Source organism: Balearica regulorum, chromosome 4 (assembly GCF_011004875.1).
Source record: "Balearica regulorum gibbericeps isolate bBalReg1 chromosome 4, bBalReg1.pri, whole genome shotgun sequence".
Classification (NCBI taxonomy): Eukaryota; Metazoa; Chordata; class Aves; order Gruiformes; family Gruidae; genus Balearica; species Balearica regulorum.
Window position 1 is genome coordinate 4,325,610 of NC_046187.1, and position 144,179 is coordinate 4,469,788.

Here is a 144,179-nt window from a genome sequence, read left to right on the forward strand (position 1 = left end):
AGATGAGCCAAACTGTACTTACCTTTGACAGTAAATGCACAAAATTACATCTGGCTGAGAAAAGCCCTTTGAGCTGGAAGTAATTGGCAGGTGGAATAGTACTCAGGGGAGTACCATGCGCGTGCTCTGTTCTTACTCATCCTTTGACATCTGCTTGTGCCTACTGCTGGAGGGAGACTATTGGGATCTCTGACCAGGTACTGGCATTTGTGTATTTTTACGTTACATTCAAGGGATGATATCATCTGTTACCTTCCACCATTCGTCTCTCTGCATCACTTCAGTGGCTCTTCTGGAATAATTGTAATGCCAGTTCTGGGTTAAATCAAATAGAAATGCTTTAACTGTCTGAATTCACCGTGCTTGTTTTACTTCAGCATCCTCAACTTTCTGTGGCTCTTTTCCAAGCATCTCCCACACTTGCCCAGCTCTGTTTAGTCTGGGAAAGGTATAAGTAAAATGGCTGAAGGTCATATGGCTACTATCCACGCATAGCTAATCCTTTATCAGAACAAATGTGAGCTGCAAAGAAAATTAGTGTCTAACTTTCCAAGAGGTTGATGATAGTCTGTCTGGAAACAACCAGAACTGAGTGAAATATCTACAGTGAATCTTTGCTTACTTCACTGTGAACTGGTGGAAGCACTGTATCCCGATAACATTATTCAAATCAATATGAATTTAATCAAATCTGATATCTGGGTGTGATTTGTCCTTTCTCTCTAGAATCTAAGACGACTAATGCAACTTCTCTTTGCCTGAGTCTGGCACAGTCTGAACCAGCTGTATTATGGTGTATACCTCTATATAATACATAATACAGACATTTGGGCCCCATGGGTCCTCCCTTTGTGCGCTGTATCTTCTGAGAGCACTGAAGTGGTATCTTGGTCCTCAAATAAAATAGCTAGCACTCATTCTAGTTGGGGTCCACACGGAATTCATACAAAGATGTAGTTACCTTGAAAGAAAGACTGGGTAGATCAACTACTAAAGCTGTAAAACAAGCAGCAAAAGGTCAGATGGCCAACAAACTGTCCATCATCTTCAAAAAAGGTCACCCATCATCTAAAGAGGCCAAAATCCAGGAAACTACAGCCCCATTAGCCTCATTTCAGTCCCTGCAAGTCCATGGATTCACCTGAGAACACACTTCCAGGCACACAAAGAAGAAGGTGGCCGGGAAGAGAAGCAAGGGTAAATCTTGCCTGACCTGGGTGCTTCTATGATAAAATGACCGGATTTGTAATTCACCTCAATTCCAGCAAAACTAGACTGTAATGTTAGAAGTTAGACAGGATTTTTTTAAAGAAGAAAATTATATTAATTATATATATTATATTAATGAAGTTTGAAAATCTATGCTAAGCCAATGTAGGGAAAAAAATCCCAAACCCAAGCACAACAATTCAGTGTAGGGGTCTAGGAATGAAAAGCAACTACAAACCATCTCACTTCATCTAACTGAGAAGCATTAATGTGGCTCATGAAATTGTCCTGTATTGCTCATGACTGGATGGAGTCCTTTTTCCATTTTGTCACTGTTACTGTAATCGTATCAGTTACACAAATTCAGCAATGATCTAGAAAAATCTTCTTAATATGCTGTGTGTATAATATATATATATATATCGGTGGCATGTGTTCTATTCAGTAATGAGTTTGTTATATGTTACAAACAGGAAAAAACTGTACTGACAGACACCAAACCAATAGCGCCGTTCAGTCCTTCCAGCTACTGTCTAAGAAAAAGACAAACATCATTTTCGTAGGTGTGATGGATAGTGGTGACACTTAATTTGCTTTAGGAAGCCTGAAGAGTTTAAACCACGTAACTAACGTGAATTCCAGCATTTCCTTCAGCTCTCATGAAAGGCTTACGCTAATTGTACGTGTCGGGTTTGGTGGTGACTAGGTACTGTGGTGATAGGTTTTTCAGAAGTGCTGAGAGATAGATAAAGTTAGGATAAACTGATGTATTTCATATTATGAGCAGCTGGATGAGCCCTGAACACCATACCCAAGTGATTAATTTCTCAATGGTGGTGAAAAGAGAGGGGGGTGCTTAAATAAATCAATGGTGATTTTAATAAACTGGGAGCTTCTAGGTACTAAATCTGTCTGCATCTGATCTGAATTGCAATTACCTGTCAAAAATTCATCCATCATTGCAAGTTCCAGACAAACTTTCTGGCAGCAGATGTTTCAGGAAAGCTATTTCATATGGGAAATATATTGTTTGGTGTACAGCATTCCCAAGAACAAAAAGCAAAGTAGAAAACATTTCATGAGTAACAGCAATAACTTCTATGTCATACCTAAACCTTGTTTATTGGGGAATATAATTTGTAAATGCGGATTTCCTACATAAATCAGTCAATGAAATACTAGTCATAATTCAGCTGATCTCAAATAGATGTAGTAATTAATTCAATATTTGTGTACTTGTGAAAGCAATGGTATTTCCAATAACATTAAATTCAGCATTATTAAATCCTCTCTCTAAGGCTAGAAGACTGGTGACTGCTTTTCAGAAAAAAACTTCATGTTTCTCCACCAGCCATGCTATGGGAAGAGCTTTAAGAGATATCTCAAAATATGTCACGCTCCCTCAGATCTGTATTCAGCAGATGCGGGGCTACCTGGGCAATGCCTCTCTTATACCAAGCCAAAAATGACATGAGGATGAATCCAGCTTGGAGAGGAGAGTATCAGGAATTCAGGGTAGAACACATTGTGTAAGCATTCTAATTGTTCTCCAAACATCATCCTAGGAAGTTCCTAAATAATGTAAGTTAAAACATACCTACAACTATGTCTGTTATAATGTGGAATGTCACAGATGAGGCATCTAAGCAACCTTAATTCCAACCTCTAACGAGATCATACAGCGTAGATACGCTTGTGATTTAAACATTCCCAATCTCAGATTGTTTGTTGATTCTCAAAACCACATTAGGTTTCCTCATCAGTACCGTGACCCTTGCTTGTCTGAGATCCCTCACAGCCAGGCGGCCCTTCTAAACTGGGGCTCACTTTCCCAACTGTTTTCTCATGACGACCGAGATGATAAATACTGGGGGGAAACAAACCAAAAGCCACAACCAAAAATCCAAAACCCAGAAGAAATTGGGAGGAAAAAAAATGTTTGCCTGCCACTTAATACGGGTTCATTGACTTCCTGTCAGAAGAGAAAGGACTGAATGTGGACTGTATGAAGGATTTAAATTCAGAATACCTAAACTCCGGTTTTTCATTGACACCTGTTCCGCCATTTGATACATGACTGGCCCCTTCTCATGTGGCCAGAAGGCAACGTAATGAACATTTCTTTGCAGCCATCAGTGAAATTGTCATATAACACTGCTATTTCTCATCTGAACGTGTACCTTGAAAATGACCTCTGAAGACAGGCTGGACATATGATGAGAAGATTGCTATCCCGGACAAATGCTACCCCAAAAGCTGTTCTGCTGTCACCTCTATCAAAACCCTCCATTCTGTTTGCCAATTATAAGAGCGGAATCTATCTCTCTTCAATTTTCATTATATCAGGAATTTACTTTGCACATTTTCTTCCTCTATGTAGTACTTTAAAATTGTATTTCATTAAATGCTGTTTCTAATGTAATTGAGAGCAATTCACTTCTAAAGTAACTGCTGACAGATGGATCCATTTATATCTTATACATGATGTGCTGGGCTTCTTATCTTGTCACCTGTGTCTGGTGTTTGAGAATTCATCTTTTGTATTAGTAGCTTGGAAAGCCTCAGCTTGATACACTCTATCAAGGGTGTTAATTTGAGCTCTACTCTCATACTCCCGCAAAACTGACGCCTGCCAAACATGTGGAGAAAACATCTTGGTTTGTCTTTTACTTTGCAATATGTCATTTTCAAAACTCCTCAAAGCAAATGAATGCAGAAGTCCTTGTGACCTCTTCCAAACCACATTGAAATGGATAGAAGGACTCCTGTTGGCTGAAGAAGCTGTGAGTCAGCCCAGGATTGCCCTAAATACACTAATAATATACTGTGGACGTTAGGTGCTTTCACAATGCTGTTCCCCTTTTGGATTGAGACACATTCTCCAGCTCCCCTGACTTCCATTTTTAGCCCTGTTGTCCCTATTTCTCTCATTTATCAGTGCATAATGTCAGCGGTGTAATATTTTGCGTACAATAATAACATTAAGAAAATATTTATATATCGCACGTCCATTATTCCCCTTTATTTCCCTGTTATTGTACAGCATTAGCTTGGAAGGAGCACGGGTACTTTGTGCAAATCACTTCTCAGGCCCGTGACAAGAGATTGTGTCCCCTCCAAGGGGTTTACTGCCTCGGCACTGGTTCCCGTTACCATCTGTCCATTCCCTTCTGCCAAAGACACAGAGGAGAACCAAAGCACAGGAAATAAATGGCCAGTCGTCTGTAACAGCGTAACACGTGGGTGCTTGAAACTGGCACTGCGTGCTAACCAGAGGAGAAAGTCTGTCTCTGGATAGTAAATGAGAGGTAGTAAGTAGGGAGTAAATTATAACGAACCTGGAAAGTGAGGATAAATAACTTTTGTCTAATGCACTAGAGAAGCTGGAGCCAGCAAAGGGAAAACTAAAGAGGTGAATGGCACGGAAAATGATCCTGGCAGGAAGCTTCATAATGAGCAGAGGGAAAGATAATTTATATCAAGACCTGGGCACAGCAGGAACCGCAAGCGAAGGGTACGAGCCTAAAACCAGACCTGTCCTCTCTTTACATTTATGAAAGACTGCGTTTTAGGAATATCAAAAGGAAAACTAACTTCCAGTCTTAGAAGTAGCTGGAGGAGCAAGGGCTTCATGCTGAAGATGCCGTCCAAGTTGCAGGTATCCCGGCAGAGCTGTTGGCAGCGAGGCCAGGTGGAGCAGCACGGCATCGATGGCAGAGGGCCGTGGGTCAGGACGTGTTTTTCTGGGGTTTGGATCCACGAGTCAGGGTTACAGCGTCACGGGACGGGCAGAGGAAACTGTTCTAAAGCTACGTGGTATGGCCAAGAGTTGTGTGCAACAAGTCAACATCTCCTTCTTGTCCCGGTGGGTTATTTACCTCCTTGTGCTAATGGTTAAGGGCGTGATCCCATCCTATTTAGCTGTCACCTAGACCTCTGTTTCTCCAGGTTGTTTGATGAAGTCTTGTGAGATGACAGTGGATTCATTACTTTAGAAATTGCCAGGGCTTACCCTGGCGAGGGCAAGGTGCCAGCACCAGTCAAACAATGTCTAGCTCCTTGATTAGAAGCAAATTGTTTGAAGCTGGAATTCTTCCCAACTGGTGTTTTTAATTTAATTTTCCTGTAGAAAGATTGTTGGAAAAGCTGTTGCAGCTACTTTGATCATGCATTCCTGCAGCTCTAAAAATTAAACTTATTCAAAGTACAGACCACGTATGTTTCAGGCCTATATATGCAATATATTTTAACGTTGCGAAGACATCTGTGACCTCAGCACAGAAATGTCATGAGAGAGAATTGTAGAAGCCAGCTAGAAGAAAGACAGGAGGTCTAAAGCCTAAACCAGCCTCATTAAAATGTATTTTTCTGTTTGACAAAATGACGAGAACCACCCTTTGATCCATTTTTCTGAAAGCAGTGATCAAAGGTTTTAGAGATCGGTTTCATTCTTATTAATAATTGTTTATTAAGAAGAATGGAAAATGTCTAATGTGATAACTATGAAGGTATGCGGAGTTTTTTTTATTATGACCATGAATATTTATTTATTAGATAAAATCACCCTTAAACAGCAAAGTCCCCTACTATTGCACATATGTGCCTGGTTCTTTTAGCTATGGCTTCATACATGTCTACCATAATGAGATACCTGCGTTAGGCGCATGAAACACCTGTAGAAATATCATAGACTCAACACTATGTGACCATATTTCTGTCATTTTTCATCGTATACTGTAAGCTTTCTTTCATTAAAGAGAACAAATGTGATACTTGAATCATTCAAAGGTATTGCAGCTATACCACGTCTTTAAACTATCTATTGATATCTACGGAAAGCAATTTAATCCAGCTGCTCTTCTCACCCCACACAACGCAAAGACAAAATTCTCGGTTTCCATTACGTTAGCCTTCAAGGCTTCTCAAAGATAAATAATGTTCCCTGCAGATTTACGTTAAAGATTAAGTGTCTTCATTCTGAATAACTCTAGAAATAAATTAAACGAAAGGAGGCACAGCCTTTAGCTCTTTTTCTGGGTCTTCATTTCAGACTATAATTTTTAGATAGCACTTTTGTTTCATCTATCCAGCACTAGGCTGCAGTACTGGTGCTTAAGTATGTTCGAGGACAAAACGTAAAATGTTTTCAGAAAACATCTTCCCTTGCCCTTCCCCTTTCCATTGTCCTAACACAAAGGTGAACGTTTGTCTCAATAATCTCAGAATTTTGAGGCAGATGAATTGTTGCACGTGAACTTGACTACTTGGTGGCTCAGCTTAAAGATCTCAGTTCTCCATAGGAGAACCATCACGTATTCTGTGACGAGACATCTAATTCATAATGACCAATGCGTTACAAAACTCAATGAATGATTCTTGCAATGCCGAATCTTCTCCTGCCACCTCTGGAAAATATTTTCAAAGCACTGCATGACTCACTGTTATGAAAACATCTCTGATCTACAACTTAATGCTGTCATTACTGGATTTCAGTGCCAAATAACCTGTGGCCATTGCACTTCTACACCTATAATGTCTGAAATAGATTAAGTTTCTGTTCTACCTGCAAGACATAAATGCTTATTTCCAAGCATAGAAGCCTGAAAATCCAGTTAAAATAGTCCCATTTTTCCTACACAAAAGAAAAATGAACAATTAGGTTAAAACATTGCATTTATTTTTAGGTTAGGTAGTAGTCTAGGTTCTACTTTTAAAGCATTAGATTTGGCCTAGCACATCACTCTGTGGTGCTTCCAGATCTCCGAACTTTATCAATAGCTAACCGAAGAGCAAAGGAAGGCATACCGTGAAGCAAGGAAATGTTTCCCTCTGGACTGCTTAACTAGAGCAGAGAGAATTTTTTTTTGTTGTTTACATATGTGATATTTTTATCCTTATATTCTTGAGACTTCTCCAAAAATTGAGAAGGCTAAGGATGACTTCCAATTAAAGTTGGCTTTGACGTGTCTTTTTTCTTTTTTTCCCATAGCTTTCCTTGGGTTTGGGTGTTTTGTTAGAATTATCACTGGTTTGCTTCACGTTCTGACTAAGTAGGCTTTTAATATTAACACCTGAGCACAAAAAATCAAAATTAAGCAACTGTTCCACTTGACTTAAAGCATTATGCCAGACTGTTGAAATAGTCTGGGATACCTCAGCTGTAGAAATTAGGTGCTAATAATTATGCGTCCTATGAAAGATTTCAAAACTAATTGTGTTTCTTCTCAGTTAGGGCAGCGTAGTATTCGACACTGCCTGTTTCATTGAGCTTAGGCTGCTCTTATGGAACGTGAGTCATACAGAAAAGGGCACGGCAGCTAAAAAAAGCCAGTAAAAAATAAAAGAAATAAGAAATACTTTGTGTGATTTAGCAGCCTACTTGGAAACAGTAAACAGAATACTGTTTAGTTTTACGGCAGATGAAGAGAGTTGGTTTCTCGGTCTTTGAATATATATATATATAGCTCTGATTTAGCATAGCAAGGTAACGACTGGCCCTGACTGTAGAAAAGAATATTTATATGATATATTTTCCTGGCTTTTTAAAATTGAAACTGTCTCACTTCTGCCAGAAGATTTTTCCTTATCTAGCCTGCAACTTGTCCTTTTTCTTTCACTCTTTCCAGTCCACGTGTGAAAAACCAGCGCTGCTGGATCCGTCTCACAGCCGGGACGGATTTACACAAGCGGAAAGGGAAACGGGCGCTGATTCTTCTTCCTTTTCCCCATTTGCAGCCGTCGTTGGTGCACGTGCCTGAAGTTTCTGCTCGGGTAAGACACTAATTCCCTTCCTTTGTCAGGCAAAGCTACAGGGATGGAATTTCGCCTAAAACAGATTAAAGCGTGTTCAGCCGCTATCCCTCCAAACGAAACCTCCATCCAGAGGACCTGGGGGCAGATTGAGCTGCAAAAAGGGCGGCGAGAAGCAGTCGGGGTTGGCACAGCCCTTAGCAGACGTGCGCGTCGGCAAAACGGACGTCTCGTTACTTTTATTAAGTGCGTTGGTGTCCAGCAGAATATGGAAACAACCTACTGCGGCTCCTCTTCGATGTCAAAGTCTGCTCCTGATAGTGGGGTGGGTTTGGTTTTTTCTGTCTGCACAGAGTAGCAGGCAAAGGTCATCTCAGAATGAGGTGTTTCCTTCTCCTCATCCTTACCCCCTCAGATTTTACAACGACAGCATACTAAGCGACAACAGAAGGACTGAATAAATGCAAAAAACCATCAGCTTGGCACATCTGGAAAAAACGCCTGTGTGTTTCCTTCGTAAAGCGCTGCAAACAGGTGGTAAGTGCAGCTGTCTGAAAAACTTCATCTTATTATCTTATTCCCATGAAGAATTCTCTCTTTTTTTTTTTTTTAAACATCCCCAAAGTGAGATTTTTCAATTTTGAGGTGGTTCTGATTTGCAAGAAATGCCATTTGAAAAGGGAGAGACAGACGCTGTAAAAAAGAATAAAAAATCCACGCAGACTCAATTTTCTAAAAAAACCCTCAAAACCCAAAAAACCCCCCAACAAAAAACCCCCACACCAGAATTAAGACTGGAGAACCCTACCATACCCTGACAGGTACAGTCTTCTAGCAATAATTTCCAACATCTCCACTGGCTGATTTGCTGCAGGAATGAAAAGCCTTCGCAGCTAGTGAGATTTTCATCCTTTCAAGGTCACAGTAAATTAAATGCACGTGATTTTGATGGGAGAACCAGGGCACCGTCACCCCGTCGGCAGTGGCCTGTCTCGGGGCTGGAGCTGTGCGAGGATCTCTGATCTGTACTCATAACCGCAAACTGTGGATTAATATTGAAATAACTCTTAAAATTCCTACTGCACGTACCCATATGGAGATAAATGACTGTAAATGCACCTTTAAGCAATTGTGGAAATTTCTAAGCTAAGAACTTATTCATATGAAATTGTGATAAAGCTCTGAACATGAACTGAAATTTGAAAACTGTAGCTTTTGGCTGCCTTTCAAGAAAGGCTTTTTTTTTTTTTTCTTCACTCTGCATTTAGTAATCCAAAATGAAAATATAAGCGAAATCGAAGGGTAACTGCTATGTGCCATGTTGCATTGATTGTGGGAGTTATTTTACATCGTTCTGGGAACGCACAAGTTGCCACAATCTTTTCATGCTTTTATTTATAAAAATCTCGCACAATGAGGTGGCTGTGGGTAGATAATAAGACTAATGCCTGAGACAACTCCTTACCTTGTACTTGCAAGAAAACAAGCTGGAATGGCAAGGCTGTTCCGTGTAAATGGTGCCCTCGCATAGGTTTACCGCTTCTCTCCCAGTTCTATCCTCATTCCTTCTCCCTTTGTTGCCTGACTTTTATGACTCATTTTAATTTTAAAATCGCCGACATGAAGTCTTTACTTCTCTGCTTGTCTGAAAAGCACCTTGCAAACCTACGGGGATAAATAAATAACATTAGCGATTAATACTTAATCGGTTACCTTGCAGTTCTTGGCCTTAGTATTGACTCTGTGCACATACGAGCCGCAAAGCTGGCATTAAAAATTGTTTCCTCTTAGACTTCGGCGTGGTGTCACAGGATGCGTGTAAAATAGCAGCACGCGGGTATGTTTGGTTTGAGCTACGAACGCAGTCATTCAGTTTGCGCTGTAAATTATTATTTATTTTTTTTCCCCCCTGGAAGCTTTCAAACAGAATGTCCTTCGCTCCTGTGTGTATAACTGTGTATCACAGCATGATCGAATGGATTAATTCAGGGATTCAGGTAATCCTCCTGAACACGCTGGGTGCCCGCTGTCCCCTCAGCCACGACCGGGTGCTGCGCTGGACGTGCCGGTGATGGCAAGCTCTGTGCTCCCCCCGCAGCAGCCAGGCTGCGCGGCCGCTCTTCCCTCTCGCCTCTGGAGTTTCCGCTTCATTTTCTTCCTCTGAGTTTTCTGTTCCGTACCACAATTGTGGAAAACACATGCAGAAAGCAAATTTACTAATTTTAGGTTTTATTCGGGGAATCTTATGGCCAGTCATTTGGTTTGTTTGGGTTTTTTTTAATACTGAAGCCTGTAGGCACTCCGTAGTCCTGAAGGCAGAGCTGTGCAGCTCCTCACGCAGCTCTAGGTGGACCATTTTCTACCTGTAGCTTTCCACGTACTTCACCGTGCCCGCTCTATAAATGAGACAGGCTTTTTAAGGATGGAGGACAAGCCTCTTTCAAAGCACCGTCTTTGTTCTAATTAACGAAGAAAAGCTTGTTTTAATTAACAAACGCTCTGCTGCAAATAAACTCAACAGCTCCTAAAAAATAAAAAAAAAAAAAAAACAACAAAAAAACCCAAAACGTGGAGGTAGCAGTTAAATACTCAACAAAATAAGTGCACGTAAGTATTTCATGGAAGCCACCAGTTTTCATATTCCCATTACATGCAACTGAGTTTTCCTCCATTGAGCTGCTTGGGCTAATGCTAAAATGGATGATGTCTCTTTAGCTTGCTTGCTTTTTTTCAAAAAAAAAACAAAAAAAAATTTGATCCCTTTAATTCCAGTTTAAATTAATGGAATTCTGGGGGGAAAGAAACAAGCAAACAAACAAGGAAATGTTTTATATTTAGGTTTATCTTTTCATTTAGTGGCGGATGGGTTTGTTGGTTTGGTTTTTTTTTACAGCCACCTTTTGAAATCAGTATGTTATTTTGTCATTTCTTTGTAAAAGAGTAACAGTGCTGAATCTTTATCATATTGATTGTTTTACAAGTTTTCATCTGGGATCCAAGATAATACACAGCATTGTTATTGCATTATTATTTTTCATTTGTATCCTATTGATTTGCTGCCAGTAACTTACAGGTCAATTTACAAAAAAGATGGGGTATGATTTATATTTTTTCTAAGAGATTATGCCACAATGGGAATGCTTTTATAAGGCTGTCAGATCTCTAGGTTTGTTTTTTCTTCTCTCAGGAGTGCAACACATTCGTAGATTAGTGGCGCAGTTCCACCTGGATTTACACCCAGAGTACCCGTGACTTTCATATAATTCATATGAATAAGTGGCTATACACAAGCCTACACTTAAATTGGAATTTTACTCCCAGGGAATGGTTCTTTTCTCGCTTCTCCCTGTATAAGTCAGAAATAATATACAAAGTCGGTATAGATACATTGATGTAAAAGAGACGGGAGGGGAGACGTTATATGTCTAATCACAACAAGCTGCCGTGGTTTAACATCTCCAAATGACAGGTGCTAAAAATATGCATGAAAAATTATTTTTAGCACTGGCCAGGCTAACATTGGCACTGAAAAAGTGTGTCCTTTCTGCACGGTTAGTAGTGCCTTGCCCCGTCCCGAGGAGTTGCAATACCTTTCCAAAGTGTTAGCGCGGGACCATCGTTCATCCCAGCCGAGAGGCATCTGAGCCCGCCCTGCCCCTGGAGCGGGGCTGGAGGGTCCCTGCCGCCGAGGTTCTCCCTTCCTGTCTGCACCAGAAAGGCCACACGTACGCACATTTTCTATATGTTCACCCAAATCCTTCTGAGCGATGTCTTGAAGACAATTGGGACACCAAGGTTAGAAAAGTTGGCCATAATAATTACAGTTTACTACCAAGTAGTAGTAATCCAGTTACTACCAACTTTGTACTTAGAAGGCCCACTTTTAAAAGAAAATAAGAAATCTTAGCCACATTTTCCTTATTATTTGTATTTGACTTACCGTCATTAGAATTTAGCTACTAGGAAAGCAAGGATTATATCAGCATGTAAAATTGCACAAATGCACATATTCTTTTTATTCCTTCAGTATAAAACTCCTACTACGTAATTCACAAGGGGTTAGGGTTTTTTTAATTGTTCATACAAAATGTGTTAAATGCAGTAGGCTGCTGTATATATACACCCTGATGTGTACTATTATTTTTCTCTGGAACCCATCCAGGTAAATCAAATCCCCAGTGAGGGACTTCTAGTTTGTGTTCTATCTACAGTATATTGAATTTCCCTGGCATCCTTCTAACAGGAGGAAGTTTGACAGGAGAAATTTTTATAGCACAGAATACCCTTTTCTGCCAGTGAATATTTTCAGGTTTGGAATTGAGCTAATGTTTCATACCGGTTTGTGGTGTGGAATTGGGTGTTGAAGTTAAACCACAGTCTTACCAACACAGGTGACTTGAGTAATCTTCCCAGTTTGGGAAATTTTATTCTAAATCATTCACTGAGCTCAAAAGTAAGACAGGTCCAAATCAATTTCTCATTCCTAATGTGTCCCATGACAAGAAAATAATCTAGTAGCTGAAGGTGATGCCCATACATTGTAGGAGTATTTCGAAGAACGTTTGAGCTTGTTTTCTTCTCTTACCTATGTTTTGTTTCACATGTTGACACCATTAGAATACAACTGTATTAGGAGAGAGGTCAAATGAGATTTCCTGCTTAAAATGGAGGTGTAAAGTCACAAAATGTGCTGTGTCTGGCTGTTAAATGCAGGAGTTGCACAACAGTTCCTATATATATATATATATGCAGCTAAATTTTTTTTAATGTATTTATGTTAATATTTGAGGGGAAAATGGCCATATTCCAAGACTGCTGGAAATTGTCTTAATCATTATTGAATTATATAGTGATATTTATAGACACAGAAAAAAAACATCCAGACATTTTTCCTCCTTCATAGTATTCATGACTGTTTCAGTTCAGCTGAGAATTAATAAAAAAAAAAAAAAAAAAAAGTTGAAAAAAGACTTCATGAAAAACACCAAATCTTTCAGTTTTTACTAGAGGAATCTTTGATCTTTTACACCTATTTTCATATGAAAAAGTTTCTGAATATTCGATTCAGAACATCTAAGTTCTAGTTTCAAAATTTGTCCTCCTTTACAAGAATCAAAGATGTTTTAAAATGGTCAAAATCTACCGTTTCAGTAGACCTCAGTCAATTTTGTTGTCTTTTTTGTCTGACAGTTTAACAAACGCAAGGAATTTGATGTTCAGCTTTATTGTTAAATATTGTAATATTGTATTATAATTCAAATTAACGGTTATCCACCCCACACCTGACTTTTACTTTATTTCAAAGCCCTGCAAAAGGAGAGCCTTGCATCTGTCAATAATTTGTAAAAACAAAAAAGTCCATGCTTTCCTCATTTCAGTTACACCTAGCAAGAATGGCAGATTTAGCAAGAGTTTCGATGTTTCATTACTCAAAAGTTTAGAAAAGATCCCAAGCGCTTTTTGCAATAGTGAATATGGATATTTGTTCCTTGAGTCAGATTGAAAAATTGACGGAGACATTCTGACTGCTATAATAAACACCAGCCAACACTTTTAGAAGTTGGGATGTTTGAAAAGAATCAACGACCAGAAAGCTGAATCGAACTTATTGCTGATATACTACCTGCAATCGATGAACAAACACATGCAAAAAAACCCCAAACATTTCTAACTTTGTCTTTTAAATCTGGCAACTTAACCGTATTTGTAATAATTCTTGCTTCACTCTTTGATGGTGAAAAAGTAAAAAAGCAATGAAATACATTACCTAAGTGTAATAAAAAATTAATTGCATTAATGACTGCTTTTTTCCAGCAATGAAATACAGTCCTTGAGTTAAGAAGTGGCTCTTATCATAGATACTAAACTCTTCTTCTGGAAGTTCTCTATGTAATGCACTTTTTATCGTTTGGTACAGCCCTAGTGCTGGACAATGTCAAATGGGTCATCTCCTGTCAAGGTAGAGTGCATCCTTCCACAACCAGTAGGTCTCTGAAGGGTTACTGACGCGCCGTCTGTTGACTTGGCTCTTAGAATGTGAATAATTTGTGGCAGGATCCCAAATGACGAATAAAGTTTCAAATCTCTGTTGAGGATAAACATATTTATATTGCTTTAACGCAATTACTTAATGCTATTACCCAATAATAAGGTAGCTCTTTTGGAAATTTTTGTATGTGAAGCTATCCTTACTTGTTGTTAAGTTATGAAAGTACCTTACAGTGCTTTGGCAAAAAAAAAAAAAAAAAAAAAAAAAAAATCCTTTTATACAGTGCTATTACAGAAGAACTGCTCAAGCAAATCAAGTTATCAGTCTGCACATCAGAGCCTTAATCATCTGAGTTTCGCTCTTGCACGCAGAAGCAAACACGATAGTCATTCATATTATAATCACCTCTAACTCCAGTTCAGGCAGCGTTGCAGAACCAGCAAAATGTTTAGATCTTTAGTTTCTGCTACGAACGCTGATCAGCTCAGATTTTTAGAGGACATGCGATGGCTAACCTTTGTCAATGCCGTAAGTGTTTATTGCGTAGAGCTATTGCGTTGGTTTTCTGGATGTAGAGATAATGTCGCATAGATGTTATCAATGGTCCCTGAACTGTCAATCAAAATTTAACTACTTCCCATCTACCATGAGTAAAACATATATCTATAGGCTGTTTTTCTGGTGTAGAGAAGCCAAAATTTCATGCTAGAACAAATCATGTAGATTAAATGTCAACAGCCATAAACTTCAAGTAGGATTTGGAAACTCAATTACTGGGTTATGCTGGACCATTCTAATTCTTCATAAATCTTTCATATGTCTTTTGATATCATTAAGGAACTTCTATGATGATAAATTATTGAGTGATAATATAAATATTTTTTTAAAAAGGACACAAAATTAATCTTTTTAATAAAACCTCTACTAGGAAGCAAGTGCTTCCTTAAAATGAAAATTCATTGCCACAACCTAGAGGTGGCTGAAGTGATGAATAGATGCATTACTGTGGAGAAGACAGCCTACTGTGATCATAAAAGCAACTTCTGAGTGTTCGGTTGTGTTTCCGTTCCTACAGAAAATCCATCATTCGGCAGCATCAGGGCATTTGTAGACAGGGCGTCCTCACGCTTCACAATTTCATAGCGTAGCACGGCTGTTTTTACAAATAATTCTTTTCTGGTATTTTATATTTCCAAATTTTTGTTCTTCCCTGTCGATCTGCAACATATTTACAAAATATATGTGAATGTGCAGTTTATCTTGCTAGGTTGTTGGGGTTTTTTTCCTTAACAAAATATAAACCGTGTCGAAGGGGTACTTAATGTTTACACGGAAAGGGGAAACCTGGGTGTCCTGGTAGCTTCTTCGCTTGATGGAAGCCCATCGAAGACAGGAGTATTTCTACAGATTTCAATGCTGTGGCCGTGTAGGAGGTTTTTGGACAAAAGCTTAAAGTTTAAGTGTATGTGATGGGTTTTTTTCCCTCAGACTTCATTTCTGTACATATCTCTAGCCCAGCAGCAAGAGGACAGCAGTGATCTGGACAGTTTCTCTTTTCTGTTGTTATTAACCAAAATATTTTTAGAAGAAATTGATAGAAAGAAAAAGTTTATTTTATATAAATTTTGTTATTTCTGACATAACAGTGGGGCTGACAGTCTTATTCCACTGTCTCTGGTGCATAATCTATGATTTAGAAGTATGTGCTAGTACATCCCAGGTTTTCCATGGGTGATAGTTTTCTCTGTTTTGTGTTCGGAACGTATCTAAATATCACAGTAGTTAATCTAGGTTTTTGGGTTTTTGGTTTGTTTTTTTCTTTTCTATTTAATAATACTTCAGAAAAACGTTTCCCAGGGACCCTTCATTAGTTCTCTGAAAATTAAGCAGGCAGACACCATAACTGCCTCGCTTTGCCCCGTGACATCCATCAGCGTTATTAAATGACTCTAATAACACCACAGTTGCTGGAAAACCTGTTGAGATTTAACGAGTGGCCATATGCTACTCTCTACTAGAAAAAAGCAGAGGGGAGCAAAACGCACCTGAAAACCTGGCAAATGGGGGCAGAGCTGAGAGCTGACTATATTCCCCCTTTAGTATCCCATATTCCTGGGAGATCTTTCTGCAAGGGGAGAACTCATTAGCTGCAAGCGAGGAAGGAGCGATACTCTGTGAATAGGTGGGATCCAGGCACGTTTTCCATCATGAAGGTGTTTGTTACTGGCACTCAGGTTATTGGAAATTCCCATTTTCTCCCTGCAAATCTCCCTGGATCCAGAATAGAAGAAATCCGTGTAGCCCATCACGTGTGAATTTGTGCTGGGAAGGCGAAGGGGCAGCGATGGACAGGTCGTTCTCCTCCTCTGTGCCCGGTTTGGTCTCTGCGTGCGCTGTGAGAAGGAATCCTTTGGCCCCTGAAGGGCCAGAGAACTGATGAAATACTATGAAATGAGGTTTTTTAAACGATACAGATTTTAATGCGGCATCACTTGTCTGTGTTTGCAATTTGCGTATGCATAACTTCCCCTGAACTCCTCAGTTATTTCCTAATTTTTATTCTTTGAATTCTCAATGTATTATTTGCAGGTTTGTGTGTTTCTGTAAGTGAATATGCATTTAATTCGATACATATTTAATGATAAGCTATTTGGTGTCTTATACAAATAATTTCACATTCTTTTCCCCATTACAAAGAATTTGTCTTGGCTTTTGAAATGGAGAAATCTATGATGGAGGGAAAGCACCTTCACCTGATGGTGCTGAAGACGACTGTGGATCCCAGCCCGCACTGTGGTTTGCAGTTTCGTGGGAACTGGGATCCCTTGCCTCATCCAGTGGCAAAACAACTTCTTGCTTCTCTGGGAGGTTACCAGCTCCTGCTTTAGAAGGTCTGACTGCACAAGCTTAGGAAATCTGGGGGGGGGGGGGGTGGGAAGCAAAACCCAACCACAAGGAAAAAACCAAGCTCATGAGGTGGCACTTAGTTTTGTCATTAAATCCAGTGAAGGTCAGGATTTGTTCCCAGATATTTAGAGAAGACTTTATGAATCCTGTCCCTCTCTGGTGCATAATGCATTACTTGCACTTCCAGTTTCTGCCAAGTCAGCTTTCTTCTGCATATCCTGGGCCCGCAGTTGCTTGCAGGAGCTAGTTATCCAGCCATGCAGTTCAGCTTGCAATATTATTTCTTCTACATTGTGGAAGCCAGCAATTGTCTGTGAAACCCCTTGTTCTAAGACTAGAAAAGCACTCACTGTGGCACTGTAGAAACCTCAAAGGTCTTGACTGCCAGCTTTGGGAAATGTCCTCCCTATCTTTTAGGGAGAAGAGATTGTGTATGGTCCTTGATTCAACACATGCCAGACTCCCAACTCGCTGCCAAGCTGTAACAGAGAAACTATAGCTGATCCATGGCTATTTCAGCATGGCTATATTCATCTTGCAAGACATCTATTTTTGCTGGACTAACAATTGCTTTTTTTTTTCTGCACAGTAGCTTTTATTCAGCAAATTAATCTGCCGGAAGCTGCAGCTGAACTTAGTAGCTGAGTCCGTTCTGTTAGTCTCTGGTCTGTAATGCAGGATCTTTTCTTTTTTTTCAGCCAGAACATTCCCTAGTCTCTTGTTACTACTCCCTTTAGGAATATATGATCATGCTCTTCTTAAAATATTTATATCACTTCAAGAATCCATAGCAAAAAACCCTTTTCTTCTTTTTCTCTTTTTTTTTTTGGCAGGACATCTTCCCAGGGATGATGTGTCACCACTTGAAGACTGATCTCACAAAGGACAAATCAATTCTAAGGTGAATCCTAGTGCTTCTTTTTAACAAGTAGCATTTCTGTTTCCCGTGGCTCTTCCTCTTTAATAAGGTCTAAACATGTCAAGTCATTCCAGCATATTCCCTAAAGTATTTAACCACCTGAAGACAGACATAGGGATCTTCAAAAATTTCTGAATTAGTTCCGAATGAAACAACGATGCACATATTTCATCGTTGAAACACCATGCAAAAGGAAGCGTCAGATTTTCTGTCTTTCAGTGACTTCACATCAGGACTTGGTGCCTTGTTGGGTATGCGTACGCTTAACACAAGATACCTGGATGAATTCCAGGGCCACGCGGTGAGGTTATTTACCATGTGTTATACAGGTGGTGAGTCTAAATGATCTAATGATCTTATGCCCAGAAAATCTCTTACTCTACATAATACTCTTGACCTTTTCCTCTGTCACTCATTTATCTGCACTCAGAAAAGGCTGGCGTGCGGCTTAGTTTATTGATGGCACGCCGCGTGTCCTAGCATCCTTGTTAATGTGCTGTAATTCTTTATACAGTCATTACAGCGCTATTAGAGACCTCAATCTCGGTCTTAACATGGTCATCGGAAGAGTTTTGCACAGGTTATTATTACTGTTACACTCTCTTGCACTATTCGGCAAACGCTAGGCAGCAATTAAAGAAAGGGTTACTCACCATCAAACCTGTACACGGTACGTTGGTGAAACATGTTTCAGAGGTATAATTCACCCATCCACCAGGGCACAATAAAACACCATCTTTATTTCTGATTTTATTGGTTTTGTCTGCTCTCATCTGGTCCCTGAACATTTTATCTGTTCACACTGTTTTTTTCTAATGCAATAAAAAGAGCAGACGGGATTTTGCCCTTTATTTAAAATGTTTTGCCAAATTTAGGGGTAAATAACAGCCACTTTTTGTGTTGTATATTTTCAGACCTATCAGAGAAAGAAATATTTTGAAACTAAGCGTGCTCTACAGGATCCAGTCCAGGTTTAACTGGAATAGTCTTTTCCTAACATCTTTTTCTTTTGCTCCTCTATGAACCTGTCCCTCTCTATTTCAAAAGCAAGGTAAGTCTGTTAGACGTGCAGTGAAGGAACCGTGTTTCCTTACGGCATGTTTGCGTATTGAATTAGTTGTCAGGGGTCCCTGCCCCCCCAAAAAAAATCTCTCCTTACGTAATTTCCTCCCTCCGCCTCCACATCACCTTACTTTGTCAACCTCTGCGATTGCTATGGAAGGGGATACGTGTGCCCTGAGTCCTCTAGTTGAGAGTCGTATTCCCAAGACAGCGGCTGCATCCCTTAGGTCTGGTTCAGTGAACACATCCCGTTGTTCCTCCATTTGTTGCCCACCTCGCCGGGAGAGTCCCCCTTCCCGCTGGAAAGGTGGCAAAGATGGTGCCCACCAGCTCCTGCCCGACGTGGATGGTTTCCAAAGCGCGGTGGTGCCCAAATGTAGAGCTCAGCCCACCGATGGGACCTGAGAGTTGGGCATCGAGTCTTGGGTACGGTGTCCTCTCTCTGGAAGTTGGGCGCCTGGGTTTCCTCATCCACATTAAAGGAAAAAGGGAGAGGAAAGATCTGGCTCCCAGTCCCTACATAAATGGAGTTTAAGTCATTTACATCAGGAATTCAGCGAGCAGAGATCCTCGCTTTCAAGCAGATACGTCTTTTCAGAAACAAGCCGACGCTCGGCACCAAAACAGATCCCGGGAAGGACAGTAAAAAGCAGTGTTCTGCCAAAGCTAAAGCGAGAGCAGTCTGTCAGGGGGAAGGATGGAGCAAGAGGAGTGGGATTATACCGGGCAAAGGGGGGAGCGGGGGAAAGGAGTGAGAAGTACAAGAAACTGGAAAAGACTTTAAGGGACATAATGCTGTGTAATGGGGCACAAACGGAGAGACAAGTGAATTACGAGCCAGTGCGATTAGCATTTTTTCAAGACAATTTGTAAAAGGTGACAAGTTGTAGATTAAATGTTTAGATTCGCCTTTTTCTCACTTTGCCTGTGTACTTGTGTCATTCATTTAATGTAATAACCTCTACTAAACAGTCATAGGCTGCAGCATATGTTTGTTGACCTTATAATAAGGAAAAAGATAAGATTCTGGAATTTGAAGCGTGTACTGGCCAAAGGGTAAAATAAAGAAGGATAGCTGCATGAATTTTTTTCATGCCACATGATGAATCAAAGCTCATGCATCAGAGGAAGTCCAAAGTAATTCGGTTCATATAATTTCAGCCTATGTCTCAATTCTAAAATTGTATTCAAATGAAAATCTTTATTCTTAATTCTCATTCAGTGGAGCTTAGATGAGCCTGAGATTTCAGGTATTCCCATAATGGGAGTTATGGGAATTATTTTCTCTGTGACACAGAAGTACCTAGAATGAGAAACAGTAGCAGTTTGGGGGTTTCTTTCTGCTTTCTTTTCTTTCTTTCTTATTCCCTTCCATCCAACGTGGCAGAAACGCAATCTACATTAACAAGTGAGGAAAAAAAAGTCTTTCAGGCTTTAGAGGAGCTGATACTAGCAGAAAAACTGTGCCTGCAATATAAAGACGAAAGATATCAAACATCCTAAGATATGCTTCCACAAATCAACAAAGTACATACACTAAGGGGGAAAAAAAAAAAGGCAAAAAAAAAAGCATTTCTCTGGACTATGTCCCTAAGATGAGAAGCCGTGAAAACCTGCAAGTGTAAAGTAAGTATGAGACGGTTGTCAGTGCGATGTCAGCTTCCAGCAGAACAGAAATAACTCAGAAGTCTTGGGACAAGTTCTCTACTGCCCTGCACGCTGTACAGTCTTTTAATCAAAACCCAGAGCAAATAGTTTCCAGCCAGCCACAAAATACCACGCGTCAGACTATGCAGAAAGAGGACTACTGCAGAACCGGTGCTTTACCAGTATGTAAGATCTAGAACAAATACTAGATGGGGCTCAGCTTGAATAATGATCTTTGTTGCTTTCCTTTTTCCTTGCATAAAACATCTTTTGGCTTGTATTTTGCTTCAGCGTGCTTCTATAAAGCCTCAAAGGATCTGTCTTGGGAGCACTTCCCGGATTTGACCTTTAGATATCGACAGGGGAGATGTATATGCGTGTATTCTCATGTTCTATGATACATCCTGACAATAATGATGGGTTTCCATTTCTTTTGTAAATAATTTTTACATATTCGCATGACTTCATGATACAGTTAGCCTTCTGTAATATATATGTCAATTCGTTCAATCTGGGGATTTAAATGCTGTACTGCATATTGATAAACACTTTATACCATTTTAACCAGTATACTGCAATATCGTTCATCAAAAATGAAAAATGCACAATAATTTATGACGTGAGCCTCTCCGCAGAGGCAAAACGACATGCACTGCTTGGCTGATAAGGCAGCTGCTGTCTCTCGTGGTCAGGGGTAATTCTTTTTCCATATTAGCTGTGTGTTGGACCTTGGTTTACAGATTGTGTCACTGCTGCCAGATTACATGTGGCAGCTTTGTAACGTGGAGTATCCTCTAATGAGGATTGCACAGCCACTACCAAAGTAATTTCAATTAGCACTTTGATTAAATGTAAAACTGAGCTCCAGTGGCAGTAACCAGTGTCTTATTTAATTGTTTTGTGCCCAGGGAATTTTTTTCCTTTGAACTTGTTCAGGGAAGGATATGAGATACACCTTTTACCTTTCTGTTTTTCCTCTCTTTCTGTGGCACATCACATCGAAGGGAGATTATTCACCTTTGCAAGCTGAACTAGTAGGCCTACACTTACTAAGAGGAATTCAACAGAAAAATGTTGAGTCTACAAGGCCCCTGGAAGAAACTTTTTACCCCAGTTTTTGGAGCAGTACTTACGAAAACATTATAAAATTCTCCTTTCAATTCTTGATTATGCTCAGTTATATTAGATTCATAAAAAACCCCTAACTAACTTCACTAGCTTCAGTGGAATGACTAAACTCTCTTCCAACTTTGCACTATCAAACCATTATTATAATGACAATTATAATTAAATCAAATTATAGCAGGTTATAGGACAGCCTGTTTACTTTTCACTCTGACTCAGCAGCCTCTCTGCTTGCTTTGACTCGCATGTAAGGATACATGGGTCTCCAGGAACTTACTAGTCTAGAAATGGGGTAACTTGAGTTAACTAGCGTATTTTTGAAACGCAGAGTAGCCAAGTCCATGACCCACAGGACTGTGCTTAATCATAGGTCCATATAAACGTCTTCCATAAACTGAAATGCATTGAAATGCTGCATTGATGTATATCAGCAATAACAACCACATTTGCATTTTCATATACCCCCATTTGTTCATCTAAGCATAGCAAAATCCAAATCAATGGGTTTTGTTATAGATTTTTGTGGGTATATATATATTTATTTTATATACTTATATATAAAGGCATGGACAGATCTAAATATACTGCTGTTAAATTAGTGAAGATTTAGAAAGCACTCAGAAAGCAGATTGGCCAAACATATAGAATCATTGTTATTAACTATACAAGTATCTCTTTCAGATCAAACCAGGTTATTCTTCGGGACATATACTTGCTCGTGCTGAAGATGCCTGGAAGCACAGCACAAGTAAATTAATTGCATGGTAACATTTACAGTGCTCTTTTTAAAGTTCTTTTAATCATTTTCTCCTCGAGCTCAGGAGGACACAAAGGATCAACAGAGTAGAATAAATAAGAACACGGAGATACAAAGTTTATACCTGTGGTGGGTTGACCCTGCCTGGGGACCAGGTGCCCCCCAGAGCCGCTCCATCACTGCCCTCGTTCACCAGACAGGGGAGGAAGGGTGTAACGAGATGCTGGTGGGTGGAGATAAGGACAGGGAGAGATCACTCACTAATTATCATCACGAGCAAAACAGACGGAACTGAGAGAGGGAATTCATCTGATTTCTTACTAAGCAAAACAGAGCAGAGAAATAAAATCAAATCTTAAAACACCTCCCCCCACCCCTCCCATCTTCCCGGGCTCAACTTCACTCCCGGCTTCAACCTTCGCCCCCCCCCAGCAGCACAGGGGGACGGGGAATGGGGGTTACGGTCAGTTCAGCACACGGTGTTTCTGCTGCTTCCTCATCCTCAGGGGGAGGACTCCTCTCATCGTTCCCCTGCTCCAGCATGGGGTCCCTCTCATGGGAGACAGTCCTTCACCAACTGCTCCAGTGTGGGGCCCCCACGGGGTCACAGCCTCCTTCAGGTGCCTCCACCTGCTCCGGCGTGGGGTCCTCCATGGGCTGCAGGTGGAATCTCTGCACCCCCTCATCCTCCCTCCATGGGCTGCAGGGGGATCTCTGCTCCGGCGCCTGGAGCACCTCCTGCCCCTCCTCCTGCACTGACCTGGGGGTCTGCAGAGTTTCTCACATCTTCTCACTCCTCTCTCCACCTGCAAAAGCTCTCTCTGACTGGTTTTCTCTTTATAAACGCGTTATCCCAGAGGTGCCGATTGTCTGGGCCTTGGCCAGCGGCGGGTCCCTCTTGGAGCCGGCTGGCATCGGCTCTGTCAGACACAGGGGAAGGTTCTGGCAGCTTCTCACAGAAGCCCCCCCGTACCCCCCGCTACCAAAACCTTGCCACGCAAACCCACCCCAGTAACGCCGACAGAGCCCCGTGAACCCGGAGGACGAACAAACTCGCACCCCACGGCCGCAGGAAAGCGGAGCCCCCCCAGACACAGGCAGAGCCCCCCAGTACCTACGCAGCAGTCCCAGGCGGGCCCGTACCACCCCCCCGGCGGCGGCAGCACCCGCAGCCGGCACCCGGCCCGGCCCGGCTCGCGAGGCGAGAGAGAGCTCCCGGCCCGGGCCCGGCCGCAGGGACCCAGCCGCCCCCCCGGCCGGAGCTGAAATACCGACCCGGGGCCAATGGGGCGGGGGGGGGGGGGGCGGGCGCCCCGCGGGCGCCGCGGAGGGACGGGAGCCCCGGTCCCGCGCTCGGCCGAGGGTCACGGAGGTCGTCGCGCGCCCGGGCTGCGGCGTGGGGCGTGTCACGGCCCCGCCTGGGCCGCGCGAGGGAGAGACCCGCTGACGGCGGGATTCCTGCCGGGGACAACGTCAGCCGGCCCTGCTTGGCTGGACGGGCTGGGGGGTGCGCGTGTGCCTGAGGGGGCGTTGGGGTGCCTGGGGGGGTGCGTGGGGGGGGGGTCGGTGCCTCTGTGTGCGCGTGTGTGTGTGTGTGAGTGTGTGAGTGTGTGAGTGTGAGTGTGTGAGTGTGCATGGGGGTGTGTGTGTGCGTGTGTGTGAGTGTGTGAGTGTGTGAGTGTGTGAGTGTGCATGTCTGTGAGTGTGAGTGTGTGAGTGTGCATGTCTGTGAGTGTGCATGGGGGTGTGTGCATGTGCATGTCTGTGAGTGTGCACGTGTGAGTGTGCATGTATCTGTGTGCGCATGTGTGTGTGTGAGTGCACGTATGTACGTGTGAGTGTGCACGTATCTGTGTGTGCGCGTGTGCGCGTGTGTCCGTGTGCACGTGTCTGAGTGTGCATTGCTGCGTGTGTGTATGTGTGTGTCGGTGCCTGTGTGCACATGTGTGTGTGCGTGTGTGTGAGTGTGCACGTGTGAGTGTGCATGTATCTGTGTGCACATGTGTGTGTGCGTGCGTGTGAGTGTGCAGGACGGACCTGTGAGTGTGCCCGTATCTGCGCGTGTGTCCCTGTGCGCGTGTGTCCCTGTGCACGTGTCTGAGCGTTCGCGTGCGTTGCTCGCGGGGGGGCGGCTCGTCCGCTAGGCGGCGCCACCGCCGGCGGGCACTGCTCCCGCCCCGCCCCGCCTCGCCATTGGCTGTTGCCCGGAGGCGCCGGCACCGCCGATTGGTCGGCGCGGGTGGGGCCGCCCCCGCCGGGGCAGGTGCGCGCCGACCCCCGAGGCTTGAACAGGCCCCGGGGCGCGGTACCGCTCGCCGCCGCCAGGGGGCGCCTCCGTCTGCCGCGGGAGCTGCGCGTGACCCGGGGCGGGGGCTGCAGGTACCGGGGGGGCTGAGGGGGGTGGGGGGGCCTGAGGGGGGGTCCCTGAGGGGTTGTGGGGGGCCCTGAGGGGTTGTGGGGGTCCCCGAGGGCCGGGGGGGGGTCCCTGAGGGGTTGTGGGGGTCCTGAGGGGTGTGTGAGGGTCCCGAGTGGCGCAGGTGGAGTCCCGCCGAGCCTGAGGGGTCCCTGAGGGCCGAGGGGGTCCCTGACCGGCGGGGTCGGGCCCTGCCGTGCCCGGGCCCTCGGGGCCCGTCTCCGGGTGACCTGCGGGCCCCGCCGTCCCCTGGCGAACCCCAGGCCGGGGGGGTGGTGGGGCCCGGCCGCGGCTCGGGGAGGGGGTGTCCGGGCCGGGCGGGCTGTGAGGGGGTGCCCGGGGTCGGGGGTGGTTGTGCCCCCCCCGGGTTGGGGCGCGGGGGGTGTCGGGGCCCGGCCGGGCTGTGGGGGCGGCAGGAGGGGCCGGCTCTGTCCCGGAGCAGCCCCGTGGGGCTCAGCCGGGGTGCGGGGTCCCCCTGCACGGCTGCCGCCTCGGGGGAGGGTGCGCCGGGAGCGACCGGGGTGCGAGGCCGGGGGGGGCTGGGGGGGACCGTCCCCTGCCAACGCCCCCGCGGGGGCTCAGGGGGGCTTGTGCCCCGCTTCTCGTCCCGGCAGCTGCTGCTGCTGCTGCTCTGGGTACCGGGGAGCCTCCCGGGCTGCAGGGTGCCTGGCCCTGCTCCTGGTGCCGGCTGTGCCTGCTGGGGTGACCCAGGAGTTCCCCCAGCTGATGCTCTGCTCCTCCGGGCCTCGTGTTTTACAGGTTGGACAGCCGGGGGGCTCCCGTGGGCGAGGCGTGACGCGTGTGCGGGCACCGCTCGCCCTTCGCCCGTCCTGCGTCGGCACGAGAGACGCTACGCCTGCCCGTCGGCACCGGTCTGTGTTCTGCTGGGCTCCCCGAGCCGCACAGGGGGACGTGACATCTGTCCCGGGACGGTGCTGCAGTTTTGGGGGTCGGCAGCGACTTGTCTGTGGGGCAGGCGGCAGGTCCTGCCGCCCTTTGGGGCACGGGGCCCTCCACGCTGCGTATCAGCAAGACAAACCCGTTTGCTGCACCTCTGCTTTTCAGGCTGCGACACAGGTTTGTTACACCAACCTTCACCCACACCCCCGGCTCTCGGGGCAGGGTTTCGGGCACCTCTGCTGCCTTTGTTGTTCCTAAAGCTGCTGCCTTTGCTCGTCCCCACAGGGACCAAAGCGGCCGGGACGCGGGTGTCCCCCCGTGCGGGCTGAGGGGACGGGGGGGTTTTGGGCCACGACGGCGGGCGCTGCCGTGCCGTGAGGGCTGGCGGGTGGGCGCAGGCTCTGCAGCAATGCTGGGAGCCGTGTCTGAGGTCTCCTTTGGTGGAGGTAATGCACTTGTGGTGCAGTTTTACGGTCCCCGTGTAACGCAAGTGCTGCTGGATTTGCCGAGATCCCCAAGTGGGACGTTTTCTCTTGAGCGCTCTGGGCTGCGCCCATTTCCAGCCAGGGCAGGCCAGGGTGCTTTGGGCTGCGCAGGCGGGACGTTCCCTGGACACCGGGGCACGGTCTCGGCATCCGACCCCCGGACTGGAGGCCGACGGCCTGTCGGGATTCCCTGGGGTGCCCCAGTGAGGGGAAGCAGAGACACTGGTCACTGCCCTGATCAGGGTGAGTAACAGGAGGCAGGAGGAGAGCCCCCCTGAGCTGGAGGCACCGGGATGGGCTCCACCTGTCTTCTCTTGCCTGGGCTGGAGCACAGTGTCTTCTGGTTCTCAGCTCCAGGAGTCGGCAGTTACTTTGGAGAAGGGTTTGTGTTCTTCCTTCAAACACCCAAGAGCTGCAGCTGCGGGGGGGGGTTTCGGGGGGGGGGTGTCAGGTGCCCTGGGCTGCTGGGGGCAGCGGGGCTGGGCCCAGAACTGCTGCAGCGGTTCTTCAGGTCACCCCGACAGGAACAGCCTTTCCGTGGGAGATTCTGAGGAGACCAAGGGTCTCATCAAATGCATTTTGGTTTCCTTTTGCTTAAGGCAGTTTATTAGCTGGTATGTTTAAGCTGCTCTTTACCAGTGCCCTGCGTATGCTTGCTAGCCATGGGTTATGGTTGAGGTGGAAAGTTAAAACTCAAGAGTCAAGGTTAAAGTTTTGATTTTACACAGCAGTTGTTTGTATTTGTGCTTTGATTTTACCACGCTTTTCTTCTCCCCCCTGCCCCAGGTAACGGAGTGTTTTATTGTCCCCTGTGCCTCTCCGAGCCCTTCCTGCCCACGCGCCTGACCCCGCACAAAGGATTTTGCTTCGTGGAAGCCCAGAGCTGTCCCTGAAGGACAAAGAATGTCCCCGAGCATCCGAGGTAAGGCCGGACCCGGCCCCTCTGACGCGCCTTTGAAACCCGGCTGGCGGCGCAGAGAAGCGACTCTGGCAAGACGGACTCCCGGGGCGTCTGGATCGACAGAGCAGCAGCAAGAACGCTGCAGAAACGGAGTTGCTTTGCCGAGTTTTTCTGTGGTCAGTGATGGGTAGTGTGGGTGCCAGCGCTTAGTCAGACGTGTTGGACCCAAACATTTGAAGGGCGCAAGAACCCCCTTTGGGGTGTCCCAATTTGGCTGGGACGCCCCATGCACGTGAGTAACTATTGACTCCTGTAATTCTGTACTTTGCGTCGCAGCCTCTCCCCTCGGTCGGCACGGGCTGCCGGCGGGACAAACCCCTCCGGGCTGGCGCCGGCTCTGCCGGAGCTGGGGAGAGCTCGCACCAGGGGGAACTGGTTTCCGCTGGGGTTCAGCCCTTCAGCCCTGCCCAGAGTCATCCTCGCAGGCAGATGCCCAAGCACGGAGCTGGCAGCGTTAGACTGCTCCCATGGCAGAGGCTTGGGGTGGCTTTGAGCTCTGTTTGAAGCTGTGGTTTTACCCAAAACCTTCTTTTTCAGCTCATAATGTGCTGCGATTGGAGCAGAGGCCGCTTCCGGGACCCGCACCAGCTCCTGCAGCCCCGTTGGTGAAGCCGGCCTGGCCAGGGAGCAGCAGCGATGGCCGTCCCGGTGCTGCCGGTCCCTGGGAGGTGTTGGCGGCACCGGGGATGCCGTGTGGCCGTGCCGACGCAGGGGAAGGCTCATCCCTGTGCCCGGGTGAGGAGCACGGCCCCGAGGCAGCGAGCGCCCAGGGACACCGGCGGGGAGGACGTGCCCGGTGAGGTGAGAGCCCCGAGGCGGCGGCCGAGGGGAGCTGGGTGGTGGGACTGGGGGGGCCGTGGCTGCAAGGGGAGTTTGGGGAGGTGGGAGCGGGCGCTGTCGGGGTCCAGCCCAGACCCCACTGGCACTGGTGTGGTGCCAGCCCCGTCCCCAGCCCGGGGCTGCTGGACTCGGTCTGTGCCGCCGCTGCTGCTGCGCAGGGGGAGCGGGTTTTCAGCCAGATCCTGGCTCTCGCCCGCTCTCCTGGGGAGAAACGAGACGTTTCTGGTGTCCTGTCCCCGTCCGTCCCCCCCCTCCCACCACAGGCGTGCGGTGCTGGGTCCGTGCCCTTGATCTCTGACTGTGCCACGTCTGTCTGCACAGGGATGGACGGACAGACGGACAGAGGAGCCCCAGCCACGCCGGGAGCCGCGTGGGGTGCCGCCGCGAGGCCGACGCTGCCGCCTGCCCTGCACGTGGCCCGTCCTGGCTGGGGACAGCCCTGCCTGCACCCGCCCAGGGACGCTGCGGGGAACCTCGCAGCTCCAGCTCGGTTGCAGTTTCAGGCAGGTTGTTTGGGCCCCGTTTGGTTTTGTTTAGGTGGTTGGTTTGTTGGTTTGGCCTCCCATTTGTTTCAGGTCCAGCTCCTGGACGGCTCCGGTTCACTTTTGGCTCCAGCTCATTTGTGGCTCCTGTTCCAGGTCCAGCTCATGGAGAGCTCCAGCGGGTTTGCAGCTCCAGCCCACGGATGGCTCTGGCTCGGTTCAGCTCCACCTTGTTTGCAGCTTCAGGTTGGTTGTCTCTGTCCCTCTTTTGTTTCTGTTCCACCTTGTTTGCAGCTTCAGCTCATTGTTTCTGCCCCTGTTTCTTTTCAGGTCCAGCTCCTGGACGGCTCTGGACAGTTTCAGCTCCTGTTTGTGGACGCCTCCAGCTGGTTGTGGCTCCAGCCCATTTGCAGCTTCACCTTCATTGCTTCTGGCCCAGCTCATTTTTCAGCCCTGCCTGCGCCTGCCCAGCTCTGCCCACCCAGACTGCGCAGCCACAGGTCAGTTGTTTGGGTTTGGGTGGTTGGTTTAGTGTTGGTTCGGGCTCCTGTTGGTTTCCTGCACAGCTCCAGGTCAGTTTGGGCTCCAGCTCGTTTGTAGCTTCAGGTTGGTTGTTTCTGCCTGTTTTGTTCAGGTCCAGCTTGTGGATGGCTCCCGTTCAGTTTTGGCTGCAGCTCTTGGACACCTCTAGCTTATTTGCAGCTTCACCTTGATTGTTTCTGGTCCAGCTCATTTGCAACTCCAGCTCATGTTTCTCCCGTTTTTTTCAGATCCAGCTCCTAGACAGCTCCAGTGCAGTTTTGGCTGCAGCTCTTGGACACCTCTAGCTCATTTGCAGCTTCATCTTGATTGTTTCTGGTCCAGCTCATTTGCAGCTCCAGCTCATTGTGTCTGCCCCTGTTTTTTTCAGGTCCAGCTCCTGGATGGCTCCAGTGCAGTTTTGGCTGCAGCTCTTGGACACCTCCAGCTCCTGGATGGCTCTGGCTAGTTCCAGCTCCTGTTTGTAGATGGCTCCAGCTCATCCAGCTCATTTGTAGCTTCAGGTTGGTTGTTTCTGCCCCCATTCTTGTTTCTGGTCCAGTTGGTGGATGGCTCTGTCTCGTTTGGAGCTTCAGCTCATTGTGTCTGCCCCTGGTTTTTCAGGTCCAGCTCCTGGACAGCTCTGGACAGCTTCAGCTCCTGTTTGTGGACGCCTCCAGCTGCTTCCAGCTCCACCTCATTTGTAGCTTCACCTTCATTGTTTCTGCGCCTGCCCAGCTCTGCCCACCCGGACCGCGCAGCCACAGGTGAGTTGTTTGGGTTTGGGTGGTTGTTTTAGTGTTGGTTTGGGCTCCTGTTGGTTTCCTGGACAGCTCTGGCTCCAGCTCATTTGCAGCTCCTCTTTCAGGTCCAGCTCATTTCAGCTCCTGTTTGTAGATGGCTCCAGCTCATTTGTACCTTCAGGTTGGTTGTTTCTGCCCCAGTTTTTTTCAGGTCCAGCTTGTGGATGGCTCCCGTTCAGTTTTGGCTGCAGCTCTTGGACACCTCTAGCTCATTTGCAGCTTCATCTTGATTGTTTCTGGTCCAGCTCATTTGCAGCTCCAGCTCATTGTGTCTGCCCCTGTTTTTTTCAGGTCCAGCTCCTGGATGGCTCCAGTGCAGTTTTGGCTGCAGCTCTTGGACACCTCCAGCTCCTGGATGGCTCTGGCTAATTACAGCTCCTGTTTGTAGATGGCTCCAGCTCATCCAGCTCATTTGTAGCTTCAGGTTGGTTGTTTCTACCCCCATTCTTGTTTCTGGTCCAGTTGGTGGATGGCTCTGTCTCGTTCGGAGCTTCAGCTCATTGTTTCTGCCCCTGGTTTTTTTCAGGTCCAGCTCCTGGACAGCTCTGGACAGCTTCAGCTCCTGTTTGTGGACGCCTCCAGCTGCTTCCAGCTCCACCTCATTTGTAGCTTCACCTTCATTGTTTCTGCGCCTGCCCAGCTCTGCCTGCCTGGACTGCGCAGCCACAGGTCAGTTGTTTGGGTTTGGGTGGTTGGTTTAGTGTTGGTTCGGGCTCCTGTTGGTTTCCTGCACAGCTCCGGGTCAGTTTGGGCTCCAGCTCGTTTGTACCTTCAGGTTGGTTGTTTCTGCCCCAGTTTTTTTCAGGTCCAGTTTGTGGATGGCTCCAATTCAGTTTTGGCTGCAGCTCTTGGACACCTCTAGCTCATTTGCAGCAGCTTCACCTGGATTGTTTCTGGTCCAGCTCGTTTGCAGCTCCAGCTCATTGTTTCTGTCCTTGTTTTTTTCAGGTCCGGCTCCTGGACGGCTCCAGTTCAGTTTTGGCCCCAGCTCATTTGGGGTTCCCATCTCAGGACCAGCTCGTTTGCAGCTCCAGCCCATGGATGACTCTTGATCATTTCAGCTCCAGTTGGTTGTGGTTCCAGCTCGTTTGCAGCTTCAGGTAGGGTTGGGGTTTTTTTCCCCCATTTTTCTTTCTCTTCCAGGTTGTTTATGGCTCCAGCTCTTGTGCAGCTTCACCCAATTGTTTCTGCCCCTGTTTGTTTTTGTTCCAGCTCATTGTTTCTGCCTCTGTTTCTTTCAGGTCCAGCTCCAGTTCAGTTTTGGTTCCAGCTCGTCTCCTCTCCAGGGCAGTTGGTCTCCAGCTCCGTTTGGTGCCTCAGCTCCTCTCCAGCTGCTTCCCAGTTCCAGGGTGCCTGTGCCTCCAGCTCCTGCCCAGTACAGCTCGGGCTTGTTCCAGGGCTCCTGGCTTGTGGCCAGGCCGTAAATCAATCACTGTCACCTCTCGGATATGAATATGACCTGTCATCGCTGTACGCGCGTTGAGGGCGGGGGGGTCGTGGTGTTGATGATGTGTGTACCTCGAATAAAGAGTGGGACGAAAGCGGAGAGTGTGCAAAGTGCCTTTTCGCCCAGAGACTATCTCAGACGTTTCATTCGGCCTGGTGCATGCCAGCCTCCCTGGCTTTGGGGACCAACGCGAGCGGACCCCCACCTCCGGCGGGGGCCCACGCACCCTGCCCACCCCCTCCCAGCCCCAGAGCCCGGCGCCCTCCCGCCTCCCCCCACCCGCGGCCACGGCCCCCCCAGCCCCCCTCCGGCCCCCGGCCCCGAGCCCAGAACCGGCCGACGGGGGCTCCGTTCCTGGGCCCGAAGGCGCGGGACTCGCTCTCTGCCCCGGCCCCACGGCCGCAGGGCCCGGGCTCGGCTCTCGGCGCTGCCAAACGGAACGGCCGAGCCCCGGCCCCGGGAGCTGGGCTCCGGGCCCCCGACCCACCCCCCGGCCCCGCGTGTGATGTCGGGACGGGCCCGGGAGCCCCGGCGGTGTCGGGCGGTGCTTGGGAACTGGCCGGGGGGACCCGCCGAGCGGGCCCGGCCCCGGGGGAGCGCGGCCGAGCGCGGGGGACGAGGGGGGGCGCCGGGCTCCGGCCCTCCGGGCTTTATTCCCCGGCGCCCCGACGGCTCCTCCTCCGCCGAGCCACCCGCAGCCACCCGCCCGCCCGCCGCCCCGACACCCCCCCCCGAACCCGGGGCCGCGGCCCCCAGCGGTACCGCGGCCCCTTCCCCGCCGCGGCCCCTTCGGTCCCCGCCGGCCGCTCCGGGCCGAGCCCCCCCGCGCCTCACCTGGGCCCCGCCGGGGGAGCCCGGCCCGGCCGCTGCCGCCCCGGGACGGCGGGCGGCGCCCCCGGCAGAGAACGAGCAAATGGGGGGAGACGGCGGCCGCGGGGGCTCAAATCTGCTCGGCCCCGCCCCGCGCACGCGCCCCGCCACCCGCCCACTCGCCCCGCGCACCTGGGCCGGACGCCGCGCAGGCGCCCTGCGGCCCCGCCCGCTCCCACCTGGGCTCGGCCCCGCCCCGCGCAGGCGCCCTGCGGCCCCGCCCGCTCCCACCTGGCGCAGGCCCCGCCCCGCGCAGGCGCCCTGCGGCCCCGCCCCCGCACCTGGCGCAGGCCCCGCCCCTCGCACCTGGCGCAGGCCCCGCCCCGCGCACGCGCCCTGCGGCCCCGCCCCTCCCGCCCCCGCGCCCCGCCCCGCGCACGCGCCGCCTCTTCCGCCGCCAGAACCGCGCCGGCCCCGACCGCGGCGGACGCCGGTACCGGAGCGGGGGCGCTGGGCGGGACCCGCCGCTCGGTTCGCGGGGCTGCGGCCCCGGGGCTTCTCCTGCGGCCTGTGCGGAGCTCGGGGGCGGTGAGGCGGGGCCGGGAGGCGGGGGGCGAGGCCGGGGCTCGCGGGCGCGCGGTCCGGGCTTGCGGCCCTGCCGGGGCCGGCGGGGAGTCCCGGGCGGTGTCCGCCTCTCCCCGGGCGGGGCGCGGGGCCTGGGGCAGCGCCGGGGCTGGGACCGCCCGAGCCCGGCCTCGCCGCCTCCGTCCCGGCGCCGCGGGCAGGAGGAGTCGCGCTCCGGGGCCGGGCCTCGGGCGGGGAGCGGGGACCGGCGGCCGGGGCCCGAGTGCCGCGCTGTCCGCTCCGGGGGGTGCCCCGCGGGGGAGCCGGGGCTCTGCCGGGTGCCGGAATAAAGGCGGCGGCTCGGTGGGGCGAATCAAGGAATAAAGGCTGGAAGGGGCGGGCGGCGGCGGGGGGGGATCGGCGGGGCTGCACAGGCCCCGGGGCCGTGTCGGGGGGGCCGGAACCGGAGCGCCGGGGCCGTGTCGGGCCAGAACCGGAGCGCCGGGGCCTGTGGTTCCAGGACACGGCCCCCGGGCTCCGGTTGCAGCCCCCCAGCCCCGGGGCTCTGGCTCAGCCCTACCCCTGCCCACAGGAGCTGGTTGGCAGCCCCCACCCTGCAGCCCCCGGGCTGGAGTTGTGAGCACTGACCTGCAGCCCTTGGCTCTGGTTCTCAGCTCTGAGCCCAGCTCCCAAACACAGGGCTGGGGCTCTGCTTCCAGCCCCCCGGGGGCAGCACTCGGTCTCTCTGGGGGAGCCCAAGAAGTGCCTTAGTGACCCTGGCCCCACAGCTCCCACCATGCAGGACGTGGGCTCTGTTCCTAAGCACCAACCCTGGCCAAGTGAGCCTGGCTTCGGGCCCCCAAAACGCAGCACTTGGGCTCTCTCTGTGAGCCCAGACACACGGGGCTTGGGTTCTGCTTCAGGCCCCAAAAGCAGCACTTGGAGTCTCTGGTTTTGTACCACACCACACAGCACTGGGGCTCTCTGTCTCAGCTCTAACACTGCCCAAATGAGCCTGGTTTCAAGCCCCCAAAATGCAGCACTTAGTCTCTCCTGGTGTGCCCTACCGCTGGCCCAATGAGCCTTGTTGTGAGCTCCCAAAACGCACGACTTAGCCTCTCTCTCTGAGCAATGGACCTGGCTTCAGGCCCCCAAAACACAGGACTTAGTCTCCATTTGTGTGCCCTAACACTGGTTTCAGGGCCTCTGGTTTCAAGCCCCACCTAAATGCAGGACTTACTCTCTTTTAGGGACCCTGGTTTTGAGACACACACACACAGCCCCAATGCAGGACTGACTTAGCCTCTATTTCTGAGCAATGAACCTGGTTTCAGGCCCCCAAAACGCAGGACTTTTAGTCTCTAGTTGTATGTGCAAAAACTGGTTTTGGGGCCCTAGTTTCAAGCCCCGGGAACACAGGCCTTGGTCTGTATTTCTGAGCCCTCTGTCTGGCAACAGGGGTTTTGTTTCAAGCCCCCCAAACGCAGCACTTGGTTTCTGGGTTTGAGCTGCAAAAGGCAGGCCTGGGGCTCTCTTTCTCAGCTCTAACACTGACCAAACGTTTCCAGCACTGGGCCTGTGAGTCCAAAACCTGGCGTCGTGGATTCGAGCCCCCAATACACAGGACTCGGTCTCTCCTTGTGTGCCCTGACACTGGCTGAACGAGCCCGGTTTTGAGCCCCCCCCCCCCCCCCCCCCAATACAGGACTTGGTTTCTGAGCAACGAGCCCGGTTTCAGGCCCCCAAAACGCAGGACTTGGTCTCTAGTTGTGTGTCTGCAAAAACTGCTTTAGGGACTCTGGTTTTGAGGTTCCCCCACAAACACAGCACTGAGTCTCTGTTTCAAACCCCAAAACACAGGACTTGGTCTTTATTTGTGCACCCAAAAACTGCTTCAGGGACCCTGGTTTTGAGCCCCCCCCCCAATGCAGGACTCAGTCTCTGAGCAATGAGCCCGGTTTCAGGCCCCCCAAACGCAGGACTCTGTGCACACAAATCGAGCCTAAAACGGGTTGAGGGCCTCTGGGTCCCGGCCCCCCAGACGCAGGGCTCAGTCTCTGTCGGGGTGCCCAAAACCTGTCGCAGGGCCCCTGGCCGTGACCCGCAGAGCCCCCCCCGGCAGGACTGACCCGCTCTCTGGCCCTGAGCCCCAGCCCCGGCCCCATGAGCCTGGTGCCCAGCCCCCGGGCGCAGGGCCTGGAAGCACAGCCTGAGCCCTGAGCCTGCCCCAGCGCCCCTGGGCTGGAGCCCCCCCGCCCCCCAAACGCGGGCCCGGTCTCTGGGCCCCGGCCCGGTGCCCCGACTCCGGGTGCCGGAGCCCCGACCCCCCGCAGCCCGTCTCTGCTGCGGAGCCCCGGAACCGGCCGCCGCGCCCGGGCCCAGCCTGCCAAGCGCAGCCCCGGGCTCCGTGCTGAGCCCCGGCGCCCCGAGCCCCCAGACCCGGCTGCCGAGCCCCCCACACACACACCGCGGGTGGGGCCGGGGCCGGTCCCGGGAGCCCCGGCGGGGCTGGGCGCCGGGCCGGGGGCAGCGGCTGGGGCTGGGCCGGGGGCGCCGGGCTCCGGCCCTCCGGGCTTTATTCCCCGGCGCCCCGCGCCCGCCCGCAGCCCCCGGAGGCGCCGGCAGCCCCGGCAGAGCCGCCCCGGGCCGGGCCGGGCCCCCCGCGCCGCCCGCACTCACCGCTCCGGCAGAGCCGCCACCGCCACAGCGCCCTGCGCCTGCGCCTGGCCCCGCCCCGCGCCCCGCCCACGCCTTTTATGGCCAGCGCCCCGCCCCACGGGGCCGCCCCGGGTCCCGCCGCCCGCCCGCCCGCCCTGCTCGCTCCCTCCCTCCCTCCCTCCCGGGAACCCGGGAACCCGACCGCCCCCCGGGGCACAAAAGGGGGGTCCCGAGCGCCTCGGCAGGCTCCGTCGGGCCCCTTGTCCCTGCCGGCGCTCAGACAGCCTGCCCTGCCCGTGCCAAGCCTTTCCCTCCGCCCGGCCAGAGCAGAGAGGCCCCCCCCGGCCCAGCCCGGGTCCCGGTCCCGTCCCCGCACCCTGACCCGCACCCGCACCCCCCCGCTCCCGCCTACTCCCGGCTCCTGCGGCTGAGCACACGGAGCAGCGGGGCCGGGGGGATGCCGAGCCCCGACACCCACCTCGCCTTAGGAGCGGCTTAGGAGCGGCTGCCCGGCCCGGCCCCGCCGCGGGACGTTCCCTAGGCCGAGCCTAAAGCCGCTTCCCGGGCAAAGCCCCCCGGCTGGAAAGACACGGGCGGGACTCGCTCCGACGCCCTTACCGAGAGCCCGCGGCAGCGGAGCCACGGCCAGACCCGGCCCACGCAGCCAGCGGGGTCCCGGGCACCAGCACCCCCCCGGCCCCCCACCCCGGCCGAGCCCCGAGCAGGCTCAGCCCAGCCCCCACCCGCGGGGAGAGCCTCAGCACCGGCCCCGAGAGGCGGCGGCTGCTGGTGCTGGTGCCGGTGCTGCAGGGCCCGCAGAGCTCGGGGCAGGCCCGGGAGGTGCTGCCCCCCCCGCACGGGGAGAGCCCCGGCACCCCCGAACCGAACAGCTTCGCCCCCCGCTCGGGCTCCCGGGGCCGCCGGCAAAGCGCGAAGGCGTCCCCGGCCGGGGAGCGATCCCGAGCGACTCTTCTCCCCCAGAACCGGCCCCGGAGGCCCCCGCGGCTCCTCGGCGCCAGGCCGGGGGGGGGGGCTCCCGGAGCCAAACCGGCGGCCCCGACCCCCTCCCCGCACCCCCGCGGCCCAAAAGCCCCCAGGGCCGCCGGGGCCGCCCCTTCCCCCCCTCCCTCCCTCCCCCGGGGGCGGGTCCTGGCCCATCGCCCGCGGAGAGCCCGCACCTGGGGGGGACCGGGAAACCGGAGGGGAGAGGGGAAAGGGGAGGGGAAAGGGAAAAGTAAATAAAGAGAAAGACATTGAATAGAGAGAAAAAAAGAGAAAAAACATGGAATAAAGAGAAAAAAGAGAAAAAACATGAAATAAGGAGAAAAAAAGAGGAAAAAACATGAAATAAAGAGAAAAAAGAGAAAAAACATGAAATAAAGAGAAAAAAGAGAGAAAACATGAAATAAGGAGAAAAAAATTAAAAGAGAAAAAACAGAAAACGTAAAAAGAAAAGTAAAAGAAAAAGGAAAGAAGATAAAACAGGAAAATAACTTCAAAGAGAGAAAAAAGAGAGCGAATGAAACAAAGCACAAAACGAAGAGGCAGAGGTGCAAAAGCAGCCAAGGGAGCAGCAGCCCCTCACCCCACCCCACGGGCAGCTGCTGGTGGGGAAAAAGCTGCTGAAGCAGCAAAACTGACCCCGCAAAGCACCTGCCTGGGAAAAAATACAGCCCACAACCAAAACAAACACCCAAACCCCCCAACCAAACAGAAAGGCCCCAAACCAGCCGTGCCCAAATAAATACATGCCCAAAAGCGAGAGCCCAGCAGCAGCGAGCTCCCCGAGGTGCAGAGCACCCTTTGGGGAGGGGGCAGGTTCTGGGGCCTCGGGCTGCCGCCCCGCTCGGGCGGCTTTTAGTGCCTTCACGGCACGGGGAGCCAGCAAGGCAGCCGGGGGGCACAGCTGTCTCCATAGCTAGCTATATATCTATACCTACAGCTATACGTCTCCTCTACCTGTGCCCCGCAGCTGCCAGGGGTGCCCGTGCCGCGATGCCCCGTGGGGGGGTGTACCCCCCACCCCGCGGCTCCTCACCCCGGGGCCGGGGCAGCGTCTGGCCCCAGACTCGGGGCGGCTGCAAACCGGAGCTGGGCCTCAGCCAGAGCTGCCCGTGGGGTGACGGGACGGACCCAGCTGCAGGGGGGCAGGTTTTGGCTTCCGCCCGTCCCTCCGCACCCCGCTCGTGGGCACGCAGCCCTTCCCAGGCTTCCCGCTCGTCCCCGGGAGCGGAGAACAAGCCCCGTGGGGGCACTGGGGGGGGCGGCTCTTTTCCCCTCCCTCTCCCGTCCTCCCGCTAAAGATTTGTTGCGGGGGTTTCTCCAAAAGGCACCTCCGGGTGCGGCAGCGTCCCCCCGAACCCCGGGGCACGCCGTGGGGAAAGGCCCTGGCCACGGTGGATTCCTCCGGCGGTGCTGAGCATGGGGTGGGGACAAAAGGGCCTTTGGGATGCTTTTGGGGAGGACGTCGGGGGCTGCTGTTCCCCACGGAGATGGGCTTGGCGGGGGTGAGGAGCACCCCAGGGCTCAGCCCGTGGCCACTAGCCACCGGCTAACGACCAGGCGAGGCCAGGACGTGGGTTCAGCAGTTTATTCGCAGGCTGAGGGGAGGGTTCCTCGGGCAGGAGGCTCCGGCTTCCAGGGACGGCGTGTCACCTCCCAGGCAGGCGGCAGTGGATGGCCGGGACACCCCTGCATGGTAGGATGCAGGTGCCGTAATTATGGTGCCCTCCTCCTGCTCCTCATCCTCTTCCTCATCGGAGATCGGCGACCTGGGGGAGAATGGAGCCGCCCATGAGTCTCCCCACCCCGCTCCTCCTGCCTCGCCGCCCCTCCATCGCCCACCGCCGCCTCCCCGGGACATCCCAGTGGCGTCTGGGGATGGCCCCCCGCTTTCAGCCCACCTCGGCCTCGCCTCCTCCGGCTGTAGGTCAGCTGCCGCCGCCGCCTGGTGCGGAGTCCCCTCCGGCGGCTGCTCCGGCGGCGGCTGCGGCCACGCTGGAAGCTGGCCATGCCTGCTGCTGCTGCTGCTGGTCCTGGCTTTGTGGGGGCCCCGCTGCGGTTCCCCCAGGTATAGAAGGCAGATGGTTGTGATGTGCGATGACATCATAGTGTTGGGTGGTGATGCAAGGGGGTGGGCAGCTATCTATCCATCCATCCACCCATCCATCCATCCACCCACCCATCCATCCACCCATCCACCCATCCATCCACCCGTCGCTACAGGAGAAGACCGAGGGGCTTTGCCCCGATAACCCACCCCAGCGCAGTTCTCCCACCGACGGCGGGCTGGGGGACAAACCTCCCCCCGCCCCGTTTCTCCCCCAGGCACCAAATCCGGGCCGGGGCGCCGGGGCTCGGCCGTCCCAAGCCCCGCAGCCCACTCCCGGCTCCCCGGCTCTGCCCGTCCCCCTCTGCGCGGCCGCGGCGGCTCCCAGCCCGCCGTCCGGCACCCTTCCTCCCCCACCGCCCCGGCTGTCGGGGGACCCTCTCCTGGGGGGCAGGCAGCCACGTGCCGGGGCCCAGGGCTGGCGAGGGAGGGACGTGGGCTGGCGGATGAGCACCGGCATCCTCGTGCAACGGGAGTCCGACTCCGGAGCGTTAAAAATACTGCTGCCCTCGCCAACTTCCAGCCAAAAAGACAAGCGCCCAGGCGTCGGGCCGCTCCCGAGACGGGGCTCATCTCGGGGGCGACGACGCCAAAAGGCATTTGCAAAGCTAGGCCTGAATATCCCACCTCGACTCCTCGTTATTTTTTCCCCAGTGAACTCCCCCAGACCGTATTGCCTTGGAGGACTGAAAGCGAATCCGCGGGGTTCGCTGAACGGCCGTCGAACACCGACGCCGCTTTCAGGCGGGCTGCTGACGTCGTGGTGGTGGGGTGACCCGGGCTGGGGGCCAGGTGCCCCCCAGAGCCGCTCTGTCGGTGTCCAGCCTGCGCTGGACGGGGGAGGAAAGGTGTAACGAAACGGGGTGGGTCGAGAGAAGGGCAGGGAGAGATCACTCACTAATTGTCGTCACGGGCAAACCAGACTGAACTGAGAAATTCATCTGATTTATTACCGAGCAAAACACAGCAGAGCAATGAGCAATAACCCCAAATCTCAGGCCCCGTCCCCCCACCCCTCCCTCCCCCCCAGACCCAACTTCACTCCCCATTTCTCTCCCTCCCCCCCAGCGGCACAGGGGGACGGGGAATGGGGGTTACGGTCAGTTCAGCACACGGTGTTTCTGCTGCTTCTTCATCCTCGGGGTGAGGACTCCTCTCATCGTTCCCCTGCTCCAGCGTGGGGTCCCTCTCACGGGAGACAGTCCTTCACCAACTGCTCCAGTGTGGGGCCCCCACGGGGTCACAGCCTCCTTCAGGTGCCTCCACCTGCTCCGGCGTGGGGTCCTCCACGGGCTGCAGGTGGAATCTCTGCACCCCCTCATCCTCCCTCCATGGGCTGCAGGGGGACAGCCTGCTCCATCATCATCCTCCTCCACGGGCTGCAGGGGGATCTCTGCTCCGGCGCCTGGAGCACCTCCTGCCCCTCCTCCTGCACTGACCTGGGGGTCTGCAGAGTTTCTCACATCTTCTCACTCCTCTCTCCACCTGCAAAAGCTCTCTCTGACTGGTTTTCTCTTTATAAACGCGTTATCCCAGAGGTGCCGATTGTCTGGGCCTTGGCCAGCGGTGGGTCCCTCTTGGAGCCGGCTGGCATCGGCTCTGTCAGACACAGGGGAAGGTGCTGGCAGCTTCTCACAGAAGCCACCCCTGCAGCCCCCCCAGCTACCAAAACCTTGCCACGCAAACCTAACACAATACCTTTTTACCAAGGATGTGTGGTGGTGTTGCTGCCCTTGGAACAGCATCTTTGGACCTCTGTTGGCTTTGCAGCATCAAAACATTTTCTGGTTTTGTTTCCTACCTTCATAACAAGTCCTGAGTTTTGCCTATGGATTTCAGCTTTTAATTAATTACAATCAGAATGAAGTTCAGCTGAAGACTTTAACCTTTTCCTACTATAGCTGCAGTATTGAGTTAAATTAAATGGGGCAAAACCTGAGCTTCACTAAAGCCAGCCAAAGATTTTCTGTTGGCGCCATTAGGTCAGTTTTCCTGCAATGCCCCTAAATGTTAAGGAACGAGTTTCTCAGACATTTACCTTGAAATTAGCTCACGATACAAAATAGTCAGCCATGTAGTGCACGATCCCATTAACCCCACCTAGAATATCTCGCCTTTATGTTATACTACGGCTGCATAATTATCAGTGAAGAAAACCAAAACGCGGATAACGATGACAGAGAATGAAAACTACTCTGCCGACTTCAGTAGGATCAGGATTTCACTTAGTATAATCCTGTCTGTACAAGATCATGGCCTGTACATGGAAGATGTGTAGACTTTTAGCGTATAAAGTTTTAGTGTACTTGTATTTATTACGCTAGTTGGACAAAGATTTAACTTCCAGTTGGGGTAAACAAGTTCTCGCGAGCAAGAAATGCCATTAACTTTAATGAAACCATGCTCATCTTCACTGCCTGGACACCTGGTTTATTCTGTATGTTTATTGTATTATTATTCTTACTATTTGTCCGTTGACCAATTCAGTTCCTGCATGATCCCAAACATGTATGGATGATTGGTCTGAAAGAACAATGGCGACAAAAAATGTACTTATTCCAAAGAAAAAAGGAATGTCAGTGAGCTGCTTAAAATGTGAAATGATAGGATCAAGAGAGATTGAATCACCTCGCTGGTGCTTGCTCCCTTCACCTCACTGGCACAGGACAAGGACGTACCTTGCTTAGTGTCAGCTGAAAGCAGCAGACGAAGTTAAGGCAGCTTATGGAGCTACAGCACCTGAGAAGGGATGTGCTGGATTTCTAGAGAGTTTCCAGAGAGGACAGTTGTTTTCTGGAAGCGTGAAATAGCAAGCAGTTGTCAATTTGGTGATGTTGGTAAGTATCTGTGGAGGGCGCCAGGCTTATTTGTACAGGCACAAGTTCGTGAACCCATGGTGAGATACCTCCTGAAGGACAACTACAGCCCTGCTGCTCGCAAGGCTGCATTTAGTCACGTTGGCTTCACAATCTGAGTCTTCACGCTTAGGGCTGACAATAGCATTCTTCTACCATTTTCTTGATACAGGGACTGGTAACTCCTTGCTTCATAACTGATCAAATGCTTGTTCTCCACAGCAGGGACTGGAACAAATAGAGCAGTTAAGCCAAATAATAAAAGCAGAAAAAAAGGAGCCAACTTTCCTTTACTTACTGTGACCTTTAGAAGGCAATCAGATAGACCTTTTCCATTCGAAGTGTATTAGGAAGGGACAAGGTAGTTTAGTTTTCTGTGAGTAACTTGAGCAGGTCAGCCAGCTTTGATGTATTGCTCAGCGAGGTGGAAAGACGTATGCACCACATACGTAACATCTGTGGCTCTCCAGCCGGGGTTGGTGCCGCCTGCGCTTCGCTGGTGAAGCTCTGGGTTTTTTTGCCTCACCCGAGGGGAAAAGGGGGTGTAACTTTTGGGGTTTTTCTGATTAAGCCCAATAGGGAGATATTTACTATTGAAGTAACAACAAAAAAAAAAAAAAAAATAATCACTTCAACCATGGACAGACTGTGGGATGTAGATGTTATGGCCCCTTGTTCCCTTAAGGGAACCCGTTTCTGCAGACCACGAAGACCTGGGGTTTGGGTACAGGCAACCATGGGAACGTGTCGGAGGACGGTGCTTGAAGATGCCTCTGAGGGTGCCTCTGGTTCCTTCTTCTCCCCGTGCTGCTCCTTGGAGCTGAAGGTACTTGCCCACACTGAGTGTTTAGTAAGCGAGACCGTGTTGTATTTCTATTAGTAGAGCTGCAGTTATGGAAATTCCTACTCTAAAAGAAGGTGTACAGTTCCATACAGAGAGAAAGAAAGAAAAATAATGTTAAAAAATAAAACGCAGCATTCATATGCCAGCGTGGCAACCAAAGAGGTAAGTGAACGAAATACCGACAGAGAAGAGAGGAAGGTCACTATCCCAAGGGAGAGCAACGCCAGATGGCCGCTAGCACAAATTAAGAATTCTGCAGATATGAATTTTACTCTCACCCTTTGATTTTTTTAGCATAATTTGTACTGCAGTTTATTTTCATGGCCGTTGGGAGGTTGGTAAAGGGTCAGATTGCTCTAAAGGGAAAATATTTTAATGTGTGCGTACAGTGGGATATTCAGAGATTTTGTTAACATTAAACCCACTCAGATCATTTATGGCTACTGGGATGACAACAACGATAAACAAGCCACCTGAAGGTCTCTTACATTTGAGATGCAAATACCCTCTCCCTTTCTTTGTATAATTATAAAGCATGTGTGTAGGTCTCCTAGATGTGAGTTGGACACCACTTACACTTTAATTTAACTCCGTTTCTGTGCTGAATCAAAATTTTCAGTGGCAATGGGAGAACGTTTTTGGCAATGGGAAGAGAAAGAGCCATTACTTAATAACTGCAAGTGGCAGTTTCAGAAATAATACAAATATTGACTGCATCATCATTCCTGGCAAGAATAAAAAAAAAATAAATTACCTTAATTGTGGTTAACAGGGAATATGCACAGATGTACATTTGAAACATTTGCATTTCAAGCATCAGAGAATACTTTTTCCTCCCTACAGAAAAGCTAATGTGGCATGAAAAATAGTTAGCTAAGATGTTATTCATGTTTACATTAATTCTATATAATTAAACAACCGGTGTTCCAGATTTTGTTTCACTTCACAACCTTTTGAGTTTTTCTTCTGCTGTATTGCGTTTATTTTCTGGACATATTCAATTTTGCTTTCACAGGAGATAAAAATAATAAAAGAAAGCTTATGGTAGAACAGCAGGAAACAAATATAACTGTCTACAAGAAATGACACTCACACATTTTTCATTGATCCTTGAAAAATTAGATGAGCCTCAGACTTAATTTTGGATTTATCTATGGTGGTTGTTCTAATGTGTTAGGGCGTTCCCAAAGTACCCTAAAGAAACAAATTCTCTGTTTTGCCTCCTATTCATCGTAAGAGCAAAGAAGAACAAGAAGAAATATCAGACTCAATTGCTTAATAAACTGATAAACCTGTAGGAGAAAGATGTTTTCTGTTGCATAATTTATCATAAATGAAATTATTACGATTTTTAAAAACCCCACACCTTAGTGACCTTTGCCAGAAACGGGATAGACAGTAATCTCAAAACAGTTATTCCTCCAGTCTTTCTAATCTCTGAAGACAACGAAATTAGCACAGAAATCGGACCACTCACACACCCTACAGCCAACTGTTCCCAAAACGATGAAAACCCTTATTGATTCAATTTATTACAAACTCGGTCCTGAAGCAGAAAAAGCAACTCTGAACTTACTCATTTATTTAGTACTTTTACCCTTTGACTGAGGCTTGCTTTTGTCTTGCGTGGTCCCATTGAAGTGCAATGGAAAGCAGTATCAAGGTTTACTTAAGATGGCCTCATAGAATCAGCGCAGCATCTGCGAAGACTGATATGCTTTTCTTCACTTCCTACCTACTGTATCTCTGATCTGTATCTGCAGTATTCAAACTGTCTGGTCTGTTTACGTATTTATTATTTAATTCTGCAGTTATGGATTTGCCAGTTATCGCATAGAACACAAATAAAAATATTGATACTTTCTCCGTGTTTGAAGTCTATTATGGATGTGGCTTCAGGTTTTTATATTTACAAGCAGCCCTTAATTATGTTCACACTGTGCATTTTAATTTATGAAACAGAGGAAAAAAATCATAGACTCATAGAATCATTTAGGTTGGAAAAGACCCGTAAGATCATTGAGTGCAAATGTTAACCTAGCACTGCCGAGTCCACCACTCAACCATGTCCCCAAGCACCACATCTACACATCTTTTAAATCCCTCCAGGGATGGTGACGCCACCACTTCCCCGGGCAGCCTGTTCCAGTGAGTGACAACCCGTTCGGTGAGGAAATTTTCCCTAATATCCAATCTAAACCTCCCCTGGTGCAAGTCGAGGCTATTTCCTCTCGTCCTATCGCTTGTTACTTGGGAGAAGAGACCAACCCCCACCTGCCTACCACCTCCTTTCAGGTAGTTGTAGAGAGCGATGAGGTCTCCCCTGAGCCTCAGCGCAGACTTGGTCTGTTTATGCAGAGGCATGGTAACTGGGCTCCCTCGGTTTGCTCCGAGTAAGAGCTAAAGCTGGCACACCAAAAGGGAAAAAAGCCACTTACTCTTTTTCACATGTGCTCTGCAAATGGTCCCTATCGAACGCAACGCGCGGAGCTGTCAGTCATAGAAAAACAAAACCAAATCGTCGTGAAGCAGAGAAAGCCAGCAGGGTTTTATTCAAGAGACTGCTAAAATGCTAAGACAGGCTGTTCCGAGTAACCTTTTCCAAGCAATGAATGTGGTGGAGAATACTAGAAAAGACAAGAATAAATACAAATAGGTAGAGGTTCCCAAATGCACCCAAGTCAGGAAACTGGACTGTGCAGGGAATGTGGTCGGCACTTGGATAAAATTCAGCCTTCTGCAGGGGTCCAGAAAGAGCCTAAGCCCTCGGAAGACACGTTCAGCCTGAGAACACGTGCGTGAAATCCCCCCCGCTGCGCCTGGCGCTGGTTTTAAAGAGGTGTGTGGGACTGGAGCAAGACCTTGCTGAGGGCGTATTAAAGGCTCTGGGCCCTCCAGCCGTAGCACTACGTGAACCTCCTATTGATCTGTCAGCTCTTTCTAAGTGACAGAACTGAAGGCAGATTTTTACTTCATTTTTTTTATTTCAGTGTTGGGGTAGACGGAAAAACATTTGAGAGTCCCAGCATTAGCCACGCCGTGCCTTTGCAATACAGTTATAAACTGGCAAATTCACATCAAAACTAGGTTGTCTAGATGACGTTTGTCTTCTCTGTGAAGGAGCTGAGTTCAAGAGTTTCTAAACATCACAGTAACATTATGGTACGTCACATTATTAAGAGTGATACTCCATCCCCTCTCTTAAACATCGTCATGCAATGCTTGCACGTGGAGAAGGGGATAGCAGAAGAGTCACTAAAAGTTACCTTTTCGGTGGTGCTCACTCACCTGCGAGTTTGCAAATGTTTCCCCAATGCGGATGGAGCGTGAGATTTGTCACAAGGCTGCACCATTTCCAGCAGCCTTCACTGAAGACCCTTCCCCTGTTCTTCTTCATTGCGCCTTTTTAAATGTGTCCCACTTTGGAGGCATCTTCCTTCCCTTTTTGTGGTCTCCTATCTCTTCCCAGTCCCGGCAGCATAGTCTTCCTTGGAAAATAAGGCAAGAGAAGCTGGGCAGGGGCCACTTTTTTTAGTGACAGTATAGCATCCAAACACAAGTTTAAAAAAATACATTACGGGACTCATAAACTAAAATTTCTGGAATCAAGAATCTCCAAAGCGTTTCTAACAATGTACTCCATCACCTCTTGTCACTTTTTATTCAGTGCAAGTAGGACAATTTCTGAGATGGACAATGAAAAGCAATACATAAAATCTGAGACAAATGATCATAAATGGCCCTGCTGAGAAACTAGATCATACGTAATTTAATGGAGGTAGAAGGTCATTCTAAACACATGAAATATAACGGCACAAAGCAAAGAGCCAAAGCAGATCCTTATGGCACTGTGATATTGAGACTGAAAGATCAGACACTTAAAATAACTTAAAAGGAAAACAAAAAAGTGAGAGAAGGGGTTGGTTGGTATGTTGTTAACCTTATTTACCATTATGCTTTAAAACAAAAAGTAGAGGTTATTTGGCATATATTTGAGGAGACTAAGCCACAGATCTCTGCAAAATATTTACAAAGTTTAAACGCTCAACAAATGGAAAGCCAGATCTATGTACGTGCCATGCGAGGCACCCAGAACTGAAGCACCGAGGTCATCCATCACTCTCAGGAGTCCTGCATTCATCCTGGTTTGGAGTGTACGCCAATAATTCAGATTGAGATTAAGGACAGCATTTAATAACGGAAGAAGAATGAGAGCTATCACCGATATTAAATATTGGCAGAGTAAACACCAGAGAGTGCTGGCTGTTTTATCTCCTCTAAGAGTTGAAAAGACACACGTGCATGTTTTCGGAGTAGCGTTCGCACAGAACATGTGTGTGCATTTTCAATCAATCACACAGGAAATTTTTTTTTAGGTAGTTTTTTCAGTAATATTTGAAAATGTTTCCTACAAATGAACTCAGCATGCTTCCATATGTTAGACTACTATTGTTATCTCAATTATGAAGAAAAATTGAAGGAGTCGCTGATAGTGGTTTGTTACGTGGCACCAGCACATTTAAGGCTACCTGACAAGTCAGCTGTGTGGGATACAACCAAAATTGCAGGCACTGTGTCTTCATCCACTGTCACTGCAGAAGCACTAAAAGCTCACCATACAGTTTTACATCTATACGGTAGGCACCATATATGTAATTGAAGAAATTAATGCATAATGCCACATTTCAGGTGGGATGCTCATCTTACTGACCTTTGTGTTGTGTCACATTTGGAAACCAAGTGGCTGTAGATAACTTATGCAACCCTCTGATGAGACGTGAGCCATTTGAAATTTTTTAAATGTGTTTCCTTAATAAGAACCCCCCCAACCAACCAAACACCAAACCAAAAAAATCCCAACTTTTAAATCACTCTCTGTAGCTTTGTGATTTTTATCTAACAGAACTGCTCTGCAAGGGCCTGGTGACCACACTTAGCCAGCAGCAGCTGTATAGTAGTTGATCCAAACTCGGTGGCATAAGCATCCCAGATGCATGGGAGAAGAGTTGTTGGACTGTACACATTAGCCACCCCATTCCACACACTCAGCTGAAGAGGACAACAAAAGTATTAAAATATTTTTTCAGTATTTGAAACGGAAATTTTCGAAAGTCCACTGCTCAGCCCCGACTGGTGTCCTCTGCAGCTGGTTTTCAAAAGAGGTAAGAAGGCAAGAAACAGGCAGAACGCTGCCGCTGGTCCCTACAACGTGTGCCAGTGGGGCAACAGCCAGACACCAGTCAATACAGATGTGCTCCACGTGCACCCCCCCCCGTGCTGCTCCCCGTGGTGGTTTTCGGAGAGAGCGTCGGATCCGGCTCCAAAACCCGCGAGAGCACGTGCCTCGCTGCCTCTTCCTGCCGCAGAGCACAGCTGAGCGCGAGGGACTCTTCCAGCATCGCTGTATCACCCCACACGTCCTGGGGGGGGGGTACAGATGGTAGGGTACCATTTTGGGGTACCCCATTTCCCTGCAGGTTTCTTCCTCCTGAACCCCACAAACATGGCTGTGCATAGCAGAGACCGAGCTTCTTCTGCGGCTTTGGATGGTCCCTGAATGCAAGGAGGAGGTGTAGTGTTCGCTGTAGCAAATCCCCTTACTGCAGCTAAAGAAATTCAGTAAGATGTCCCTGTTTCCCTTAATTGTCTCTGATTTTTCAAGCAGTCTTTTCTACAATTTTTCATCCCCTAAAAAATCTGCTTTTCTTAATTTGAACATGAAATGCATATTTTCTATTTCTGTACACTTTTGAAGGAAAACTTGGCATTAACCCAACTTGTGTAACTCATTATTCCCATCCCCCAGAAGAGAAAAATCACCCACTCTTTTTTTTTTTTTTATCTTTTCATCTTTGCCTCCCATTTAGTGGTTTCTCAGATCACTCTGCACCTCTGAATTGTCCTGTAGCACTTGGAGTGAGTCTGTCTTGGAGGTATCCACCGAGACAGATGCTTTTAAAACCTTGAAGAATCAGATGTCATCCCGTTAGGGCAATTTCTGCTTGAGTTAACCAGGCTGCTCTTTCCATGTTTTTCCAAGCTTAAGGGTCTGCCAACTGCTAGCAAACTACATTTCATTTAATTTTAAAAAAATCTTCAAAATATTCAGCATGCATAGAAAGCTAAAAAGAAATTCAGCTTACAGCCTTTGTATAAGTGGAACTATGCAATAATACTGAGAAACATTATTTAAAAGCTATAAAATCAATTATAATTCCCACAGTTTCACTGTTTATGTCTGTTAGTCCAGAATTGCATCCACCAAAGACTATAGAATAGCTGTATTTTTCTTTTCTCAGTGGATTTTTTTTTCCCCATCACATATGCTGTTTGGGACTGTGATATAAGTTCATCTTAAAATTTTGCAAGTTTCTAGATGAAAGCAAAAGCTGAATCTGCTGTTTGTAGCTCAAGCCCATCCCTAACGTAAACATTACTGTGTTAGCGTATATTACTAAGAAAGCAGGAGAGAGAATATTTAAAGTTACATTATGTGCATTATGGGATCTGAAGTTTTCCGACGTGTGAATTTCTCCCTTCAGCAAGCGGCAGTGTGATGAAAACTGGTTGGTTCGTCGCTGAATTTATAGCTGGCATGCTATAATCAGTCTATCAATTTTTCTTCACAAAGTCACATTGAATTTATTGTTTCCAATACATCGAGAAGCGCGAGACTTATGTGAGCCAGTGCGAGATGAGGTGCCAGAGAAAAAGTTCAGAATAACTCAGATGGAACAGTTTTAAGAGGGGTTGTTATTTTCAACACCTAAAAAGATCAGATGTTTACTGCTTGAAATCAGCGTCTGAATTTCTGTATGAGACAGTGGAATGAGTTGCATTTCATTTATCTCAGTGTCCACAGATGAAAAAAACTGCAAAAGTAGGTTAAAAAACTTGAAAGAACATCAAAATGAATATAACTTACAGATCCTGCTAGTCTCCGCTAGCGAAAAATATACCCTCTATCAATAATGAAAAAAAAGAATTTTGATCTTTAATGCTTTTAGCAAAATCTCTAGAAATTAAAACAAACAATGAGAAAAAGTTATTTAGTATTTCAGTTCTGGAGAACTGCAGAGCATTTTTCCCTTCTGCTTAGAGCATTACTGTGGGGGGAAAAAAAAAAAGCAAACCACACAAAAACATGGGGAGCTATCTTTCATGTAAACAAGGTTTACATAGCTACAAAAGAAACCAAGATATTTTTTTCCCTCAAAATAAAAAAGAATGCAATAGCTCCGTTTTCGACAGAAAATGTCAGGACCCTTTTTCTAACAGAACCCCACAAAAGTGGGCTGGCGCCTGCCAAAGTACAGTTGAGAAAAAAAGAAGCATGGCCTTCCTTTTACTAGAAACTGTTCAAAATACAGCTGACCTCGTTGTATTGTTTCTCACACAGTTCTTACAATGGTAGTAAATGGAATCACAAGGCCCACGTGTGGTTTCCTTAATCCTTCTTTGACAACGAGCCGTTTGCCAGCCAACACAGATAGCGAAATGCGCCTGGGAAACAGGAACTTGGAGGAGCTTGCCCTTACAAGACACCAAGTACGTGGGATGGGATGGGATGGGATGGGATGGGATGGGATGGGATGCCACCCATGACGGGGGTGGTGGCAGCAGCTCCAGACATTGATTTACGGGCAAAGGTTTGTAGGTATGACTTCGTGTGATGTGAGCCACTGGCACGGGTTGCCCAGAGAGGTGGTAGATGCCCCATGCCTGGGAACATTCAGGGTCAGGTTGGACGGGGCTCTGAGCAACCTGATGGAGTTGAAGAGGTCCCTGCTCATTGCAGGGGGGTTGGACTAGATGACCTTTCATGGGCCCTTCCAACCCAAACCATTCGATGATTCTGTAAAATTCACCTGGGGGCACCTTTCTCCTGAAGCACAGCAGGCTTTGCAAAGAGAGGGCGAAAGATGTGAGTGCCCAAGCGGGGACTGGCACTGCGGGCGTTACGCGGCGCCACGTGGGCAGCCAGGGATGCTGTCACTGAGGTGGAGAACTCGCTCTGTAGTCCTTCAGCACTATTAAGACACTGGCCGTGAGCGTTTAATATTCATTTTAGGTTTAAAAAACCCACAGCAACTGATATCAATATGCATTATGCAAAATAACCACAGTATCTGCAGGCTTCAAAACAAAGACAAACAATGTTGTTTTCCTTTACTTTTTTTTATACTATTTTATATAAATAAGATTAATAATGCCTGCTGACATTTTCTTCCTTAAAACTCTAGGCCAATATTACACCACTAACTAGATTTCAAAAGCAGAAGGAGATGAAAGTGATAAATTAGAAACGATACGCAATCGTTGCATATTTAGCTTTCCATTACAGAAATCCCTGTATTTATCCACAAGATCTTCTACTTGTATTATCTTCTATTTTGTCTCAGTCTAATCTCATTACCATAACCTAAATCCAACCTGTTCCACTTTTGGCGTTAAAGCCTGCTGTCATCTTTCCTCATGACATTAGCATGGGACGCATTTTTATCAAATAGATAACGGCAAAACAAATTGCATTCTGTTCCTTCATCATTCTGTATGATCTGAAGTTCATAATTTTTGGAGCTGAAGCTGTGAAACAAGTTGATACAATTCATGAGTAGTTTTCAAAAATGATGAATACTGAATCGGAGGTCAGTTGTGGCTCTGAAACTCATGAGTTGTCAAAGTTCAGGATCAATACATAGCTGTGTTCTTTAAGAAAAATTATTTTGTCAGTACTTATATTTGTGAGCCAAAAATATAGCTAACGAGGGACAAAAAAATAGACTGCATGTTTGGCGTGGCACTTAGGTAAAAAGCCAAACTTCGATATCCTTGAAAACTCTTTTTCCTCTTCTTTTTTTTGAATAAACTGACAGTTTTCTATAGTTGCCTATGTAGCACAACTTCAGTCTGCTTTCTGTGCTGTTCATTTCTACGGACTCTGACTACTCTTGTTAAGGGGAAATCGCATTAAAGCAGAGGAAAGAAAAAAAGAAATCTCTTTGCCAACCTAAAGGCCAATTGCTTAATTAAATATTATTTCAATTTCTAGAGCCTTCTGCGTCCGTAAGTAACTGATAACCATTGTATTAGATATTCTGTGCAATCCCAGCAGGGTCACTCTGGGATTTTGGAATTTCTGGCATTTCTGGAATTTCCCCAGTGTGCAGGCTTACCCTGACCGACTGCTTATCCACGGAACTGACTGCTAATTGCTTTGGTCTTTATCAGATCGCAAAATGGAGCTGTTCTTTTTTCCAAGTCTTCACCTGTAGAAAATACACATTGTTGTAAAATGTCACCAAAACAGAAATTACCGCTGAAGCTTGCTTTGCCCTTTCTTAGAATACGAGGAAATAGCAGTCCGTGGGGTTAAAGTGTCTTTTTCCTACTTTTCGCTGCTCTTGGATCAACCTATGTGTCATTTTAGACCTTCCTGATACGTCTGCTTTTTTTTCAGTGGAATCACAGCAACGTGAAGTTAGAGTAAAGCAGAGGTGAGCCAAACCTCAGCTGTTTATAGGATCTTTCAAACTGTGCACCTCAGTGGGAACTGCCTACTCCCTGTACCATCTGATGCTGGATCAGATGCGATTCAGAGGACATTTAAAGGTTGGTGGAACAATTTAGACACGTCCAGACACTCATTCAACATGTGCAAGGCAAAACCTCTAAGTTTTGTATACTTTTACGATATGCTATTGTCCTAGAAAGGGCTATCCTAAATTTGGATGCATCTCACGGCATCATCTTTTTTTTTTTTTTTTTTCTCCCCCCCCGATAGGAAATGTTATCTGCAATGAGGTTTGGCATTTAACTAAGAGGAGTCACAGGAACTCTACAAGCTAAGCTCCATCCAGAAACGTGTGACTTGCCTGTACAAATCAATTGCAAGAAGTCAGTATACTCTTCCAGAAATACTGGCCTTACTGGACATCATCTGTTCATTTGCAGTAAATCCAATATATCTTATAAACACTGGGCTAACTACCGGTGTATTAGATTTCCTTCTATCCAGGAAATCCCAAACAGAAAGATGGTAACCTAAGCAGAGGTGCAAGGAGAGGAGAAAAAGACTGGCTTTTCATCCTGATCTTCAGGCATCCATGATGCACAACCTGCTAGCCACAGTGCCGGTGTAATCGCTGCAAAGAGGCGCACCTACTCGCGGGAAGCTGTGCTTGCTTTACACAAAGCGATCTCAAGACTGTTACATTTTTAGTAAAAGCCATTGGATAATACCCTGGACACTCAGTTTTAGCCCCGCCGTGACCCAGCTGTGCCAGTTTCTAATTAGCCAGCAGCACTACCACGTACTTTTAGGACTGAAGACTTCCCTCAATACACACTGTGAGGCAGCTGGGCACCTGCCGAAAGCCTTTTGAAGTTAATGAAAGACTCTAGTTCTTCCTGATTTCAAACAGAGTGAAGGAAGGCCGTGCTGGAGTCCACTCTTGCGTGGCTATGTGGCCATAGCTGGCTCATGCCGCATCGAGGAATAGCTCCTCCGTGCAGTACATGTGTGGCTACCAAACCTTAATATTAGATTTAATATTTAATATTTATTTTTCATCCACAGTGTTGATAACCAGAATGTGTTTAGAGCAGTGCAAATTTTACTGTAAGTGATCTTCCAGCCTGGATACTGGGTTTCTTGGACACCATATCTCAATCTTCACATAATTACTTACATCTGAACCATTACAGTTATCAGGAAAAGATGAACTAGACAAATTGAGAATAGAAATATTGTTTGGACGCCATTTCACCCAGTATAGGGATTATAATAATCTGATCTAACAGGAACCGACATGTGAGATTGGAATAAAGTTTTTTTAATCTGACCGGAGCGGGGTGTATGAATGCCAGTGTCCCTGGCCACCTTCACATCACACCCTGCGTGGACACTTCCCCGAGCTACACGCTCTCACCTAACCTGAGGTGCTACTCCTACCAGGACTATCAAACAGGATTCTCATTTGGCCCACGACCTTTTACATATTTCTGGATGAGGACGGGTAAGCCCAGGGATAAACAAAGGTCTCTTGGAAGACAAACTATTTATTTCATTACTACAAGGTAAATTAAATAATCCTCTTATCTTTGAGGTTTATGTTTTCTTCTGCTTACTTGGATTTTTGCTTTTCAACTTTTGCCAGTCTTGGCACATTTAACTTTCAATATTTTCATCCTCTGCCTTTTCCAGGCTGCTTCTGGTTCAGCTCACTTAACAGTTGTTAGTTTTAGCATGATCTTTTTTAATTTAGATAGCATCCCTTTCAATTTACCATCATTCCTAATTGCTACATGGAGGCGAATTCCCATCTGTAAACAAGCAGGGATTTGTTACCCTGGCCAAGAGAAGCAATATCACCTGCGCATACATTTCAAAATGTCAGCTGATATTTTATAAACCTTTGTTTTCACAGAGCTCACAGATCACTTGCAGTACAACATTTGGGGAGCGGGAAGCCTGTCTTAATGATCGTTGCTCATGCACATGGTTACTGGAAAATCATTCATGAATATTGAATCCAATTATTATGAACAGGTGCAACCAAGTAACTACATTTCATGCTCACTGAGATATCACAAACACTTAAATTTGATAAAGTTAATACACAAATATATACTCTGGTACACAACAATAACTTCATGTACATTCATGAGAATGCAAATATAATGATCATGATTCTCAGTTTTGAGGTTGTGATCAAGATTGATTTTCAGTAATTTTAAACAATTATTTCACCTCATTGCTTAATTCTTTCTACAGCTGGGAATCCAATAACGGGAGAAAGAACACAGTTTGTTGTAATCCCCTTCTTGCTAGAAACTGAGGCTCATTTAGGTCCCTGAGAGAAAGCAAAGAGACTGGTCCATGTTAGAAATCTTTCAGAGCTGTGCCGTAGCTGCCAACAGAAGAAAAGCATTTGAGTGGGACCAGGTCCCAGGCTCCCTTTGGAACTGGACCGAAAGGCAACCACGGGCACATACCTGAGCACGTACGTGTCTGGCTGCACAACCTCCACCGACAACTGTACAGAAACAGATAGCAGCTTCTGGGTGGCCAAAGCCAGTCTGCGGGACCCCAGTACCACCAGTGTCAAGCTAGACCCACCAGGAACTTCTCAAGATCCATCTTAAAATATTTTCCGTCATTGCAGAAATTAGAAGGCCGGTCCAGAGATATTAGTAAACTGCTTTTCTGATTTTCTCCCCAAACTGTATTTAATTTGCCAGCTTGTCCTTCATCTTGCACGTTTCTTCCTACAACATACGTATTAAACAGGATACATATCCCTTTTTAGACTGCCTCTACCAAACTTAGCTTTCTGAGTGTCTTTCAGAATCACAGACTTCCATTTCTACTTAAAATCCTGTTGGCCCTTCAATGCTAATCTTTTTGTTTGAATTCCTCTTTCCTGAGCAAGGATGACCTGAACTGGACACAGATTCAACCAGGGTATTTTTTCAGCACCATTAACACTTTTTTGCTTTGGAAGCACAAACGGTGAGATGCTGCCACTGCTCTGCTGTGACTGCACACTGCATTCACAAGGGAATGTCTTTATGAAAATTGGTCTCGTTATTTTTATGCTTCATAGTTCCCACTAAAATTATTTTGACCAGAAATAAGACTGTTGAGCATCGCTGAGCAGAAAAGGAAACGTTCAGCAATCCTGATATAACCTTGTAGAAATTGTTGTTGTTGCAGACCTGAGCCCTGGGGTGAAAGTTATAATGATAACAGCAGTAATAATAGCAATACTAATAATCTCTAATAATATTAGAAAATGCTTCTTCCTACGTTTGGGGAGAATGTCTATAGTGAATCTCCAGGTTACATCCTCAATACTCACTTGGTTTCTATATGTAATAATTCTTTATACATTCCTCACAAGGCATCTTCATCAGTTCAATCTCCCATCTGTTGGGCAATATTTTCCCTCATTATTTCCAAGGTGATAGTGAAGAACTTTGCAATTGGCCTTCGCTGAGCTCCACTTAACAGTATCTCTCACGCCTTTCATTTTTTTACTAGCAAGGAGAAAGACTTTAAAAAAAAAAAAAGGTTTATGAGCTATACAGGGACTGAAAGTGGCCTGAAGAGACGTATTTTGGATTAACTCTGGTTATGTAAAACCAAAGTCAATTAGGATTTCCTCAAAAAAAAAAAAAAATATTAAAGGAGGAGATTATTAAATTTATTTAGTCAGATTAAGGTCTGGTTTTAGCTTTGGCACTTCTCTAAGCAATGTGAAGCGCAGACTGTGAGTAATTGTGATAGACTGCACTTGGAGGACGGAGTCATCCCCCCATCCAAATCCACACCCACACCCAATTTGCAGTTGACTTGGACAAGGACAGGAATTCGCTTTAGACCGTCCAGACTGCCCAATTACTGGGAGGGTGACCTGGACTACCACCATTTGCCTTTCTAATATTTAGTGGGCATCTGCTGGACAGCTGTAAGATCACACCTTTAAAATTAAACTTTGTGGAACTGCTTAAAAGATGCTGTTTCTTATTTTACATTTTACCAGCTCTCCCAGAGCCCATAATGCTATTACCCATATGTCATCTGCTTATTGTTCTGGAATAATGCAGGGAAGAGGACTGACTCCCCGCTGTGGTACTTCATATTCATGCTGCTGTGATATTATGTTACATCAGTTGAAAATTGGAGTAATATAGTGGTGAATGAAACTATCCATACGTTACTGCAGCCTTCAGCACATCTTTTCTGTCAATAAAGAGAAGCCAAGTCACAGATGGTTTTTACACTGTTATAATTAATAATCATGGTACCATGTTAGTGTCATCTTAAGATAATAAAAGTGAATCTATAAATTGTATTCAGCATTTTTACAGCATCTACAATGACTGCTTTTTGCAGCAGAAGGGTACAGCTCTGACAGTAACTCTTTCTGAACTGCATTCGTAAAGAATAATTTCAATTTACTGTTTGTTTTCTTTAATATTATTTATGAAGTGGCATACTTAATTTTTTCTGTATATCATTTTTAGATTGATCCTTTACAGTTAGATTACTTTTTTTTTTTTTTTTTTAAATTCTGTATTTTCTTTCTCAGCTTTCAAAGCGAATATATTGTAGACAGGATGACGTGTTACATCCCTCCTGAGCTGGCCTAGACTTTGAAGACCCTGAGGTGCACAGCACTCCCAAGACCCAACACCATATTATCTTTGTGGGCAGCCCAAACCCCGTTTGATACAAAAATATCGTCTGTCCTTTTGAGGCTACTTCTAGGACACCTTCTGCAGAACAATGGAGACATACATACCCAATGGTGAAAAGTGTCATTGTATGTGCAGGCATTTACTTCAGTGTTTTGCGATGTTTCCTTTTTTTTCTCTTGGCTGAAAAAACATGGGCACGTTTCAAATTGAACACATGCTTAGTCATTTTTCTGAATCAGGGCAAGATTATATCAAGGGTAGGTGCAGCTATGAAACACTGTTATTTCTAGAGCCTTTAAAAGCATGTTAAATTTTGAGAGAAATCCCTTCCGATTTGAATTCGACTCTTCCCACTCTCATTCCCACTTATAGGAACAAATCATGCTGAGATGCTCTGTGTTCCACGCTCGGACCCTGGCAAAAATTGGGAGTGAAATGGCAAGTTTGGTTATGATAAGGGATGGAGATGTCCTATCAGTTTATTTCAAAGACTCAAAAAAAAAAAAAAAATTTTTCAAGTTCCCTTCTGATCATGGCAAAGGGTAAACATATTTACGGTTGGACTTGATGACCTTAAGGGTCTTTTCCAATCTAAATGATTCTATGATTCTATAGCCCCAAACTCATTTGGCTATTGAGGAACACAGACAAACAGGCATATTGGAGGGAAAGTACCTTTTAAGAATGTTTATGTAAATTACAATATTTTTTTTTCCCAACAGATGGACTATTTCTTACTCAGCATAAAAGCAACGTGTTTTCCTACACAAAAGCTGTAATTTAGCGGGTGTCATCTAGGATCCTAAATCAGAGCAGTAAAATACAGCCACAAGAAGCCAGGAAAAATATGTAGCCATATCATTTGGTCTGCCTAGCCCAGTAACGAGTCTCTGGCAGCGACCCGTAAAGGATGTCTGGAGAGCTTAAGGCTACAACCACATTATTGTGAGGACTGGCCTGGTCTCTCCCAGGATACAGTCCTCTTTTTCTTGGAAATTTACTGGGTCATAGCAGAGATTTCTCTTTAGTAAGTTTGTTTTTTTTTTCTTCCCATGAATATCTGATTGATTGCTCTTTGAATTCATGTGAGCTTCCTGCATCAGCAGCAGCCCGTGGTGGTACGTTCAGTGGGTTAAGTACCTCTCATTTTTCAACCCGTCACGTGGTAATGTCATGTGGCGGCCCTTAGTTCTTGAACTGTGGGAAACAGTGAACCATCGTTCCCAGAGATGTTTCTCACCAAGAATTGTGGGCCATTTAGTTTTCCTGTTCTTTATGCCAATCGTCCTTGTTCTCAATCTTTGTATTTGTATTAATTTTACTAAAGCGAAGACACCAGCTAAACCTGCAATGCCACTATGGACGTACCTGAAATATACTGACTTTGTTGATGTCTTTTCCAAGACATTTTAAAATTCCTTTGTCTATTATTCAGATCCAGAAACACATATTAGAAAAATACAATGTACTTTTTTTGGAGCTCTTTTGACAGTAACTTCCTTTAAAAAACTGTTCTGTTCTGGAGGGCACCTTTGCAGATTCAGTTATGCAGTCAAGTTCATTGATAGAGTAATCCTAAGTGGCTGTGAAAACTTGGCATCTGCCTTGATCCACCAATATTTTTCAGATATCACATTGATCGGTTTTACAGTCTGTTATAACGGAAGCTTAAGTTGAGCTTTTCACAGACTCAGAAATGCTCATGGTGAATATCCCCAATCACTTTTCAAGAGCATCCTATCAAGTTCAGTTGATAAAGATGAGATTAACCTATTATGGTTGTCATTTTTCTAAAACACCGATATTTTCATTTGTCAGTTATCGCTGGCTAGAAGCAGGTTTGACCTTTAAGACAGGAATATGTAAGAGGTTGTCAAAATGGATCAGAAACTCAAATAAAATAGATGTGATACAGCATTACCAAGACTGTAGAGTGAGAGTTCACTGATCCTTATGGCCCCCCAGAAGACCCCTTTCCCCTACAAGCATCAGTGGCAAACACCAACAGACACCCGCTTTACTTAAATATATTTTGGGGAATTTTAACATTCTACCAAGGAAAGAGCTAACAATAAAACAATGACTGGTGTAGGCAAAGTACTCAACTGGCAGAATGGCCTGACTTTCTGCAGTTTTGTCACTTTAACCTTGGAAAATTTCAGGTTTGGGACTGCGGATTGTTGTGTGCCATATTTAGTGAGTTTGTAAAGTAAATGAAATGAACTGAAATTTCCAGATTTGCTATCATTTTAGCAGGGCTAAAATAAAATGATTTATTTCATTTCTTTCATGTTCTATCTATGAAGATACCGAGCCGGTCTCAACTTTTGGTAGATTAGATAAGTATTCACAGAATGACAGAATGGCTGAGGTTGGAAGGCACCTCTGGAGGTGATGTGGTCCAACCTCCCTGCTCAAGCAGAGTCCCCCACAGCAGGGTGCCCAGGACCATGCCCAGATGGCTTCTGAATATCTCCAAGGATGGAGACTCCACAGCCTCTCTGGGCAACCTCTGCCAGTGCTCAATCATCCTCACCAGAAAAATGTTTTTCCTTATGTTTGGACAGAACCTCCCGTGTTTCAGTTTCTAGCTGACATTTGATATATCATCTGTTTCTGAATTCATGATGGTTTGTGGTAAACAAGGAAGGCAGATCATTTGGGACCACTTAAGGCTAAAGGGACAAATAAAATTATGGTTCTCAGGTCATAATTTTAATAGTTTTGCACACCAGAGCTTCATGAAGAAATGCTCTCTTACGATTTCTTCCATTTCTTTTCTGCAATCCATTAAATCTTACTTTAACAACCAGAGCAAGTGACTGCAAAATATTATCAAAGTATTTATTCTCAATTTCAGTATCTTAGTATTTAGTATTTTAACTCTTAACAAGGAATTCTGGAGTTGGAAATAATGATAACATCATCATTAAAATGGCCAGTCCACTCTGTAGTGAGGAAGAGTGGAGATTAATATTCAAGAGCAGATTTTAAGTCAGAATTATACTCAGGAAAGTACAGAGTTCTGCAGCAAAAGATGACATACAGCCATGTTTTCATTCCTGTCTTCCCCCTCAGGCAAAGTTCTGCACAGCTGAAAATCTGACTTCATGGTTTTAATTTTTTTTTAAGCAGGCTTGGTAGTAAACATGTCCTGCAATATGGGAAAATAAGGCTCTGCTTTTCCAACATAAAAATAAACTTAGTTCTTCTTGGATGGGATCTTCATGTTGCTGGGCACGTAAATCCTAATGAAAATCAGTGGAGTCAAACCTTACTTTTGCTCATCTTCTTACAAGACGTCGAAAATCTCTGCTTGCTATGGATATTGCAGAGTTAAATATATGCTCAGGTTTCTGTGGATATAATCCATTTCTCTTTGAATTTCTTTGGCCAGATTGAGTTTCTCTTTTTTATGCAGCATACAGTACTCAGCATTACCTCATTATGTGGTACTTGATAAGTGCGTGTATTTTAAAATCGTCTCACAGAATATTTCTATTAAAAAACCTGTAAGAGATTGTAATACCAGTGATGACCTTTTATTTCATAACATCACCCATCATGATCGAATGGAACAATATAAAGCCTGGCATTTTCTATCTGAGTAATTGCACCCATCTTCCAAATTTGCTGAATGATCATTTACTGTTTCCTACTTTTGATGATCAAGCATTTTATTGATGAAGCTCATATAGAACTGGTTCAAAATCATACTGAAGTTCAATGATGTATCTGAAAATTGAACGGCTGTCTTGGAAGCACCACTCATACGCCTTATCAGCAAGATCCTCATCTAACCAAACAGTGCTCCAAAGCCAATCCTCTGCCCAGGAATAAAATACGACAGCGCAGAAGATGCAGGAGGTAGTTTTCTGAGCAGGAAGTGCGCATCAAACAGAGGATTTATCGTCCCCCTCAATGTATCGCAGTGGCGAGGTGAAGATAATCACCGCGGCGCTACTGCACTTACTTAGACACAGGCGACCTTTGCCTGTTCGATCTGCTTCAGCCACATCGCCACTCATATTTGCAGTCAAAATCTGGCATCAGAGTTCACAATAATAGCTGGAAGATTAACCTGCCCATTTCATATTTACCTGGATTCTTCCCATGAACCACTCCAGCAGCAGTGTCCAAGGTCCACGCTTTTTGATTTTGTGATAACTGCAGCTTTTTAAAAAATAATTTGGAATATAATGTTGTTTTCCTTCCAAGTCTGTACCTAGAAAACATTTCTTTTGTAGGAAGTTGTAGCACCAAAGAAAAATATTGACCCAGCTGCCACTGAAAGGGAAAATTATTATTAACATGAAGGAAAAATTTGCATCAAGCTTTCTTAAAGGTGAATGTCTCAAAGCTTCAGCTTTTAAAACTTTGCCTTCATTTATAGCATTTCTTGTGAATGCTACAGCCATCCTCTACAGGTGCATCCTTTCCCAATGCCTGCTAGAAAATGTTAAATGAAATATGTGCCGTCATTCGAATACGAGGCCCCAGATGCCGGGCTGCCCGTCGGCGGCGTAGGATGGCTGCCAGGCCATCTGCCTGATGCCTGTCCCGGGGAGGGCTCTGCGGCTCGTCCTCTGGCTCCTATCGCAACCGTCTCCTGCTACCAGGCGGGCCGGCAGCCAGCGCCTGATGTCACTCTTCACCACACACGTCAGCACGGGATAGGCTAGAAATGATGCACAGAAATGGAAGATCTCACCAAGTCAGGTTAACGCTCCAGGATTTCAGGATGCAACACGAGGACTTTTGTTTGTGCTTTTTGAATATATACGTACACACACTTATATACGTGTATGAAAGAATCAGTGTGCACGCTGCTGAAACTTTCAGCTCCCAACTTGTGCTCCCAGCTGTCCCCACATGCTGCAATTTTTGGTGCTTTCAGGTGGCAGGGTGCAAAAAGCAGCACTACGTGCTCCCTTCCGGCGCCCAGAACTTCATCCACGTGGTATTCACCCACCACTCATTAGTATTTTGCTACTTGGGCCTGCCCAGCCATGCCCGTAACAAAACCAGCCAGAGTCCGACCACAGCTATTTAACAAGTTAAAACTCGAGAGTGCTGTGGTTTGTTTTTCTTTTTTATGTGCTAAAGCATCTTCTGCTCTCTGTTAAAATACAAGCCCTAAGGTCATCGGCCTCCTTTCTGTTTACCTCTTCATTATTCCATCAAAAAAAGATATACATTTATGATTGCAGCTTTCCAAATAAGTTTTCTTCTTCAAGTTATTTCTTCAGGTTTCGCTCAAAATCCCTCAATATAATAAATAAATCTAATTAGCTTGCTAACAGAAAATTTAGCTTTACTTTTCCTCATAAACACTAGAAGTTTCAGTAGAACATGTTCACAGTCATTTTTCTTTTCTGTCCCTTGCTTCACGACTTGCCTCTTCACTTTTTTATACTTGATTTTATATTTCAGATTTTAAGCTGAAGAAAAATCCTTCTCTCTGAAGAAGATTTTCTCATCAAGTGAGCCATATATATTTTTTAATAAGGATATCAAACCCAGCCTGACGGAACAAACACCTTAAGACATCTTCTGTACATGAGTGTCTCTTTAAAAATATTAAAGCTCTAGAGGTTGAATTGTTTGCAGGTTTAACTGAACTGAAGGAATAAGAGACATTGCAATAAGACAAAATGATGACTAAGGTCTCCATGTAGTATACAATCAATTTTATAGAATTTCTTCAGTAGCCCGTGTCCTTAGCAGTCTTTGCCTCTGAATTTTTGCCATGTCAGAACATCTTTACTATAGGTTAATTGGTCAGAAAAGCTTGTCATACTTTACAGAAGATTTTATTTCTTTCTCCATTATGAAATGCAAGTTTTTGATTATTGGGGGGTTTTTAATAACATTTCTGCAGGGCTTCCAGTGCTCCTGCTGGAGAGATTCTCAGCTGGTACCTTCTTGTTTCAGCCCTTTACTTGCAATTCCCATGTCTAAACAATTGATAGTTCACTTGGTAAAACAATTTGTTTCCCCTAATGAAAAAAAAGAAAAGTGCGCGTTGCCTATTTTCTGTGGAACTGAGGTTCCTCAACCTTCAGCAATTTTTCCTATTAGAGCATAAGTCTTACTTCTAGACAGAAATGAGAGTGAGAGATTGCAGCCTGTGTCCCGTACAGCTGCTATTCTTAGCCAGCCCAAACACGTTCCCTATCAGCTTCTGTTTCACCTTTTTTTTCTGACTATCAGGACCTTACTGTCATAGCTACGAGAATACTGTTTCTCACCTGAAAGGGTATTTTTTCAGCTTTACCTATTTTCCAGAAAAATACACAAGTATTTTCTTACTAAGTCTTGCTGGGCTAAATTTTGTTTCACTTTGTAGAATCCCTAGTTATTTAGCATACATTCGTGTTCACCAATTTAATGTATAAAATACATACATCTTAAAAATGTTTACCAAAATGTTGCACTTGCTTTAATCTATTAACCAAAGCTGAAGGAGTAGACACTTCAGGAAATCCTAACACAAAGAAACATTGTGGTTTTACCATTGAACAAGCCCCTATTTTTTTTTAGCCTGATTTTGAAATTTGTTGTTAGTGTGGTGGAATCCGGCCTTCAATAGATACTTTTTACTTTACTTTACTATAACGGTGTGAAGTGGACCTTTGGTTCAAACTGTTTATGCTTGCTTGTGTTGACCCTAAAGTTACACCAAATAATTATGGTGCTGGGTTTACATATAAATTAATGTAATATAAGGCTAACCATTGTTTCTTCAGAAAGAGTCCCCTACAACAACATAAAATTTCTTCTCAAGCCAGGGAAAGTTTATTTCACTTCTGTAATTTTATGGTGTGTGTGCTAGGTGGAAATACAGAACTGTGAAAAGGCTCATTTTAGCAGGGATAACAACTCACAAAAGTTATTCTGAGGAATGGGGTAGAATGAATCATATTCATACGTGTGTGTGCCGGATGGCAAAAATCAATGCTTTCTCTTAGCAAAGACACTCTCGGGGATAGAGAAATCAGAACTGCGAAAAACCTAACAAATTTTGCCTGACAGATTTCCCAGGCAAACTACACTGCCGGTGCACTGGGAGTACGCTGAGGATGGCAGTCCCCGCGCTAGCAGGAGCAGCCCGTTTCGCAGTGGCTCATTTCGGATCCCCTGGGATGCCGATAACCCCACCGCACTCCCCGCTCCCGTGCACCGACCCGGCTGGGCAGAGGCATGGCAGACAGCAAGACTACAGGCATGCGGTATCAAATGCAAACCTGCAAATAGAGAGCAAAATAAGACAAGTGGATGCGAAGGGAAAGGAAAAAGAAGCAGGGTCTTCCAGGGTGAAAAAAAAAAAAAAAGTTTCGCTCATGTCCCCATCCTATCAAGACTTTTGTCTCTGCGGCGCAGTTCAGCACTGTTACCTGTTCGATGCAATGCTGTTGCAGGTATTCGCTGGAGTCTCACCACCGTTAAGCCCATGTAATGGTGTGCAGGCTCGGGAAGCCCAATTATTGGCGGTGTTTAACTGTCCCCTCTTAAAACATCCCTAGCTCGCTGAATCTTTAACAATACCTTGTTAAAAAATAATCACGCCGAGAGCCGTGTACATTCCTACAGGCCTGAGCCACAAAATGTGGCCATTGCATCCGCGTGTCCAGCCTTCAATAGCCCCAGGGGAACAGGCGAGAATTCCTATTTCTGTCCGGAAAATGCTCTCTCCCGAGAACGAGAAAAGCGGCCTTTCCTTGCCCACCATCACCGACAGTTATACTCCCACCTCTTTATTTGTCAGCACTAATAATGGCACTGTTGTGGCTCAGGAAAGAGCAGAAAAGATGATGAAAGATGCACCACTAGTGTGATGCAGACAGCTACCGAACTACCTCTGGTCCTTGTTAGGAAAAATTACGTGATCTAAATGGCAGTGCCTAATGCAGCCCCGTCTGACTGCAAGGGCTTGTAGCACATATACGGCAAAAATCAGGGAAAATTGTTGCAGCATGATGGTTGCTAGGCTAATACTAGCAGTAAGAAAAGAACTAAATGAAATTGAAAAATTACATATTTAACAAGTGGTTAGATGGCAATAATTATTTTGGGCCCATATCTGAATTCACATCTCCCTGTCTCGGGTCATTAATTACATGAGTCAATCTGTTGATCTGAGTGGGATGATTTTCATGAAGCCTGGCTTGCCAGTGGGAGCGAGGGGTTTACAAGCCATAAACGAGACAAAAGGATTCCTCCCATCAGCTGCTTGTTAAGGTGCCGTGGCAGAGCGTTTGCACAGACAATACGCTGCAGAACTAGGTTGAAGGCAGCAGGTAACCACCCTGCTTTTATCCACTGAGCCTCTTCTCTTTTCTGTGCTGTGGACCAGGGAGCAATACTGCTTTATGTTACAAGGAAAAAAAAGAAAAAAAGCAGCAACCTAAGGACAGGGAGTTGCTATAAAGACAAGAAACCCCACCCTTCTAAAGGAAAACTTGCCTTGTTTTCATTCTTCAAAATAAAAGGGCAAGTCTCTCTTCGCTTCATCCTCATCAGAAGTGCTAACCCTTGTTCTGCTAAACAGGATCAAGCCAGTATTGATTCTACCCTGAGAATAACGTAGCTGGAAATTAGATGGTTTACACACGCATCAAAATATATAACAATAATGAAGTTTGGAATAGCAAGACTGAGCCTTAAGCTAGATTTGATTCATACCATGAAATCATCAGGTTTTATAAGCTCAGGAGGGTTGAATCTCTTCATTATCTGGACAGAAGACTTCACAAAAAGCCTCAGGAGCTGAAGGAGCGATGGAGGTACTTCAGCTCAAGATCGATACGCTGGCATGCTGCTCAGTGCCTGGGTGCGCTTCATTGCCAGAGGTAAGTTTTGGACGGGCTTGAACACTTACTGCCATTACCAACCCCGCAGCAAGAGCACCCCGGCATCCCACCAACGCACAGGACCGCATGAATGACAGCACAGGGCCAGACCAAGGCCAGGAGATCCCTGTGCCCTGCCCCAGCTCTGGGCAGTAATACGTGTTCACAGAAGAAGTCACGAAGGCTGCCGTACGACACTTTCCCAATATTGCCCCATCCTGCAGCAATCTGCAACTGAGGGGACATCCTAAGCTTGAGGTGGACTTGATGTGTTTTGGGTTGGCTGGGGTTTGTTTGTTTGTTTCTCTTTTTTAATAAAGATGTTATATCCTTTTCTTTTGTGAGTTTAACCAATTTTTAACCATATAGAGTTTGGACATCCACAAGGTTCTGTAGCAAGGAATCTACCAACAGTTTACACATGAGTATAGGTATTGCATGGTTTTGGCTTGTTTTGAAAGATCATTTGATTGTTTCGTTTGATGCCTCCTAGGTTCATGTAATGAAAGGCAGAGAAAAAGTAGGCCCTGTTAAATTTCCATGGCACTTGCAGAACCATAGAAGTCCATTACAGCCCCTCTCCCCCTGCCACTCTGACACATACCTCCCATTCATCCCTGTTTGCAGAGTTAAAAAGTCCTAGCCTATTTAGTCTTTGCTCACACAGAAGATTACGGTACTTTCAACTACCCTTGTCGCACCTATCTATACCTTCTTTCCTCAAGATGGTAAAGCTGGAAGACCAGAACTGCACGTGGTGCTCATTATACGGGAGCATCATTTATCAGGACCAGTTTTGACTGCCATTTTCTCACTCTTCCCGCTTCCTTCAAGTGGGTGAGGAGAGTTCAAGTGGTTTAAATGATCGCGTTCATGTCTCTAAAACACTTACCGCTGCCGAAGCCTAACAGCATGTATTTTAGATGAGATCCCACATTACACTTCTTTCTCCTTACTAGAGGAATCATTAGGAAACCAAGCGATGAGACAACTTACATCATTTATATCTTTTTTACGTAAAGTCTAGATGCTGGATTCCAGTAAAGTACCTGTAAGCGTGCCGTACTCACTGCAGGCACTAATGCTGTTTATCTGCTCTTCGCAGGCTGCGCTGTACTCAAGGTGACTCTCGCAGATACCTATATGCATAAATATTACACTAACCACCATACCTCAAGCTATACATAATGCATTACTTAGCCAAAGCAGCAGCACGAGGCAATGCATTACACAAGTTACTGACATCGAAAGAGATTCGGGGCTCTTAGCAGCACTGAGAGTGCTCAGCTGGGGTGTGCTCCTGACAGGGAGCATCACTCAGCTTCTCGTGGAAGAGGGCTTAGGTGCTTACCCCAGAAATTGGAACGTCTTTCTTCACAAGATATATCAGCCACAGAGTTTCTCTATGTTCTCCTGGCGTGATTCAATATTTGAAGAAAAAGACCTGATGCTGCTCACAATGAGGCCAATGAATATTTTGCCACTGGATTCAGAGAAGATAGAGCACTATTTCTTTTACTCTTCTCTAAAAAGTAAATCAAACCAATGTTTTTAATGAAATACATATAATCCATTTTCCACAGCTTTTACAGTGCGCTATTAGACACTCAGCGATAGACAACTCACTGTGTAAGGTACTTGGAGGGGTCTGCAGCTACAGCCGGTCCCGGTTCGCTCGCCAAAAGTCTCAGCCCAAGGCATCCCACGCCTCAGCGTCCCTTCACTGCTGGCCCGGTGCCACGTCAGGCGTTGGAGCGAATCGCTGGCTGGGGATTTTAATCACTCCTGTTCTTCCAGCTTTCCCAGTTCTTCCTTTTTGGCAGTGCTGCGTGCTGACCAGCAATCACCCCCTATTGCAAAGAAAAATTATTTTATTCTGTTGCTAAACGCAGCTTGACACCGCTCAGTGCCCCTGTTAGAAAATCTCAGTTTTTGAAAATATAGCCCTCAGGAACGTTGTAGACAAATCATAGCGAATATAAGCGGCTTTGAACTCTGAAGTCATCATAATCCACAGTCACAACTATGTGAAATGAGTAAATGAATCTGGATTAAGTGATAATTTTGATCAGCCACCAAAGAAAAACTTGCTGCACCAACGGTCAGCAAAAGGAATCAGAAATGAGTCCATCTTCTCAAGAAAATACTGGTCACCTTATGTTACATGTGGTGTTGTGCTTTAGAGATTATTACTAATTTTTCATTTCCCATCATGTTGATGAGCACCTCAGAACTGCATGTGAACTTTCCACCACGATTTCCATGGTGCAATTCACCAGATATCCCCTGCTGGTTTTAGAACTATAGCCCAAACCATGCCTACAAAAATGAACTTGAATCCGTTGAAAAGATCTGAAGATTAGAACAAATTTTAGACTTTATTGTTGACTCTTAAATGAAGAATGAACAATGAGAGTTAGGGGGAGAAAACTTGATAAGAAGCATCGCATCCTTGTCAAATAAACCACACAGATAACCTTTGTCTGTCTGCCTTCTCTGCAGATATAGAACTCGAAAGATGTTGATGTAAATTCATATTATATGTGAAGTTCATGAAGTATTAGATGTGACTTTAGCTGTAGATATTTTACTTGTTAAGATTTTAGCTCCTATCACAGCTCTTGATGTGATGCTAACTTTAGCATAATACTTCAGCTTCGACAGATTTTTAAAATCTGGGAAGTCTTCTTAACATGAAGTTTACTACGAGGCGTGACTCTGGGATTATCTGTACACTTTGCAGGGGCTCTCACCAAATGCGCTGTGGTAATAGGAAGTGAACACAGCTAACTAGCGTTCCTCTATAAGAAGAAATTCACAATAATAAAATCACCAGGGAATGTATCATGCAGTCATAGTTTACCTACAGTTCATCGCAATTTCTTTTGAACCTTTTTGTGCCACTGGTACACTATTATCTGATAATACTTCTTGAGCATTGCAATGAAAATGATAAAAAGTGACCACTGGAAAAGAGAGCGAATCAAATATTATGGAAAACTCAGTGACCAAAAGTTAAATTGTCTGGTGAGATGCATGTTCCTGCCCCTGCAATGTCCACATGGAACTGTAGGGGGAATTCAATTACTAAACCACACTCAGTGCAAGATACACTAAATACGCTGGAATAATTACAGGCAAAGAACAAGAAAAATGTCTATGGACAACTCCTGCAAGTTATTGCAGGCATCAGAAATACTGCCTCATCTTCACTATTTCCCTGCGATGGTTCTGCGTACGTCACAGCAGTGTTTTTCATCTATAGGTCACTGACCGCAGCGCACCAAGCTGCACGTGAACGAGAATCAGCCAGCGTAGTACTCTACCTCTTCTAGCTTCTTGTGTGTCTTTAAATCAGGAACACAATGTCAAAAGCATCATGTATTTGACAAACAAGAGTCTTTTTTATTTATTTTTTTTTGTTGTGTACTTCAGCTAGCAGGCCATAAAGCATCCTCTGGGGAAGTGTTTCACGTTTTCTCTCCAGAAACCAATCAGCTCTTCCTCTTTAACAAAGCAAGCACATAAAAAAATTAAAATATTCCACAATCTTTGTCCCTCTCATAAATCTCTCCATTTCTCTTTTTTTTTCCCCACGATTTCCCCCCCTCCTTTTCCAACTTATATAGCCTGGATTCAAATCCTCTTTCAGAAAATGCGAATAAACTAGTAACAGTTATTTCTTCTAGCACTGTCATGTCTCTTCAAAGCCTTGTCTTGGTTTCTGCCCCAGCTTGCAGGCAGTGCCACCAGACCCTGCAGGACTGCTCGCAGACCTTCAGAGCAGCGATCTTCATCCATCCTCACCGACCAGTACCCCACCTAACCGCTGGAGTCCCACCACCCAAGTGGGAAAAGCAGCATCCCTGGTGACACTCAAGAGACCTCAGCTTGCCTTTCTTTTTTTTAAAGTGCTTCTGCCTTGCCCATAAGCAAAACTCAATCCCTACGGCAAATGAGTAGCAACTCATCACACAGGAAATTCTGCCAGTAAACTATTTGGATGCCTCTTAATACTTCTTACCTGTTAGAGAGGAGAAAACACTGTTGGAATGTGAAAGACCATCAAGCCACAAGGAACGAATTACTGGGTTTTGTCTATTTTAAGTGAAAAATAAATAAATGGTAAGTAATGGGGCCAGAAACCAGCTCTGGGGCCCTGCGCACACGATGAACAAGTACATCCGCTGACTTGTTAGGAGAAGAAAATGGTGCAAGAAGCAGACGCTCCTACAGCAGGACACATCTTGCCATTTTTGCACGCGTGGCCGAGCTGCAGAGGAATAATTCACTAAGGATGATGCGCAGGATTTGTCCCACTCGGTGTCTTTTCTATTGTAAATGCCAAAGATGCGTCAATCCGGACTGCTTTTGCCTTTTAATTTCCCAAGAAAGCACTTTCAAAAAAAGAAGATGAGGCAAGCGTGAAAAAATTGCCACTTGTTTCTGTCAGCGGGAGACCACCCACCATTCACAGGTACAGTAAATGTCTGCTTTCATTCACTGCTATAATGAGCCTGTATTTCTCCCAGTTTATAACACTGCATGCCATGCTAGACTAAAGAAACATCTTGCCCACTCCCCTCCCAGAAAGAGATACCAGCTGGCACACACGGAAAAGTACGCAGTGATGCCTCATACTTTCCATTATTTAAATGCCACATCTTTATTTTAAAAAGAAAAAAACCCCCCTCAACCTCACCCCCCAAAAACCTTACAGCTAGACACGCTCTGTTCCAATACAGCAAAGCTATGTGCATTTTCCTCTGAGAGAAGATCGTGGCCATTTTTTCCTAATTTTCCAGATTTTGTGTCTACAAAAATTTATTGGGGAAGGGGGGAGGGCTACTCCCCCCCTGTTTTAGCCCACAAGGTCTTCTCACCTTTTCAGCTGAGCTGAACTTAAAGAAAATGTGGCTGCTACTGCCCTCTTGGTAGAGCTGGCATTTTGGAACAAAAGCAGCTTAGTATTGCCTTTCAGCAAAGAGCAATAAAGCGTCTTAAAGTTTGTAGTAAGAAAATTCTGTCACTCGGTTTTGTATCTAAAATTTTAAATCAATGTCATATTTTAGAAAATGACATGAAAAGAGTGACTCTCTCCGGTTTCTCCAAGCATGTAGTTAGAAGCAATCACCATTTGCATTTCAGAAACTCTCAGGTTCTCTACAGCTTTCCATCACTGTTTTGTTAAATGTCATTCCTCACTAGCTGTCAAGCACTTTGCATTTTTTGAAAACCAGGCAAATTATTAAGGAGCCTTAACAAGGTCTTCAGGACATAACTGTCAGTCTCTTTTTTTTTTCCTTTTTTTTTTTTTTAAGTACCGGGAGCTGTTTTAATGCATTGCATTTTCAATGGAGGTGTTTGTTGTTTTTCTCAGCTACACCTGGAAAAACCCCAAACCTTCCTGAATTCCAGGGTAAAATGTGTTAAAAGTATCTCAGCATCATATATTACAGATATTTAGAACATGGGCAGGTAAGGGAGAGTGTGAGATTTGTTGAAGAAAATTTATGCACTGGAAATTTGTTTGAATCACAGGAGTGTAACTGGAAACTCCTAAATTTAGGAAAACTTGTATCTGAATTTTCCAGTTAGCTTCCAAGTCATTAAAAATCACTTAAAAATATAAATGTCTCAGGTGCTAATCATCCCAAGCACAGGGAAAGTTTGCCAGCTGGACCGACCTTCGAGATAAACTGCAAGCACACGCGTAACATCTTTCCTCATAATTTTGCTGGATTTTAATTAAAGACATTTCTTAGATCACAGCTTAAAGGAAGGAAACATCAAGAAGGGCGATAACTTCACGCCACGGACAGGACCCTCTGCTGCGGGGACGGACCTACACACGAGACGCTTGCTGTGCTGACAGCATTTCTGAAGAAACTGCCTTTTGTCTCCCTTGGAAGAAAGTTCTCCTAAACGACATACTTAAATCATTAAAGGAAAGAAAGTAAAAGATCTAAAAGCACTTCGAGAATAATTTTCAGAAACTGCTTCTGTCTTTGCAACTCATACAATATGAGTATTAATGAGCATAAATATATTTATGTATTTTTTGCTCCAAATCGGTAACTCCTGGGTATAACTCATCTAAGTCTGTAACTACCTTCCCACGGAGACCATCCAGCATATTAAGGGTACTCCTACACCTAATAAACACCAGCAATATAATTATGCTCATGATTTAGTAAGCATGCAAAAGTGCAGGTAGGAAAATGGGTGAATACGAACTAACAAGGCCAGAAGAACCTGGGAAAAAAATCCAGTAGTTGCATCATACTGCAAAATGTATCACGGTAAAAATAATTTTCCTCCAAAGAAAGTAGAATAAATTCTACGTCATAAAGTAGCAGTATATTTTGCTCTGACATGCATCTCCTTGCCCCATTAACGTGCATGTATCACTAGAACGGAACTCACAATCCTTAGAAATTTATAAAAGGGAAACATTGATTGCACTAAAAAATGTATTATAGTAATTACAAACTGCGCCTATATTATTTTATTAATTGATGTTTAATGTCCAACAGAATGCAGTTCTGAAACTGATAGATTGCAGGATTGTTATCTCCCTTAATTTCTTTTTAATAGATTAAAAAACACCACTCTGCTATAGACATCATTATAGGTACAGGGAAGGCATTTGATTTATAATGTTTCTAAATAGATGGCACTGTGATAGATGACCACTTCAGAAGATTAGTAGATTATTGGGTTGTGGGCTTTCTTTCCTATTTATTTGCTTTTAAAGCTATGATTTCAAGAAGAAAGTCCTTGTAGCTGTTGCTGCTTTTACAAGAACGGTGATGTGTGGTGATACTGGAAATCATGGTTATCTCTTTGTCGCCAAGGGCCAAAACGTAGTGCATTGGTCAGCCTCCATGGAAACCTTGCGGGGAAGCAACACCTGCCTCTCGGTACAAGGTTTCAGTTCCCTTGGGTAGGTGTACCAAGGCAGTCCTTAATCCAGGTCGATACGATGTATTTACAGCAAGGGAGGAACTGGATTTTAAAACAAGGATGATGCAAGGAGACGAGGAAGAAGAGGTGATCAGCCATTGTGTGTTGTCAACATTCATTTTCAAAAATCCATTAGAGAAGTTTGCATGTATGTGCAGAAATGCATGGCCATGTTTTTTGTGTGTGCGTGTCTGAGTAGGCACATATTGAGAAGAAACAGGCGGGAAGGACCTCAGCCATCAGCTCAGGAAGTTCATCTTTAGAAACCTCATCCATTCCTAAAGTTTGTGTAAGTAGGTTCACTAAGAGGTCAAAGCTTCCCTAAGCTTAACTGCTCATTCCAATGCTATGTGCTAACACACATCCAAAGATGTTATCTTCAAGTTTGCTGGAAACAAATATTTTAAACAAATATAGAATTTGTTATTTAAAACTGTTCTATTGCAAGATTAATAAATTAAAAGACTAAATTTCACTTTTCAAGCTGGCAGTATTCTTTCAAAATTCATTTTTTATATCTATAATGGCATGTTTTCCTATGGCTTAATAAAACCATAACCAAGGGGAACCACTTCTATCAACATGAATCCTGGGCATCGGACAGCTAATTAATAGCAGATCACTCTTCTCCCGATTACAGGGGTTTTTTAAATGTGAAGATCTCCATAATTGAATGTCATGCAGAATATTATGCAAAGCATCATGCTTTTTTTAGAAGATCAGCAGGAGCTTAGTGCCATTGGAAAGGATGTGACAGTACAGAGTTGGAGAAGCTATAATGTTTACCCATCGAAAGTCTACAAATGCAAATCACAGTAGGACTCAAAATGGAGCCCTGGGGGAATCAGAGAATAACTGAAGCCCAGCTGGAATGAAAAATCCTCTGGAGCAACAAATTCAATATGCCAGGATAAAAAAAAAAAATTAGATCTGAATCGAATAAAGCCTTGCAAGCAGACTGGTGCAAACTGGCAGGCACAGTAGTAAAAATTATGCTCAGCAATGAAAACCTAAATAAAAAGGAGTGTTACCACTACGAGAATGGAGACCTAAAGCAACATTAATCTAATCGTGTTCTCGCAAATTAAAACTAGGACACCGTCACCTTCGAAAACACGCATGTTAACAAATACTTCCGTCTCCTGTTGTCCATGTAGAACTAAGCTTTCTATGCGTGTTCTTAATGAAATGTGTGTAATATCCATTTACCAATCAGTTTCCAATTAAAATACTATTTCCAAATAACATGATCCTGCTAACTGAATTCCAAGCGAGCCCTTGGCATAATATTTTATGAGCAGTTCTGCCATCCATCAGTTATTTTGCTGTCAGGTCTAGGGTTGTGCTGAGCAGATGGCCGTGGATGCTGCTTGAATTCAGACTGCCGGTTTCTGCGCAAGCAGAGGCAGAGGAGACGTAAGGAACATTTCCATATAGAGCGTGCTTAAAATTAACCCACAAGATGTCACTGTTGCTCCAGAGAAATTTAGCAGTCGGGGGATTTTTCTGGGCCTAAACTGAGACTGGGAGTGGGGCCTTGACTCCAGCGGGGTTGCTCAGAGAAGGTTTGAGTGGTGCCACCATCTTGTAGCTCCACCATTGTTCCAGCCTGCTCTCCGGCTTCACCGCGCTGCAAGGTCAGGGAGCTGTAACCAGCAGGGACCACCAGGAAACTTCACCAGATGGACTGTGGGAAACATCTCCACATTTAAAAGGGCATCAGGCCTTTGGGGACGTTGTGCAAGCGAGGCCCTTGTTTGTTAGGGGCCAGGACGGTCCCATGTTGCGGTCATGGGAACATGGGGTGCCCCAAGGCCCCGGTATCACCTGGACCATGCCCTCCACTTGAGGACATGCAGGCAAAGTCCTGACCACATTCATGTCAGCAGGAGGTTTGATCACTGTTCCTGACTTTCCTGAATACTACATGTGCCCACATCTTTAAAGAAAACAAACAGCATGGAGGAACCTAAAATCAAGCCTATGCTATTATTCCAACTGGCAAAGTGAAGGCTCCCAATGAAATATTGACAGTGAAAATAAATATCGAAGTAAAACCTTCCAGAACATATCATTTCAGAGCATGAATGGCTTTATTCAAACCTACATATCCCAAATTTTTAGCCAAAAAAGAGATTTATACCATTTAGTGTGTATGGAAATACATCTACTGCAAATATTCCAACATTTGTAGGGGCAAAGATTCAGACTAAGCAAAAGCACACCCTCACAGTATCATAATATCAGGCTTCCCTACACAGTTGTCTACGGATTAACTGTACTGGTTTACTTTTCCCAAGGTGTAAATGAGGTTTCTCTAAGAGAGAGAAGATAAGTGGCTTGTCTGTGTGTTTGGCAGGATGATTCCACTGAACCTTCTCAGCACTGCTGCTGCAGGGAGATGTCCCAGCTATGTGTGACGAAAGGAGCAATGAACTAACTCTGTTTCTCAGGAGTGCTGAGTTTCCCTTGGGCTGATGAAGACATCGACATTCTCAAAAGCAAAAATACTTAACTTTCTCGTTAATCCAGTCTCAGCAAAAGAAACCACATGTGCACTGTTTTCCATGGATCACCCTTCACTCCCCTTCAAGATAATGGGTTTGCTGGAAATAAAAACGTTAAGGTTTTGTGACTTCAAACACCCTGATAGACCAGTCCCACTATCTTTTGGTATGGAAGTGATCCCTTGCTATTGCATTGACAGGGATTTCTGAGAATTGGAAATACCATGAGCAGAAACCTGTTTTCTCTCATGAGGCACCTTGTAACACTGGCTGCATATCTGCTGTATCGGGATGAAGACGATGGCCTAAAGATCTATACATTAGGGGGCCTCCATATAAAGGGCTGTTGCTGCTGTGTGGCTAAAAGAATCAGACCGAGGTTTGATAGGACTGGAAAGAACCCCAGTTTCTGGCCCATTGCTATCCTAGCTGCTATTTCTCTGGGTAAGACCTTCACAGAGCTAATGCAAAGAGAATCACAACCTGCATACAAATCACTGGGTTTTAAGCTATGTGCTGCGCTCTTGGGCTTGCTTCAAGTCCCAAGATCAAGCCAAAACTGCAGAATAAAAGGACAACGCTACGTACGGTAGAGCAGTTCTCAGTACGCCCACTTAACTTTAACTCTGTTTTCATCTGAATGTATTAAAAAACTCTCCAGAACCGTGTCAGCGCCTGTGTCCAGATATATGTGCATTTAAGGGGCACATGAGACTTCTACTAAATAAATTATGTGATCTCTTCTGGGCTGAAGAGTCCCTGCAGCTTATTCGCACAACGCCAATGAATCACTGCTACGCCGTGCAGGGAGCTGTATAGCACAGACTATCAGGACCTCATCTACTTACTGCGGACGTGATAATAAAGTTGCCCTGCTGAGCACTGCCAGGCGTCCCAGTATCACGCCAGCTCTGGGCAAGATGGCAATTCTTTCTTACAGCAGGTTACGGCTGGCATCAATCGTCCTCGGTGCCTGCGGAGGTGGCCTGAGGCTGCAGGCGCTGCATCTCTGCCACGCTGCAGGAAGGCAAGGGAAAGGAGGAGCAAACGACTGGCAGCTGCCAGTCAGGAACTGCAAGTGTGGGCAGCGTGTGAGGGCACGAACGGAGATGAAACGCAGCTAATGGAGGAGTTATGGCTTGCCTGAACGGATGGATTAGTGCTTGCCCGATATTTGGCTCCAGTTAAACCAAAGCCAGGACCTTGCACAGCGAGGAGAAACTTTTTCTGGCCATAGCCTTACAGGACTTCTTCACAAGTAAATACAGCTTTGGAAAAGGAATCTGTCCTCTGAACTGAATAGCAACATACCTAATATTAATTAATTTTACTTTAAAGACTACCTAACTTTTTGCCCTGTGTTTGTCAGCACTTCCTATAAATATTCCTAATACAAGATTAGTATGGCAAATTTGGAAAAAATGGGTTACTCCATTTGAATATGTTAGGTTCTCTTTTCTGTAGACAAAAGACTCACTCAATAGCGAGCTCTCCTGGAAGATCGACCTGCTATATTAAGAAACACAAAAGCCACTCAACAGTTACCTCAAAGACATGGTAACCTTATCTTCCACTTTTCTAAAAGAAAGAATGACCCATGGATACTGCAGTATGAATTGCTTTTCTCCTGTTCATTATCCAGGGGAGGTCTTTACCCATCACGTTACAGAATCATTTCATAGTATTTCAGAGTTCATTTTCCCCCAGGTGCTCTCCGCTGCGCTTGATATTAATTATTTCTGATAGTTAACATTTACTGAAAGGTATTGTAATAACCCTCCGAGTCATAGGGAAAGGAACTAATACCTCAGGTAAACAAAAAGGGCTTTTCCCTATGGAAAAAACCAGCTATTCAATATATGAAACACTGATTTCAGAGTGAGCTGGCTGCTCGGCATTAGCACTGACCCAGAGAGGACGGCATGTGGGTATCTGAAAGAAGCACAAGTCATCACCTCCTTCACGGGTGGGCTGAGATCTGACACAGGAAGGCAGAGCAAAGCAATCAGATGTCCGTTCTGTGTAACTGCCTCCGTGTATAACCCTCCAGGTGTTAAAGAGATCATAAATCTGAATAGAAATTTTTTTATTATGTCCAACTTGTAGCAATATAGCTGAGAAACATCTCAGTGACAGGCTTTCCCGAACCACAGCGATGGTCCCCTTGTACAAATCAATCAAAATCAAGACATTGCATGGCACTCTATTTTCTCAAAATCTCTTACATTTACTCATTCTTTCATCAAAACTTTTCCTTGTGTTTATGTCTGTTGGGATTGCTTGCTCTAGGAGATCTGAGAGGGACTTGGACAGTAAAAAGGCTCTACTTTTGCTTCTGTGAGTTTAAGAATGACTATTCTAAATCACAGCAAAAATCTGTCCAGGATACTGTCTCTGGTGATAGATAATAGCAAACTGTGGGGACTTAGATCAAGCACACAGTCATATTTCTCTTCTGCGTTCTCCCAGTTTCTAGCAGCGTGCAGCTGAGAGATTTCATAAAGCAAAGATGTGATCTCTGAATTTAGGAAATGAGGAAATGGATAATTCCTTCATGTATTTGATCTCTTTTTCACCCTTACGAAAAAAAATGCGGGATCTGCAACTCTTTCGTGACATTAATTTCCAGCTTAACTGCACGTCGTGTGAAGCAGTCGCCCGCAGTTTTGTTAGCTTGTTCTTCCCCTGAAAGGACAGGAACTCGGGGTCCTCCACCCCGGGCACCCCCCAGGGTCTTGCTTTTGCTCAGGAGCTCACAGGCCACAGAGGGAAATAAATTGGACACGGAGTTCCCACTTCAGCTGTAGCGAGAGGGGAAAGCCAGAGCACTGGTGACGCCAGGTTCCTGAGCCCAGGCGCTCACCAAGGACAGGAGTGTAAGAGCCAGAGATGGGGGAGAGGAGACGGAGGAAATGGGTAAACCCTCCAAATGTCACTTTTTTTATTCTATTGGTGGTAGATAGGATAGGCCAGAGTTAATCATTGCAACGGTACAGGAAAAAAAGAGCAAAAGACTTCAGTTTATAAGCAATCCGTTCAGCTGAGCTAGTAAAGGGTTTGCTGATACCAATTATAAAGAAATTCATTACGACGTGATTTTTAAATTGTTACTAATGACCTACAATGTCTGTGCATGAGTGCACATATTATTTATAGCGCAGGCAGAGTTTAATCCCAGGTATGAAATGGATAATTCACGAGTAAGTAAGTACTAAGGTATAAAGTCACAATTTATCCTGGATTAAGCATCGTGAACTGAGAACAGTACACCGAGATGTTTCTTAAAGAGATAATTCTCTTTGAATTTGGTTTACTGCACTTCCCTGAATTGAAAAACATACTTCATTATCATCCTGCCAGTATTTACCAGTGTTTATGTACCTGGAAAGTAAGTTACCTAAACTTATGTAACTCTCACCTACTTAACTAACTTATGGTATTGTGAAAATGGGTTTATTCTGTTGGTGATTGATAGCATAAGGCAAAGTTGGTAATTCTCACGACACAGGGCAGAAGAAAAGCAATCATATAACCTGTTCTGAAATTCCTATAGTCAACGGGGTTTGTTCAGCTTTGTCCCTTGCTGTCTGAAAGGTGCAGAGAAAACACTTGATTTATGGCCCATGAAAATGTGAGCAGAGATTAACATATTAAGGGAACATTAAGCTCTTGCAGTCTACTATTAATCGACTTGCTAGCATTCCTTTGATCAGAGGTACGAGCTAAAATTGGTATATACGTTTTCCCACCATTTATAATGCTTTGCCTTCTAATCTAAATATTCATAACGAAACCAAATAAACTGAAGAGCAAAACAACAACAACTAGTCACATCAGCCGGCTGTTTCTGATGAACTGGTACCCAATTCTGACAAATGCCTCTCTTTCCTTTGACTCCAATAGTCCTATTTACGGTGGTAGGCTCCGCTCAGAAGTACCACGGTTTTACCCTTAGCCATTGATGTGCGATTGAGGGACCATTTTAGGCTCCTTGAGGGATCGCTACCCCTAAAATGAACGCAGCGAGCCACAACTCAGAGTCACAGTCTCCGAAAGGTGCTTTATACCCTGTTGACTGGGAGGGCCAGCGACTCGCGCACACGTGCACCACCACAAACACCGCCGTGCACAAATAAAACCGAAGTCTGGGAGATGGTTTGGTGTTGGAGAAGCAGGCTGGGACAAATCAGTGACCCAGAGTATGCAGGCTCTCCTCAAACAGCTCAGTGTCGTGGGGCTCAAAAAGCCAAGTCAGAGCATATTTATTTTTCAAAATACTCTAACACTGGTATCATTTTCATGTGGCATTTTTTTCATTGAAATTGTCATTCGCTTCAGGCAGCAAGGCGTCTCTTATTTGAGTCTAATAAAGCAAGCCCCTGCTGCTCTGTGGTACGCGTTATGCTCTTCTGTGAACCAAACCATGTGCCTTCGGTCTTGATTTGCTTTCTGGACCCAAGCAATATTTGGTGGTATGGTATTTATTTTGCTTCAACAGCAAGCAACCACAGTTCAGAAATGAAAGTATCTCAAATTATTCACAAATTATTCTAGGAGTGTCACTAGAAAAGAAGGTCAATAATGAATTAAAACAACATTATTATTCCTAATTCCTTATATGCGATATCCACAAATGCATTACAAATTGGCAATATAAAATCCTGACCATCAGTGGGAACTAATGACTCGCAGGTATCTTCTCTGCCCAGCAACCCTAAAAATGGATATTCTAAAGAATAAACAATTGTGATTTCAATTCACCGACTGAAAGATGCCCAAGATTATCCAGCTGAAAGGGAACTTTTATTCTCCTTAAAGTAATAGTGCCACATGAGGTCAGAGCTGTTGTCAAATGCACAATTCACGGTGACTTCAATACTTATCATTTCTGATAGGATAACTGAACTCATGGCCAAATAGGCTGGGAGTTACACTGAGATTAATTTAGCTCACAGCGTTCAGAAAAAACCCACTTTTCAGCACGAGAGACACACATGCGCGTTATTTTTCGGCAAACGTGGGATTAATTTCAATAACGGAGGATCCACCTCAGAGAGGCTTTTGCAGCAAGATGGAAGTGAGGTTTAAAGCAGCCCAGGAGATGTGCGACCAACTTCACGTAACATCCAACCCCGAATTAATGAGCTGCGTTAAGAGTCATGTCTTAGTAATTCATAGAGCATTTCACATCTCTATAGGCAGCCCCCGCTATACTACGTGGCTAGTGCTGGAAAGGGCACGGGGAGGAAGAGGAGGAGGAGGCAGCAGCTCTGAGCAAGGGGAGGGCTGTGCTCCTGTGCACTTGGACCAAGGGAACCACATTGCTTTTGAACCCTGCAGGCAGATCTGTGAAGTGTGTAAAATACTACAGGGAGAGTTATTACAGACAACTAATTAACCTTTTTTTTTTTATTTTTTTCTTTTTTTTTTTTTTTTTTTTTTTTGTTCCTGGCAGTTTTGCGAAATTTAGGTTTAGATTTAAATTTAAGGTCCCAGCTTGGTATTAGAGCTGGCTTGTATTCTGCTTACTCAAAACCCACGCTGATATTAGGTCACTAGGTTGCAGCGGAGACACTGAAGTCCCACCAACAGCTCTTGCCTTACGTTCTGTGTTAGTAACATAGACATTGCTCATGCAATGAAACCACATTGCTTTTGAACCCTGCAGGCAGATCTGTGTTTTTCTTGCATTTGCCATAAAAATACAGGTGAACAGGTATTTAATCGCCTCTTTTTGAGCTGGCCCAGCAGAGATCTTGCACATATATCTAAGCTGGAATTGTGTTTAAATTTGGGCTAGTTGCATAAACCTAACCCCAGATAAGTGTCAGGAAAGTAAAAATTCAGCAGAATTTCAGCTTTAGTCTGGAACAGAAAAAGGAAGGACCCTGGCTTTCACCTAACTACTTTTTTGAAGTTCTAGCACTTGCTAAGTATTTTACTTGGGATGCTCCTAAACAACCTGAAGCCTCAAAATAACGCTATTACCAGGGCAATAAAATGGAATTTCTGTAGATTGTTTAGGATCCCCAGAGACTACATGCCGGGGAGAAGGGGGGTGAAGCCTGGTGAATTGAAATATAAAGTGAAATTGGAATTGAAGCAGTTAAGGAACATTGCTGAGCTGAACGGCAGTTCGAAGAACCCTCACTAAGTGATGTATAAAAACTTCAATACAGTTTTATTTTGGGCTTGGCTGAACAAAGAAGTATGTGCTAATAAACTGAATCATCAAAACCAAATTGCTTCAATGTTCGTTTCTTTTGAATTAATATCTGAAAGCTCAGTTTCATCACATTCATGTAAGCTTGTGTTGTGATGTTACACATGACAACGTATTTTGAGGAAGTGCATTCTGTTTGTAGATCTGGGTTACTTGGTTTTCTACAATGAAAATGTTTTGGGTTTTTTCCCAGAATGGTAGTTATCTACAATGACTGGTTTTAATTAGAGACAACACTTTATGTCCAAAAGAGTGTAGAGTGTTCAGTATTAAAGCTGCAGGGGGAAATTTTGAAAGGACACTAAGGAATCTAGATACATATTGCCATTAGCCGAAATATTGAAGAACATTGCTGAATTCCCTTATAAGGAACTAACATTTACTGACTAAAGTTACTTACACTTTGGTAACTGGTAGAGGATGCGACCAAGGCAAGCCCTGTTTAGCTAGCCCTCTTACAGCAGAAGAGAGAGGAAAAGATGAATATCACAAACTGGAAGATATTTTAGCATCATTTGCGTGTACAATCTGGAGGCGAGAGTTACTGCTCTCATTAGATGAGACTGGGAGGAAGGCACCTTCCTCCTCATCCTCCTCTTTCATTGCACTGTGCAGTTAGCAAATTGGGCAAGAGCTGTCGCAGAAGATGTACGGGCTCTGTTTTGAACCCCCTGGAGCCAGCCCTCTGTGCCAGCTGGCCCCACGTAACACACCTTGCAAAGAAAACTGGAGGAGTCAGAAATGGCAAAGCCACGTTGGCTTTACGGCTCCACCTGCTTCAGCTCACTAAATCCAAGTTACAGTTGCAGATCATGAACTTTATTAAAGCAATACATTTTTGTTGCTCGAGGACAAGGGTAAGCATCTTTTTGTTAGAATTTCATAGCAGGTTAAACAAGAGATAGCTATTACAAATGCTCTTTTAAAACAAAACCAACAACAACAACAAAAATCAGGATTTTAGAATGGTTTTACCAGAAGGAAAAAACCTCAGTTCATTTCATCTCTCATGTAAAGGAATTAAAATATTTAAGTACTATCTTCAGATTAAAGCTTGCTATTTCTGATTCAGACTGGAAACCTATTAGTGATCCAAACAACATGACTGGGCTTTTCCTGGCTACGTATTTTAACCTAACAGAAGATACTGTCTCTCTTCACAAACACTACCTCTTTCCAGCCTCACACCATCATGCATACAACAGTATTCTCACTAATTACACAAAGCATCCCTTGGAGCAAGAAGCAGGTTTTGGAAATTACCACTGTTTCTGAAGTCAGTGGCAATAGAGCCTCTGGACAGCAGTATTGTTTTCTAAATACAATGGGTGATTTTTCAGTGAGAATAGATAACATAGTTCCAGCATATTTCATGGAGACTGATGACAATTTTGCCTGTCCTAGCATACCAAACTTCCACCAGCAAGGACGTAATTTACATTTCAGACAGCCTCCACAGGGCTACGGTTAATTCTCTGCCCAGGTCTGAATTGCATCCGAAAGCCCATCCCTTTCTCACTTCCACGCTATGTGGGAAGGTATATTTAACGAGCACATGCAAGGTCTAATTCTGATTGCTTCTCTTTGGAAGGATAGAGGCATCTACACAAAGTTTATTGAAATTTCATGTAGTTAGCAAAAGACAATATGGTGAACCCTGAAGACGGTGGTCTTAAGCCTACTGCATTGCCCATCGAACGCCATCAGTGAGATCCAAGCATGCCTGTGTCTGAGACTGTTAATTAGGAAAATAAACTACACACATATGCATAAATGGTCCACTGTGGCAGTACAGTATTAGTCTAGGCTGCACTGGAACAAAGTGCCTTCATTACATTTCTATGATAAATATCTCCCTTGTACTGCTGCAATTATCAACGGACTTGATTAAGGGATTGATTTGAATGCAAACAGCATAATTGACCCAGGAGGAAAGATGAATGGATATGGCCAACGCAGCCTTTAAATAAGTGTGTTACAAATAGATGGTAGCATAGGGAAATGTCACCAGTCACAATTTATTATTTTGCCATTCTCCTTCAAATGAAAAAAAGAGTTGCTTTTGTTGCATACAGCGTACATACAATTTTCTAGCATATGATGCCTTTTCACATAGTCTTCAAAAGTTTTAAATGGGTCATTTTATTTAGCTCATCCATAAAGTCATGATATATATTAGTTGGGACATAAAAAAAATTGTAATGAACATTTAGCCAGAAGCCCTTTTATAAACAACAATAAACAAGAAGATTATTGGAATAATACTTCAGCTTGTTGTCACTTTCTACTGAGGGGGGAAAAAATGAAACAGAGTCGGAACTCTTTGAACTGCAGAGATCTGATTTCTGAAGCATTCAAAGGGTATTACACTTCCCACGCAGTGTATCTATCAAATGTCTGGGACATCTATCCTGCATTTACTACAGTTTCATCCCTATATGGACTAAAATTACTAGCGGTTAGCATTTCTTTTGTGCTTTTCATCTACAAATTACCCTATGCATAACATCTAACACATCTTCTTGAACCTTTGTGAGACAGGCGAGGGTGGGCTTTTTTTAATCATCCCCCATCTTAAAGATGGAGAAACTCAAAAGTGAGGCAAAGACTTCTGAAAGTTAAGCTCCATGTGTCAAAGCAGTTTCAGACTTGGGTCTAGCTGGATACCACTGATGGATTAAGTGGAGAAGACCTTGTCCTCCAGACCTCTGCCCTGAAGCATCTCCCTCAGGTCTCCAATTAAAAGTTCTCGAGACTGGCCTGTCCTGAGGTCCACTTTTCAATTTAAGTTCACGTTATTTCCCTGCCTTGATGTACCTGACAGAGCTGTGTTTCGGAAGAAGGCCTCTGAGATCTGCTTCTGTACCAGAAACCAAGTTGTTCACCTTTTCTTCTGGTGGGATGTCCTCTCAATGGACAGAGGAGCGTGGGAAACCACATTCGGTGTGAAAAGGATGGGACTGGCTGCAAAACATGGCATTTTCAAAAACAAATTTCAGAAGACTATAAATGGAAATGTTTTTCAGCTAACATGATGTTCACATAAACATCATGTGGTTGGCCTAAAAATATGTAATGTCCTTAACTATTTACTTCCAGGCATTGGAGAGCCTGGGACTTGGAAACTAATTCCTTGTTGCCACTTAGCAAATTTAACTAGCTTTTGCAACATTGCTAGTATTTTGAAGATTTCTCATATTTATCCACAAATATTTATTCTTATGTCTCTCAATGAAGGCATAGTCTCAAGAATAAAAATTGCATCAAGAAGTGCAGAGCAAAGAGAGTTAATAAACAAAAGAAAATACAGCATCTCTTGGTTTTGTTTATGAGCGTACCTTGCAAAGTCTAGTCCCTAACCTATTCTTCTAAGTAAACTAAATGATGAATTTGGTTAATGTACAGAAGAATAACTAAGCTAATACAATTACTGAAATGACAACATCTATCTTGCATCCTGAAATTGCTGATGATGGATGAGTGACGCTCTCTGAAAGGTAAGGAGACTAATAGCATTGCTTTCATTCGTCCTGGAGCACGAGGGGAGCCTGCTCATTTCCCAGTATGCACTAATCTACTCTTCAAGATAATATTGCATGGATTTGCATTGTTCTCATCTCAAACTCAAATAACTCCTAAAACCACAAAGAAAACAAGGTGCTTTTTTTTTTTTTTTTTTTCCTTTTCTCCCACAAAAGAAACAGGGGTATATTTACGTTAGCTTGAAGTCGATCCAGTGGCATGAACAATATCCACTCTTCTCTCTTTGCATCACAGCTGCTTGGTTTGTAATGGTACCATTTCCATTTCTACTGCTAGACGTCACTCCATTCTTAGCGTCACTTAATCCACTTCATACTGAAAAACAGGTCTCTCAAACACCGTCATTTTAGTCCGTATCAAACCAAAATAGAGTGAGATTTAAAATAGGTCACTTTGCATTGCAAGCAAAAAGCCCCCAAACCTGAGACCCCACACTTGGCAAGTCTTTTTCCTTGCTGTCGCCTCAACTCTGTGCGCTTATTAGAAATGAGACAGTTATAAACTAAAGGCATCTTTAATCTAGCAAAAAAATAATTCAGACAGACAGCAGGCTGTGCTGCTTGGCACCTCACAAATACTTGTGAAGTGAAAGACTTGCTTACCCCTCCCCGTAACCCCGAGCCAATACGTGCCACCAGCCCAGCGAGCGAGCACAGGGTGCCGACCCAGCAACTCCATCAGCAAAAAGAAAATGCGTGAGATGAGATTTGAATACGACTGCTGGTTTGGAGGAGAGCATATTCTGGATAAATGCATTGCTGGGAAAGCTAGGATTGCATGTTTTGGAAGGCTGTCTTGCATTTTTGACTCTGGAGCACTACTAGTGAGCCATGGTAGGCTTTACAAACTAAATATTTTAGAAAGAAAACCAGCTCTAAAATCTGAGGACCAGCTTGAGCTGTATTTTGTTTCACAGGCCACTTAGTGGCTGTTGTTTCTTCGTATTTGTGCACCTACAACACAGATGAAGCAAGAGCAGTTCCAGTAGTACCACAGAATGGTACTACTTAACAGGTCACAGGTACTCAGGTATTCAGATTATAGAACAAAAATTCGAACTAAATAAAGTTCGATTTCTTTAAATATGCCTGTATAACATAGGTATTTAAAGTCACATATATTTTTTTTACAACTAGGTATTGCTAAATTTAGTTGTTATTAATCAATAATTTAGGCAGTCTGAAAGGTTTGAGCTGTTTGTGGCAATTCCAACCGAAAAGAAAATCACATGACTAACACCAAACACAAGTTAAAACAACATCAGCCACACAGAAACCTGAAAGGACAAGAAAAGCCTTTTCATACTATGAAATGGCTGCTTTTAAGAACATGCTAATAAATCTTCATGCCATTTAGAAACTAAATTATAGGCATCGAAGTAATGTAATTCTTCAATTGAACAAGGAGCACAGCTCTCCAGATATATTTATTGTATAAAAAAGGATACAAATAGAAGTTATTTTGAAAGAATGTCTCATCGCAAATTTCATAAAAATACATGAGTTATGGAAATGTGGTAAACAATACTAAGAATCCTTGTGCGTCCCGAGACTGTAGTACTCATGCTACATGCTTTGAATACCTGAATTTCTGTCCGTATTTCAAAAAGGAGGTAAAAAGAGATGTGAGTAGGCAATACAGAAAAACACATTTAGCTCACGACAAAATACATTTTTCTTTTATGGAACTGTTGGCAGAATTTTGCCATCTTTAAAATTGAGAAGCAGATACAATTCCATCCTGAAAAAGAGCTGAAAAATATTTACCTAATGAAAGTTGATGAAGTCCTTTAAGTTCCTGGACTCCAAGGAGGATACAGTCAGTACAAGGTTTGTGTCTGTCAATGAAATCAACGTCAGCACATAATTCCCTTGCTCAGACTTTCCAAACCTGCCTTGTCCAGTGAGCCCGCAGCATCAAGAAACTCCATTTGCCAGCTTGACATAGTTACCGAAGCGCCTCTTTGGATGTGTAAGTCAAGTACACCAAGGTAGCCAAACCTCCTCCTCGCGTGCAACCGCTGAAAATAAAAGCGGTGTTGCTCTGTTAAACATACCCAGTGACAAGAGGGAGGGACAAGGTAGTAGTAATATGCTAATAACTAGGTTGAAAGAAATGTGTCAATCTTTTCTACTGTAGAATATGGTTAAGTATTAATTGAAGTAGTGACTGGAATTGAGATCGTGTGTCAGTAGATCCCGCTGACTGGAGTCGTTCATTCTCACTGCTCTAATAAATATTCACACATTTTATATAACCTGGGGTGGACTTATCAAAAAATGGAGAGAAGTATCTCTTTTAAAACTAATCTACTTATTGCTGACAGGGTTCCCCAGCTCCAAAGGTGTTAAGTGCAAAATGCCAAGGAAAAAAGATACACTGGTGCACCCTGATCCTGACAGAGAGCTCGAACCATAGACTTTGGGCTTCAGAACAATGCCAGTACTACCTACAGTCAACTCGGCAAAGGCTTCCTTGGTTTTTTTTTTTGTAAGGAAAAACCCAAGCACTCAAATAAAAAGCAGGTTTATGTTTTGAGTTTCGTGAATATCCAATACAGTCATTGACTTAACCAGATCTATAATTAAATCAGCCATCAAGGGTTACTGATTAGCTTCTGGCTTGCAGATGCATTTCTAAGACAACACTGCTCTGTGAAGAGCAGCTGGGTCCTAACGTGGTAGGAGGGGACAGAAAAGATGAGAACAAATCAAACTCATATCACTTGTATAGTGCCTGAAATCCTACTGCCCACATAACTAAACCAGCAAAATAATAAGTACAGGAGGCCTTAACTGGATTAACCAGCCATTTAAAAAGAAATCCAACTTGAAGCACTTCACGTTGATTTTTTTCAAGCCAGAGCCCTTGATTGTTATGATTAATACAACTCTATCCAGGTTCCCCAGGCCATTTACTACCACGCAACAGGGATAAAACTGAGCAAGGGGACTGCAATTCATAGTGGTAAGAACACTTTACAGCACACAGCTATGCACACAGAGGTCAACCCACCGCCCCTCATGCACCATCTAGCAGCCATGGCAGATTGCTCAACACCCAAGAGCAGCTGGAAAATATGGATACCCCAAACAATTCCATTGCCTTGAGCTAAGCTACAGGAAATCAAATATAATTCAAACACAAGAAGATGAGAAAATTTGAAACTCTACTAGTTTTACTTTGTGATCTAGCTCAGCGTAAATAGATATGCAAGAATGCTTAAGCACCGTTTGGCCTCGGCTATGCTTGTACCAGGACACACCTGCTAAGCCTAAGGATCCTCATCTGTGCTCTTATTTTCCCATTCTCTTCATGGGGGTGCGGTGTTTCAATACAAGGTGAAACCGGCAATAAATGTATTTTGGATGCACCCATCTTTCGATTGCTGCTTCTTTGCTTGCTTTGTTAACTTTTTTTTTTCTCCTTTTGTCTCCTTCAATCATTTGACGACTCAGAGTTTAAAATATAAAATGTTTATGACGGGCACACTCAGAAGAATAAACTAAAGATGCTTTGGGGCTAGAGATGCTAGCTACTTTTGAATAATTCCAGTCATGTTTCTAAGTGAAAAACTTCGCGTACGGAACCAGCCTCCAATATCCAGATGCTCTGCTCCTGCAAGTATTCTATCCAGTCCTGATCTCTAGTTGCTCTAAACAGGCTTAATTTACCTTACATTACCTTTCATCTGCTTCATTTTCAAATGTGAAATAATTCAAAGATGAATAAATAATACAGAGTACAAGACAAATGCACACAGGCAAAGTTGACAGCTGTCAGGCTTACCACCACTACCACGTATTAATGTTCTACACATCTTCATCCATCTTTTTTTTATGTCTTACTCTTGATGACTGACTTTTGTACTAAATGTGGTAAGAAAAAATCTGAAAAGGCCACTGCAGGGGGGGAAAAAAAAAGGAAATATTCAAATGCTAAACAACTTTTTAAAAATCTGTATATTCTATATTCAAATTAATCTTCCAATTAAAAAAGGCAAAAAATTTAAAACAGAGAATCCAAAATATACTAACATCCCCTGCTAAGCTTTTAGTTGAAACACTAGCCTAATGCTTTCATTAACGTTATGAGTGACATTTGTTTTAATAGTGATATAGTAATTTAGTTACTAAGGAAAGCTTTAGAAATATGCGAGCTGCCTGGAAAAGATGTGGCATTTGATGACAGGGTGCTCTCACAAAAGGGTTGTAGATGTAGTTGGATAGTTTAGAAACTCAGATTTGGATCTGGAGATCATCAATCACACTTTAATCTTATTTAACAATATAAAAAGTATCCAGAGAGACAGATTGGCTATTTTAAAATTAAATATATTACACACTTCTAGGATTTTGAGTGTGTGTGCAGATGGACTATTACTATAAACTGTTTTAGTTTTCTCTGCCACACTGTCCGTCACGAACATTCATTTGTGTGTCACACGTATCTGAAGGAAACCGTTGAGAAGAGCAAGTTACAATGCACGGAGGACCAGGCAAGCAAGGAGGACACAGGCACCTTCCCAACCCATGGTGAAGCAGGGACTCCAAATCCCACTCTGTGGTTCCTCAGCCCCATCTTTGTGCCCCCCCAGGAGTGAGGGTGGCTTTGCCACTTCCCCTGCCCTGCAGAGCACATTATGGTTTCATATACATTTACTGGGGCAAAGTGGGCACTGACGTTACTGGGACAGATGCTGTTAGGGGCTGAGGTCTTGCTGCAGAAGTATATCCACTACTGAGTTCCACCTCTTTTTCAATTGCTCTTTGAGGAATAAAACCAGGAAAAATATGGAGGTAAATAGGTGACTTGCAAAGAGAAACAAATTCAAAAAATGGCTTGACAGTGCTATAGAAATATTTCCTGAGCCTCTACCCATGTGTACCAACCACGCATTCGATATCATCCTTCATGATGGCCCAGTGGAAGCATTTGTCAATGAAGCTGTTCCAATTCATATGTTTTTTTGAATGTTTATGGCACTTTCATTTGTACTGGACATGACGTGATGTCAGTGTAGCATTTTCCCTCCTTACATCTTTGTGATATTATTAGTGACGAGAAGAAAGGCATGCTGTGTGCATAGCAACAGCTTTTCAAAGGCAAATAACCCAGCTGCTGTGCCTGATTTTTATTTTATAAAGGGCATCAGTTAATGATTAATTATAAAATAAAAATAATGCAAGACAGCCCAAGGTATCTGCCTTTTCAAAAGCTGTTATGGTGCAGGCAAAATGTCTGTCTTCCCACTGCGAACTGCGTTAGGCAGACACAAAGCGGGGACTGCGTCTTCAAAGGAACAAGTACTGAAGGTCATGGCTGACTTCTCTAGTGTCCCCCCTCCAAAACCCTCCCCATATTCTCAACTTAAACCTCTGGAAGCTGCAAATGTATAAAACCCCTCAGTTTTCTAAGGCTATACCTTCTTTTTTCATTAAATAGTTTAAAGATTTTTAGAACCATTACGACCTTTAGATACACAAAACGTGTCTTCACAGGACCGTGGCTACAGAATTGAGGCTTTTCGTCAATTAAACACCCACATACCTCCAACCTACATCGAGGTTGTCCCGTCTCTCTGCCCCCCTTGCCGGTCCCCAGACAGTTGCCTTTAAGCAAGGCGAGACCTTTCGCCGTTAAGATCACAAAATCCTGCGCTGAGTTTTGACAGACTTTTTTCAATGGCTTCAGACAATTCCCCTCGGCTCCTCTGGTTTCCCCACCTAAGAGACTGGAATAGGGATGCCTGGAGAGCCAGTACTGAAAGCAGCCAGGGCCAAAAGCATTTTGAAATCCTACAGCTGGAAATGGGATAAAAGAACAAAGTTTTATCTTATCAAATCTTTTCTGATTTATTCTCTTATGCCAACAGATTAATACCCTGCAAATTGCCAGCCCTACTTTAACACCGTGTGCTGTTGCACAATGCCTTAAGCTGCTACATAAAGTAAGCTTACCAACTGGAAAAGGCGATTCATGAATATTGCACAGGTAATTTACGATAAGCCAGGTGATTATATTAATTAAACTATAAAAAAGAGGGGGGGGAAAGAGAGAAAAAAATAGATATAGCTCAGTGGTGAATGGCATAAAGAAGCAGTTACATCCAGAAGAAAATCTGTCAGAAAGAAGATAAGCTTAAGCCATACTTCAGGTCAGAAGCACAGCAGTATTTCATTATAATGACAGAAATGAAGCAATGCAATGAGTTTTACCTTGAGTAATGAGTATAAGCTATCATCACCAAATGGCTTCAGGTAAATAGTTCAGTACAGAATCAACTTTTTGTATTTGATTTTGCATCTAACTGTGTAAACAGCTTGAAATAAGCAAGTGCAGAAATTTCCGCGGAATATTCGTTCAGTGGTGGGAATCGCAGCTGCTTACTGCAGTGAAACAGCTTCTTTAATATTACCTAATACTGGTCATTAGCTGGATATCAGAGGAAATTATCTGGGTTCATTTCTTGTTCTGAGTGGCCACCAGCTCCACGTGGTCACAGCCCCTGAGGGTACCGGGACCGGTACCCACGGTGTGGGTCCATCATCCCGTGGCAGCAGCCCACTCATGTACTGCAGAGCATCTCCCCTGGTGCTGGATGCCTGGGTTTGGGCAAATTAATCTAGCTCTCCATCTTTTCCACACCACTGATGCTACTGTGTAGTATCTTTGTTATCATCTCACCAGTTAGCTGGGAGCTATTTCAGAGTTTGAAAAGCCAGTATCTTTTTTTAGCCATCTTATTCTGTTGTTTCCTCTTTTTATTCCTGAAGTCCATAGAAATCCCTGTAAGGGTGGGGTTTGGGTTTGGGGTTTTTTTTGGGGTGCTGAGACCTTGTTCTATTTTGTCTAATGAAATGTTATTTGCCAGTGTCATTGTGAGTTAAGTACATACCAAAATCAATCCCAAGTTCTTTAAGTTCCTAAAGGTTCTCCTTTTTGCTTCTATTCTTCAGGCAGTTTTCATCTAACTACTGCAACGTATTACTGAAGCTAATGGTTTAGCAGGCTTCAAGGATGAATGGGATCTATCTATAGAAAATAAGAGCCTTCAGAGTTAACTCTTAACTATCATTAAACAGCTTTAGAAAGAATATAAAATCTCATACTACAAATCTAGAGACTCTGGGTAACAAGGGATTGAAAGAAATTCATCCTCTGAAAGGTGAATCTGTAATTGCCTACTGCAGAATTTCTGTAGCTCTTCCCAAACCATCTCATTCTACTCATCAGCAGTGATCTGGTAGCCTAGCTCAGAAACTGAGCCCATCCTCTTGCTCGTTTTCCCTTTTGTTGTATTTACAGCCTGCCCATTTTGTCTACTGACTTGCATGTTCACTTTTAAAATTTTCTTTGATAGTCTTCTGAAAAGCAGACTTCCATATTTCATTATTTCTAATATTAGATACACCTATAAGATTTAGGCTAGAGAAATATAAGTTAAAGGATTCACTTCCCTTGTAATTTATTCATATCCATCTGAAAGTGGGGCTGTACTAATTAACTAATGGTTAAGAATAACGGTAAATTTATATTTGATATAGATATCATATTTTAAAGCTATGAAAAATTAATTATACTGTAATTACCAGGTTCACAGTCTGTGAGCGCTGGTCCTTTGATACATCTGCTAAGTTCTGCAACATACCACTGCTCCCCCTTAACGTGTCCCTAAACTTAATGGACAATGAACTGGCAATAAAGTGTTTTTAATTTTGATAGGTCTACCAAAAGGAATTAACTGGACAGTGTCTAGTCTTCATTTTTAGTAGTTTTAGGAGTTTAGCAGCTCCGAATATTTCTTAATTATTATGAGGCTCCCTCCTCAGTCTTTGTTTTTCACTCAGGCTCTCCAGTGACTACAACACAAATTGAATGTGGCTCACCATTTTAAAGATAAACACAAAATCTGTAAACCCTGAGTTTCTCCCCAAAGTTCAGTTAATTCTAGAAATACTGATCAACATTTGAAATGATCTTCAAAACAAAATTGCAGTTCAAGTTACATTAATATTGGACAGACTTGCAAAAATTGTTAGTGATGCTTTTTGCTTTTATGTGGCTTTTACTGTGGAGCTTGACTAACAGAGCAGCAGCTTGCCCGGCCTCTCTTCTCCATCACAGTGGAGTTAAAAGGGCTGGTCACAGGATGACATATCCTAGACAAAGGGAAGGAAAGGTGGGATTTGTGGTGGCTTCGCAGATCCCCGAGAGAAGAGGAAACAGGAGGAAACGGGGGGAGGAATCAGCAGTGAGGGATATCCACATTCTGGCATGGGGAGGAAGGGAGAAAGGGCACATCCACAGGGATCCTGGAGCTGAGCAAAAATGAAAGCGCAGAGCTTTAAACATGGGTGAGAGAAGACAACTAGAGGAGAGGAAAAACAGCAGCTCAGTCAGAGCCCTGAGCAGCCATGGCTTCAGAAACACAAGAGTGTGCATCTGGGGATCAGGCAACATGCAACCGCCCTGCCCCATGGTCTCAGCCTTACTAACACTGTGGACACCATCACCTACACCACAACAAGTGGAGGAGGGCACGTTGGCAAACCTGTTCTTAGGGCACCTCGTAATACCAGAGTTCTCTCACAGGTGAATATTAAAATTTTACCTACTACTTGAAGTTTGCCATGTGTCTCACGAAACTAGTAAGTCTCTCCAAATTCAGCTTACAGAAAGTTGAACACGCTGTTACAAGTCAATAGGGCCCATTTCTTAATTTAAAAAAATAGAATAAAAATCATGGCTGGCTAGCTAGCATGTCCCAGCTCTCTCCCCTGCCTTGGTGGCACTCTTGATGTATTCCTGCCCTGCCTACCACTGGACATAATGCTTAACTTCGTTGCAAATGAGATTCATTATTTCCTTATTTAGCCTGAGATATAATTAGGTATCATATGTCCTTCTACGGACATATCCAGAATGGAGTCCTAAGGTAGTCCATAAATAAAACTGATAGTAGTTCAGTAGCATGATAGTCTGACATTCCACAAATGAAGAAAAAAGGATAAACAACTGAAAATGGTTGGTTTTGGTGTTTTTTTTTTTAAAGTATAATTAATTACAAGTGCAAATGCATTAGCTAGAACTCTGGACAAGCAATTAGGCAACTAATTATAAAGAAAATGCAATTGAGGGCTCAAACAGCTGACCACCCTTCTGCTAGCCATCCCAGGTGTTTACGTGCTCTCTGGGTTGTTTATTTAGGTTTATAAAAACACATCTGTTCACAGAACTCGGTCACCACCACAAAATGCAATACACAGAAGCACCAAGAAACTCAGCCCTCTCACAAACAGGGTTCTTTTTTTTTTTTTTCTCCTTTCTCTTGCCACTGCTGTCAGCCCAAGAAACAGTTCTTGTCCCCACCAAAGCAGATGCACTTCAACACACCTGATGAAATGCTGCTCTCGTCACCAGGTCTTAAACATCTGGTCAGGTGCTCCGCTCAGTACGTCCTAGACTAGGTTTGTGCTTAATTGCTTTTCTTAAAATGGGAGGGGTATAACTTTTAGAACATTTTTTTTTTTTTCTTTAAGGCAGAATTATCAGCCAGAAACACATGCAATTTTTTTTAAAAAAGATGCCCACAATCATATCTTTCACTCTTCTTACCCTTCTGCGATGTACCATACTTAATGCCCAGAATTACAGTCGGACATACATGGAATTAAGTTACTTAGAATAAACCGAAATGTGAAATCAGTACCTTTGCCCAGTTTTCATGTCCTTTAGCCACTTTCAGAGGCAAGCAAATTTTAAATACTGATTTAAAATGTCAGAAGCAGCCTCTTTTTCTTGTGAGTTGTTCTCCTTTTCTTTCTGTTATGGAACCATTTTCCTGGTGGAAAAAAAAAATGGGATAATCCTTTACACAAGAATGTGCCATTTCTTCTGGATTGCTGTGGTTCTTTTGAGATCTGCTGGTCTACCTCACTAAATACAGTATTTTGGAAGGGATTTTTTTCAGTAATTTATTCCCTTGAGAGAAGTTTACAGCAACTAAACTAATTAGCCATGAGTCTAAGTAAACATGAAAATGCTAATATGCTTCTAAGTGTCTGCACCTAATGAATTAGGTTTTGGTTTATATTTACCTTGTAGGCTGTATGAAAGTCTCCCATGTGACAGGAGCACTTCATTGCCTTTCCATGCTCAATGCCATCTCACCTTCTATGCCTCCTGCCTCACTCGGGATGGGAGACGTTGCCCCAGTCTGTGCAGCAAGACAGGTCGGACGGCCCAGGGATAAGCTTGACAAAAAGGATCTGGATTGAGAAAATTAAAAAAATGAAATAGCGTCATAAGGAAAAATACTCACCTTCACATAACTGTTCATAAAGACTTCATCAATTTAAAAGTGCAAATACAATTTTGAACTGAAAATCAGGTTTATTCTTAAATTTAGTCTTTTTCTAGACTTTACTGTACTAGATAGTATTTGCATCTATAATACTATCCTATAATACTCTGGCTGCATTAATACTGCAGTGCCATAAATACTGAAGTTGAAAACTTCCATAGTTTCTGAAAGGTTACCTCCTGGTTCACAGACACATATTTTTGGTCTTCAAACTCTTCTGTGCACTTAGTCTTTTCTTCTTCTAGAAGCTGACACCAAAACCCCTTCTCATGGTCAAATTTGAAAATAATGTCATATATAAAAATACAGACACTTTTCAGTTCACATACTAATAGGTTATTAGGAATGGCTTACGACACCTCTGCCAATCTCATTCTCTCTCACACACCCAATGAAAATTTCACACAAATAAGATGCTGTAACCTGCTGTCACTCACCTCATCTTAGTTCTGTTTGACGCCCTTACTTTTAATGTTCAGTGAAACACTTACGACAACTGTTTCCTTTACCTAATGAGCAAGAAGGTAACCTGCTGAGCTTTCAGCCATTGACTGCTCCAGAGTTACACAACACCCCTCGCTGAGAGAAGACTATTTTCCTAATGTAACAGAAAATTGTGAGCATAACTGCAAGTCCGATTCTGCCACTTTTAAGAATTAGCAGGTAGAAGAGCAACACTGTCAGTCTTTCAGGTATAATTATATTACTTTCTCAGTATTAATGAGTACAACTTGCCCATGTAGGGTCCTTGATGCTAAGTAAGGCCATTTGGGCAGCAATTGTGCCAGATTAAGAGGTTATCGCTCTACTTTCTGCTGATCCCAGCGCCCATTTCATCACTACTGGAGGTTATAGACTTCTCCAAACTGTCAACTAATGGCACGTGTAATTGTTTCTAACCCAGTTCTGTCTAAATGAATCCAACAGCTAAAACACTTCTAGTAATAAGGGTTATCTAACACAGCTCAGTTCTGCTGAACTGGCTTACGGAGAGACTACACATGCTGACACATGGGAGAGGCTGGTAATTTCAGAGAAGGGGTGATGAACAGCTGAAGATGAGGTGTGGAACAGCAGGGAAACTTTAACACAAGTTAACCGAATCCCAAATGGCAATCTGAGAGTAGTGCCGCTGTGTTCTCTCACCTTCACCTTTCATAGATCCACAATAAGTATTGTCTGGTTTAACAAAGCAGTGTTTAGTGAACATCAGACTCGGTCAGCTGGTTCTTCCGCACGCCTCATTTTTCCTTTTAGATCTCGGAATTATCCAGAGAGAATGCAACTACAGCACTATTAGTGAACTCACTCGGCCTAGCTGTAAGCGTTCATTTTGTCAAACTTAGGGGGAAGGAGACACCTATGAGCATGCACTGCCCTTTAGTTATTTATTTTTAATGAGAAGCAAGTAAATCGTGATGCAGCAAAGACAGACTGAGGTGTTAGCACTAAAGCGGGTAACAGCACTTTCTAAACATACGAAGGATGCTTCCACTGTGCTGAGTTACGGACTGTGTGAAGCACCCCTTGGAGTGCCGGTATTTACTAATGGAAGGGGCGTTTCACCCTTGAACGTGACAAACTCACTCGGGAGTGACAGTGGGAAAGGCTCACGGAGCCATTTCCTCCTGCTGCCTTCAGACACAAACTGGCTCAGGATGAGGGAGTCGAAACTGTTGAACAGAGTTTGTAATCGGCTTTGTTCCAGAGAGCAACTCAAGGGAGCTTTTTAAGGCACTCTTAATTGGCTTAAGGCCTAAAGTTAATCAGAATGGAAAAGCATGGCTGGCATGGTTGGACAAAGCAGACCTTACACGTGTATAGCAGGGGAGAGCTTATAAATATATTTCTATAATAACTCTCTCTACCAGAATTTTTTTCTTCCTCTGCTGTGCCAGCTGAGTACATCTACCCAGGGCTCTCTGTCCTCCCCTCACGCTTTTAGAAACCACCTTCCCACCTCCCGCAATTTCTCTTTTCTAGAAGTTAACTCATTCACAGCATCAAAAGGTCAAGCCCAGTTTTTGAGAAATGGCAGAGCTCCAGCGACTGGTGTACTGGAGAGCTACAGAAGTCGGGTCCTGTATCCACAGACAGTTGTAAATCTGTTTGTATCTGATGGCGTTTTAATAAAATCCAGAACTATGTCCCTAGTTTATCCTTTTCTTTCATCTTCAGAAAATGCAACAAAGTCCGGTGTATCAACAAGTGAAACTGAAATTCTGTAACTCAGAAAATCTCAGCTCTGCTACTTGACTTTTTCAAGAGTTTTACAGACAAACAGAAAAGCACCACTGAGCTGAATATATGGCTCAGCTAAAAATCTCCTGTAGAAAGATATCTAACACAAAGTCACGAAACGCAACAGCAAAAGAAAGTAATCATGAATGTTTTGCTTTGTTTTTTCCTTTCAACTGCATTAACAAGGCCACAAAGATCTTCCCAAGGACATGAAACCAGTGGGTTTCTAACCTGAAAGATGTGCAGAGTCACAAAATTAGGTGCCTTTAAAAGTCCTCCTTGATACTTGAATTCTTTGACAAATTTCTAGTTTATTTTAAAGTAAGACTACTTAGCTCTGTTCATTTCTTTTTGCCAACTGTTTGGCTGGCCCCACTGTATCTAACATCAATTTTGGTAACAGTTCCAGAAGGGTAAGATTTCACTCTGTGAGTCTAATTTCTTTTGGGAAAAATTCTCTCCTTTTTCCTACCTTCCTATAATGTTCTCAGAACTATACCCGTATACCAATTATTTTGAGAAGTGAATGACATTTCCCATATTCTTCCAGCCTCTGATTCTCAGTCTTGCCACAAAAGATGGTGGCTCATAACTACAGGCTCTCAGCAGTTACGATTCTTTTCAAAATACTAAGATACAAGATCTGAGCAAAAATTTTGAAAATAAAGCTTAATTTAAAATCTTCCTTTCTTGAAATATAAACACTAACTGGAAACAGTTGGTTTAAAGAATAAGATGGATTCTGAAAAAAAAGTCTCAGTATTTTCAAAAGGAGAATGTTGTTTCGTAGTCTAGCTCTTTTTTAAATTTTAGTTTACACTGGTGGTTTGCTGGAGATTTAGTGCTGGCAGACAATTTGGCAATTAACAGTTTCAGACATTTTCTAGCTACCCACGAAGGACCTGAAGTTCAGAATTCACGATTTAGAAAAAAACCCTGCATTTAGAGGAACGGTTGTTGAGAGTTTCTGAACAACCATCATAAGGACCTGATGGCTGCAAGTTACCATCAGCTTCCGCCCCTCTCAAATTTTGCCAGGCTGAATGGTGTCTAAAAACATTTTCATACAAATCTTTTTTCTGCAAAACAATCATCATCTAAATTACACGAAGACATCAGAATAATTACAAAGCAGAGAAATTCCAACAAACTTTGGAACTTCATCCATTTTTATAATTGCATCATTTCTCAGTTGCTGTCCATCTATAATTAATAGCTGTAAAAAGAAAAGAATATCTTTAACAAATTTAGCACATACCTGGTTAAGTTGCCACAGTTACAGCTTTAATAGGAGAGAGGGGCAGTGGATGAGGAATGCCGGTGTGGTACATATCCAAAAAGTCTGCGTGGGGGATGTTATTTGGCCTCCTTTGTACGTTTACCTCCTGCGCCTAGCCCAAGCGTTGTTATCAGCTTTCCGTCATATCTTTCAGTGATGAATATAAAGTCAACGTTGATCACAGCCACCGGCCCTTCATGCAGCCAGGCACGGGGGCTCCTGCATCGCCGTTCACACCTACTGAGCGCATTGTTTGAGGCTTGCTGAAGATTTAGGCAGAAATCGTTGAATCAATTTACATTTAATGACTGCTTCAAGTTAGTTTTACCACTTTTCCAGCTAGAAACTTAATTATAAATTTTCTCTCCACACTTCACAAGAAAACTTTCCATTCTGGAGCCCGGAAGATAACATTTACCACAACTGATAGAGGCCGCGGTGGCAATCCTGAAGCAGGGTCAGACGTGATCACTTGTGACTTAAAAACCAGCCAGGGTTTTCCTGGGAGGCAGCTGCGGGAGGAGAGCTGCCAGGGACCACAGCTACGACAAGACGATCAAATTATTGTATCAACACCGCTTAGCACTTTGCGCTTGAGGCACAGAAAGCTGTTACCGTGCCTGAGGTTTTTACTTTTCCAGGCACACGAGCTCCTGTTGCTTCATAATCAAAGCTTTCAGCAATCAACATTGAAATTTGAGAGTTTGGGGTTTTTTTTCTGAAACTTCCTCCATCCAGCGTGCAAAATTTTAAATGAAAGAGATAGGATTATTTGAGTAGCGTCACAGATCCCTTCCACTACCTCGTATGTCCTCATCCCTCATGAAAGCCTGCCAGGTCTCAGGTGCTACCTGGCATCTGACACATGCATCCCCTCAAATGGCAAAACCAGGTATTTTTATGTCACTGTAATGAGTTTTTTAAGTGCTTTTTATCCAACACTTGGCATTGCAGGTTCCTGATGGTCACGGAGTCTGAACAAAAAGCAGTATGTGTAGGGTCTCCTGTAAAATAGCATTTGCTCATCGCATTTGGACTGACACTTTCATTCTTTTTCATTTATTTTTTTCTTTTTTAAAAAGAAAAAAGATCCTAATTGAAAGCCCTGCAGAGAAGCTGTCAAGTAAAATTTATGACAAAGGCAGCTGCTTCTGCAGGTTGGTTTTCAAATTGCTGGCTAGAAATGAGACTGACACGCGTGTCACGTGTGACAGAAAAAGAGCTCTTTCTGAAGAACCTTTTAAAATCGGTATTTTTATAATTGATCTGAGATTCATGAAATGGGAAGACAAAGACATTTTGCTGGTTTTCAGAGCATTTATAGGTCACGTTTCAGAAAATTACTCAGGAAAATTTCTCTTCAGGACAGCATCTAAGCATAAGTTTAAGTCCCACTGAGATTTCAGCAATATTGAAGTCTGAGTACAGATTTAAATGCTGTCTTAAGAGGGCTGATTTTCTGACAGATTTTCAAAATCCACTGTTCAGGGAATATGCATTTAAACAGGGGTGCACAACTCTAAGCTGGGCAAACATTGCCAGCAATAATTAAGTGCTGCTATGCAGACATTTCTGAACCACAAAGTTCTAAAATTTTCCTCTTAGCTGAAATTTGTCCACGTCCTTTTGTCTGAAATCTTTTTCCCAATACTCATTTTAACAGAAATTCATAGATTAACATATTTTATCAACTACCAGAGTTCTACCTTTGATTTTAATTAGGCTTGAGTCAGGTCCTGAAAAAAACCCAGGCTATTTCAACAAATTAATTGAGAAAGTGGCTTAAAAGTGGTACATAATAGTGATTTGAAAGTATATTCATCTGCCCTATTATATAATTACTTTGCATAGAAAAATCTGGTTTTCCTTGTTTTGAGGAGGAATCACTAAGTCTGAAAAATTTTCTTAAAGAAAGCAAAATTGCCCTTATAACACTATCTTCATATTTTCAGATTTTTTTTCTGCATTTCTTTAAACATTCTGACTAAAAACCACTTCTACTTTCAAAACCTTTATTTTCACAAGTTTCCTCATTTCATCAACACATATGTTCTCTCCAAAGCCTTTCAGAAAACTCCATTATAATCAGAACTTGAATTTAAGATGAAAAAAACAAAGTACATAGTGAAAAGGGTAGAACAGATGGGGGAATAAAATAAACCCCAACAAAATGCAAGTTCTTTCAGCTGTTGCTTAAATATAATAAAGCCTCTAACATCACAAAGTTTTTCTTTTCCCAATGCTCTCCTTCCTTGCCTTTGAATTTTTTTTTGCAGTAATTGCTAACATTGCTGCCATAACTTCAGCCACTCGGATATGAAAAATATTGGGAGCTCTAGCATAGGTGGTGCAGGATAGTAATTGTGGTGTGCACTGATTAGACTTGCTAAGAGCAGGTTTTACCACCAGGCTACTTCTGATGTCAGTTTCTTGAGTAATTGTTATTTTTATCATATATTCAAATTCCATTTTTAGGAGTGTTTGCTCTATCTAGCCTTAGATGTCTAACATGGCTGCCTAAATTAGGAGGCTAGGCTCATCAGGCTTTTCAACAGCGAGTGGAGAGAGACAGACTCCTTCACAGTCTGGGAGTTAATTCCCACATCCATCATCAGGTATGGTCATATATGCTGTCTAACGTCTGGAAGACAGCACACCCGTTTATTTGGGGCCTTTAGTTCCTCTTCCAGTCACCAATAGGAAAGGAAGGTCATCATTCAGAAAGCACCGAAGGAGAAGCCTCATTTGTTGACCTGAGCATTCATACAAATCCACTAGTCTGCACTAGAAGAAGTAGCTATAAAGATGGACACAAATTTTTAATGTAAATTATTTTATATGTGGGTAATTATATCTATATGTGAGAAAGAGCAGCCCAGCCTCAATGGTGAATTTGGAAAGCTGGATGCAGATCACCATCTTCCCATGTGAGTACTGTACCACCCAGGCTCGAGGAATCCCTTCTGCAGGATCTGTATCTCCCCTGGGACGTGCGGTCCCACTTCAGGGAAGGTGTGTCTCAGGGCTGCTGGATGCTCAAGCACACCCTGGTGCTGCTGGAAAATTGTTTTTAAATCCTAATGCACTGTTGGAGTGTCATAACCGTACCACAATCAGGCTAAATGTATTCAACAGGTGACACTAACAAATGCGACTGTTCCAGATATAGCATGGTAGGTGTCATACAGCACTCTTTTGATAGTTTAACATAGGGGAAAAACTACAATGAATGGTAGTAACAACAGGCTACATCATTATACCTGATACCAGGAGCACGCCTGATCTGATGGATCAGTGAGAATGGTGATAATCTTGGCCTTGGGGGCCAGAGAAGGTGCTCATTTGGGAGCTTTCTCAGAATAGAAATAATTGGCACTTTTCTCAAAGAGGAAATGACTTGTTGCATTGACTGGAATACGGAAAAATCCCAGGTACCTGGACAAGTGAGAGAGAGAAATATGGATTAAACAACAGAGTTATTCTAATCCTGGAACTATTAACTATAAATATTTCCGTTTATTTATTATAGGTAGGATGTATCTCCGGGATGTATTTATCTGTGCATGTAAATGATTAACTTTAACTGAAATTAGACTGTAAGGATTTCAAGCCGCTAGGACTGTGTTTATAGAGAAAGCTTCAAGCAAATATATGTAACTGGTATTGTCACTATTTTAAAGCAGAGTAAGGTGAAAAGCAGATATTCAAATTTTCACTCCCGTGCTAGCAGAACTACCATGCTACACTTCCTCCCAGAAGAGCCCAAAGTAATCAATTTATCACAGCAAAACATACGTGAAATTTTACAATTTCCTTAATATTGATTCCTGCTCACTCATGAGCTCTAAAGAGCCCTGATTTACACCACATCCAGTTCATTTATAGCCTACATCCAATGACTTCATCCATGTACAGTCACAAAACCATTGATAAAACTAGGTATTTATGAAGGTCAAGTACTAATTATTGGAGACTGGGCTGGCTGAATGATGCCTTTTATTTGCAGGGTTCTGCAACTAGACAAGTCTGATCTGTTAAGCTCCAAAACTCAAGCTAGGGGTTCTGATCACGAACTAACCCACTTCTCCCAGACAAAACCAAACCAAAAAAACCCCAACCAAAAAAACCTGCAAGTCTTCAGATAATAGCTGGCTGACTGAGACCAACGTGTTTCCTCCTGCTGATGCTCAGTGTTTTCACAATGTTGTAGAATCACTCATCCTCCTCACTTGTCACCTCCCACCCTCAAACATGTACACAAAGGCTTGTTGTTCCTAAGGAGTAAGAAGCATCTTTGGATGCTGCAATGATTTGGTTGGTTTGTTTAAGGGATGGTCTCCTTCCCGCTTGCACAGGTCTCACAGCAGCATCTAACTATCGGTGCTGCTTCACCCGAGTGAAGGGTGCCTGTTCCTGGCCATTCAGGACCTCTGGCTGACTTCTGACAAGAAACCGCTGGTGAAGCAGTTCCTGCGATCGGCATCCTCGAGCTAATCCCAACAGCTCCATTCTCTCTTATATGTTTGTCATGAAATAAACATTACTGGTATCTGAAATGGAGCCACGAACAGCTGTGCTAATTATACCAAACCAGCACCTTTATTTAATCACCCTTTTTATCATTATTAACTAACTAGTAAATTGAGTATTTACACAACACATTAAAAAAATGCAGAGTACACATATCTCGAAAAAATCTGCGCCTGCCTAGAAACCATCGCCACCCATGGACTCTAGAGTTGATAAGAAAAACGCAGTTCAAGTAGTCTGATGGTGTAAAGTGCCTGATGAGCTTTCTCTCTCAAACATTTTTTCCTTTAATTTAGAGAATAATTACAGTTGCTACTGGAGCAGTTTTACTTACAGCTTCATTACTGCATAGTATTAATTGCAATTTTATAATACAGTTTAGTACATTCTTCCTTCGAATATTGATTTACAATATTTTGATTCAAAACAAAAATTCTCCCCTCACAGCAGTTTACTTCAATAATTCTCAGATCTAGCACTTTTCATAAATACACAATTTTCAATACGTTAGTTCATTTTGCTCATTTTGGTGACCTTCTGTGAGAACCAAAGGCGCCGGATCTTGCAGAATACATCCTTTAAAGTAATTTTCATAATAGCCTTGTGATTAAGCACTGCTTTTTCCTACAAAATTCACCAAAGACTTTCAATGCCTTTGACACAAATAGCTCCTGCTATTTACGCTATTGACAAAACACATAATAACCATACCTGGTTGCTATGGCAGGAAAATCTCAACTCGGGTATAAAAGATTGGGCATGGCAAAATGGTGGGAGTTAAATGGGAAAGGAAAGCTATCTCAGCCAGAACGAACTTGCAGGATTTAAAAGAGGAGTGGGTATTATGTAGTAGTAAATGGCAGGACTATTCAATTACTGTAGGGTATGTATGAAAGAAACAGCAGCTGTTCTGAAGCAGATACAAGCTAATGTTCAATCACTAAGGTTTAGGGGGAAACATCTCTTACGATAGATTAAACCATTAACTACAATCTTCCTGGACTCTTTTTTTCGTACATCCTCTGAAACAAGTCAATGAAGATCATTATAGCCAATGCTATCCTGAAATATGTACCTCGGCAGTCAGACTCACTATGGCAGTTTCTATTCGTGCAGTTCCTCAGAACAGAGACACTGGAGAAACTCAATCGTAATGAAGGAAAAATAGTGCTTTTCCCAAAATGGACAAGAGATAAATGAAACCAAAGGGATTTGAAGAGTCTTCCTGAGAGAGGCTACTATCAATTTGTACTCTCCAAAACCAAAACCACATATGGTGGTGATGGTAGAGAAACATGTGGCCACAAGCACCTTCCATAGCATCTTGTACCTATTTACACTACAGAACAATCCTTCTCATTTTGATGTAGACAGATAGCACTATTAGTCTCATTAGCATGAGGACAGAAGAAAAAAAAGCAGATGCAAAAAAGTGCAGCATTTATCAATTTACTACATTTAAGTAATTTTCTTACCAGCCAATGCCCTTGTGTTAGTTATCCCCATCAAAAAACCTGCAGTTTTCCAAAGGGTCTTGGATCCATGGATATTACCAGCAATTGAAGAATGGATCATTAAGAACCAGCCCGGAGCAGCAGCACCTTTTGAAAATGAAAACCAAAACAAGTCAGTCTCAAGAAATAAGAACACCACATTTATTCCATTTTTCCTTAAACGTAATTATTCTGACACTCACGATGGAAAACTCTATGGTCTGAACGCATAAACCATCTTTGTCAAAATTTTATTCCAAATAGTTTAAACTATTAACATGAATAAGATGTTAAACCTCTACTTTTCACTGCTTACCTTGCTTTTTTTCCTTCTCCTTTGTTTTGATACTCAAGATCATGACCAAAATCATAAACAATACAGCCTACCAATACAATACGTGGATACTTTCAAAATATATATCAATAAAAAGAGTGACATATTTTAATCCTGGAAGCACTGAATTGGTGTTGAATATCAAACATTATTCTACGAGAGGCTTTATCAGAACTTAAGTTTTAGAGTAAATTTGGCTTATTACTATCAAAACATGCACGCTACTAAAGAAATTCCTCCTCCAGTAATCCAGCAATGGTACCTCATAGCTCTCTACGAGGAAAACGCAACTGAGTTTTCTATGTATCAATGAGTCTACACTAACTCCTTTGCCAAATTCAATGCTTAAAAAAATATTTTAAAACATATTTGCATCCTACACAGGTAAATTCCCTTCTCACATGTTTCTTACCGGTTTTCTGAGGTCCTACTATAAGAATTTTGAGTAATCGGTCACAGTTCTTTTCCTTGACCAGATGCCTTTTCTCACTGCATGGATCCTAACAGAAAAATACTATATTGCAGATGAACAGGTTTCCAGACTCAAAAATGCTGAATTTCTTCCTGTAGAAACTCTTCGCTTACACCTGCTCAGTGCTGTAACAGTGCTCAGCCTCAAGGCTGACATCCTTCTGGTAGGCCCCTTTTGTCCAGGTCAGAATGAAGATGATGTTTAACAAATTTTGCCTTTTACACCCCAAAATTTATGTTGTTCAATTACAACGATGCAAATGATTTCAAATAGGTTTTGTCAGTATGAATTTTTTTTTCTCTAACGAGACAGATCAACCATTCCTTTTATAAGTGCATGTATGAATCTTGATGAAAAATAGCCACAAATTGAAAAAGGCATTCAGTATGATTCCCATCAAATAGAAATATCTTCAAAAATAAATGTTTTCACCACAAATTTAATATTGCTATCAGCTCCAGTTAGAGATTTAGGTAAGAGTAATTCCAAAACTTGTTAATGGGTATAGATGTCCAGGAAACAACATGATCTTACATACACTTTTCCAGACAGAGCTACCTGTTATTCTCATCTCTAGCTGGGAGAACCAGAGTAGCTGCAGGACTAGGACTTTGAGACACCAACTACTCCTAGAACAGTAATACTTGGAGTTTCAGGTTGGTCCACTTCTGAAAAATGTTGGATGGGTTCACAGAGGTGTTTAAACCCGACCCGGTCATTGCCACAGCTGGACAAACGGGTCATGAGAATGCTGATCTCGAGCACAATGACAGCTCACTGCAATGCTTTCAGATCATGATAAGACATGGAAGGAAATGAAGAATTAATGCAGGGAACTCTCCTAGTACTCTCAACTTGAGTAGCCAAGAACTAATGAGAAAATGTCTTGGCAAGACTTAAAAATTGCTCTCACACTAAGATTATGCATAAATTTATTCCTATTACATTTCACATAACAGTGTTCGCTAATTATCTTCTCATCTCTGAAAAACTACATAAACATTACTGCAAAAAAGCAATTAAAACAAGTAATCCAAAGTGGCGTTACACTTAAAATGTTTATAGAACTGTATTTCATAAACACTTAGAATTTGAAACTAATATTCATTCTTAGCATCCCAACCTGCATTTATTTTTAGCACAAACATAGTTCAGCTGACCTAACCAGAACAATTCATGATGCTAGACTTGCACTCAACTACCTTTAGGGCCAACATAACCCTATCAGATGTAATTACTCCACCATTATATTCATTGAAATCTTAGCATATAGCATGCTTCAGATGTAATTTTAGGACTACCATCTTTCTTAAAGATTTTCCAAATTACAGCACAGTACAATGAAAATTAAAAATATGATAAATGCCCTTACAATCAAGGAGGTTGTCTTTTTCCTTCAGATTTATAGTAAATGTCTCCCTCTACGGTTCTGTGCTCCAGATGCTAACCTGGAACACGGAAATCTCAATTCCTATCTCCGCTCCAGTGGGCCTTTAGGCTACTAACTTTCTATCTCCATGTCTTAAGTACCCCTTCTGTAAAAAAAGGGTAAAAACGCTTCCCAGGAACTGTTGTCAACTGGTTGGATACTTCAGGCACATTTACATAAGTGGCTTCCGTGATGTGATAATAATAAGGGAAATCACGGATTATAAGGCTTTTCATTTCACTATCATTAATTTTATCGAGTCCAGTTTAACGGATTTATTTCTCTTCACACTGTTATCTTAGCACTTCACAATACAGTATGAACTGTGAATTTAATTAATAATTTAATTAATATTCCCTTTACTTTTTCACAGGATTGTTAAGAAAAATATAAAGGCAACACTAAATCTAGCAGCTGATCTTGAGATACTAGAACGAGTCCACTTCCTGAGTAAAGCATTCATTGTGGTCTTTTGTTTTCATTCTTTTGCTCATTTAATTAGTTTCAATCCCCTTTGTGCGTTTTAACTTATTGTAAAATTACTGTACACTGACGACATTTTCTACAGAAAAAAATATGGCCATGCAATTAATATTACCAAAATACAAGTGGGGATAAATTAAGTATGCCCTCAAATTGCTAATATCAGCTATTTCCTAATTTTTGAGACGCTGGCTGTTGATATGGGTTTAATTGAATCCATTTGGATAATACATATACTCTTGTACATAAAGACATGCTTTTCTCAATTATCTTAATATGTGTTATACCAACTACGTCTACAGGGAAAATATATTACTAAAGTTGTTATTTAATAATTAATCAGATTCTAATCACATTTTTTGTGTTTCTAGCCAGCTCAAGCCTTTATGTTTTCCAATATTTACCAAGTAGTTACATTTTTATATAGAAAGTCCCAGTAGAAAAAAAAAATGTGGAAAATGTGTACAGACACAAGCCCTTTATTTCTCACCATTCTACTTAATAATTCTCTCTTCTTGCTTTATTTTTGCATTGCATAAAATCTGTCAGTTTGGGTGAGTGTTTTCAAGAGCATATATATGGCTTAGAACATACAACTTTCCTTTTCAAAATCCGTCCAGGTGTCTTTTAATTTCGGAGTACAATTTGCATTTGCCATTTTAAATGACAACTCCAATTTTTAGGTCTCCAGTGCGCTTCAAATCATTTTAACCTCACTACCTCAAAACATTTTTTTTTTCCCTGTTCTTCCTCTCTTCACCATAAGTTTTAGAAGTCTGCTATTTCTTTGAATACAGTAGACCCAGCTTCTCCAGATAGCTACGTGCACTCTTAACATTAAATGCGTACTTGATTATCCTGGTGCTATGCCTCACCGAAAACAGGCATAGTCAGTGAAGTGGAACAGGAGGAGATCAATAAACCATCTATCTGTGTTGTTGTTAGAGTACCCTGTGTACTGTGCATATACACCGTACATAAAGCAGCACTGTAAAAGACAAAATTAACCTTCCAATTGTCTCAAATAGACATTAATCACTTTGCTTTATATAATCATTTCCACTTGACATGAGACCAGCCAATACTGATAATAAGCGCACAGCCAAGAAACAGAGGAAGACGGATGCACAGTATAAATATTAACTAACACGTTTCTGGGCTATAAACTCACTTGGTATCCTTCTCTTACTGAAGGATTAAATCTAACTTCATAACTGTATACATCCTACCCCATAAGGGTTCTCCTTCCAGCTAGCTGTTTTCTCACCTCATGGTATCTCTTCCCAAGCTTCTTCCTATAAGACACCAAGCTGAATCTCATCTGGAATGAGTTTGCTATGTGCCCATAATTGTAACAGTATTTCAGAATATTTTTGAAAGTCCCCTGAAACAGCTAATTAATCTTGTCTTTTTCCCAAAAACTTCAGCAGCATGCAAAATTATTTGGTGAAATCAGGATCACAGTGGAAAACAGATGTTGCATCTGGAGTTGACCTTTTTGGTAACTAAATTACAAACAAAACAACCATTCTTGCAAGGCTTGTGGCATTACTCTGCTGTTAGTATATGTCCCTGCGTATGCGGCTTTTTTGCACAGTAAAAATGAAAAGGTAACGTTATGCTGCTGCTCAAGGCAACGTGATCATCTCCTCTGGGAGGATTTTTTTCAGGCTGGCAGAGGGGAGACATCATGTGCTTAAATCAGGAAAGAAGCAGGGAGGAAGGAACATTATTTTTAGTCTAAAATACTTCCAAATCTTTGGTAGAGAAAGGCATATGTAAGGTGACTAAACTGAAGCTAGATGCCAGATGATTTCTGCACACAGACCTTTTTATTCATTGATTCTAACTGCATTTTCAGAGACATATTTTAATAGAAACAAACTGTTCTTTGGGAAAGTTCTGCAAAAAAATAGATACAATGGGCTTGACCTCAAACAGCCAGAATACATATATATTCTTTTTTCCCTTCGTTTTCAACTTGGGTTTTCATTCTGCTTTGTACCTTTCTGTTCACTTGTTTGTTTCTGCATTTTGAATTCTCATATTTTAGCTTCTATCTGAATTCTCCAAAGGCTTTTCAGAGGATCCCAAGAAAGTGACTCCTAACTTCTCTAAATGACAAAAAGCTCTTAATGATTTCTGTTCCCAAACCATAGCACAATTTGAGAACAATTTCGTTCTAACTATAGCACCTTTTCTTCCCAAAGATAGGAGATCATGGTAAGAATCAACAAAATTGCATGTTACCTCTGCCTGTTTAGAATCATACTGGTTGTACGTTTTACCTTCAGTGCTTCTCAGGACCTCGGGAAAATACAAAATAATTTTCCTGAATCTTGTAATTAGTGAATTTAATATATCTACATAGGTAAGTTATAAAGAAGTATGTCAAGTCACATGTTTCATATGATTTTTTTTTTTTTCTCTCTCCCATGAGCCTCGATACACAGAAAGTATACAAATGCGGACTCCAGAAATTCGTAACGGTGAGAAAGGAAGGCTGGCTTTGCCATAAATTAACATCAGAGGCAGACTCATTGCCTGCCTCAGCAAAGTAGGCCTGTGTGTGCATTTTCCGTCCTCCTCCAGAAGTGTTCTCCCACTTTAGCACCTTCCATATTTCATTTCCCAGGTTGGCTATCTGTAGCCTCGTTTGTAAGTACGCGCAGCATATGATGCTTCAGCGGATGTTGCAAAATTCTGCGAGCGGCTGATGCCCTCTACATTCATATACGTAAAAAGATAACACTTTTGGAAATGAATCTTTTTGTACCTCATCACGTACACCTGAAATCTCACAGGGCTCTACCAAACCCATTAGATAGCATTTGTTAAGTTTAGAGGGACAGTTTTTCCTCAGTAAGATCAAATGCACGTCTCATGTCCAGACTTAAAGTAGACAGGAGATTTTCAGAAGCTCGTTAGATTTGGAAGCATGTATTCTGCTGAAAATGAATGAGGTTTAAGATCCAAAAATCAGTTCTAGTTTGAAGGTCACTGCCCGCATTTATCACCTCTTAAAGGCCTTCCCAGAATCCATACAATACCAGTTTTTCCAGATGTTTTCTGAGAAGAATACAATAAATCAACACTGGTACAAGTCAGCACTTTCCCAGATGGCTTATCATAATATTTAAATCATTGGAGCAAGTCTCCCTTTTCCCACGTAAGGCAAAACAGTAGAATGGAAGTGGGTTGAACAATGTAAGCGCATGTTGAAAAGAAAAGAAATGGGTTTTGGTGAGATTTTACTACGAAGCAAACATTTAATTTAACTCATAACTGAGGAAATCACTGAAGCGTGCTATTAATCATCTCCTCCTAGTAAGATTGCTTTCTTGAAGTACTGCCTCAGGACCACAAAGCCCATAGACAAAACGCTGGAAGTACAAAAAAACTGCTCTAAATGGAGTGTTCAAATAAATACCCGGATCGCACTTGATAGCTAAATTTGAAAGCTCACTTATATCCTGTAAATATATGCATTTTCAAGTGTAATGGAGATGTCTTTTCAAATAAGAGCTGCGTATATAAAACAATAATTGCAAAGCATAGCACTCTAATATCCTTTGTGAAGTCAAAGCTAACAAGTTATGAAGAGACTGAAACTTCCTACTCGTCATCCCACGAGCCCACAGGAATAAGATGCATTCAGTTTACTTTATTAAGAAATGTTATTAAACCAATCAATCCAGGACCTAAGACTTATATGAATCAAAAATAAGCATTGTCCCTGCATGCTGTAACGCTCTATACGTCCTTTAAATTAACCGTTAAATCACAAAAATACGCTGTCTTGGATCTGGTCTCCAGAGCAAAGCTTTATAAAAGACGACACAAGGTCATTATTAATTAAGTAAAGCTTGCACAAGAGGAGAAATAAATGGTAACCAACTGCGTTTTGACACCGGCCACTTTGTCTCCGGAGAATTTCCTCAGAAGAATCACACTGGAGCATGAAAGGATGCATCACAAACTCCCAGCATATTGACTAATTGAAAACTACATTTTGAAAGAATGGCCTCTACACCCACTAAACTTTTCCTACTAGTACCTAGTTTTCCTTTGTTTTTCTGAGTTTTTTTAAAAAGAATGATAGTCTTCAGAGACAGCATACTGCAGAGGTATGTGGAAGTAGTAGTAAATCCCTAAGAGAAATTTTGCTGTGGACGAGCACTAAGTAGTATGCTTAGTGAGAGACAGGCAGCTTCTCAGATGCTGCCCAAAGCTTGAATTATTTAGACCAGACGAAACACTCTAAAAAATGGATTAGATGAGAAGTAATAAGGCCAGGAATAATACAGATGCAGGAAGATAGTTATTAAGCCTCTTTCACTCTGTTATCGACTTCTGTTGAGTCACTTCCCATTCATTAATTTTGAAATCTCACAACTGCTACCAAGAGCAACAAATATGCCTCTGTATGTTGTAGAGCATCACCTAGACAATCTGTCCTGAAGGTCTCACCAAGCTGGTTTGCCTTCAGTGGAAAGCCAGTTCTCTCCATTGCGGAAGGCACTTAGCTGTGTTTCTATGAATATCTTTTTACAGTAATATCTTCTCATGGGCTGCAATTTAAGACATTAACAAGAAAAACAAGACCCCTGAGCCAGATTCTGCTGACCCTCTCACCACTGTCTCTGACGTTGAGTAGCTCAACGGCTGCAGCAGCTTTCGCACCTGATCCGTTCTCACCACGGAGTAAGTGACTTCAAGTCTCTTTTGCAAAAGGTCTGCACAAGGGAATGAGTGAAGCAGCTCTGCAAAGGCAATACTTTCCTCTCAAACAGAAGGGCTGAGAGCGATTAAATAGAGATTTAGCAGGGCTCTGCCAACCTATAAGTCACCAAAAGAAATAATCTTTGCTAGGTGATATACGATTGGGATATAACACTCCTTATACTCCAGGCACTTTTGTAAGGTAGTGCAATTACGCACTGGCCCAGTCTCAAAGCCTCACCCTAAGCCTTACGCTACTGCAATAGTGCTGACTTGAGCCTATTGATTAGATACCTATTTATGTTATTAAGGTACTTTACTATATAAAGTCAATTATTTTTTTTTAAATCCTATTTCTCTGTGGGAAAAAAAAAATCTATTTAATACGTTTCAACTCTAAATAAAATGACCAATTTGAGAAAATATTAAGTAATATGTCTAATAAAATCATAAAATGCAATTTTAAGCTACAGTAAGCTGAATAAAATATGGAATAGGAGCTTGCATTTTTTATTAGAGTTCATTAATCTTGTTAATGACTTATTGAATATCTTTGAATCGCTGTGCATGATAAAAATTGATCCCAGTGGCTACATTGTTATATGCTTTAGCAACCTCTTTCAACAGCTGTGTTTAACTGACTGAGTATTTCTCCAGCCCATTCTCTGCTACGTTGCAGGGAACAAGGCAGCAGATGTGATTTATGGCTGGGAACTATTTAAAAGGTTTAACATTGTTCTGAACTGAACATCAATATTTACTTTTTCCCCCCTTACACGGATAAGTGGAGTACCTGGATATTCAACAAGAGAATAACTTACCTATGAAGGCAAGCTATCAGCTTTGCTTTCTGTATTTTGATGTCCTGAGTTTGGCTGTAATTCTCTTTTAGATGTAGAACATCTAAATAAATCTTACATATAACAAGAGAATTTCTGCCCCAAGTTAAAAGGTTTAAGCACACACCATATTTCACTAAGGGTATCCAGCAATGCAGATGAGCTCCTTGCCAAAGAAAGGTTTGATTCAAAGTGCCGCCTTGGCCTGATCGTGGCCTTGTGCCTTCCCTACTGAAACTACCGTACAGCCTCCAAAATGGATCCGCACGTGTACCTTAAGTGCAAATCCAAAGGATGCCACCTGGGATAAATTAATATCCCTTTTGTGATAAAGCTTTATGACATCCTAAGCCACACCAGCTTACAGCATCTCAACCGTACTGTTCCAAAGAAAGTATCCCCAAGTTCCACAAAACCACGCTGAAAGAAATGCCAACCTACTGTGTTTGTGCATTTTGTGCAGACAGTGGGAAAGTATTTGATGTGCTGTAATATAAATAGGAGAAGGGTCACATTATAGTCCGCATTCTCCTGTATTATGGACACATAAAATATAATTTAACACAATAAATATAAGCTCGAAAGAAGCAATGCCTGTGATATAAACACAAATCCTGGAGGGAGGGCTGTATAACATAGCCAGCATTCCATATTAATGTAAACCACTCAGAAAAGAAGACTGATGCAATAAATCTGATTTTAAATGAAGGAGAAAAAGCTGACATAGGATTGCTGGCTTCTAATGCTTTTGTCACCCAACCTGTCATACACATATTTGTTTCTTTTGAATAAAGTTTACTGGCTGAATAGTGTAAGTGAATATACCTGTACATTTATAATTCCTTGCTTAAATGAAACTTAGGGATATTTAGGGACAACCTGGATGCAACTAAACACAAATGAGGGTTCATAGTACACATTAAAATGGATTCTTTCAAGTCTTATTTCTAAGTGAAACAGAAGTAATTGACAGTATCGTTAAATACTATTATCAACTCATGATTTTAGGAGAAGCAAAAAGGAGGACTGGGAGAACAATTTTCGCCTAAAAAAGGACAGAATTTGTAATAAAGAAAAAACCAAACTACTTCAGATAATATATCACTACAGGAAATACACTGTTTACTGTATCATAATGCATTTAACTCCAGTAATGATTAGATAAGTAGCACCGTTGGTTTAAATTTTTTAAAAAAAGGTGGTTTTGTTACAATTGGAAGCTATATCCCATAAAATGTGATTCTTTTATTAAGCAAGGCATTGGTCTTTATAGCTTTGTCATACCAACTATCAAGTATCTTTTTATGCAAAGTCTTTGGATTTCTCTAAATTCTCCAAGCTGATTCCCATTCCCTTAGTTGGGCAAAGTCGTCTTTGAATCCATGGACTTTCCCCAGATGTATGTTACCAAAAATGAATCAAGAAATCAGCTCCATCTAATTTCTCTCACAAACCCATTTATCATTCATACTCTCATTTATCATGTTCCCAGGGCACCCAAGAACTAAATAACTAAAGATGGCAATTAATAATTAAAACATCTAGGTAGATTTAATAGGAAATTAACTTCATTTTTATCTCAGAGCTTTCTATCTCGCTACTACAGGTTTTTGTAGGGCTTTTTCCCATTGCTGTTTTTGCTTATAAAAATCAGGAATCCTGACAAAATGTTTGAGTCAGTGATATGCTTGCTAAAGCAGTTCACTGGAAAGTATGCCATGCCAATTTATTCGTAGGTGACCCAACCAGCAGAAATAAATACACTCATTTCTTTTAGAAATACAGGAATAAATCAAATGTTTGCAAGAGTAGCCTAAGTAGATATGATGGAAAGAAGCAAAAGCTGCACACTTGTTACAATTGTTCAAGAGGGAGGATTCACATTTTGCTAAAATACCGCATTTTATGTTCTTGAGATTAATCCTATTACTCTCTGACTGGAATCCTGATGTTGCTCCCGTTTAGCGGACAGCACATTTAATCATGTTTTTATACGGCTCATAAAGCAGATGAAGGCTCTTCCACGTATGTCACAAAGTCTCTCGTATGTATGTCACAGCTCCCTGTACAGGAGATGGAAGCTGCTGTTTTGGAGTAAAAGCATTTTCCAACTGGTGGATAGTTGCGGGCTGCAACGTGTGGCAAGCCTTCCCCCTCGTACGGGCTCACTAGTAGGAATGATTACAGGGCTGTAATAGATTAGCTCGTTTGGTTTACATTATTACACCTGATGAGCACTGTATAAATCCTTTATACAAGTTACTGCTTTAATCATTGATATTTCAGGTGGCATGATTAATCTCCTTCAGAGAAAATGAAAATGGTTGCAGTTCTGCTCCCTTCATTTCTTGCTTGCGCAAGTCAGGCTGTCACCATGGTTTAGCAGTGCTGTCATTCAGGGGACCATGTACTTTATTTTTCAGATCTTTCTCTGCTCAAGATGGAAAGCGTAACGGATATTTACAAAATGAAGAAAACCCTGAGAAGTTTATTAATGTACCTACATACATTTTATTTTCTTTACAGTTAGCTTTGCTTTTATTCATATGTCTTTTTACTAAAAGCAGATGACCTCTTATTTATTCTCTTCTTGCCTTTCGACTTTAAATATCTTCCATTATGGACTATACACGCTTCCACCTGTGTTTCTGCGCTGTCCAGCAGATCTCATCATCTCACCTGAGAGTCCTCAGGTAATTGCAAGCTTCTCTTTAGTACCACAGTAAAATATGCCACTAAGGATTCTTTACTTTCCAAAAAAAAGTGCTCCTAAAAATATTTTGCTACTTTTGACAAGCAAGTTTCCTGGAATTTTATCTTTCTTACAGATTAAGGAAAATCACTGTAGCTTATCACAAAGTTCTCTCAGTTCCACGTTGAAAATGGAAACTCTCTGAGAGATACAGAGATCTATTATCTATTAGATTTGCTATTACTCCCTGGTACCTTGCATCATACATGATACGCTGTTATTTATTGTTAGTATAAGGGGATACATTTGAAATACTTACTGTGTTAAGAAGGATGTCAAAGAAAAGTTCCCCAACCTGAACGCTTTCCCTCGGTGTTTCTGACCAGCAGGATCATCTTTGGGGGATACAGCACGTGTGAGGCGGCCGCAGGTTCATCCGGGGAGCACCTGTGAAGGCAGCAGCAATAAGAATTCACAAACACATAAACAGAGGTCCACATCAGTCTACAGACATCGTTTCTAACTCTCTCAGGAAGTCAGCAGCTTTGCAATGGGATATTTGGTTATCTTTGAAGTATTATTTTGATTTGTTTCCTGAATGGTTAAGGAAAGTGTTACTGTTATAAAACATCAACAAGGAAGAGCTCTGATACACAAAGGACCACAACTATGCAGAAGAAAATGTCATCATTCCCTACAAAACACTTTCTTGTTTGCAAAATTTATTTTCTGTGGGAATTTCCACTGAAACGGATACGATGAACACATTAAGAAAACAAGGAAAAATCCATATAAACGAATGAACGGTTCCCAATCAAAAAATGATTGGCAAGGAAGTCTGCCGAGCTGTGAGATTAACATACACCTAAAAGCACTCTGGATAAGCCCAGCCTTCCCCTCCAACACCAATTCCAGACTCAGAAGACATCCTTTTCTCCTCTTCTGGGTTTGTGCTAATGCTCCACAGTATGCTACAGTCAGACAGATGTACTGTTCCCAAATGCTTGTTTGCAAAGGTCAAATAAGGACTAGAAAACAATAAAAACATTTGCTATTTTGTCATTACAACCATGAAAATGACGGCATTGTTTCAGATGACAGTAATAGGAAAAAATACTGCAGGATTAAAAAATAGTAATAAAGTCTCTAATTATGAAAAGAATCAGGTGCACATATGATACTATCAGTCAAAAAAATATACTAAAATCAAGGAATGTTTCTAAAACTCTGTCATACTCTGAGGTTTAAGTACCAAGCCCATTTGGGAAGCATATCTGGAGCTCTGCAAGTAAAGAGTTATGCCATTTCTTTCCAAGAACTGAAGCTGACATGTTTATTAGAAGTTTGTTGTGCTAATGGTGACAGTGGTGACTTGTTTTCATGCAGTGCTGTACACTAAGCAACAACAAACCCAATGTAATTCATTTATATAAATAATGATATTCCTGAGCTCATGGAGTTCTAATCAGAGGAGTTTATAGTCTCAGGCACCTTCTCCTGCAGACATGCCAAATGTGACATAGCTTCCAGGTCGGATGCCTGGACTGGGCTGCAATACTAACCACTGGAAGTCCAGCTCAACTGGTTCATAGCGCACAGGCCCAAGAGGTCTCCCTGCAAAGGATAAGAGAAAGAGTTAGTCTGACAGCGACGGCTTTGGCGTTCAGTTGCTTTTTTGTGTAACTCCTCTCTTCACTTCCTTCAACAGTCGTCTTATTGTCTCTGTCTTTCCTTTAGCTAAACTATTGTAATGCAAACCTATCTAAATTAGAAATAAACATATACATAGTGTAATTAGGCAGCTATGAGAGTATCAGTCATCTTACACATTATATCCCCTGTATGAACAGGCTAGATTGCCTGTTTGAGGTTGTACAGTACCTACCTTCACATCAAGGCACTGGTAAATAGAAAATCTCTATGACTTCTACCTAGGTAGGACCAGAAAAATACATAATCATAATCACCATGTTTAACTAATGGTCTAACAAATATCATTCTGCTCCTTCGATGAGGATTTGAAAACCCAGCTATGAGTGTCTAATTGGGATTAATTCGTAAAAATATCAACCAAATACTCTGAGGCAAAAGAACTCTCCATTGCATTAATGGGATTTACTAATGTCTAACTGCAACTACAACACGGGCACTTGTTTTTTATTAGGCTCCCACCATAATATTTTTTTTTGTGCAATTCACCCAGGGACCGTGGAGATGAAGAGGATGCTGGCAATCCTAACTACATTCTAGCCGGAAAGTGCTGAAAATGAAGTACGTTTACCCTGGTGCTACAGATCACCTTCCTCTTAGTGCAAGAACCTGTGACACACCTGACTTCTCTGCGATGACCTTCACCTCAAAGGAGCAATTCAGTTCTGCATTACTGTCAAAGCCAAGTCTGCAAAAAACGCTCAGTTGTCTGAAGCGACTCACTTAGATCTATATAGAAACCAATCTCTGAATGCAGGTGAGATACAGAATTGTCATAGCTCCGCTGTCGTCCCTCAGCCACCATGGAGAGAAATATTTTCATAGATCTAACAACAAAACAAGACAAAAAAAATAAAGGAGGGGGGAACATACAAATTTAAGATCTGTTGAAAGTAACGTTATGATTGTTCATGAGGTTTAGTACAGTGACGAAGACTGTTTGCTCTATTCGTGAATAATTTGAAAGACATTCTCAGTAATGACTCAATAAATGCCCAAGAGATATTTTTCAGGCTAATAAAAACTTCAGGGCTTAAAAAAATTTAAGAAAAAAAGATTTATTTTTTTTTTAAAAAAAAAACACCTGGAAAAGACACCAATAGATTTCATATAACGGCAGTTGCACCAAATGAATTTATAGTGGAAGAGAAAAGTCGGGTAAACTTTTCATACACATACAACAGACATTAAACCCAATTGAATCATCAATGGCTGAAGATCATTGGCTCAGAGCATGTTTGCTTGTATCAATAACAAAAAAGAAGTTATAAATTAATTGTGGCTGTTCACGATGATAACTGAATTCAGTTTTGTCCATATTATGAGGAACATAATTTTATTCTCCATGTCTGTCTGAGATTTTTCTACTTCAGTTATGCTACAGTAAGCTATGGGCATATAGTTGCCAAAATAGAAAAGACACAGAAAAGGTTGATTAGGACAGACCTGCAAGAGACTGGCATTGGAAGAACCAACTGGGAGAGGACAGGGACATTTCAAAAGGTGAACTACATGAAGTAATGCAAATTTCACAGAATGTTTATTTTCCATGGTGTTTTGTGTCTTCAGGCAATTGTTAGCAACGCTTAGCAACACTTCCAAAAGAAGCAGACATTTAGGGAATGAAAATACCAGCTAGTACGTCAGTAGGCAAGTGAGACAGTTGCAAACAATCTCACTGAAAGCAAACGACTGCAGTTCACCACTACGAGAAACAACGGATCCTTCTGACCTCAACTCCGTGCTCAGAATACAACGCTCACCTAAAAAAGCAGCAGTGCAATGGCATTCGGCAGCAAACACGGGCCGTTTGGCACGGAGCTGGCATACAGCTCTTCGAGCAGTGCTTCTGCATGGTAACCCCCTCTGTCCTCGTAACACAATTAAGAAAAATTAAGCACTTTTTGCAAGCACCACTCAGCGAGCTAACTTCTACTTTATGTTTTCACCTTCCCTCCAGTTCAGAAGAAAGTCTTTGGAAGTTCTTAGTATTACGTCCAGTTGTTCTACGTGATTTGCAAGTCGAACAGATTTAGACATCTCGTTACTGAAATTAAAATGAGGCCAAGAGAAAAGCACAAAGTCTCTGAGGCGGTAGAGAAAACTGAAAATAAAGAATTGGTTTATATCATCTTTTTTAGGCAATTTTCCACATATATGGAGGCTTCACAACAGCTTGTGTTACTCCATAAGAAATGCTTATTACTAATAAAGCCTAAAGTTTTCTATATGAAGAGTAAATAAAAACATATAAATAATCCCTAATACTAAGAATATTGTTCTTGTATAAAGTACCTCTCTTGACATACCTGATTTATATAACCTTTTTTTGAATCATTTAGATGTGATACTAAAAAGTAAACAAACAGGAGATATTCTATGCATGCTGATGAAGAAAGATCGTTGCCTGTATCTGCTTTTGCAAGAATATTCGGTTTGGTTCCTTCATCAGGAACCATTTAAACAACACACCATGCTAAACTGCATACCATTCTGCCAGAATCCTATTTTTTTCATCTTTACTAAAGATTCGCCTAGAATTAATTCAATACTTTTCATAGCATTGTAACAGAAGCATATTTTTCTTAATAAATATATGAGTTAATAAAGAAATAGAAAACAACAAGTCTTTGAATTACAGCTTAGGTAGGATTTTCAATTAAAAAGTAGCTATAAAAATAAAGACAAGATTTGCCCCACTATATTACAATCTCTCAAACCATTCTGATCCATAAATCTTATAATCAAGATTAATCTACCAGAGCTTTTTCCCACTAGGTGATTCCATCATTGATCTGATACATGAAGTAATTTACATTAATAACCACAATATTACACAGATTATTTATTTTATAATGAAAGCAGAAAAATATCAAAACCTTGGCAGAAAATGATATTCAAGGGTTTCTAAAGCATCAAATTTAAATAGCTGTAAAATAGTTTCACTGTACATATTTGGTAATACAAATCTTATGGCTTCAGAGGGATTTTCATATGCTGTAAGGCAAACCAGGACTAGGAAATATAATAATAAAATGTTCTTTTCACTCCCTATATAACTAGGAATTGTCAGAGTACTTCTCATAACTGGGGGGGGGGGGGGGTGTGTGGAAAAAAAGAAAATGACAGATGCTATCACTTTCTTCTGCTGACTGGTTATGTCATAATACTGTTCCACTCTGTTACAGGAGGAATGTGGGACTGTGGAAGCCCTTGCAACACTGAACTAGAGACAATTTCTATGTGTTTCATTGCCATTAACCATTGAATGGCATGTTTTATTGCTAATTATTATATTATTATTATTACTATTATTGTTTTGTTGCTACTAATTAAAACACCGAAACTATCACAATTCATTTTGAAAGATTAACATACCCTACACAGGCTGCACGCACAACATCGTGGGACATGAATGAGGACTTGCAGCTCTTTCGGCGTCGCTCAGGATTGTTCCTCTGGCTTCCAAGTTCAAAGGGTTTTGGCTCAGAGGAAAGCCACAGGCTGTGCAGGTAAGTAAACAAGAAGGCAGACAGGTTTCAAAAATCTCTCGAGGAGGAGATTTTAAATTAGAAGTTAACAAAACTGAATGCTTTCAAGAAAATATTGCTATTTCCTGGCATAGTTTTCCAGCCCACTCTAATCCTGAAACCCTGTCTCATGTCCAGGCAGCAAGAATCCCCAATGGAGAAAGGCAGAAGTAACGAACAAATTTGGAGATTGCTCCTTCTTACTTACACAGCTCTGCTCCTCCATCTGCCTGTGGTATAGCACAGCCATACATACGGTAATGCAGAGTTTGTCATCCATACAGCAAACCAAAGATTTCAAAAGAACAGTCTGTTTGGTGCAAGACATGAATACCCATACATTTTAAGAGCAAAAAGCATCATTTGGTCATTTAGTCTAACATTTGAGGTAGCATAGCTATCCAGATAATGAACTCCATACATAATATTCCCCAAGATTCTCCTGCCCCATTTCCCCTGTGATGTTTTTCTCCCACTGCAGTATTCCCTAATTCTCCATCTCCACACACTCCCTGCATCTCCCCATGGTGAGGGAGAAATCTCCATGGCTCTTTCCTGTCTCCAGTTACCCCCAGCTGCCTTCCACATCCTTTACTGGTTTGAGGGACTAGAGGAGGCAGAGAAGCACTGGCTGACGGGGCTGGCGAGCGCCCCTTGGAATAGATGGGCTTTGAATGGTACTCTGGCTCCTCTCAGCCAGACTGTCATTCTGGCTTTCCCTCCACTTCTCAGTCCCTGGTTTTCAGGAAATGCATAGGACAGCTATCTTCACGTACCTTGGTTAAAATTAACGGGTAAGTTAAAAGGAAGGAGGCAGAGAAAGGGTCGCTGGTCCAAACGAACGAGCGAGACCAGTCTGTTATAAACATCACCTCCTTGAGAAAGGAGGACAGAAACAGATGGTGAGCAGAGTCTTTGTTAATGAGACTGGCTCTAACATACTAGAGGCACCAGTTCCCAAACATCTTGGAAGAACCTGGTCTTTGCTGGAGGTGCCCAAAATACAGAATCTGTACTGCCATCCTGTGGAGAGCATTACTTCATCTCTTCACCCTTGCTGAATATTTCTCCTGTGCACATCATCTCTTACAGGACGAGTCTGCCCGAAACCATGTGATTTCCCATTACCATTTCTCCCTTTAAACTATCAGCAATATTCATTATTCAATATGCCTGCTTCATGTGCCTGGGCTCTATCAAAATCTAATTGTGGGGTGCAAGTAAAAAAAAAAAAGTACAATGAGAAAACAGGAGGGAGAATTTGTAAGATAAAGGAGAAAAGGAAACAAATAAAGCAGATGATTTTTAAAAAAAGTAAAATGAGAATAAACTAATTAACATTCTAAGGATTAATTTAGCCAAATAACATCTGTTTTCACATGCCCCTCTGATGAGATCTAATGTGAAGGCTTGTGTTAGCCGGCTTTGAAGTTGTATTTTATTACCCAAGAATAGCTGTGCACGGATTTTGATAGGGATTATAGATATCCTAGTAACAGAGGGATCCCTGGGCCCCTGGTATCCCCTACTCTTAGTTTCTTTATTTCCACTTGACTTGTATCTATCCGTACAGTGGTCTCTATTCTTTGTTGAAAAATTCTCCACTGGGTACATTTTTACTTTATACGCTATTTTAAGAGCATTAAATGTTCCATCCCTCATCTGCTTTCTCCACAAAACAGACAGGACGTTTAAATTATTCTTTCCCGTATGTTGTGCTACACAGCCAGTTAGTAACCTAAAAATCATACAAAGCTCTCACCCATTTCTTAAATTCCTCTGTACTTGCTATTCCCGTAATTTAATAGCTCCTTTTCTAATAACATCTTTCAAAGCATATTTGTACAGTACAAATATGATCCCAGGGTTCTAAAAATTAAGAAACCATCTGTAACACTGTAAGAAATATTTCCCCATCTGGAAAGTTTCTGAGTCACCTGCTTGCCCTCCTGATTATTAATATGAAATATAAACTTTTTAAAAAATCCAGAAAAATGTTAATGTAGGATCTCTCTGTGGACATGGACCCTTGCTTTCTTTAGCCATAGTTTAAAGAGTGTCATTAAAGCCAGGATTTCTAGGCAACCTGCGGCATTCACCTCGCTGCTTTGCTCCTGTACTAAGTAGAGACAGGCAGGCATCTGCATAATAATGCAGCACTCCTTAACACAAAGTATTTGAAAATGCTTTGCTGAAAATAAGAATAAACTACTGAATTTCAGAGTCACCAGCCAAACTGTGGATTGCTGTACACTGGTGACTCTGAGCTCGTACAAAGCTCACAGCTTTCTGTTGAAGAATAGCCACGTAGAAATTTCAGTTTGGAACTAGATGATCTTTAAGGTCTCTTCCAATCCAAACCATTCTATAATTCTATGATAAAAGTCAAGATTCTTCAGCAAATTTGTACTAACTCTGTTAATTATTTAGAGAGAGCATGATCACAATTAGAACTTGGCATTCACGCTGACCACAGTAATAAAAATATTCGGACTCGGTGATTAGCGAAAATAATCAACGCACGTGCGTGCACGCACACACAAATGTCTTTGTCAGTTAGGAATCGGGCAAATTGGTGGGTTCTTGGCAATGCTGGCATTGATGTTTATTTAACTGTACCCATTAAATGTGTAACAGATTTCTCAGACCTTCAACTCTGGCCTACCTAGCCCTCTTTATGAATACAACATTATTTTTACTAACAAACTAAAAAAACCCCACCACAATGAATAAGTAGCTTTTTTTCCTACCTGCCATAACACAAACTTGCAGGTCATTAACTCTTCCTCCCGCTAGCTAGAGCTGCTAACGTCACTAACACATGCAACGGTGCTACATGCAGAAGCACAGGAGAATGTTTTCCATCATTCTGTGTTATTTCACTAAGCATCACGGCTAAAAAATAAAGCATTGAATTCATAGCAAAATCATTTCAATTCACCTATCCCCAGCTAAACCTTAATCAGTCTCTAACTTGGTCGTCATACCAAAATAATTTACCAGAACAAACTCTAAAGTTGTTGACTGCTGAACAAATTGAGCAAGGAAATAGCTTTTTGTATTTTTAAACATCTAATTGATTCTGTGGCTCTGTGGTTCCTAGTCAATACAACAGTAATTGGAATCATCATGACTAATGCACAGATCATTTTACAGGCCTTTCTTATTTGCATAAACATCTCCTCATCTGCCTTCTCACCCTCTCCAGCTTTTCACAATATTTTTTCTAGTTCCATCCAAATTATCTCTGATGTGTTAGACAGGCTCCATAGCCAGTATGTTTTCCCAAACGTAGTATTCTCCTTTAGTCATTCCTCTTCCACTACTGCTGTGGCACTGAGACTGTTTTTCACCATCCTGCATCTATGTTAGTTATTGCCGTTTACAGCTTCACTCTTAGCGTGAAGCATCGCCTTATGGAAGCATAAAGCTGTTTGTTATTATTAATAATAGTGATTAGTTGTTAAGCTACATATGCAGTTCTTGTTAGGCAGAGCAAAAAATCATGTTGATGCTTTATTAAAAACATTATTTAACTTGCTATTGAAGTATTATTTTGAGTACGTGGGCCCTTATTGTCAAACAAAAACTTTCTGTTTTACTTTGTATGTATTATCGGTCTGCCTGCCATTTTTATACCGAAAATCAGGATTTCCAAAATATTTTCCACCTTCTTAGCAATTAGAAGATGGGCCTTGGTTCTCCTGGGGATCCAGCCCTCTTTGGAAGCGTGAGTCTGGACATCTGGCATCTCACTACTCACTTCTGGATAACCTGAAAATAAAGTTCGGTGTACTCTGTCCTTGTCAGAAAGGGACATTATCCCACCTAATGCATAAATCATGTGTTCCTCCTGCATCTTCTGATACTCATATTTATTAGCAGACAAATAATCTGTTCCTCAAAGACTTTTATAGATTCCCTTGCCCTCAACTTGTACCTGCAAAGCAATTGTGATTCCAGTTGTGTCACTGTTAAATATGCCATTAATTACTTCAGCAAGACATTATACCATACTCAGAACAGACTGTAAACATTTTATGTCATTAGGTAATGCACTGAGGCTTTTTTTAATGCCATAACAGCTCTATTTATATACTATGTTCTGCATAATTAGCTACTAATGAGGCTCTAACTTTCACTGCTGTAAGGCCTAGATAGCTGTTCCTCTTTCAATGAATTCATTTTTGCTGTCTCATTAACACAGTAAAAAACCTGAAAATTGTATTTTAATTAAAAGCTAAACTACCTCTGTCTGGAGACACTAATGAACAGATACACTCCAAGGGAAACACAAGAACTTTGTCAGTCAGGAGGACAACATGCACGTATTACAAAAAGATTAACACAAAAAGATAACATAGCTCACTTATTTTCAAGGGAAGGGTCCTCTCTACTTTCCTTTTTTTTCCCCTCTTAACTTTCTCCTTTTCTGCATCATGACCAACTCATCTTCAAAAAAATAGCTACAAGTGGAGTTTGTTTACCAAAATTTTTAGAACTGTTACTTTTACTAAATCATTTACTACACCAGCACTCCATTAGATAAATATATTTGGTAACCACTAACCCTAACGCACATGAAGAATCAAACCAACCTCCTGTGCCAGACCTCGGTTTGTACCTTCAGCAGTGCTGCCCACCCCCCGCCTGACAAATTAGAAGCTAGACCCTAAGAAATGATAAGATTGTCTTAAAATCATGAGGGGGGTTGGTATTTTGAGTTCTTCTGATGCCTTCTATTCCTGTCAGTCTTCTGAATCACATTTCCTGCCTTTTCTCCATAGCTGCAAGGGCTAAAAGCATAATAGCAGAAATTCATCTAATTACATGACTTCACAACCATCACAATAAAATCACGAGCGCTGACCACGATGCTTCATTTCCTGACTTCTGCAAACACTTTAAGCAATTAATCAAGTAACATACTAAAATTCATCAAGTTGTCAGGTAGGAACAGTGAGTAATTTTGAAATACACTGGAGAAGGAACAGCATCCCAATGACCTTATCAACACACATACAAGGACAATTGATTTTACAGTGTTCCAGCGGTAGAAACAGAGACTCAGTTTTTGAAAAAGACCTCGTAAGAGAATATACAAATAAAATGTTATTATCTCCAAATCTAAAATAAATACAAAGGGAAAAAGAAAACCTGTTTGGAATTTTTCTGTGGCTGGATGTTCAGTGCGCAGCCTGACCCAAAACGTGCCAAATCCACAGGCTCTCAGCACATACCGCGTGACTTAGTGTTTCTCGTCACCTTTGGCAGGATAAGGAAGTCTGAAACACATAAAACAGCTGGAAATGCCATTCAGATGGATGAACCAAGACGTCTCTTGGATTCACCTCACCATTTTCTAGTTCTTGATAGGAATAGGGAGGTATTACAACTCCTTAAGAGCCTGAAATTTTTGTTTAAGACTTGCTATTCTACTTCAATTACACAGTCTTATTAGGTTCAGCAGTCACAGAAAGATCCATCAGTAACCAGAAATTAGCAAGATCATTCCCCACTCTTAACTTTAACTCATCACTGCTTCTAACCATTAGTTATTATGCATCGGAACAATAAGTCTTCAGGATTGATAAATCCTCACACCACTTAAAGATGCGCTGGCATACTTCTGCTTAAACCTAATTATAATTTTAGTATTACAGAAAAATCACATTGGCTCAATTTGAGCGAGCCAAACACAAATGTCCCAAATGTGGAACATCTGCAGATCTCAAACAAACCTTGTTTGCTAGCTTTGCATGCACCTGCCAAACTAGTTACTGGCGTACTTTTGCTCTGGTTTCTGGTGGCTTCTAAGTAACAGCTCATGTAATAGGAAAAATTCTACAATATACTGTAAGAATTCACACAAACCCCAGAAGTTACGCCACATAAAAGGGGAGATTCACGTCAGATTTGTTACCCTTTGAGATTAATTATATTGTAAATTCCTTCCACTGAAACTGAGATGCTGCTTCCAGCAATTTACCTTCTTATATTACCTACTTTGAATGAACTTGAAACATTACTATTACCAAGGATGCCTTCTACATCCTTATCCACGCAATCAATTTTGTCTTCCTTACTGTTATTTCCTAGCAACTGCATTTTCATGCCAAAGTACGTGTGCGTTGTCACCAAGACACGTGTCATGAGGTATTCACATCCAGTCTTTCCACCAACATTTCTACATTTGTGTTTCCCATCTACTTAACACCTTTTTCTGCGCAATGGATCTTACATCTCGTAGTTCTGTCCCAAATCCTTTAAAAGAATCCTGCAAAGGACTTCAAATGCATGAATGCCATGGATCCAGGAATCCAATGACAAGTGTTGCCATGACATACATCATCTCCCTTTCTCTTTCTATTCCATTTTAATCTGTTTCTAGTCAGTGCCTAAGGCACCTTTAAAATCACTACCAAATTTGTCCCATCTTTTCAGAATCACAGAAGAGAAGAGCGTACAGTTCAGCATTCTAAAACGCACTGCTCCTTGATGATTACTATATCCTGTTCATTTATGAAGAGTAAGCACTGGTGAAGCCAAAATTTTTAAATTGCTTTTCAAGAAAAAAACCCTACATTTTAGAAACTGAAAACATTGCCTTTAGCTTACAATCATCTCAACTTATAAATTTATTTGCTTTTAATAAAATGCAAGTAAAACTCAATTTTTGCAACAATGAGAAATTAAGAGCCAGACTTCCAGACAGTGGAAGTTAAACACCCACAGAGTTTTGAAGAACCTATTTGGAAGCCATCTCAAAATGTAGGTCTCCGAAAAACCTTAAAATAGCTTCTTCATAATGGTCTGTCACAATCTAAGTAACTCAGACAAAATATTTTGACTTGCATGGTTCAAATAGTTTTTTAAATATATGTTTACTACCTAAATATTTTTTCAGCACCTACATCATTTATACAGAATGCCTATTATTAATGATTCAGTCCCTAGAAGTAAATAATGACGTTTCCTCTCATACTAATTGGCTAGACTAATGTCATTTCCCAACTATATTAAAGCAACGTGAAAACACATATCCATTTGCAAACAAATAACACAAGAGTATAAATAGCAATTAACATAGAAGAAGGAAGATGTAAGGAAGCAGAACTTTTGAAACAATATATACACTTCTAGAAATATTCAGAAATAAGATTCAATACTCTTATCCATAAGCACCCATAAGATCCTACAATTAGATGATAAAGAAAGGACTGGATTATTCTTACTGGAAATTCTCGATAGAAGCCGTATCAGAGAAATACACCGGAGGGAAGATCATCGTGTAAAGACTTCTGGATTAACTGCCTGCTTCCTTTGCAAGCACAGGATTCTGAACTTGCCATTTCACCTCACTTCTTAGGATAATCTGAAGCTCACTTATAGTAGATGACACCAGCCCCCTACATACTGATACAAGTTCTGGTTCTTAGTCTTTAAATTCAGGTACTTCATTCTGATCTCCTTAATGCGAAGAGTGCCTTAATCTCTTATGAAGGCTTTTCCTAATATTAAACTAAGTGATGGTATTCTGAATGCTTAGCAGCCTATTCTCCCTGAAGATGAAAATCCAAAGTAAGCCAACTTAATTAAGAATTAATTCCCTTCAAATCACAGCCTGAATTGTTCATTTCTGCTTCAGTCTCTGATCAATTATTTGTGGCATGAAATGATTTACAAGACACAGGGGCAAATTAATTTAGGTGACAAAAATGATTCCATCTCTCATCAGAGCTATTCCATCCTGTTTTTAAAAAAATCATGTATTAATAAAAAGTTTTGGCCTGCTTACAAGGCTCTATGTTATGACTTTGATATTTCTTCACATAGACTCACAATGCCATTTTCATTTTATTACAACCCACTCCTCTTTTCCTGCTCGAAGGGATAATTGTAAAAACTGTGTTTTAAAAGAATGCATTTACTCCTTTGGAATTCTCTGAAAGTTTTCTGACTTCAGCTGCTGAAAAAGTGCTGACTTCTTTCAAACGCATCACATCAAGACTGTGAGTATAAATAAACTTCCAATTAATTAACATTGTTACTGCCCTTCAATGGAATAACTCAACCCAAATGTTGATTTTTTTTTTTTAATTTTTTTTTTATGGTGAATGAAAGACTGTGCTATTTAAGCAGCTAAATACACAAAGAAGGCCACACAATTATGCTAGAACATTTTAATTTCTGAATACTACTTTTTAAATCTCTTGATATGAGCTTCTGGATCCAGCAGTCAGAGATCATAACAGCTGCCAATACATTAGTTGTTTGGGGTTTTTTTAAAGCTTGTTGCAAACAAAAGGAAAGGCTGGGGAGTACTAACAAGTCTTTCTGACAAAAAGCAAAATAATGAAAACAAAACAATTTTTTTTCATGATCAACTACAAAGACTGAGCAAACAGGATTAGTCAGCAAGCTGCTCTTAAAAAAAAAATAAATTAATGTATCCTGTGTATCACTATAGTAGGATAGGAGATAGCAGTCTTCAGACTTATGGAGAAGAACCAGTCCTTTAAGAAGATCTATGGCTTTACTCTTTAAATATTCTTTTGAATTATGTACCATATTGCACAAATCTGATCTATTACAAAGGCAACAAGATTGCTTTAGGAAATATTTCTATCTCTCTTGTTGATGAGGATTATCTGTGCATGAATTACAGGATGAGTAGCCGATATATTTTAACGAAGGCTTCTCATAAATCTCAAGGAAACCTTTTCAATATACTACTGGATGATGATTTTTATATGCTCAAGAGAATTTTCATTTCAAATATACGTACCTTTTAAAGAGTCATAGAAAACAATGACACACGTAAGATACTATGCATGATGAAGAGAGGTTCAATTCTGTCTGCTGTACAGCACTGAACATTGAAATAACTAGCTGCATGAAAAGAACCATTATCAGCAAATATTTTAACAAAAAATGATGGAGTTGGTATTTTTCACGAGTAATTCTTATACTTGTCCCATTGTCATGTGATTATGCCTGAGAAATGCCATTAGTCCATGGCATTTCTTGTGTGAATAAGGATAACTCTCATGAGAAGTTGAAACATTAGTTCCCGAATAGTTAATTTTAATATACAACGAGAGCATTTCAAATGGCCTATTTACACAATTTTAATCTGAATAAAATAGAAAATGTCACCTCAATGCTAATACAACATTCCTGTAAATTATACACATTTTTAAAGCTAATGAAGCTGTCATTATCTTATTAAAATTTGGCATAGCAGTTACGTTTAAGTTATCATCATGACTTTTAAAATATTTTGCGATTAAATGATTTCAATTCATTTGTACTACTTGTAGGCTGTATGAAAACTATTTTTTTATCATGCCTATTAAGAAGAATGATAGCATTATGTTTTATTACACATGTTCCATCACATTCAAAAATTTGGCTACCTTCATTTCCCACATCAATATGGATTGTTTCAGTCCTGGTCCCAGTGAAATCAGAAACAAAATTTCAGCTCATTTCACTGGAAGAAGGTCTAAATAATGAATTTATGCTGCTGATAATAAGGATAAAGAATTGTATTTAACACTAAATTTTTCAATAATTTACTCATCTATATGGAACAAAATAATCAAGAAGAAATACGTTGCTTTTAAGTTTAGGTTCAGCGAGGTAAACACAGGTCAGGCTTTAACTAGTATAATGACACATAACTTCATTTGAAGCCCTGATCTCTTCCCTTTACAATCAGGAGTTCATAAACACAATGTGCTTCTTCCACCCCAGGCTTGCTGCAGAGGATCTGCAGGGCATTTACCACTTCCTAAGCCCACCTCTGCCTGGATGCATGGTCCCAAGGGTTGAGCTGTTGTCCTCATAACCAGTGCATGCCCAAGCAGCTGCAGGGCCACCTTGCAACATTTTCCAAAATGGGAGTCCCCAGCCGCACGTCAGCCTTCCGGCCCTTCCCCAGCAACTCCCACCTGAGCAACGTCATTACCTCTTCCAGGCTGGACCAAAAAAATAGTATTTTTGTCTCCGACTTTGTGCAGGACAAATGTGAAAAATGCTGGGAAGAGAGAGGAGAGCCCTTAGCATGCAGCAGCTATAGCAACTGCACCCTGCCTGGCTTAATCCAATTCTGCCTGGAGCCCGTTAAAGAGACTCAAGCAGCAGGAATGATTCACAGCTCTCTTTCTTACTCAGCACAGTTCGCAATGCAGCTTCTCACCCTGCCCCAACAACTACAACAGAGCACTCACTGATGGGGAAACACCAACTCTGTGGTCCAGCAGCTGCCCCATACTGGGGGCGTAGGGGGTTATTTCCACTCCTCCTCCCCTTTTATGTACCTTCACACTTCTTGCTCTCTTTCTGCATATGTATGTGGCTCCAAGACAGTCGATTCCTCAAATCATTATCAATGTACGTCTGGAGAGTATGGAAAAGCGCTAATAAAAAGAAAGTGAAACAAACCTGGCTCCTCTTTCTACAAAGTGAAGCTTATAAAGACATGGGCATGCATCATATATTTATAATTCTGTGCCTGTTGCGGGATAGCTAGATAGAAAAAAATCACAATTAGTTTAATATAAATTAGATTACTGGGGAAAGAGGAAGAGGGAGGAAATTTCTTTTAGATGATTGCCACTTAATCTATGGCTGAAGATAATACAGATAATGTTAGGCTCTGCTAAGTCCCATCCTATATACAACAGGGTAAATCAGCAGTTACTGTAAAGTCAAGTTCTACCAGTGTTGTGAGTTGCAACAAAATTTCTCCCACTGGGATTTTACATACAAATTCATTTTGCTGGAGACAAATTTGGGAAAATATTGTATTCCTCTCACAGTCAAGTGATGGATTAGACAGCCCCAAAGGATGTTCTGGCTCTGTCATGGTGCTGCTGCGTCGTTTGCTTTCAGATTTAGGCAGCTTCTTAGCAAAGACCTATGAGTGTCATTTGCTGCTACCAACACAGACAGCTGGAAATGTCCCCTGAATAATGGAGAGCTTTCAGTCACCAGAAAGAGTCAAGTAGCAATTCAAGATTAATGTGCAACTAAGTGAGAAAAAGGCCTGCAATTAATCAGATGCTTCAGTAATTCCTAAACACTTTTTCTTTGATTCTGCTTTCCTCAAGAATATGTAAATGAAACTTAAAATACACTTTTTTTTTATCTTTGCAATGAGGATAAAAATTCTGTTGCTAAAATGGGAGATAGACTTGTAAGGAAAATTAAAATGCAGCTTAAAGGTGTGGTAATATTAGCTGTCTGCTATGTTACCATCTATTTATTAGCATGGTAGCTGCCACTGATTAAACTGAAGAAGAAAACAGAGTAAAAAACATTTGTTGACTTCATCACTCATTTAATATTTTGATAAGGATTCATCTAAATCACTGTCCAGTAACTGTGTCGATAGCAGGACTATGTAGCGTCTTATGGGAATAATACTCGATTAGAAAACTGGTGGAAGTACTTTGCAGGCTTCATTAAACTTAAACAAGATACAAGCTAGCGTACTGCAAAGACAACATATTATTTCACAAGAAGAGGCTTAAGAATTGGAAATTATCTACTAGGCAGTAGAAAAACTTAACTGAAAATACTACCTTGCAAAATTATTAAGCGGAACAACTAACCACTAACAAAGTGACATGACTGAGAAAATCCCTGAGACAAAAACCATGAAGTGACAACTGCCAATTGCTTAGCTGCCTTTGAGGATTTCAGTACGACCTGCCACAACATCTGACAACCCAGATGGTTTTCCAGCAATGAACCCCCAAACTCTAAAGCAGTCTTGACAAGAGGCATTTTTCTGAAATGGCTGTTATTCTAGCTCCCAACTAAATTAAGTTTTGGTGTGGAAGACCATGTTAGTGAACAATTAACCAACACAAAATTAACCATGCTAAGGATTGCAAAGCTAAGTATTTGATTCTCTGGCAGGTTTATTTTGCTATCCAAACGCTGCATTGATGCCTGCAGCCAAGCAGAGAAGCTCCCTCATTGCTCTGGGTGCAACAAAATGGTTCTATCAAGGAGCAATCTTCTCTGCTACCGATATTTTAAACACCTATGCAGTTGCAGCACATCACATGGTGAACACACAGTCTTAAATTAACAACCTAGACTGGCCACTAACCAGCTCTCATGAAGTGGATATCCTTTCCCTAAATCCTTAAGCAGCTAAATCAAACACCTACTACCCATCAAGCAATTTCTTGTTTGAAGAGCTAGGATAAGAACCATATGTCTTCATTATCTTCCAAGAACTTGGGACAAACTATTCCTGTTTGTCAGGGCTGGGGGTGGTCCTAATGCTCCAGACTGCCCCTTCCCAAAAAACCCTAGCCCCTCTGTGTGGTGTGAAATATTTTGATTCTCTTGGTGGGACATACAAAATGCAAAATGTCTATGTAGATAAAAAAGCAAAATAACTTCAGGGGTTATGGAAAAAACAGACCTAATTTCTGCAGATGATACATACTCTTTAGAGGGAGAAAGACAATTATTTTTTACTGAGTTTCTCTCTGTAGCTTCAGAAATAAAACAGAAGGAATTTTCCATTGGGGTATGTGGATGCTCCTTCTTCTTATTATATCACTATCTCAAGCCTATTTCCTCATTCAGAAAGTTATTTTTCCATTACAGACTCTTGGAAAATGGAATTAAGATGAGAAAAAATGTATTATTAAATCAATTATAGCCTTAATGGGATTTTTCAATGGCAGGCCAGAGAACAGCATTTTCTACTATCCTTCTACTAACTTATTTGAACACATCAAATATACTGCAAGAAATAAACAAGAACTAGAGAAATAAATAACTATAATACAAATATAATTACGTAAGTTCCACATTTGATGTAAACCGATATGGCTCTAATAAAGTAAATGGAACTACAACAATCTTATGAGCTGAAGCTCTGTCAAGTCCTGATGTTATTTCTGGGCAGGAGTTTTATACAGCCATCTATAATCGGGATATCTTTGGACTTTCTAGGGGAAAACTGCTTAGGAGAGGGAAATTCCTTTGTACTTCACTGAATGTAAGAGCTATAATATCATGCCGCAGTGCTTCAGACACACTCGTTACTGATACTATATGCAATGTGAAACAGTGAGTGGCATCTACATCTGGGTAGGCATAGACAGCAGGACCTCAACATCACTTCAAGTCTACGATCTGCAGTCCTCTGAAGATGCCATGCCCTATGTTCTGAACAAAAGAAAACACCAACAGCTTTTCCAGTTAGGAGAGTTTCGGTTCACTTAAAGCCATTGCCAAGAAAACGTGTTTGGATTTCTGCTTTGCTTCATTTTAAAGATCATTATGTACAGAATTTATCATCTATTTCAAAAGGGAATAGGGCAATGACAGTCAGTCAAATTTGACAGTGAAAATTTTGAAAGGCAAAAATCAGTTTTAACTGATTTGTATCAGCGTCAACTACAGATTCCAGATATCACTCTCAAGGCCTTTAGTCAATTCAGTGAAAAATTTCAACTATGGATGTTTTGTTTGTATGTAGTAACTGTGGAACTGATTGCTGACAGCTCTGTTCAGCCCTGGAGACATGGGTCTGCTACCCACAGATGTATGTGCTATCTTGTTTGGCTTCCTCCAGATTATGCTTATGTAGTGAAATTACCCACATTTTTAGTGAGGAAATCACTGATATTTTTTGTGTTAGTTTAGTAATACATTTCAAGCTCCTATTGGACATACAGAATACTTATTTACTATATTATTTTGGTGACATGTCAGATGGATTCTCTTTTTCTAATTTCAAAGGCAAGGGATAGTAGGCAGAAAATTTAAAATACAGGGAAAAGCAGCATCCTTTCAAGATATAACATTTTGGTTCCCCACCACCACAACTTTGGAAATTGGGAAAAAGATGCTTACAAAGAAAGAGATTCCTGCTGGCGTAGTGTGACAGGTATGACCACATACCTACCACACACAATCCTGCATGGAAAAAAATGAAAGCAGCAGCTCTTCCAACACACACGCAGCTTGTGTATGACACAACGTAGTGCAATACAAAGGAAACCCCACACATCTGTGGCAAGAACCCATCTTCAGTAAGATCAAAAATTTCCATATATCTGAACTCTAGGAAAAGATTAATAAGTACTCATTGTTTAAACAAAAGTAGGATGTCCACCTCATTTACAGACCTTAACCTGTTTCACTGCGCTTCAGAGAAGTGAAGAATCAGGACGTCAGTCTTCTGTGTTCCTCCCTTCTGCAAACACAGGGGCTTCACTTCAGGGTGCCACAGAATTCCAGACAAGCAGCGGCCCGAACTTTCACAGCTTCCTGGGCACCTTTTACTTGAATTTGTACTGGTGCTGATTTGCTGAAACGAAAAAGCAGTTCAGAAGAAAAGGGCTGATTTTGATGGGTTTTTTCATTTCAACAGAAAAGAACTTTCACGGTTGTCACAACATCCCATGTCGACAGTTTCTAAATGACAGGTTCCAAATTTTGGCTTGCGATTACGTTTTGCTTAGAGATGTAAATTAATAACAGTAATTCTAGAATAGTATTTTCAGAAAGGTCAGCATCAAAATGAAATTTCACAGTTGACGTAACACCAAAAACGTTCTCAATTATTAGCCTACAAACACTTCCAAGACTTTGGCATTTCAATCCACCTTGAGCCTGAAACTGCCCGCACACACACACTCAGGGTGCATAGAGGGTGACAGATAACTGTGGGAAAGAAGCAAACAGAAGCACTAGACATCCTTGACTGTCCACAAATATTCAGCTGTAATAGAAATGTTGGAACTGATATGAATGGAGAATGAATATGAATATCTGAGTGTAGAAGCATCAATGGGCAGGGCAAAAGAAGGGGTTGAGTTATCGCATACATTGATGACTCCTACAGTAGCAGGTTATCAAAATTCTAGCATATCTATATGCAGCTTCTCTCAACACAGAGATTCAGAGAAAAAGGACAAGTATATCCTAAAGATTCTCAGAATTGGTACAGAGTGGAGATACTGATTGCTGTCAGCTCTTCTATGGCTCCTAAAGAGTCACCCAGCAATCTGAGAAACAGTCCAGGAGATGTGATGAGAACTTCAGTACGGGCCACTGTCCCCACTGCAGCACTGAAAAAATCTTGGCCAGGCTGCCTGGATATGTGCATCTTGGTGAGACCACTGGGGCACATGTATCTTGGTGCCTGAGAGTATGTGAGTATGAGAGTGTGACTACAGGAAAATTAAATCAGTTTTAAAACGATTATCACCTTCTCCTTCTATGAAGTCTCACAGTGAGCTCTGATTCCCATTTCTAAAATGTTGCATGGCTTTTTCCCGCATTAAGTGATGGCAAATTTACTTAGATCTTCACGGATGCAGTTACAGAGAAGATACTTCCAAAACAATTTGTAGATAGATCTGAAGGGGTTGGGAGTGGTAAGAAAGATGGAGAAGGGAGTGACACATTTTCCTTGTACCCTTAACAAAAACTGTAAATCTCCTAATAAGTATAACCCCTGTTTTACCACAGACTTGTGTGATTTTTACTACTAGTCCTTTTAGGATGAAATCCACAATAAGTTTTACACACATAAACTGATTTATAGCTGACATTGTGATACCCAGAACCAAAGATACAATCTTCAAAATGCCCCAACTCAGCTATTTATAACTCCATAGACAAAATGCTCCTCAGTCTTCAAAAACAACGGCAATTCTCCACCTGTTTTTCTGTCCAGAATACACATTAAGGACAACTCCAAACACAATTACATCCACCACCTTTTTTTTTTTTTTTTTTTTTTTTGAAAAACACAAGAGAAATTTAGGGAATAAAGTCATGGTGCTCCTCTTCTATAGCGCTGGTTTTGAGTCTAGCATTCTCAAGGGAGAGCATGCTGTGGGTTCCGCGGTCTATATGTTTTATCTAATTCATGCTTAATCTAAAGAACATCTTAATTGTCCTTGGGGAACTGATCCATATCTCTTCTGTCCCACATAGTGTACTGTGCAAGTTATACTGTTATTCTTCCTCTGGCTCAGGAGATCTTTAATGATCTATTTAAGTGGCACAGATTCAAAGGGTGAAGTAGGGGGTTTTTAGAGTCCAAGCTAACCTGCAGTAATACAGCTAGGGCACTCTTCTGGTATGATGTTAGCTGTGGACAAGATGCACGTTTTGGAAACTTGCATTGGGAAAAGACAGAAACCTCGGACTCCCCAGACTATGGGTGTATTTATTACATGATGAAGCTACAGAAGAATAAAATGAAGGACCTTTCTATCCCCCTTACTTTGTTTTTCAGTAAAATAAACCAGTGCTTTGTACAGAATGTACCAGTTTAGACGGCAGAAGACCACACCAATCCTGTCCCAAAAGTCCATCCAAGTCACACTGTACCTTAGTCTCTCTGTGTCTCACCTCCTCCTTTATAAAGGGGTTCTCAACATTTCCCCGCCTCTGATTTGTTGCGCATGTAAAGGCATGAAGTCTGTAAGGAACTCGCGTAGTATCTTAATGGCGTCACTTAAACCCTACTGATTATTGTGGGGCTGCTCCTGTGATAGCTGCTGGGGTTAGGTCAGTTCATCTGGAGTCCCCTAACCAAACAGCGATCTGGGAGAACTTACACACACACACACACACACACACGAGAGGATCTTATACATGCTCTACCTTTTCTGGAGAAAGTACAGCCCCCTGATGTATACCTCCAATTGATTTTTCTCTGACAGGACACAAATGAAATTAATGGACTCAAGTAATTTCCCACCCTACTATATTGGACTGTCCTACATAATTACTCTGAATAACCTTTATTTTAAATGCATGAGGTAATTTATGAAAACTCCTCCTGTATATCCTTAAAGGAATTCAGGTGCTGCTGAGAGGGGCTTCACTTCTTAAATGATGGGAATATAAATCATTTTTTGTCTGTCTTCTCAGAGGATCCTTCTCACTACATTAAAAGAGACATAAATCTACAATGCTGACTCATCTCTATGGCTTCTATTAATTCAAATTTTATATGCATGCATGAATGGTCATATATTATAATAAAGTCTTTAGCAGTAAATACCATCCATGTCAGAATCTTATTAAAAATAAAAAAATAATTAGCTCTGGGCTTATATCTATGATTGGGATGGTCTATGATGTCAGGTTAATATCCATTTACTCAGGAGGCTTCAACTAGTTTTATACCTATTGTTCTGTGTTTTGTGGGGCCATACATACATCTAGACACTGGTGGACAGAGAACTTTAGAATGGCCACTTAACAAATGAGTTAACCTATGCTAGGACCTGGAAATACTGGTCAACCTAATTACATATACAGTGGTTTGTCTCTTAGTGAGTTGTGGTCTTACATCAAACCTCACCTTCTAACTCATCAGTGCTTTTGGAAAGACTCCAACCAGCTTCTACTTATCAGGAGAGCAGTCTATAGTAAGTGAGCTGACAGAATAGATAATGCTTTGCCACTAACAGCACATCCTAATCTGCAGGGGAAAAAAAAAAAAAAAAAGAAAAAAAAAAGAACAAAGTGCTAATTTTCCCATCAGAAGCAGAAAGGTAAGAGTCTCACTCTGAAATATATCTGTCATCCTAAAAGGCAAAACAAAACCACCATAGCAAATGATTAAATAAAGTGCAAAGAAGGAAAACGGACGGACACTAGCTATTTTCCACAATGCCAGACATTTTTCTTACCCTTTGTTCAATGGTTTTAATAGGCATTAGTAGCTGAATTGGACTTCTGCACTATTCTGGATTTGTGGTTTCACTGAAAGAGGTGAGTCTTGGGAGCACGACTGCATTTACTGAATAGAAAGGCAAGTTGTGATCGAACTGAATCTATGTTAAATCAGCTAATGATATCCTGATTCTCTAAATGAAGAAGAAATTGATACAATATTGGCGAAAGGTTTAAATTAAAATCTTTTTATAATAAAGTTATTTCCAAAGAACATATAAAATAATTCCTTTTGCATTTTTAAATAACCTGAACACAGATAAGGATACCAATATTCATCGATAAAGAGATGGAGAAAGCTAGATAGAAAAAGGTAGGTATAAAACATATGTATACACATACTACTTATTGGGTGAAGTAAGAGGAAAAACTACCAAAGTTTTAATTTGTCTTCCTCTATTCTGGATCAGTACCTTAAAAACACCACTGATTTTTACAGGAAATTCAGAATAACTTTCAAAATCCCAAGCTATTTCTGCAAGTGTCTCAAAGTTGAAGAATTATTCCTTGTTTGCAAACTTCTGCATTATCTAATTAATGGGCTTATGAATGTTACACTGTCAAATATTTAAAAGAATAGATGCATTTGCAGTGATTTGATGCATCAGCTATGATTCAATGCAAATATATGCAGAGTTATTCACTGAAAATAAGGCAACAGGGCAAAAAAAAAGAACTATTTGGAAACTGGAAACCATGCAAATCTGAAACAAAGACAGATATGGAAACTGATTTTGCCTCTGGCATGACGCATTGTGAAATCTTCCAAAAAATCATAAACAGACCATCAATTATTGATAACACACCTGACCTGACTGAAAACCTAGGGACAGGTTGCCATGGTCAACTCTAAAGGGATGCAAAAAAGAGGCAGAAGCAAAAGAGGCATAAAGAAGTTTTTGCTATCCTAGAAAAATCACAACAGGAGGAGTAGGAGCCTGCAGAAAGCAATCTGCAATATATTGAAGATACCTCTGGTTTATCATCCCTATTTCAAAGGTCTTTTTTGATCTCAATCTGATAGATGGATCTCAAGGAAGCATATATTTAGCTGTTGCCTTTACAACAGGAGGGATTAATGCAGCTGTCACAACACCTTCTGAGGAGCAGATGCTGTTCAGCAGCAGTTCCACACAAACAGAGATCCTCGGAGCTTTGGAAGTGTTTGGGGCACGATGACTGGAAGGGTTACCTTTCCCTGTGGCTAGATTTCCCTCTAGGAAAACCAGAGAAGATAATTCACTTAAGAATAGCTATTGCTTGGAGAGTCTCCCTCGGAGGTTTACTCAGCAAAGCAGAAGCTGTGAGTATAAATTAGCTCCCGGCTCTCTGTGAGCACTCAGCCTCCAGTGTTTACAAGCCATTTATCCCTTCCAGAAGCGAGGACAATTTTAGGAAGTTTGTGTGACAAAAGCCTGCAAGGGGACTCCTGTCTTCTTTCACTTCTCCATTCCTTCTTCGAGCCCTGCTAGTTTTTCCCCCGGTTGATGTAATAGGGGAAAAAAGAGGGTAATATGTCCCCTGGACAATTTTTCAGTTTCTCTGTTATACTATTCAATAATCTTTGCATTTCTGAACAGAGGAAAATCAGCAGCAGACTATGCAAGCTTCATATCCTCCTCTTTTCCTCTGCATCTGCAAACACTTTGCTTATCAGGTTAGGAAAACAGCTTGTGCTCTAGCAGCTTTCTCACCAAGGCTGCTATGCTGTTGCCAGAGCTCATGACATTGGATCCGAACACAGCCCCAAAGACACCAAACTGTCAGCTCTCAGCCAGTTCTGTGTTCTGCTCTCACGCAGAGTCACCTCGTTTGAGCTATCAGAGCCTGAGTGGATCAGTGATGAATTAATCTGGAAAGGGGCTCAAGGCATGCACAAGGCAGGAGACATTATGGAGTAGTTTTGTGTGTTGCTTTATTTAACTGCACACGGGCATTCAAGGACTGGCACGGTACTGTCATTTTCACAGAAGTCTCTTCAGCATTTATTGCACTTTGATCCAATTCTTTTTGTTTTCGTTCCCTTGAAGCTTGACTTGAAACAAATGGCTTTTTATTCTCCCTTCCCCTCGAGAAGTTATTTCTCAGCCAATCTCAAAACCTGCCTTCTGTTGTCTGAGAAGAGGCCGGCCTGATCCATAACCTACCTGATCCATAACCTACCTGATCCATAACCTACCTGATCCAGCCTCCTGCTGTGCAGGGGAACTAGGTGGAGCAGACAGGAAAGAGCCTCTGAACCTCTTTCCACTGTACTGAACTTGAGGCTGGGCAGGATGAACTGACCCAAGCGCAACTCAAGAGCAGCCTCAGAGTTGCTCTTAGTCTCAAGCAGCTCCTGGAAATGCCCACACAATGGTCTGGATTTTCATAAAGAAATAAATAAAACACAAAACGCTTTACACACAGAAATTATCTAACGGTCTCAGGACTTAGGAGGTAATTAATCCTGCCATTGATTTCTATGTAGTGACAACACCAGGTTATAGATTTCTATTTAACATTTCTTAGTTTTGAGGTAAATGTTTGCACTGTTTTCTCCCAAGATCTGATTTCACAAGCTGAAACTGGCTCACTTGTTTCCCACTTCACATGCTAAGTCAGGCAGCCCACGTTGTCAGCAGGAAACGCTCTGAGGGCTAAGTTTTGCTGTCGTGTACACAAAGAAACTCCAACCATCTTTTCATTACGCCTTTCACACTACTGTAACCACATCACTGAGGACTAATGGGGTTGCACAGGTGTCCGTGATGGCACAGGCTGAGGACAACCACACAGAGATGTGTTGGAGGCACAATGAAGCCTGCAGAGACTCTATTACCAGCAATGAGACATGAAATGGAAAAGAACCCAGGCTGACTGTCACGAGCCCGGGGTGAATGTGCCGAGTAGGCTGCCAAAAACAAACCAGAAAGAAAGCAAAGAAAGAAGGAACACCATATTTGTAGTGTAAGCTAAGCAAGTTTGAAGCAGAAATCAGTGAGCTGTATCAAACAAGGAACCCTCCTGAGTCCCCTTCCCCTCTGCCTCTTCCAGGAGAGTGCTGCGCTTCTGGCTTTCCTAAGACCGTACATTTTGAAACGAGACTACATAGCTCATTTGAAACCAGAGTCTACATTTGGGATGATACGGTGTAATGTTCAGTCCTTGTGACTGGAGGATTCCACCTCTTGAGCCTGAATAGCTAGCTTGGATGTTTTGTGTATATATAGTTTACAAGCTGCCACTTTTTTTTTCCATGCAATAATTAAATCAAAATATTGTAGAATATTTTTGGAGTGATGAACACTTTGCAACTAATGAGTCTGGCTCATGTGTCCTTGGCAAAGCCAAATTTTGAATCACTGAACATTAACTGATTTTCCATAAAACTTAATTTGTTTACTGTCCAATTCTGCATAGCAGGAACGGTTTTAAAGAACTTATTGTAACCAATTCTCTACTTTCTTGTCTTTCATTTTCTCCAGAAATTAAATACAGTAGTGTATCTTTAATGTTTAGTATAGAAGAAATTTAACTTATTCAGACATAAAAATATTTTGAGCCCTGCTGTTCTATGTATAATGGTATAATAGATAATCCAAATTCAGGCAGTAAATATGATGCCATAAAACATAAAAATATATATTTTATTGAGAGAAACACGTGTACTCTTCAGATGTAACTTTGATTTAATATCTGTTTTGGCACTGTATGCTAGAGTTGGATTTTCATCCAGTTACCAGTATCTGTGATATTTAAATACTTAAACTAGTGACACTTTCTCTGTGTGACAGCACAGGCAAGAACACAGTGGCTTTTGTTTATTAATTTAGGTAGATACAGACAGATTCAGTCAGTATAACAACACTGTGTAGCAGTGCAGCTTCAGAAGGGATCCTAGTGTACCTGGATAGAGGGATCAATTTAAGATCACTGCAACACGACTGCTGTTTTACAACAGAGCTGGAGCCTCCTCCTATGTCACTGCAATGCTACGGTGAATTTGTTCTTGTTATTTATGTGAAAACAATTGCAATCCAGGTAATAATGAACATTCACTTGCATAAAAACGGACAGTAATTTTACCCAGACAGCCTGCTGACACAGTAGATCTAAATGAGCTACGCTTGGATGCGTACACTCTGACACCGATTCTTAAGGACATGTTCTCCTTCCACCTCTCTAAACCAGATGGCCTGAGGAAATACCATTCCTTTTCCAAGGACAAGGTCAAAACAAAGTGAAGAGATTCAGTCCACCAAGGGATATGGGTATCAGAGCTCTGAGCAATAGCCAGCTTTTAAGCACCCTTCCACTAAACAGCATCTGAACTACTGAATGGGCACGGTGGTTCCCTGTGCAGTGCAACATTAAAACTACCAACGCTCTCCAAAGGTCTACGTGAATAGCACAGAGCTGAAGTCTTTAACTGTGAACCTTGACTGTGCTTGAACATGAGACAGATATTGATGGACCCAGCGTGCTGAGCACCAAAATATACCTGGGCAGGCCCGGAAACAGGCTTTCAGAAGTTGTGAAATTTTTATTCTATAGTATCTGTAGCGGCAAAGAGATTTTGAGAGGTCTGGAATTAAACACTACTGAGTATTTTGACAGCTCTCACTACAATCTTTCTCAATTACCTTTCTCTTGTGGATCTTGCCTGAATTCTTGTGTCTTCCTCTCTTGTAGCACCTCCTCCTCAGGTTCCCCATCTGTACAATGAAAGGCATTGTCAGTGGATGGTGCTGTTGCTACCTTAAAAAGCACCGTACGTTAGCGACATGCGCACACCAAGTAAGAACGGGTTGGATCCAAGCCTTGCTTCCCTGTGATGAAGCTACACAAAACTTATCAGTGTGATGAGCAGAAGCAAAACTCTGCTTACCTGAGGAGATAAAATCAGAAACCATCCCATGGAGAATCTGCTCCTTCTGCCAGGGTTGCACAAAGCCCCCTGCTTTCGCTTGTCCCTTCCAGGCTCAGCCAGTGAGTGGCCAACAGCTCTAAGGATCGTAGACGCTCCTGCTTCTTTTCCATTCCCTGTGGAGACAAGCTCAGAGGAATGTTACTCTATTCAGACAAGCAGAAGTAAGACGTTTCCCTCCTCCTGCTTCCCACTTTTGCACTAGGGCCATGCTAGCTGGCACAGGAGACTGAAGGCCCCTCCGGCGCAGCCAGAGGGACTGGCTGCCTGTCTTTGAACCTGTTTGCCACCAAGCAATCCGCCTTCCCTCACACTGCCTCTTCTGTTTATTTTTTAAAACACTGCCCCTTTTGATAGTTTTAAAAGCAGATCCCATATTTGCCGTAAGAACAAGGATCTCACATCAAATTAGTCTGCAGCTACAGACTTAGTACATAAAAATATCACTCTAGCGGTATTCGAATTTCAAAAACAGAATTGCAGAATAACCTGATATCTGATTCCCAGAAGAATTAATAGATATCTCTCTGGTAAAAATTGCACCTCTACTAGTTATTAAATTTTTCACCAGCTCAAGATGTATCTTCGATACATTCACACTCGCTCTAGTTTAGCTGATTTAACTTTTAGTACAGAAGATGAGTAATAAGGATTTAAACTATATGGTTTTCAAACTGGAAAAATAATTAACTTAGTTATCTGACTAGTTTTCACTTTGAACTATGTAACACTATTGCAATATTTAATTTATCATTATAGTAATCAGTACTTTCTCCTGCAATTAAGTACGGACAACCAATTTAAATTTCTTCATATTTTCTTTTCATTCTTGCAGTAAATTAACAGAAACTGTATAAATTGATACAGTTCATACTTCTTTGATCTTTAAGATTGGGGGAAGGGAGGTGCCTATTTATAACGTAAATGTGTGTGTGTGTGTTGGGCAGGGGCGGAAGCTTTCAGAAATTAGGATCTCTTCATAGATCCTGACCTGACTCGTACAGTTGCTGAAATCAGGCCTTTATAGACCAAGAATACTGTGATCATAAGATGAATT

At 42.8% G+C, this 144,179-nt stretch overlaps 5 long non-coding RNA genes across 6 annotated transcripts; 2 read left to right on the plus strand and 3 right to left on the minus strand.

Moving 5' to 3' along the window:
• Window positions 1-7,066: 7,066 nt before the first annotated feature.
• LOC142601529 (uncharacterized) lies at window positions 7,067-35,324 on the minus strand. Its single transcript, XR_012835046.1, has 3 exons — window positions 35,269-35,324; window positions 9,425-9,624; window positions 7,067-8,652 (listed from the first exon to the last, which is right to left on the minus strand). It is a non-coding gene; the product is annotated as an uncharacterized LOC142601529 (long non-coding RNA).
• Window positions 24,479-28,343, plus strand: LOC142601638 (uncharacterized). Of its 2 annotated transcripts, XR_012835167.1 has the most exons (5): window positions 24,479-24,744; window positions 25,538-25,855; window positions 26,950-27,085; window positions 27,662-27,925; window positions 28,286-28,343. It is a non-coding gene; the product is annotated as an uncharacterized LOC142601638 (long non-coding RNA). The 2 variants fall into 2 exon arrangements; XR_012835166.1 differs by lacking the exons at window positions 27,662-27,925; window positions 28,286-28,343 and having other exon boundaries at window positions 26,950-27,261.
• Window positions 28,589-29,605, plus strand: LOC142601528 (uncharacterized). Its single transcript, XR_012835045.1, has 3 exons — window positions 28,589-28,692; window positions 28,777-29,052; window positions 29,490-29,605. It is a non-coding gene; the product is annotated as an uncharacterized LOC142601528 (long non-coding RNA).
• A 15,943-nt stretch (window positions 35,325-51,267) lies between the features above and the next one.
• On the minus strand, window positions 51,268-61,264 carry LOC142601530 (uncharacterized). Its single transcript, XR_012835047.1, has 5 exons — window positions 60,361-61,264; window positions 55,630-55,802; window positions 54,919-55,112; window positions 52,405-53,910; window positions 51,268-51,324 (listed from the first exon to the last, which is right to left on the minus strand). It is a non-coding gene; the product is annotated as an uncharacterized LOC142601530 (long non-coding RNA).
• A 5,221-nt stretch (window positions 61,265-66,485) lies between these two features.
• Window positions 66,486-84,669, minus strand: LOC142601531 (uncharacterized). Its single transcript, XR_012835048.1, has 4 exons — window positions 84,525-84,669; window positions 83,626-83,772; window positions 66,739-66,962; window positions 66,486-66,637 (listed from the first exon to the last, which is right to left on the minus strand). It is a non-coding gene; the product is annotated as an uncharacterized LOC142601531 (long non-coding RNA).
• Between the last annotated feature and the right edge of the window lie 59,510 nt (window positions 84,670-144,179).